This window comes from Rhinopithecus roxellana, chromosome 8 (genome assembly GCF_007565055.1).
Source record: "Rhinopithecus roxellana isolate Shanxi Qingling chromosome 8, ASM756505v1, whole genome shotgun sequence".
In the NCBI taxonomy this organism is placed as follows: Eukaryota; Metazoa; Chordata; class Mammalia; order Primates; family Cercopithecidae; genus Rhinopithecus; species Rhinopithecus roxellana.
Genome location: NC_044556.1, coordinates 119,515,572 through 119,659,750, shown reverse-complemented (window position 1 = coordinate 119,659,750; position 144,179 = coordinate 119,515,572). Strand labels below are relative to the sequence as shown.

The window sequence follows — 144,179 nt, the reverse complement described above, 5'->3', positions numbered from 1 at the left end:
TCACACTTTATTTTATTAAGTTGATCTTCAATCTCTTATATTCTTTCTGTCATGTGATCAATTTGGCTATTGATACTTGTGTATGCGTCACAAAGTTCTTGTGCTGTGTTTTTCAGCTCCATCAGGTCACTTATATTCTACTCTAAACTGGTTATTCTAGTTAGCAATTCCTCCAACCTTTTTTCAAGGTTCTTAGCTTCCTTGCATTGGGTTAGAACATGCTCCTTTAGTTCAGAGGAGTTTGTTATTACCCACCTTCTGAAGCCTATTTCCGCCAATTCGTCAAACTCATTCTCTGTCCAGTTTTGTGTCCTAACTGGCGAGGAGTTGTGATCCTTTGGAGGAAAAGAGGCGTTCTGGTTTTTGTAATTATCAGCCTTTTTGTGCTGGTTTTTCCTCATCTTTGTGGATTTATCTACATTTCATCTTTGATATTGGTAACCTTCGGATGGGGTTTTTGTGTGGACGTCCTTTTTGTTGATGTTGATGCTATTCCTTTCTGTTTGTTAGTTTTCCTTCTAACAGGCCCCTCTGCTGCAGGTCTGCTGAGTTTCCTGGAGGTCCACTCCAGACCCTGATTGCCTGGGCATCACCAGCAGAGGCTTCAGAACAGCAAAGATTACTGCCTGTTCCTCCTCTGGAAGTTTCATCCCAGAGAGGCACCTGCCACATGCCAGCTGGAGTTCTCCTGTATGAGGTATCTGTTGACCTCTGCTGGGAGGTGTCTCCCAGTCAGGAAGCATGGGGGTCAGGGATCCACTTGAGGAGGCAACCTGTCCCTTAGCAGAGCTTGAGCGCTGTGCTGGAAGGTTCACTGCTCTCTTCAGAGCTGGCAGGCAGGAACATTTAAGTCTGCTGAAGTTACACCCACAGCCATCCCTTCCCCCAGGTGCTCTGTCCCAGGGAGTTGGGAGTTTGATCTATAGGCCCCTGATTGGGGCTGCTGCCTTTCTTTCAGAGATGCCCTGCCCAGAGAGGAGGAATCAAGAGAGGCAGTCTGGCTACGGCAGCTTTGTCATGCTGTGGTGGACTCTGCCCAGTTCAAACTTCCCAGCAGCTTCGTTTACACTGTGAGGGGAAAACTGCCTACTCAAGCCTCAGTAATGGTGGATGCCCCTCCCCCCACCAAGCTCAAGCACCAAGCTCAAGCATCGACTTCAGACTGCTGTGCTGGCAGCAAGAATTTCAAGCCAGTGGATCTTAGCTTGCTGGGTTCCATGGGGGTGGGACCCACTGAGCTAGACCACTTGACTTCCTGGTTTCAGACCCCTTTCCAGGGGAGTGAACACTTCTGTCTCACGGTGTTTCAGGTGCCACTGGGGTATGAAAAAAAACTCAGTGTCTTCCCCAATGGCCACCCAGTTTTGTGCTTGAAACTCAGGGCCCTGGTGGCATAGGCACTCGAGGGAATCTCCTGGTCTGTGGGTTGTGAAGACCGTGGGAAAAGCATAGTATCTGGGCTGGAGTGCGCCATTCCTCAGGACACAGTCCCTCACTGCTTCCCTTGGCTAGGGGAGGGAGTTCCCTGACCCCTTGCACTTCCTGGATGAGGTGATGCCCCACCCTGATTTGGCTCATCCTCCATGGGCTGCACCTACTGTCTAATGAGTCCCAATGAGATGAGCCAGGTACCTCAGGTGGAAATGCAGAAATGACCCACCTTCTGCATCTATCTTACTGGGAGCTGCAGACCGGAGCTGTTCCTATTCAGCCCCCTTGCCAGCCACTAGCCCTAAAAGTGATTTTAACTGTGTGGTTTTGATTGCTTCTCCATCATTTATTACCCCTGTTGGCACCATTAGAGATGGTATAAAGTGACTTTCCTAGACACTTGCCATGACCCTTTGTATTTAACCGTGTCTTTATATTACAGACACTTGTAGATTAAGTATCTTCAAAGGAGAGGAATAAGAGTTGGCCAGCCTATTAAGATATAGAGAATCCTAGTGAGAATATTAATCTTCTATAGGTAATGAAAGCAATTCACAATTTCAAACCAAAGACTAGGGTCTGTTAGTATCATCACCATTCTTGGGAATTGTGAAGTGAGTCATGTGCATGGAAGTGGAAGGAGTCAAAAATCTGGAGCTTTCCTCTGGGTCTCTCTCTCTCTCCTTTTTTTTTTGAGACAGGGTCTCACTATGTTGCCCAGACTGGTTTCAAACTTCTGAGCTCAAGCAATCCTCTTGCCTTGGCCTGGAAAGTGCTGGGATTGTAGGCATGCACTGCACCTGGCAGAGCCACTCTTGATCTCATGTTTTCATAGTCACATTTGGGAAACTCAACTCACCTCACTCTTCAAAACACTGGTCATACCTTCCATTTTCTTAGTTTCTTGGTGTCCTATGTTAGGTGATTGTTTAATAAATTTGCCTTGTACAAAGCAGATGCTCAACAATAATGATAATATGGAATGTCTACCACTCTTGGGGATGTTGACATTGGAGCAGATGATCCTGAGTGCCTCAATACAAAGAATAATTATTAAGTTTATTGGTTAGAATAAAAATAATAATAGGCATAACTTTATGCAGCATTGGCCATGTTTCAGGCACTATTTTAACACTATAAATGCTTTCTTTTTTCATCTTCTTATCCTCACTTTATGGATGATTCATTGCATTTGCTGAAGATCATACAGCTGATAAATGGCAGAATTGTAATTCACTTGATCTTAGCCAAAAGCCTGAGAAGCAATGCAGAATTGTAATTCAATTCTAGCCAAATCTGTCTGACACAGGAGCCAAGTTCTCAACCATTACAATGTAGGGACTCTGTTTTGTATTGTGTTAATTCTGCTTTTTACTGCATATAGCCACTATTTTCTTGCTCTATCATCAGTTATTTCATTGAACCTGTGTTTTCTCCTACTTGTTCCTGTCCTGATGCCATATCCTCTTTAATCTCACTGGGTGTAGGAAATAGCCAGGTGTGTAGAATATTCTTCTGATTCATAAAGTGAACCTCAGAGGAAAGGCTTTTCTCAGCTCTTGATTTTTTGTTTCTCTTCATTATGAGGCATTTGTTTTCTTTACTATTTAGTTTCCATGATTTTGACTTGTTGATCCTAAACCTAAAAAGACAGTTTTAACTACTTGTCTTAAATGTTGGTATTTGAAGCTTCCTAGGACAAGGCCAAAGTAGCAGGCCACATGTGGTGACAGCCCTGGCACATGCCAGGTGGGCTGCCAGGGTTTCATTAACTAGGACCTGGGGTACAGGTCTTAGATCCCATTTCTGAGGTATGGTTGTGCATAGACTTTCCCACCACACACATCTGGCTACTGAGGTTAGGCACGTTCGAGGAGAAAGCCAGACAGTCACAAAGTCTTACTTGGTTGTGAGGCAGGGTAGAGGCTTTATGTTATTATTGTTGTAGTTACTGAAAAATATTTAAAGTAATAACATTGGAGACAAGACAAGGTTGCTGACATTGCTACTCATTCCACAATATTCCTGAAATCCTGCAGTCTGAACCTCCAACTGTGGAAATTTACACAAACTGTGACAGCCCAGGGAGATCTTTTAGAGGAGAAACATCCCTGAAATCACACCACAGTTGCTGCCAACTTTGCCTAAACAGAGAGCCCAGTGGTGCTGGCATCTGTGAACACCCATCATGCACTTCACTGTGACTGTAGCACTTGACTTTTGCAGCTTTATACCCAGGTCATATATATTTTGTAAGGGTTTGAGACACAGTTATGGCTCTATAGAGGTACACAGAGGTATGCATGCTGGCTGAGCTTTTGGACAAAGAGGGCCTTGGAAATCTGCATGATGACGTGGAAAGAAAGTAGGCTCTGAAGTCAGACTTACCACTCTTGGCTTTAAAAACTGACTCTCATATTACTAGTTCTGTGATCTTGGGTTTGGCAAATGACATGTTTAGTTTCAATTTTACCATCTGTAATATGCCAATCGCACAGCATATAATCAACATGTCACACTAATAATTACGTATTTTAAGTCAGTTTCTCTCACTAGTCCAAGGCTCATGAGAATGGAGATTTCATATCTTGCTCATTGCAATATTCTTACTATACCTAGTACAGTGTCTAGCAAGGACTAAGTGTTCAATAAGCATTTGTTAATAAGAAGCTCTACAATAAAACTGCTGGGATTTTAATTGGAATTGCATTAAATGCATAGATCAATTTTAGGAATATTTACAGTTTTATGAGTACACACTTTAGGATTCATGAACATATATTTATATTTAAGTTTTCTATGTTTTCAATAAAATTTTATATTTTTGCTCTAAAGATATTATACATCTTTTGTTAGATTTATTCCTAGGTATCTGAAATTTTTACTGTACTGTAAAAGCCTTTTTACAAAAATGGCACATTTAAAAATTTTTGTGTTGATACTTAGGACTGCAACTTAAATGTACATATTATTTTTTAAGGAGCCACGTTTTAAACTTTTCTTACTATCTAGTAATTTTTCTGTAGATTCATTGCAGTTTTCTACCCAATGACATCATTTGCAAATAAAAGACAATTTTATTTCTTACTCCCCAATCCTTGTATCTTTTCTTTCTTTCCTTATTACCTTATCTATGACATCTAGTACAATATTGCATAGAGATTGAAATAGTGAAATCCTGTCTTGTGACTCATCTTACAGGGAGTAGTTATAGTGTCTCACCGTTAAGTATAATGCCCATTACAAGTTTTCTTTGTAGATACCATTTACATGTTATAGCAGTTCCCTGTCATTATAATTTTTTAAATAAATAAATGTTTATTGAACTTCTTTGTATATTAAAAAGATTACATTTTAAATGATCTTCAATCTGTTAAAATGTGGATAATTGTATCACTGATAATGTTAAATACATTTTGCATTCCTGGGGTAAATCCAAATTGTTTACGGTGCACTGTGTAATCTCTTTATTGTTTACATAGGTCACATATAGGGAAAATTGAACTCAGAGAAGTTGAGCTACTTGCCCAAGGCCACACAACCCAAGTATTTGTAAAAAGCAGATGACTGAGGGCCAGACATGATGGCTCATGCCTGTAATCCCAGCACTTTGGGAGGCTGAGGCAGGAGGATAGCTTGAGTCCAGGAGTTTGAGAACAGCCTAGGCAATATGGCGAAACCCCATCTCTACAAAAAATACAAAAATTAGCCGGGCATGGTTATGCGTGCCTGTAGTCCCAACTAATTGGGAGTCTGAGGCAGGAGGATTGTTTGAGCCTGGGATACGGAATTTGTAGTGAGGTGAAATTGTGCCATTGCACTCTAGCCTGGGTGACAGAGCAAGACCCTGTCTCAAAATAATAATAATAATAATAATAATAATAATAAAACAAAAAAACTCACAAAAAACCAAACTGAAACCTTGAAGTTCTGAGTAATATAGCCTGGATGAAATGGATTAATCATAAAAGGTATTTAGGTATTGCCAGCAGACCACTTCATTTAGAAAGAAAGAACCACTCTGCCCCTTGGATAACATCACTTAAAACTAAACTGTCATCCATTACTGCCCTCTGGGATCCCAAAGTTTCATTTAGGGTCATTGCAGGATCCCCATTATCTCTTAAGTAAATCCTCAGGGAAGCTATTAAACCTCTGGGTAAGACAATTCTCTCTTATTAGAAGCCAGTATCATATAATTATTTGAGGATTAAAAAATTGGACTTGATTTGAGTTTTCCAGCTAACTGACTTTAGACAGTTATTTTTCATTTATTTTCCATTTATTTTCAAATATTTTCCATTTATTTATTATATTATAATCTATTGCTTAATATCACATTTGAAGTATATATGTATTTCAATCAGTGACTCATTTTGGTAACCAAGATATTTGGTTGTCAAAGTATTACTTCAAAACACATATTAAGTTTTAAAAAAATTATTATTCAAATTCACGTTTACCAGACCATAATTCTTCTTTGAATTTAGTGTGCTTCTAGCAATACAATCTCTGGCACACAGGGTTATGAAAAGATCCTAATTTTCTAAACAAGCCAACTGACCAGTCCTGCAGATAGAGGCAGATAGAAGGTGAACAAGTACAAAAGTAGCAGCCATGAAACCCAGGGAACAGTCAACGTTTCTGTCTTAGACACCTATATTTTCATTTATTTATTTTTAATAGACTTTATTTTTAGGGCAGTTTTGGGTTCACAACAAAATTGAGCAGAAGGTACAGAAATTTCCCATGTATCCCCTGCCCCCACTCATCCATAACCTCCCCCATTATCAACATCCCCTACCAGAGTGGTACATTTGTTACAATTGATGAACCTACGTTGACACATTATTATCACTCAGAGTCAATAGTTGACATTAGGGTTCACTCTTGGTGTTGTGTACTTTATGGGTTTGGACGAATGTACAATGATGTGTGTCCCCCATTATGTTATCATAGTGCCCCAGAAATCCTCTGTGCTACACCTGTTCATTCCTCCATTCACTATAACTTGGCAACCATTAGTATTTTTACTGCCTCCAGAGTTTTGCCTTTCCCAGAATGCCATATAGTTGGAATTGTATAGCGTGTAGTCTCTTCAGACTGGCTTTTTAAGCTTTGAGTAATATGATTTAAGTTTCCTCCACATCTTTTCATAGCTTGATTGCTCATTTCTTTTTAGCACTGAATAACATTCCATTGTCAGAATGTACCAGTTTATCCATTCACCCACTTAAGGAAATCTTGGTTGCGTCCAAGTTTTGGCAATTATGAATAAAACTGCTATAAACATTCATGTACACGTTTTTGTGTGGACATAAGTTTTCAACTCCTTTGGGTAAAAACCAGGAAGTGTGATTTCTGGAACGAATGATAAGATGATGTTTAGTTTTGCAAGAAACTGCCAAACCGTCTTCCAAAGTGGCTGTACTATTTTTCATTCCTGCTAGCAGTGAATGAAAGTTCCTATTGTTGTCACACAAAGGATGTCAGCATTTGGTGTTGTCGGTGTTCTAGATTTTGGCCATTCTGACAGCTGTATAGTGATATTTTGTTGTTCTTTTAATTTGTATTTCCCTGATAACACATGATGCAGAGCATCTTTTCATGTGATCATTTATAATCTGCACATATTCTTTGGTGAGGTGTCTTGTAAGATCTTTGACCAACTTTTTAACTGGATGGGTTGTTTCTCAACGTTAAGTTTTAAATATCTTTGTATATTTTGAATAACAGTGCTTTCTCACGTGTGTCTTCTGCAAATATTTTCTCCCAGCCTGTGGCTTATCTTTTCATTTCTTTGACATTGTCTTTCACAGAGCAGAAGTTTTTCAAGCTAATGAAGTCTGTCTTAATCAATGATTTATTTGATGTATTGTGCCTTTGGTGTTGTATCTACAAAGTCATCACCATATCCAAGGTCATCTAGGTTTTTTCCTGTTATCTTCTAGGAGTTTTATAGTTTTGTATTAAAATTTCCATTTTAAGTTAAAATTTGTGAAGTGTGTAAAGTCTATGTCCAGATTTTTTATGCATGTGGATGTTCAGATGTTCCAGCTCCATTTGTGGAAAAGACTCTCTTTTGCTCCATTGTATTTCCTTTGTTCCTTTATCAAAGATCAGTTGACTTTATGTTGGTCTGTTTCTGGGCTCTCTAATGTATTCCACTGATCTATTTGTGCACTTTTTCACCAATACTGCACTTCCTTGATTACTGTAGCTTTATAGTAACTTTTGAAGTTGGGTAGTATTGGTACTTCAACGTTATTCTTCTTCAATATTGTGTTGGCAACATTGTGTTAATACACTTGGGCTGCTATAGCAAAATGCCTTACACTGAGTGGCTGATAAATGTATTTCTCATGGTTCTTGAGACTGAGAAATCCAAGATCAAGGCATAAGCAGACTTAGTGTCTGTGCTCTGGTTCACAGGTGGTGACTTCTAGCTGTGTCGTCACATGGTGGAAGGGGTGAGCTCTCTGGGGTCTCTTTTATAAGGGCACTAATTCCCTCATGGCACAATCACCTCTCAATGGTCTCATATTACCCTGGGGGTTTCGAAATATGAATTTGGGGAACATACAAACATTTAGGCCATAGTAGCAAATAAACTTTAGAATCAGTTTGTTGATATCAACAAAATAACTTGTTGGGATTTTGATTGTGATTGCATTAAATCTAAAGATCAAGTTGGGAGGAACTGATATCTTAATAACATTGAGTCTTCCTACTCGTAAACATGAAATATCTTTCAGTTTATTTAGTTCTTTGATATCTCTCATTTGAGTTTTGTAGTTTTCCTCATTTTCCTTCTCTCTAAAGAACTTTTAAAGATATTTTTTGCAGGCAGGTCTACTGGCAAGAAATTCTCTCAACTTTGTTTGAGAAAGTATTTCTCCCTCACTTTTGAAGGATTATTTCACAGGGTACAGAATCCTAGTCTGCTTGCTGTGGTTTCCCCCCCGCAATTCTAAATATTTCACTGTATTCTCTTCTTGCTCGAAAGATCCTTAAGATAAGTAGGATGCAATTTTGTGTTAAAATTTGATCCCCATTGTGGTGGTGGTGGGAGGTGAGGCCCGCTGGGAGGTGTTTCAGTCATGAGGTGGATCTGGTACAAATGGTTTGGTGCCATTCTTGTGGTAGTGAGTAGGTTCCCACTCTGGTGAGACTGGTTTAGTTCTCACGGGAATGGATTAGCTGCCTCTGAGGGTGAGCTGCCGTAAAGCCAGGATGCCCCTCAGGACGGGTTCCACTTCACATGTACCCACTTCCCCTTTGACCTTCTCTACCATGTTTTCTGACACAGCACAAAAGCCCCACCAGAAGAGGAGCAGATGCTGTCATCACGCTTCTTATACAGTCTACAGAATGGCGACCAAATAAGTCTCCTTTCTTTATAAATTACCCATCCTCAGGCATTCTTTTATAGCAATACGAAATGGACTAAGATACTAAGTAAGGTATTTTTCCCCTCTGGCTTCTTTTGGGATTTTTTTGTTTATCTTTGATTACCTGTAGTCTGACAGTGATAAACCTAGGGGTATTTTGTGGGAGGATTTATCCTTTTTGGTGTTCTCTGAGATTTCTGTATCAGTGGCTTGAAGTCTGGCATTAATTTGTTTCAGGTAATTCTTCTAGTCCTTTGTCTTTTTCTTCTCTTTATGGTATTTCCATTACGCACATATTATATCCTTTGTAGCTGTTTTGGGTTTTTTCGGTCTTTGTACTCTTTGCTTTTCAGATTTGAAGGTTTCTGTTAAGACAGCCTCAACCTCAGAGATTCTTCCGAGTTGTCGCCAGTCTAGTAGTAAGCCCATTGAAGGCATTCTTCCTTTCTATTATAGTGACTTTTATCTCTATCATTTCTTTTTGGTTCTTTCTTCCATCTCTGTGCTTACATCATCCATATATTCATGCATGCTCTACTTTATCCATGAGAGCCCTTAGCATATAAATCATAGTTGTTTTAAATTCTTGATCTGATAATTCCAACATCCCTACCATATCTGAGTCTGGTTTTGATGCTTTCTCTGTCTCTTACAAATGTGTTTTTGGCTTTCTGGTATGTCTTATACTTTTTATTGATAGCCAGGCATGATGTATCCTGCACTGTTTCCCATAGAGATTATTACTTCAGTAAGTTGTGATTTTCTCTGTTCTACTGTTAGTCTCTTTAATTTGGCGGTGGGGCGGGTGGGGGTGAGGGTGGCAGCAGTTTTCCCTGTGACCTTGCCTCTCTTATGGATCTAAGAAAAGCTTCTGATTTTTCAGTTTGTTCAGCTTTTTACTTATTGTCACATGGAGTGACAATTTTTACTATTCTTATATGCTAGACTGGAAAGCAGAAGTCCTTTATTTATTTTTCACCTTTATTGAGCCTGCCACCTTTCATGATTCACTGCTAGGGACTGCACCAGTTTTCAAGCTGTGAGGTGGCAAGAGGTGACATCCAAGGACATCTTTATGCAATGTCCTAAGTGTTTTGTGTTACTCCCCAAACATAATATATTGGGTAAGCTCCATAGTAATTAAAGTTAGAAAAATGAGATTTGCTGTTGTTGTTCTCTACCAGCTTGACCAGGTTTCTTCTTTTTTTTTTTTTGTTGGGATGGAGTCTCGCTCTGTCACCCAGGCTGGAGTGCAGTGGCCGGATCTCAGCTCACTGCAAGCTCCGCCTCCCGGGTTTATGCCATTCTCCTGCCTCAGCCTCCTGAGCAGCTGGGACTACAGGTGCCCGCCACCTCGCCTGGCTAGTCTTTTGTATTTTTTAGTAGAGACGGGGTTTCACCGTGTTAGCCAGGATGGTCTTGATCTCCTGACCTTGTGATCCGCCCGTCTCGGCCTCCCAAAGTGCTGGGATTACAGTCTTGAGCCACCGCACCCGGCTGACCAGGTTTCTTAAAGTGGACAAAGTTGAATGTTGGAACAGGAGCAGGGGAATGGTCACCATCATATACTGTTGGCAAGAGTTCAAAGTTCAAATTTATTCTTTTATTTGAAGGATAATTAAATAATACCTGTCAACATTTCAAGTGCACATATACTTTGGTCTAGTAAATTCACTTCTAATAATTTTCCAAGAGAAATTATGGGACAAATATAGGCAAATACACATATTCTAGAATGTTTTGCAGTTTTGTGTATGATAGTAAGAATTTGTAAATAGAAAGATTTTCATCCATATGGGATATTTTGAATACATGATGGTGCATTATACAATGAAATGTTATGCAGCCACCACAAAGAATGATAGAGACTTTTTATTAACATGAAAATATGTCCTTAATATATCACTTAACTTAAAAAACTAAAATACAAAAGTAAGCTTAAATCTATTTTTGTTGAAAGTTATCTGTGAATATATGAATTTAAAAATCCTAAAAGCATACCAACATGTTAATAGTGGTTGTTTTGGATGGTTGTTTTCTTTTTTATGTCTTTCTGGTATGAGTCTTTTATAAGAGAGACGTTACTTTTCTATTTTTATTTTAGAAAAAGACTTTTTATGTGAAAATTTGTTTTTATGAATTACATTGACAGATGAGTTACAAAATTTAAAAGTTTTATTTTAATAAAAAGAAAAACAACAAGCTTTAAAGAGCACTTATTAAGCCAAGTTTAAGTACAAACAAGTCTGCTAAATTCAAATCCCTACTGAAGCCTTTTCCTCCCTCTTCATTGTTCAAAGGAAAGCAAATCCCTAGGAGACTACTATGCCTTTTGGTAAGACAATTCCCTCTTATCGGGAGCCAGGATCACAGAATTATTTGAGGATTTAAAAAAATGGACTTGAGTTGATTACTTCCAGCCAAGTGTCTTTATATAGCTGTTATTTTTCCGTTTCTTTATTTTATTTAATCCATTGTTTAATGTCACATTTGGAGTTTATATATATTTCAGTAAATTACGCATTTTGATAACCAAGGTATTTGTAAGAAAAGGAAACAATTTGAAAGCAGATGTGTGAATTTTGAAACATTGTTCAAAATTACCTTTTCACTTGTAGGACTCATTCAGGGGCACTGTGGCCAGTGGTAGATGCAATTAAAGTTATCTGTATTTTTTATTCATACCTGGAGAATATGTACTCTCCCTCCAAGAAGCCACTAGTTCAACTGTACAGGGAAACTCATCTTAGCCTCAAATTCAGAGCAGAGATACTGCTCAGGAAGCCATTTCCAAAAATACATCTCCAAATTTAACTGAAAGAAAATCTAGTATTTCTTAAGTTCTATTATTATTTTTGTTATTAAATGAAAAATTATTAATGGATAACATCCATGCCTTGCATGTGATGGGAAGAAAACATGGGTTTATGGCTCTTGAATGTGAAGACATTTAATGAGCTCTGGGCTAATAGGGTTTGCGGAGAGGATGCCAGTCCCACTAAGACAATGGAGAAGCAGTGTTTTTTTTTTGGTTTTTTGGTTTTTTTCTGAGATGGAGTTTTACTCTGGTTGTCCAGGATGGAGTACAGTGGCATGATCTTGGCTAACTGAAACCTCCTCCTCCCAGGTTCAAGCGATTCTCCTGCCTCAGACTCCCAAGTAGCTGGGATTACAGGCGCTCACCACCATGCCTGGCTAATTTTTGTATTTTTAGTAGAAACGGGGTTTCACCATGTTGGCCAGGCTGGTCTCGAACTCCTGACCTCAGATGATCCACCTCGGCCTCCTGAAGTGCTGAGATTACAGGCATGAGCCACCGCGCCCAGTCAATAGTGGTTTTACAGGTAGAAAACATCACTGCATTGCTATGTTCCATAGAAGGCTTTTTGGAAGAGAGACTATTCCAGATGCGACTCTGATATAACTTGAATTGACTATTATTAAGAGCCAGAGAAATAAAAATAACACATAGTCCCTGCAGTTGACAAACCTGCCATCCATAGAGGGAGACTGCTGTTCAGGCCCGATGTGGAAGAGGCAATTATGGGGACACAGGGTACTTATCACTCAGACAAGTACCCTGTACCTTGTATATTCTCTTTCAGATATATATTTTAAAGTGGATGTGTAGTGTGTGTGTGTGGTGGGAGAAAGTGTAGAATGCATTCCTCTCTGCAATTCATTTATGCCTAATATGAAATTGTTCAGTTCCTAAAACCTAACAAATATTAGCATTTTGAGAAATAATAGGATTGAGGCTGGGAGAGTGGCTCACGCCTGCAATCCCAACACTTCGGCAGGCCAAGGTGTGTGGATTGATTGCTTGAGCCCAGGAGTTCAAGACCAGCCTGGGCAACATAATGAGACCTCATCATTACAAAAAAATACAAAAATTAGCCAGGCATGGGGGCACATGCCTATAGCCCCAGCTACTCAGGAGGCTGAGGTGGGAGGATCACTAGAGCCTGAGAGGTCAAGGCTGCAGTGAGCTATGATTGTACTACTGTACTCCAGCCTGGGTGACAGAGTGAGACCCTGCCAAAAAATAAGGAAGGAAGGAAGGAAGGAAGGAAGGAAGGAAGGAAGGAAGGAAGGAAGGAAGGAAGGAAGGAAGGAAGGAAAGAAGGGAGGGAGGGAGGGAGGAAGAGAAGAAACAGTTGGCTGTCTAGGAAAATCCACAGCTTTATGGGAGGCAGTGGGAGGCTGACCTCACCTAGACTTGTGGGATTGAAGAAGAAAGCACGAGATGCACTTTGTGTCCTTTATTCTCTGTGCTTGGTTATTTCACTCTTTCTCTGAACTCTGGTGGCTCTCATCTGTGTGGGCATGCATTATCTCATAGAGTTATATCTCCTTTCTTCATATTTGGCCTGTATCTCCAACTAGATTAAAAGCTTCTAGAGGCAGTTTTTAATGCAGACTCAGCAAACTGAGTGTCATATTTTTGTGAGGTCCCAAGTCCTAGAACAATGGCCTATGAAAAAGACACGGTAAATGGTTGTTGATGTTGCTTTTACATTGATGGATGCTGGCTTGAGAGGTCTTTTTCATTACTTGCTTAATCCTTAAACAAAAGTTTCTCTACGAGGATTGGCTTTTGTTCCACATACTAGCTAACACTTGTTGACTCTTGTCTTTTTGATAATAGCCGTCTGTAATATCTCATAGTGATTTTGATTTGCATTCCCCTGATGATTAGTGATGTTGAACACACCTTTTCCATCTTTTCCATATACCTGTTGGCCTGTTGACTTTTTTTTTTCTTTTTTTTCTTTTTTTTTTTTTTACAGAGTCTCGCTCTTCCACCTAGGCTGGAGTGCAGTGGCATGATCTCAGCTCACTGCAAACTCTGCCTCCCAGTTCAAGTGACTTTCATGCCGTGGCCTCCCCAGTAGCTGGGACTACAGGAGAGCACCACCACACCTGGCTAATTTTTGTATTTTCAGTAAAGACAAGGTTTCGCCATGTTGGCCGGGTTATTCTCCAACTCCTGGCCTCAAGTGATCCGCCCACCTCGGCCTCCCAAAGTGCTGGGATTATAGGTATGAGCCATTGTCCTTGGCCCTATTTTTATGTCTTCTTTGGAGAAATCTCTATTCAGTCCTTTGCCCATTTTAAAATTAGGTTATTTCCTTTTCTGCTAGTGAGTTGTATTTTTAATATAAACTCCTTATCAGATACATGGTTTTCAAATATTTTCTTCCAATCTATAAGCTGTTTTTCTATTTTGTTGATTGCTTCCTTTGTTGTCCAGAAACTTTTTAGTTGGATGTTATTCCATTTATTCATTTTTGCTTTTGCAGCCTCAACTTTTGGGGTCATACCCAAAAAATCATTGTCAAGACCAACTTTAATGAGCTTTCCTCCTATGTTTTCTTCCAGGAGCTATGGTTTTGGGTCTTACGTTTAGGTCTTTTATCCATTATAAGTTGATTTTTAAGCAAAAAGTTTAACTGGAGAAACAATTTTGTGAACCATGGGATATGCCTCTGAATGCTTAATTAGCATTTTTAATTTTTAATAAATATTTCAATGAAAATTTTTAATGCATATTTTTATAAATTTGGTATCTATTTGTAATTTCAGAGATGTATCTCTAAAGAATAAATGATTGCAGAGACCTGGCATAATCATCATTGGAGGTAACATTCCCCTGAATGCATCAAAAGAAAATGAATATTATTAGCTATTTAATCTTTTATTACCTTTGATCATGGGAAACAGTAGGACAAGTTAATCAGGAAGGTTTCAGGAAACTCTGAACCACATAATTTTTAATTCAATGATTGGGTGGGGACTTAGAAATTAGCCAGTTATACATCCCATCCAAACTAGGCTTTTTTTTCTCATGAATTGAAGAATTTTCATGTTTGTCCCACATTTCCAGATCAAAAATACATTCCCCACCTGTAGACCCAGCAACTCGGGAGGCTGAGGCCCGAGAATTGCTTGAACCTGGGAGGCGGAGGTTGCAGTGAGCCGAGATTGAGCCATTGCACACCAGCCTGGGTGACAGAGTGAGACTTTGTCTCAAAACCAAACAAACAAACAAAAAAAGATTGCCCAGAAAACTGACCAAAGCTTCCCTGTGTAAACAAGGTGATTTTGATGCAAGCAGACTTAATAACAGAAGACCTTACCCTGAGATGTGATTTCTGTGTCCTGACATAGATATAAGAAGTGGCTTGATACAGTCTTACTTTTAATTCATCTTTAATTACCAGAGACTTCTAACATAGACCTCACCAGAAAACTAAGGGAAGGGGATCTGAAGGGCCTCTTCTCTTAACAAAAAAGAGCACTTTTAAATGAGTTTAATGAAAAACCTCATATTTTAATATAGTATTATTTGGGGTGCACTTAAATTTGAATCCTATTTCTTTCACTTATCATCTGTGCCATCTTGAACAAAACAGTTAACCCTCCAATCTTCAATTTCCTTTTAAATAAAATGGACATCAAAATACTGTCTAAGTAGACAGACCAGTCGTGCAGATGGAACCTACTTCACGATGTTGCTGTGAGGATTAAATCAGATACAGGTTTTTAAATGCTTAGCCAGGGTCTGGCCCAAGAATAATGTCAGCTCATAAATATAACAGTATCTCTGCTTCCTTTCCTCAGTGACTTTTAAACAATCTATCATGATGTTCATTTATAAATAGATCACCCATGTGACTATGTTTCTAGTGTTCTAGTATGGGTGATAACTGTTCTGTGGTTATCACAGCCTTTTGGTGATCAGAGGGCGCAAACACAGTACGCTTTGGGAAGGATAAACTTTTATTAATGAGAAAAATCACTTCCTAATTTGTCTGTTGATTTTAGAGAATTTTCCTTGTGTGCAAATCTAACCATCGAGTTTGCACCAAAGAATCCAACTTATTTCACTCAGCTCAAGGGTTTCTCCTTTAGCACTCTTTCTGACCATCTCTTCACCCCACCATCAGACTGTCAGATGACCTCTTGTGGTTCTCTTACACGACTGTGTTTATTGACTCCTTGACATTGTCTATAATTATCTGTGTATATGCTCACTTCTCCACAGGTGTTCGAGCTCCTTCAGGACAGGGACTTTGTCTTACTCATCTTTGTGTGATCAGGTCATAGCTTAGATAATAGCACAGAGCAGGTCCTCATAAAAATATATAGAATGAAGAAATGAACCATGAAGTGGGGCTAAGTGGGTATAAATATGGAAATCTATAGTGTTTCCTGAGAATCCTATTTCTATTTAAGGTTATATAGGAAGACAGTTTTTTGAAAGTTCATGTTTACTGTTTGGGACTTCTGTTAAGTTGACTTATTTCCTTGCCTTTCCTTCCCTTTCAAAAACTGGAGAGCAAAGATAAAGGAAAGAAACGCTTGAGCATAATACCACAGGCCAATTCAAATGGCATTTCAGCAAGGAGAGTCACAAGTTCATGAAACTTGTATAAGATACCTTTCTAAAGCTGTATGGGGAAAATTGGCATCTTTGTCCGTGACAAGGGGAGAGAACATTAGGAAAGGGACAGACACTTCAGGCAAATGGGCCAGAAGTGTTCCATCTCCCTGGGAAGTTTTGCTAAGGACATTAAGCTGTGGGGAGGTTGAATTTATCTTCATTACTCATCATTATGTTGTATCTCTCTCTCTATATGTATATCTATATCTCCATGTGTATAGCTGTACTTATATCTACTTATATATTTGGGAGTTTTTTAGTTGTAACTAGAATAGAAATATATTTTAAAACATCAAAAATGTTTATGATATATCATTGAATATTAAAAAGCATATTTTAAAACAATGTACAATGTGATTCACATTCATTGGTGACAGTATTATAAGCATTTTTTCCACTTCTTTGTGCTTTTCTGAACTTTCAATGCATTTTTTTCACAATTAACATATATTAACAATAAAGAAAAAAAGCTATAAATTCTTCTTCTTCTTTTTTTTTAATTGTAACTTGTCTTCCTATATTATTTAGAAAGTTCCCCAGTCTTCTGAGTGGAGGAACCAGCTTTGCAGGTAGAATTTTCCTGAAGAAATAACTGTCTCCGATTCGATCCAATGACAGATGGCACATGTGAAAACTCAATTTTAACATAAATCTGGCATAGCCAAGGCCCTCCCTACCTCTCTAGCCTCTGTTCCTACCCCAAGGCCACCACGGCTATCTCTAGGATCCCAGGCTGCTTGCTCCAAACCTTGACTGGTCTAGAAAGTTCTCCCAAACCAGACCTCAGCTCCAAAGTCATTCTCTTAAAGGAGTTTTCCAATTCTTGTCATGCCCTTTCATTGTACCACATTCTTTTCTTCCTGAATTTATTCGTGTGATTTTTATTTAATATCTGCCCCCCCCCACCATCCCCAACAAAACCGTGGGCTTCGTGAGATATACTTATGACTGAATCCCTAGTGTGAGCACACTCTCAGGAGTCTCAAAGGGACTTAGCTATTTCTTGCATATTTGAATGTACAGTGTAATGAGATAAATAGAATTCAGAGAGGAACATGGGAGGGAACACTTTCCATTGTGTCCACTTGAGGTCCTCAATCTAACCAACGAATCAACAAGTATTTGCTGAGTGTCTCTCTGCCCTCTGCTAGATACTTCAGGAGTTGGAAGATTAATATAGGAAAGGATAGGATCCCTGCCCTCTGGGAATGTATGGTATAATCGAAGAGATAAAAAATTATACAAACCAGATATATAATACTACTAATTAAATTATATTGGAATTACATCCCATTTTTAGTGACAACCCAAATTTTCTACACAGATTATATTCATATGAGAAAATGGTATTGAGCCTGAATAGCTCTTAAACAAATTCAAATAGTTTTTTCTTCTCATTCCTATTCCTAGAGATTCTTCTTTTTAATTTTTTTTCTTTATTTTTGGTGAGTATGTGTGTATGTATGTATGAATGTAACTGTAATTGACAAATAAAAATTATACATATTTATGGTATACAACATAATGTTTTGATATATCTATACTTTTGTGAAGTGGCTAAATTAAGCTAATTAACATACAATGACCTCACATTTTTTTTTTTGTGATGAGAACATTTACAATCTATTCTTTTAGCAATTTTCAAGTACAGATGCCCCTCAAGTTACAATGGTGTTAACTCCTGATAAACCCATCATAAACTGAAAATATTGAAAGTTGAAAGTGCATTTTCAACTTATGATATTTCCAATTTACAATGGGTGTATCCAAGCATAACACCATCATAAATCCAAGACTATACTGAATAAATATAGCTCTTGCACCATCATAAAGTAAAAAATCCTAAACTGAAACATTTTATGTCAGGAATCATCTGTATATAATACATTGTTATAAACCGTAGTCACCATGTGGTACAATAGATCTCTTGAACTTACTCTTCCTGAGATTTTGTATCCTTTGACCAACATCTTCCAAATTTCCACACCTCACCTTCAGTCCCTGGTAAATACCTTTCTACTTTCTGCTTCTATGAGTTCAGTGTTTTTAGATTCCACATATAAGTGAGATCACATATGTGTCTTTCTATGCCTGGTTTATTTTATTTAACGTAATGTCCTCCAGGTTCATCCATGTTGTCACAAATGACAGGATTGCCTTTTTTTTTTTTTTTTTTTTTTTTTTTTGAGACAGAGTTTCACTCTTGTTGCCCAGGCAATGGCTTAATCTCGGCTCACCACAACTTCCACCTCTTGGGTTCAAGCGATTCTCCTCCTGCCTCAGCCTTCCTGAGTAGCTGGGACTACAGGCATGTGCCACCACGCCTGGTTAATTTTGTATTTGTAGTAGAAACAGGGTTTCTCCATGTTGATCAGGTTGGTCTCAAACTCCTGACCTCAGATGATCTGCCCACCTTGGTCTCCCAAAGTGTTGGGATTACAAGCGTGAGCCACCACGCTGAGTTAAGGATTTCCTTCTTTTTAAAGGCTGAGTAGTATTTCATTGCATATATATACCACTTTTTTTTTTTTGAAAGCCATTGGTCCATTGACAGACACCTACGTTCATTTCATATTTTGGCTGTTGTGAATAATGCTGCAAAAAACATGGGAGTTTAGTATTTCTTTGACATACTGATTTTTTTTTTTTTTTGGCTACATACCCAGTGGTGGGATTGTATCATCTGGAGGAAACTCTATACCATTTTCCATAATGGCTGTACCAATTTGCATTCTCACCAACAGTGTGCAGTGGTTCCCTTTTGTTTGCATCCTTACCAACACTTGTTATCTTTCATCTTTTTTATAATAGTCATTCTAACAGGTATGAAGTGATATCTCATTGTGGTTGTAATTTGCATTTCCCTGATGATTAGCCAAATATTTTATATATACCTATTGGCCATTTATATGTCTTCTTTGGAGAAATGTCTATTCAGGTTCTTTGCCCATTTTTTAATTGAGTTATTTGTGTGTGTTGTGTGTGTGTGTGCATTTTGCTATTGAGTTTCTTATATATTTTGCATATTAATCTTCTATCAGATATATCATTTGTAAATATTTTCTTCAGCTCCATAGGTTGTCTCTTCACTCTGTTGATTGTTTCCTTTGCTTTGGAAAAAGCTTTTTAGTTTGATGTCATCCCATTTGTTTATTTTTGCTTTTGTTGCCTGTGCTTTTGTGGTCATATGCAAAGTCATTGCCAAGACTAATGTCATGGAGCTTTTTATGTATGTTTTCATCTAATCGTTTTATAGTTTCAGGACTTATGTTTAAGTCTTTAATCCATTTTCCTTTGATTTAAGTATGTGAGACAAGAATCCAGTCTCAATCTTCTTTATATAGACATCCAGTTTTCCAATACTATTTATTAAAGAGACCCTCCTTTCACCATTGAATGTTCTTGGCATCTTTATCAAAAATCAATTGACTGTAAATGCATGAATCTATTTCTTGGCTTTCTACTATGTTTCATGGGTATAAGTATCAATTTTTATGCCAGTATGCTGTTTGAATTACTATAGCTTTGTAGTATATTTTGAAATCAGGTAGTGTGCTGTTTCTAGCTTTGTTCTTTTTGCTTAAGATTGCTTTGGCTATTCAGGATTTTTTGTGGTTCTGTATGAATTTCAAGATTGTTATTTTCTATTTCTCTGAAAAATGCCATTGAAATTTTGATAGGAATTACATTGAATCTGAAGATTGCTTTGGGTAGTATAGACATTTTAACAATATTAATTTTTCAAATTCATAAACATGGGATATCTTTCAATTCCTTTGTGTCTTCTTCAATTTGTTTTATGGTTTTCAGTATACAGATCTTTTACCTGTTTGATTAAATTTATTCCTTATTGTGTTTTTTTGTAGCTGGTATAATGAGATTGTTTTCTTAATTTCTTTTTCAGATAGTTTATTGTTAGTGTACAGAAACACTACTGATTTTTGCATGTTGATTTTGCATCCTGTAACTATACTAAATTCATTTATTAGTTCTGAAAGTTTTTTAATGAAGTTTTTAGGGTTTTCTACATATAAGATCATGTTTTAGGGTTTTCTATATATGAGATCATGTTGTCTGAAATCATAGACAACTTCTTCTTGTCATTTTGATGTCTTTTCTTTCTTTCTCTTGCCCAATTACTCTGGCTTGGATTTCCAGTACTATGAGGCATAGAAGTGGCAAAAGTGAGTATCCTTGTCTTGCTCCTGATCTTATAGGAAAAGGTTTCAATCTTTCACTATTGACTATAATGTTAGTTGTAGGCTTATGTATATGGCCTTTATTTTGTTGGGGTACATTCCTTCTATACCTGAGGGTACTATTCCTTCCTAGTATCTGAGGGCACTATTCCTTCTATACCAGTTGTTATCAGAAAATAATAAAAACATAGTCAAATTCAGAATTTTCCAATATTATAATGGTGGTGTATAAATCACTTATACCTTTAGAATGAAGATTAAAAGACAAAACTATTCAAAATAATTATATATTCAAATATATAACTATTCAAAATAATTATAACTACAATAAGTTGTTAACAGATACACAATATAAAAGATGTGAATTATAACATCCTGTTGTGGGGATGGCTGTTGGTTACCTTAGTGACAAAAGATGCCAGTGTCCTCTGTGGAGCAGGACACTGGGGGCCACAGTGGCTTTTACCACATGACTGATACTGATAGCCTACAACTTTCTTTATTCCTAGCTATCTCCTGGTGTCTCATATAGACCAGTCTCACTAGTGATTCTTCTACATGGATATTGTTTTTTTCCTCCATTTTGTTGTTCCAAATTCTTTAACAGGCTCTTGAGCCCCACCCCGCAACTCCCCACCCTCATGAGGGCTATTTTGATTTGTGTATAGCTGTCTATATTTGTTTTTTCTTGGGGCATAAGGCTGACATCTCCTACTCCACCATCTTGCTAATGTCACCTCCATATGAATCTTTTTATGTTTTTTTATATTCACTAAAATTTAACAACATCAACTTAAAAACATATTAGCAGTTGAACTTATTAATATGAAACTTATTATCAATAAGAACCTATCAGGTTGGGCATGGTGGCACATGCCTGTAATCTCAACATTTTGGGAGGCTGAGATGAAAGGATCACTTGAGCCCAGGAATTCAAGACCAGCCTGGGAAATATAGTGAGATCCTATCTCTAGAGATTTTTTTTTAATTAGCCAGGAGTGATGGCACACATCTGTAGTCCCAGCTACTCAGGAGGCTGAGGTGGGAGAACTGCTTGAGCCCAGGAGGTCAAGGGTGCAGAAAGCAGTTACCACGCCACTGCACTTCAGCCTAAGGACACAGAGTGAGACCCTGTCTCAAAAAAATTAAAAAAAAAAAAAAAAAAGAGAACCTACTAGTCTACACACCACCCTTCCTCATCCCCATCTGAGACTATATATATGTGTGTATTTATATATATATTATATTTATATATATACAAATTTTTTTTTTTAACATGAGGCAATGCCAAAAAGAGGGGCTGATGAGTGAAAGTAAGAACAGAAGGACATGGAGGCAAGTCTTATAGAATAATAGCCAACACTTAAACTTACACTTACAGCATGCTAGGTACTGTTCCAAACACTTTAAATTCATTTAATTGTCCTTACATGTCTATGTGTTTGGTGATTATTATCCTTATTATTCACATTGCTGAGTGTATTAGTCTGTTCTCATGCTGCTGATAAAGAAATACCCAAGACTGGGTAATTTATTTAAAAAAAAAGAGGTTTAATGGACTCACAGTTCCACATGGCTGGGGAGGCCTCACAATCATGGCAGAAAGCAAAAGACACGTCTTACATGACAGCAGGGAAGAGAGAGAAATGAGAACCAAACAAAAGGGGTTTCCCCTTATAAAACTATCAGATCTCGTGAGACTTATTCATTACCATGAGAACAGTATGAGGGAACCACCCCCATGATTCCATTATTTCCTACCAGGTCACTCCCACAACCTGTGGGAATTATGGGAGCTACAATTCAAGATGAGATTTGGGTGGGGACACAGCCAAACCACATCACTGAGGAAACTGAGTCATAGGGAGATTAGTAACACGCAACACAGCTGGTAGGTGGTGGAGCCAGGCAGTCTGACTCTGGGGTCTGGACTCTGAACTGCATCATGCTGCCAAGAAGTTCCTCAGTTTTTCCTCTCTCTAAGCTTCCCTTATTCCCCTACAGTCATTCCTTCAACAGCATCTCCTTCACAATCTTTTCTACTTCTACTATATAATTAATTTCTTCTTCTTGGTACCAAATTCCAAAGTGCAAATGCAGCCTCACATGCCCTAATTCATCTTTACCTTTAGACTTTCTTCCAATGTTTCTACTTCATTCCATTTTAAATTTATCCATGAGATGCCTATTTACAAGCTGTAACCATCGTGAAGTGAATGAAGATAATACCTACTACTACACAATAGAATTCCAAGAGTATAAATAGGAGTTATGGCTTTCTGACTTTATACTAAATACTTGATACTTGATTTTGCTGTCTGAGATCTAATCTGAAAAGTAATAATAATTGCTAACATTTGTTGAGCGTCAATTGTGGGCCAGGTGTCATTTCAATCCCTCTCTACATATTAACTCATTTGATCCTACAACAACCCGGTGAGGCAAGTTTTGTTATTCTATTTTACAGTTGAGGAAACAGAGGCATAGAGAGTTTAAGTAATTTGCCCAGTGGATAGCCAGAGGTGGAGCCAGGATGGGTCTCAGGCTGTTTAACAGCACAGCTCAAGTCTTAACGACTATGCCAACAGCTTCTTGGTCCTACATATTCCATAGGAAGAGGAAAATAAAAAGGTATCTATTTGTATACCTTTTTATTTCTGATATAAGAAGCAGAATTTCTTTCATGTGACCTATGTCTATTTAATATGTCATTTTGAAACTTACCAATAAACCTCCCCAAGTGCCAGAAAACCGTTAGTGGCTTTTTCCTTTTCTCTCTAATTTTTATTGTGCTACTGTTTTTGCTCTTTTCCCTCAGAAGGCTGCTGGAATAGTAAACATTCACTGACATTTCACGACAACTGGAAAATGGGCACTGGAAAATCACATTATGATTAATTCAAAGCATATTTTCCAAATGTACGACTTTAAATTGGGGCTTGTATCATAATCAAAGGAAACCTTCGTGTGTGTACTGTTCCCACATTGCTCTGCTCAGGAGTGATTCACCTTGCCCTGTCTCCAGACCATCTCCCATGGAAGGGGGTGACCCCTTGCCTCTTGGCAACCACTATTTCTAAGCTGCCAACATCACCCTCGCATTATCAACATTCTAACTTCATGGGAAGGGCTGTGGTGAGTTTCTGGAATGTGAATAGGAAGTTGTTTTTCTAAACAGCCTGACACTGAGGGGAGGCAGTGAGACTATAAGAAGTCTGGGTTGGGCAGAAGGCAGAAAACCAGCAGAGTCGCAGAGGAGATGGTGAGTTTATTTTTTTTCTGCATGGGAAGTGGTTGAAGTGAGTTGGAGTGGTTTGGGGCTAAGTCAGGCAGGTAAAGGTTCAGAAAGTGAGGAACAGCGATAGCCATGGAGTTTTATGTTGAATTGCCTATTAGATTTTGTGAGTACTTTTAAAGTTGCTGTCCACTTTGACCCTCCCAACATCCTTGTGAGTTGAGGTTGCGATTTCTGTTTTACAAATAAAGCCATTGTGGCTTACAGAGCCTGTGTTTTATCTAAGCTGCACTGTTAGGCTACATGATGTTGGGATCTGGGTCCTGTCCTCTGGCTCTACAGCTACTGTTCCTCCTACTAGAATCTACAGGGACTCTCTGAGAGTAGATCACGGTAAACCTGTCACCCCATTTTCCAAGACTGCACTTCTGTCTGGGATAAATGATGGAATAAACGGAAGACTGGGCAACTGCCCTGGGACAAGCTTACAATTGAACAGTTTCTCACCCCCATCCCTCCCATTTCTTTCTGTGAGCCTATGAATCTTCTGGGACTGATCTGGAATATACATATAGTTTCCATTTCTGCCCTAAGTCTCAGCCTTGTTAATGACTCAGTTTCTTCTTCTATAAAATGGATATAGTAATAATACTCTAAAGTTTTATAATGAGGATTAAATAAGATTTTGCTGAAAAGCATCCAGATCTGAGCCTGACACATAGTAAGTGATTAGTAAATGTTAGCCATTATTGTTACAAGAAAAATAAAAATCTTAGGGATGGTGGGGTTTAGGATTCAGGAAAGATCCAAGGATAGCTAGGCATTTTGAACTCAGCAATGTTATATGCACCTAGATAAAATGCACATGGTTAGGCTACTTCTAATTTTCCCCAGACTTTCCAAGAGTATCCCACATAGTCCCAGGGTCTGAAATCATGCAGTCTGTGGCTATGGAGGAAACAGGCAGCTCTCTGTTTTTGAGCATCTTTCTGTGGGACTCCAGAAAAAAGTACCGCATACACCTGATTCATCCCACTTATTTGCTTTACTATAGCACACTTTTCAAGTACTTATAATGTGGGGTTCTGTGTTGGGGAAAACAGGAATGAGAGTATGATAAAGAGAAGAGGAAGGAGTTTGAGCCTGTCCTAAGTTTGAACCACAATGACATAAGGATATGAATTACTTTTGTCTTATCTTTTTGCATGTCATACTTCTGAATTGGTTAACTTAAATAAGCAGTTCTTCCTCTCTTCCTTCTACTCTCCTTGGTATCCTTCTGTATTTCAAAGGTATGAACTTATTGGATCATAGAGTTCTTTGAGATTTTGATGAAAGTTACAACTTGTCTTTCCCAGATGAAAGCAAAAACATCCACATGAACACCAACCTTCAGAGACAACCACAGGAGGTTTCCAGACCTCCATGTGGATCCCAGGATCAGAACCCTTCTCGATTGCCTCCTGTGCTTTGTGTTCAGAAGCCCCTCTGTTGGCATCCTGAAACTAGGCTTGAGCTCTACAAGGAAGTGCTAAGACCCCAGCCCTAGAATTGTTTTTAGGATATTAAAGACAAGACCTCTTCCTTTCCCTCTGAGCACATTTGGTCCCAAAGATTCAGAAACCTCAAACTGCCTGTGTAAGTTTTTCTTCCAGTTCAGAGAGTGGCCTTAATTAACTTTTAGGACCTGAGAATATGAGGATAAGGTTTTTCTGGTGGGGTGTTTTCAATCAGATCTCAGAGGAGTAGCTCTTGACTGGGAACTTATAGTTAAATTGCATTGATGTTTGTCAAAGTTTTAGCAGGCTACGGCTGGGCGCAGTGGCTCATGCCCGTAATCCCAGCACTTTGGGAGGCCGAGGCACATGGGTCACTTGAAGTCGGGAGTTCAAGAGCAGCCTGGCCAACATGGTGAAACACCATCTTTACTAAACATACAAAAATTAGCTGGGCATGTTGGCATGCGCCTGTAATCCCAGCTACTCAGGAGGCTGAGGCAGGACAATCTCTTGAACCCAGGAGGTGGAGGTGGCAGTGAGCCGAGATCATGCCACTGCACTCCAGCCTGGGTGACAGAGCAAGACTCATCTCAAAAACAAAACAAAACAAAACAAAAAGTTTTAGTGGGCTAAGGAGCAGGTCTGGATTATTTTCCATTTATACCTTTTAACCACCTTAGCTATGTGGCTTCTAGTCCTTACTCTTCTTTTCATTACCTGTTTTTCAAAATGCAACTAAAATAGTTCAGACTCTCCTGGGCTGGCCACCAGCTCTTAGAATGTGCATCTTCAGAGATCTTTAAGTAGAAGCTTATTAATCAAATCCTCAAAAATCAAAATGACTTACTACATAAAGAGCTGTGCTTAGAAAAACCCTGGACCTAACCCTAGAGAGTAGGCATACAGTGGTTTTATAAATGACATTCGTTATATTGTCTTCAAGGTGTCTAATCTCTCTGATTGAAAAATAAATCTGAAACTCTATGAAGTCAAATGCAGAGCAAATCCTTACTATTTGTAGAGATATAACTCATCTCTGATCCAATAGACTGTTTAAAAAATTTAAGTATGGTACTTTATTTTCAATGCTAATATTTTACTCAAAATAATGGCAATTCATAGTCTAAGTTAAGTATATGCTTGGATTCTAAATGTTGATGTCCTAGGTCCCTTCCTGTCTATATTCATAATTTGCTCTTTGGCTTAGAGACAACCTCTTTTCTCACTGTATTTCTTTTTCCACCCCTAAGCTGGGCTACTCACATCTGTGCCACACCACTACCACAACCACCACCCAGAAACGTAAGGGAACTAATGTATTAGCTGTAATAGCTTGTAACACCTGGGCTTTGCTACCAACAAGTTGTATAGTTCTGCGTCCTCAATGATTCTCATATTCACCTCCTCCATTTGCATTCCCACTGATGCCAGACCAAACCAGTCCCTCTTTAACTCTCACTGGACCATTGCAATAGCCTCTTCTTTTGCAGTGCAATCTCCCTGATTCTAACTCATTTAAAAAAAAAAAAAAAAGATCACACCACTCTCACCCCTATAATCTCAGCATTTCTGGAGGCCAACGAAAGAGTTTGAGCCCAGGAGCTCCAGGTCAGCCTGGGCAATATAGTGAGACCTTATCTCTACAAAAATTTAGCCTAGTGCGGTAGTGCATGCCTGTAGTCCCAGTTACTCAGGAGGCTGAGCTGGGAAGATCACTTGAGCCTGGGAGGTGGAGGTTTCAGTGAACCCAGATCATGCCACTGTATGTCATCCTGGGCAACAGAGCAAGACCCTATCCCCCAGCCCCCCTGAAAAAAATCGTATCACCATTAAGTGCATGTGTTCATGATACTTCTCTGTTCAGAACCTTGCAATTAGATCCCTTCTGCCAACTGGTATTTGTGACCCACAAGATCTGGTTTCAAGCTACCTTTTCAATTAAACTCGAGGACCTCCTAATCTTCAGCAGGCTGGAGTGCAGTAGTGCCATCTCAGCTCACTGCAACCTCTGTCTCCTCGGTTCAAGTGATTCTCCTGTCTCAGCCTCCTGAGCAGCTGGGATTACAGGCATGTGCCACCATGCCCGGCTAATTTTTGTGTTTTTAGTGGAGATGGGGTTTCTCCATGTTGGCAAGGCTGGTCTTAAACTCCTGACCTCAAGTAATCTGCCTGCCTTGGCCTCACCAAGTGTTGGGATTACAGATGTGAGCCACCGTGCCCAGCCTCCCTTGGCTTATCATTGCACTTAGAATAAAATCTCATCTGCTTGTTTTGGATCCCAAAGCCCGATGTGATCCGTCACTACCCCCATCTCATATTTTTCTCTCCATTGCTCATTCCATTCTGGCCACACTAATGTCTTCATGTTCTTTGAACACACTGCAGTTTGCTTCCACCTTAAGTCCTTTGAAATAGCTTTTTCTTCTTCCTTTAATGCTCTTCTTCCTGCTTCTCACTGACTGGTTTCTTGTGGTCATTCTTCTCTCCACTTAAACATTATCTCATTAAAGAGGTCTTCCCTGACATTCCTGACCAACATAGTGACACAGTCATTCTATCACGTAAGTTTCATTTCCTACCTAGCGCTTATGGCTATATTCTATTAATATCTTTCATGTTTACTTGCTTAGTACTATTGTGTAGTTATTAGTATTTGTTTCGTTGTCATCTCTACCAATAGAATGTGCATTCTATGAGGACTGGAATTATGTCCGTCTTCACCATTTTATTTGTTCACTTAGATATTATCACTACTGTAAAAGTAATACACTCAGTTATAATTATTATGTATTTTTCCAACATTTTTCGATTTAGCATATTTTTATCTTACTTTCAGTCATTCCTCTGCCATTATTCATTCATTCATTTATCCTTAAAATGTTTGTTAAGCATTGAGTATGTGCCCTACCATGGCTGGGGATTCAGACCTGAGTGAGTAATGGTCCTTGCCCTTGAGAAGCCTCTGACAGTAGCTTCCTCAGTTGTATACTCACATGTTTGTTGTGCCTTTAAATTGTGGACCTCCTGCTCAAGAGAATATTCAGAAACGGAGATGCTGATTAGAGGACTTTGGAAACAGATGACCATAAGGAGGTCATCTTTACTTCCCAGTAAAGCAGAAGAATGAGAAGAGAACAGGGCCATGGAAGTGGGAACCTAGAGAAACCCTTACCTCTGCAAGGGAAGGCAGAGGATTGAGGTAGATTCAGAAGACTCAGAAAAGTTTCTCAAACATTAGAGCAGAAGAACAACAGAAGAGCTAAGGGAAGCATTTTAGGCAAAAGGAAGTAGTGGTATTTATTGCTACAGAAAGGTCAAGGAAGATAAGGGTGGAAAGTCTTCATTTGGTTTGGTAATGAGGATGTCAGCAATGAAGTTTGCAGGAACACTTTACCAGGATGGTGGGGCAGTGGGCTGGAGAGTAAAGGGGAGGCAAGGAAGTTAAGAAAGTTTAGCTATAGAGGAAGGAGTGAAATCAGGCTGATATGGGCAGGAGGACAAAGGGTCAAGGGAGGGACATTGTTTGATTCTGCCTTCTTAAAAGCACAAAACTGTGGTCTACAATGTAGACAAAGAGAACAGGATCTCATTTCTGTGGCACTATTCTTGCCAACTTTGTAAGCCACCTGGAACATGGCAAGCCATGGGACACCTACTAGCCTCTGGTACCTCCTTCTGTGAAAAGTTAGGTCAAGGCATTTGCTTATTCCACTTTCTCTCTGCTTCTTTCTTTACCCTGCAATCATTATTAGTTTTTTTTGTTTGTTTTGTTTTGTTTTTTTGAGAAAGAGTCTCACTCTGTCGCCAAGGCTGGAGTGTCTCGGCTCACTGCCACCTCCGCCTTATGGGTTCGAGCGATTCTCTTGCCTCAGCCTCCCAAGTAGCTGGGACTACAGACATGCGCCACTATGTCCAACTAATTTTTATATTTTCAGTGGAGATGAGGTTTTACCACGTTGCCAGACTGTTCTCGAACTCCTGACCTCAAGCAATCTGCCCACCTTGGCCTCCTAAAGTGCTAGGATTACAGGCCTGAGCCACCCCACCCAGCCTAGTTCTTTATTAAAGTAAAATTAAAGATAATCATGGTGCTTAATGAAGGCTTACAGAGGCACAGGATGTTATTCTAATGACCCAGTCCCTGACTCCTTTCCAGCAACTTCCAGTTGAACCAGGCTTCTAGAGCACATTAAAGACTAGCAGAGCATACGGTTGCTTCTAGAGAGGAATTTCCTCTTGTTTTGGTACTTAACTTGCTTAGTGACACAGGACAGAGCAGCATCCTGAAGACTATAATGCAGAGTAGGAGCAGGTGTGAGAAGGCCTGCCCACCCCAAGCAGGTTTCAGAGGAAGATTGTTACTCGAAGAAGATTTTTAAACATCATCCATTCTCCACACCTCCACACAAAATCCTTGTCAGATGCCTTACAGTTAACACAGAATCTTGAACTCGGGCCCCATTATACACGGACAGATTTAGTAGGTCATGAACCATCCGAGATTGTCTAAAATACTGCAAGTATGCATGTGTTTTGAAGAAGTCTGACCATGGCTTTTATCAGATTTTGAAAATTCATAAGCCCTGGAAGAATAAGAATTACTGTGTTAACCCTATGTACATTCAGGTGAGCAAGCTTGGGCAAATCATTTACACTCATTGAGTCTCAGCGGTGGGGAGTGGTGGCCGCCCCATCTTAGGCATTCATGGTCTGAAAGACCTACTGCAGAACAGCAGATAAATGCTAAGTTAGCTTGAAAGTGACCTTTATGGTCTCCCACAAGAGACCATAAGAGGTGAATCTTGGTATTTGGTGATGCAAAGAAACAGAAAACTATGTCAGATTAAAGCAGGGGATGCACACTGACTTGCATTTTCCTTTTTTAGATGTTGCGCCCTTATCGGAAGCACTGTACCAGTCCTCTAAAACTTTAAAATGTTTAAAACAAGTTCTCTCGCTCTCTCTCACTTTCTGTTTTGTCGCGTGTGGTAGAGAATTTGCTGACGAAATTTTGCTTTAAAAAAGTGTAAACAAACAAACAGGTTAAATGGGAAACATCTCTTTTTGGAAACTTTGTTTAAACCACATCTTATTTAAAAGTTTAAACAAACAAGCTAAAACAGGAAACAGTGGGTAGAGTTGACCACTGTGATGGGAGACTAGGAGACTCGCCGACTCCCTCGCCCCACACACTCTTGTGAGCTGGCCCCAAAGCCAGGGAAATCCCTAGAAATACTCTGTTCAGGGAGAAAACCACTTCAACAGGAAGTGTACCACTAAATTTAAAATCGTTGCACTTGTCCTGCAATCTGCCTGAGTAGAGGCAGAGCCCAGGTTCAGAGACAAGCACTTAGGTCCCCTTCATGAAGGCTGCAGAGTTGTGCTCTTCAGCAGCAATATTTTTGCTCCTATACCTCCAAAAATATCCTGGAACACTACGTTACCTCTTACACCTTTTTAAGTGGAAAGCTACAATTTTTTATCCCAAATTTTAAAAGCAAAAGAAGATTGGATTTTCCAATGTATTACAAAAATTAGACTTTAAAAATAAAATTGTTACATAATTTCTTAAAGTTTATCTAATGAAATAAAGTACTAGCATGATCTGCAATCCTCATCACTTAAAAGACCACAAGCAGGCTCTTAATAATAAGAAATTTTATATTATTCATTTTTCTCTCCTTGAATACTTATTTCTATCCCACTTCTACATTATTTAGCCTAAGACAACACATTTTAAGCTTAAAGTATTTTCTTGATTATTGTACTTCTTTGCCAAATAAAAATATAATATAAAATTTTAATTTTCTACAACCATAAGTCTCTATGTGTTAAAATGTTTTTATTTTCTATTGAGTTTGCATGACAGCTACTTTTAGTACACAATTAAATAAACTAAGGTAAATATACTACAAGTTTTGACAAGTAATTTAAACCTTTATATTTAAATTGCTATTGAAAATTGGTCTCTAAGAGAGGAGGAGCTTTCCCCTATTTGTTCATATATCCAGAAATAAATATTATTTATCAATAAAATCCGACAATTTTGGCATCAATATTATTCCCATATTTCATTTTCAAGGATTTAAACACTGAGAAACTTCATTCATATGAATAAGTAAATGGAATTAGAAGTTTCATTGTAGCAATGTCTCAATTCCTTGAAGTCCTTCCAAGTTATATGCCCCAAATTATATAGTGATTTACTATCAAAATTTAGTCAAAGCTGACAACTTAATCGGGTGCTCCCTCAAAGCTGATGAAAGGAAATAAATGGAAATCACCATACTTGAAAAAGGATTTGCTGCAATATCATTTAAAATATTCAAATTCTTAATACCTATACCAATATTTTGAATCATCTTTGGCATACGAATGTATTTATATCCAAGGGCAAAGCTCTAGAATAAATAAGAAATTAGTAAAACGTATAATGTTTCTCTTGTAAAGCGGGAGAAAGGTGTATTTTAGGCAAATTGTTTTTAAGAAAGTATATATGTAAAAGTTGAGAATCTGAATATAGATTTAATTAACACTCTCTTTGCTTGTGAAACCCTTGAGAAGTCAGCCTTATCCTGGTTTGAAGATTTCTGCTTCAGCATTTGGAATGGTACGCTTTGAAATGTGGTCATAAGAACAGCTTGTGACACAATACAATTCAGAGAAAGCAGTGGGGTTAGTTTCGCACTAAGGGATTATCTGTCACTCTACTTTTAGTGAAAATAAACAGCACCACAAATCATAAAGTTATGATACTCTCAGTGTTTAATCATAGGTCCTGCAGAGATCAGCAGCTTATAAGAACACAAAATATGCCTACTTACTAAAGCAAAGATTCAGAAGCTCCCAGGAAAATTTCTAGGCTTATGAGATAACTCCGCTCTCTGCACATCAACTGGTTTGAGTTGAGTTCTCCCTGGTATCTGGTCAGGCTGTAGTCAAAAGTGCATGAACACATGCACACACACGACCCCACACTGTCCCATGCATCCTACATCATCCATCACTGGGCGTGACACACACACAACCCTACACTGTCCCATGCACCATACATCATCCATCACTGGGCATGACACACACACACACACACACACACACATATACAACCCCACACTGTCCCATGCACCCTACATCATCCATCACTGGGTGTGACACACACACAACCCCACACTGTCCCATGCACCATACATCATCCATCACTGGGCATGATACACACACACACACACACACACACACATATGCAACTCCACACTGTCCCATGCACCCTACATCATTCATCACTGGGCATGACACACACATACACACACAACCCCACAATGTCCCATGCACCCTAAATCACCCATCACTGGGCGTGACACACACACACACAACTCAACACCATCGCATGCACCCTACATCATTCATCACCAGGACATGACACACGAGCACATGCACAACCCCACACAGTCCCATGCACCCTAAATCATCCATCACCAGGGCATGACACACACACACAACTCCACACCATCCCTTGCACCCTACATCATCCATCACTGGGGTGTGACACACACACACACACAACTGCACACCATCCCATGCATCCTACATCATCCATCGCTGGGGCATGACACATGAACACACACACAACCCTACACCATCCCATGCACCCTACATCATCCATCACTATGGCATGACACGTACATACACACACAACCCCACACCATCCCATGCACCCTACATCATCCATCACTGGGGCATGACACACACACACACACACATACACACACACAACCCCACACCATCCCATGCACCCTACATCATCCGTCACTGGGGGGTGACACACACACATACACACACACACACGCAACCCCACACCATCCCAGGTAGCCTATATCATCCATCACTGGGGCATGACACACACATACACACACAACTCCACACTGTCCCATGCAGCCTACATCATCCGTCACTGTGGCATGACACACACACACACACACACACACACACAACCCCACACTGTCCCATGCACCCTACCTCATCCATCAGTGGGCATGACACATGAACACACACACAACCCCACACTGTCCCACGCACCCTACACCATCCATCACTGGGCATGACACACACACACACACACACACACACACACACAACCCCACACTCTCCCATGCACCCTACATCTGTCACTGGGGCGTGACACAGGAACACACACACAACTACACACCATTCCATGCACACTACATCATCTATCACTGGGTCTAGACACACGAACACATACATAACCCCACAGCAAATTGTCACAGACCAAATTGTGGTCTATAGCAATGTGGGATTTCTTTACAGGAGAGATTTTAGGTAGCAGTCTGACTCGGATAGTGACAAAACTGCAAATGCATAGCAAATGCACTGTTTTTATGTCGATGGTAATGTTGGAGTGGCTTTGGAGGGGAACCAATGTAGCAGCTAGACTTAGTCATGTCACACACTCTACCATCCACAACAGCAATGCAGCATGGATTTAGAAGCCTGGAGGTTAATGAAGGTAAAAAAATGTAGAGTGGAAAGAGCTCTTGTTCCAAAGTCAGGCTCTGCTACTGTCATTCTGAATATGTTATTTAGATGCTCCAAGCTTCAGTATTTTCAAGTGCAACACGAGGAAGTCGGAGAAGATAAGCATCACTAGAACTCAGTTGATATATCCAGGACCAATTTATCCAATAGGTACAGTAGACTTTTTTTTTTTTTTTTTTTTTTTTTTTTTTTTTTTTTGAGAAGGAGACTCACACTGTTGCCCAGGGTGGAGTGCAGTGGTGTGATCTCCACTCACTGCAACCTCCGCTTCCCCGGTTCAAGTGATTCTCCTGCCTCCACCTCCTGAGTAGCTGGGAATACAGGCACCCACCACCACATCTGGCTAATTTTTAAAAAATGTACTTTTAGTAGAGACAGGGTTTCACTATGTTGGCCAGGCTGGTCTTGAACTCCTGACCTCATGATCCACCCACCTCATCCTCCCAAAGTGCTGGGATTACAGGCATGAGCCACTGCCTCCGACCCCAAAAACATTTAAAAAATATTCATAGATTTGATGAAAGCCCAACAGAAGAGAGTTCATGAGAAATAATAGTTGCTATAGATCCAAGGGGAATAAGTTTACTGCATATATTAAGAAATATTAAATATATACATACATATGTGTATTAAACGTTGAATAGTATTGTAGATGTGTGCAGAAATGAAAAAGCAAGAAGATAAAACAAAGATCAATAATACAAAATAGATGGCATAGCATAACACAATTAGTTGATGCTCTGGACCTCAAAGTATAGGTTAGACATTATTTGTGTGGGTCAGGAAGTTCTCATGTGACTTTCTATTATTCTTGGATATGACATACCACTTCTTAAAATGATTGTTTTATAATAATAATTACAGCCATATTAATGTGTTTAGCTTTCTTCCAGACACATTACAAATATATCTTAAAATACAAATATTGGTGGCACAAGCTACTCAGTAAATATTTGTTGAATGAATGAAGAAATGAACTCTGTCCCCAGCCTTGCTACAGTGTCCATCCAGGGTAGAACTTAGAAGCAGGGCAGTGAGAAGCAAGAAGGGAGCAGAGGGCTTGAACCACTCTTCCAATGGAAATTGGCGCAATTATACTTCAACATAATGATTGTTAACTAGAATTATTTGGGCCATGTTGGTGGTGTATGGATACCAAAAGAAAGTTTTCTCTTCTTGTTTCAGGCCAGCTGCCAAAAAGCCATCTTGTATCAGAGATTCCGGAGAGTGGTCTTTGGAATTGCCCGACTCCTTTGCTTCAGTGCCCTGATCTCTGGTAAACTTGATGCTAACTTTTTCCTTAGCCCCAAGTAATTGGGGTAGAGCCCAGAGCTATGTGTGAGAACTTTACAGATTGTAGCCGGTTGATTTGAGGCATGGGAAAACTGTCCAAGTGCCGATTGCTGGAAGACAAATGTATCCAACACCATCATATTGGTAGAAAGGGCACAGCAAAGAACTTAAAATGATATATCCAGGACCAATTTCTCCATTAGGCATAGTAGACACAGACCCACACAATTTTTAGAGACCCACAAACATGTTTGAATGTCTTTCAGAATTATTTTATTTGAAATCAAAGAAAATGTTTTAATATATAGTGATATATTCATCTTTGTACCAGCGCAGTTGCAAAATAGAATTGTTAATATGTTAGCATGGAGAAAGAAGCCTACATAGGCAAAGTTGCCTAGTCTATGAAAGTCATAACACAGCCCTGGCTATATCAGAATGAAGTTTTTAAGGCAAAACAATGTCCTGGAAATGTCAGCAAGGGAGGTACAAGCATGACTAACCCTCATGTGCAGCAGAGAAGAGGGTTGGATAGAAACAAGCCTCTAAATAAACAGGAAACAAACCCATTTCCAGGCCTGATTGCTTGCTTTGTACACCTCTTCAGGCAGGAACTGGCCTCTCCTGCCCCGGGTGGATGGTAACAGGCTACGGTAACAGTACTGTAGTACCTTTATACTTTTGAAAGGCACATTCTTTATTTCATTTGGTATCAAAAACACTTGTGAAAAAGGGCTGTTTTGAGCCCTATGTTAATAAGTAAGTATGCAGACACGGAGGAAGTAGAGTAGTTAATGAAAGAGAAACAGCCAAGAAGAAGGGAATGACTGTAAGACTGCAGATCAGGATATCGGATTTCCCACCCGGGCTCTGCCACAGACCTACTGTGTTTCACTCATTCAACACACATTTATTGAAGTCCTGTTAAGTGCTAAACTCTAGGCTCAGTGCTAAGGATCCAAAGCTAAAAACAAAACACCATTGGAGATTTGCAACCTGGCAGATGTAGGCTGTATCATAGAAACAGACATTACCATACATGGCAATGAGGGCAATGGAGGCAGGGATGAGGTGCTGTGGGAGCCTGGAGGAAGGAACACAGAGTCCATCTGGGAAAGCCATGGAGAGTAGGGGGAGTGAAGTTTACCAGACATAAGAAGAGAGAACAGCCAGAATAGCGGGGAGAACATGTGCAAATTCAAGGAAGTAGGAATTCTGTTTTTCTGAGAAAGTAAATATGGTGGGCAATGAGCCTGGACCAACTGGTAGGCTCCAGGTCATAAAGCATGTCGTTTTCCACGTGAAGAGGTAGAGCCTGCCCTTAAGACATTTTTGTGTCATTTAATCTGAGCTTGGGCAAATTACTTATGTCTCCTTCTTTTATAAAAGGACAGGAGTAAATTAGATGACTTCCAGGGTCCCTCCCAACTTTGATATCTTATGATTCCAAATCTTTAACATCAAGGATCCTCAGAAGATGACATTTTCCTATTCTGACTTCATTCACACTTTTAAACAAAAGGTGGGAACCACTCTTTTTCCTTCAAACAACTACATTAGACAGAAACTAGTCATGTTTTGGGTATTCATGTTCTGGTCAGAAACACATCTGACTATGCAGAGGCATACTTGGGGTCACAGCTTCTTTTTGGTGAGGGTTGCTAACCTGGCACACACTCTCCTTTACTCTAGAACTAACACACCACAAAGAAGTGGCAGCGTGGACTTATCATTACAGCACAAAAGCATACTCATGGAATATTTCCCGCAAATACTGCCAGAATCGCTACACTGACTTAGTGGCCATCCAGAATAAAAAGGAAATTGATTACCTCAATGAGGTCCTACCCTACTATAGCTCCTACTACTGGATCGGGATCCGAAAGAGTAATAAGACATGGACCTGGGTGGGAACCAAAAAGGCTCTCACTAAAGAGGCTGAGAACTGGGCTGATAATGAACCTAACAACAAAAGGAACAACGAGGACTGCGTGGAGATCTACATCAAGAGTCCGTCAGCCCCTGGCAAGTGGAATGATGAGCACTGCTTGAAGAAAAAGCACGCATTGTGTTACACAGGTAGGGCCTTCTCTACTTTGAAACTTTTCTGTTTAAAAAAACCTGCCTTCTCTGGTTGGCCAACGTAACCACCAAGTCAACACAAAGATACAAAGGCAGGGCATGAAATCAAGGGTTGAACTGTTAGTCAGTCAGCATGATTGAGCACCTGGAAGAATATAAGATCAGAATTAGAGAAAACTGGCTGCTTAAAACTAGAGGGAAATTTTAGTATCATCCGGCTCACCTGTCTCATCTTATAACTGATGACAAGGACACTCACGAGGTTTTAGTTTCTCAAGGCCGTGGAGAAGGACAGAAGCAAAGTGAGGACCAGAAACCAGTCTCCCAAATTTTAGGTCTAGAGCTTTTGTTCACCCCTGTGCCTTGTATAAGAGAGAGTATAAATTGGAAGGGAATTTAGCCCAGCCCCTAGGTGACACAGCTGTAGCTAATGCCTACTGAACGTCAGTGTGCTTTAGGCATTGTGTTATTAGTTTATTTAGTTCATGTGTCATTTGTTCATTTAATGTTAGTCACATTTAGTCCTCATGACAACTCCATCAATCATTTTTCTATTACTCTTACTTTTGCTGATGAGGGAAAGGCTCAGAGCTATTAAGTAATCTGCCCAAGTTTCTAAGCTAGTTGATGGTGGAGCCAGTTTCATACTCATGCTGATTCCAAAGTTGGTGTTTTTTAGCCATATAAACTACCACATTCTTTGCTCTACATTTTTATGAGACAATTTGAGAATATAACCAAGGATTGTAAATGCTTTACAGTTTCTCTTCAACAACAACATACCTTTAGATCCATTGAACTTTGGTGGGAGGGTAGTGGTGGGGAGTGGGGAGGAAAGGAAAGAAGTAATTGAAGGTGAAATACTTTGAGTGTATTTTAATTCTCAACTTTCCCAGTACCAGAGTAAGCAGACATTCCTGAAAGCTTGGTCTTCCTCTAGTCATGAGCCTAATGTCAGAGCTGATTCCTTCTTTCTGGCATTGCTTCCCTGTCTAGAGGGGCCGGTCCTGTCCTTTGTAGCACATGAACACTGTGCCTAAGGATGGTATGGACTGCCCTGAGCAGGAAGGTTCTAAGTACTCTGAAGTTTCTTCGATAAATCATCTGCCATACATATTCTGAATTCTTTAGATTTTAAACACATCTCCCTCAGAAGCCCTCAACAGTACAGGTATGGAACAGAATACATAGAATAAAGAAAACCTTCTACATTTTCCATCTTCTCCCCAAGCCTCCTAGCTGAGGCAAAACATATCCATGAATGCATTATCATATAATCAGATCTATTTTGTAAACAATGCATTTATATATAAATAAATTGGTTAATGACCATATATTCATGGATCAGAATGGACATTACCAGGATATTAGCTCATCCTACTGCTCTCCCAGTTAGCTCTCTACCCCTTTCTGGGCTATGCCTCCCTAGAATTATCTCTTATCAGATAACCTAGACTGCCACTAGCTGTTTCAATATGCCACTACTTCCCCTTCTCACCCAGGCTTCAAGATCCATTTCTGCAAGACAGTCTTCCTCAATAAAGCTTACCAAAAAAATTGCAAGATAGAAACAAGATTGAAAATTACTGGCATAAATGATGCCACTCCTCTAACTCGCAACAGTGGTAGACATCACTAATTAATACAACTTTACCTGAACACAGATGGGTTTTATCTCCACCAACACAGTACTCTAAGCAGCCACTCCCATTGATGTCATTTTGCCATCTAAGATGTAAAGGATGTAGAGAAGCATCAGTTATCCACGGGAGATGAGAAATATATATACTGTAATATGAAATTAAGTTTGTTGGAATAATTCTCTTCATGTCAGTAATTATTAGACCTCAGAGCAGGCTATCAAAAAAAGATTTATTCATTGAACCATCATGAATAAATCATCTTCTCCTTGGAGATCCAAAGGAATAGACAAATTGCTAACCTGTCTATTCAGGAAACCCTGAAATGGGATAGAATACAGAACATTGTCTCTTTTTTCCCCTGGAGTTCTGAGATCCCAAGGAAGCTATAATTGGAGAAACATTTGTATGCTCCAAGAACACAGGGCAGGCAGGGGTTGCTACTGTAAGGCATTAAGACATTGGTGGGGTTAAGGTCAGGGAGCAAGGTGAATAGGATGTGGACCAACCTGTATCTATCTAACTGCTATTGCCTCCTACATATTCTCTTTATTTGAACCCTTCCCAGTGTCTCAGTGCAGCTTCACCAAATTCACTGACTGCCATAGAAACTTCTTCCTACAGAACCTTGCTTGGTTTATAGAATTTTAGTATCTCAGAATTGAGAGGAAACATAGAGATCATGTAGCACAGCATATCCACACATGTGGATATCCTTTTGTAATATACTTCCAAGTGAACCAGCATGTGGACAGGGCTTAAGGAAGAGGAAATAATCACCAGAAAACAGTTCAGCCACAGACCTTGCCCCAAATATGACCTCATTAATAAAAACATTCTCAGTGCTTTCAAAGTATCAATTCTAATACTAATTCTCATCAAGTGCACATACCCTCAAATACTTTCTTGCAGGAAAGAAACCCTGGCCCTTCTCTGTTCTGTCACCTGAGTGGCACTGTCTTGGTGAGGAGGACATGGCAGGTCAGCCATAGTCAGTACTATCTTGGCCTGCTGTATTCAGACTCATGAAACATCACCTCATAAGATTGTTTGTTGTTTACCATGAGTAGGTCTTAAATATCTCATTTGGATCCTCTGTTTCTCCACTGTAGTATTCTGGACATAGATTTGAAGCAAATGAAAGGTGAAAGGGTCTGGGCCCTAACCCTGGGCAAGCTGAGCTCAGAGAAGTAACTTGCCTAAGGTCACACAGCAAGTTGGCAGCAGAGCCAGGGTTCATATCATACCTGTGTAACCCCACGCCCCACATCTGGTGCCTAACCTCAATGCTGTCATATGTGACATTGGGGCTTCCATAATAAAACAATGCTTGGTTTGAAAACCACAACCCATTTTGTACCACATAGAGTTTCTCTGTCCACACGTCTGTCAGTGGCTCCATTTGTCCCTCTGTGTCCACACACAGCAATACCCTCCTTAGGAAACACTAAATGCCAGTATGAAATGGGAGCCATGCAATACTCCAGCAGACCCCTACAATGCTTTTCACAGGGAACATGTTGGCTCTCTAGAAGATGCTGTGGTTCTCTCTTGTCTGGCTAGCTCAGTCCTACCTGAGAGGGGATGAGTCTATGGTCAAAACGAGAATTCAGCCTTTCCCCTCATCGGTGAATGTTCATGACTCTGACCTTTCCATATCTATGCAGCCTCCTGCCAGGACATGTCCTGCAGCAAACAAGGAGAGTGCCTCGAGACCATCGGGAACTACACCTGCTCCTGCTACCCTGGATTCTATGGGCCACAATGTGAATACGGTGAGGCTTCTATTTTGTTGATATTATTTTGGTTTTATGCTAGAGATGATGCCAAGAAGTAAATAAACCATGCTGAAGGCTCTCCAGTGAGAATAGGATGGTACCAACCCCCCTCTATCATCTGTCTTCTCCACTCAGTGTCCCTAGACATACACTCTTGGTAAAAACATTTTATTCTTGGGAGAAAACATTGACTTATAAATTTCAAAAAAGAAAAGGGAAAGGGAAAAGAAGCAAAACCAGCAGAACACTTTCAGGCTAATTTTACTTGTTTGAAGTAAAAACTTGTGAAAGAATGACTATTTCCCAAGATGCAGCCAATACAAAGAGACCAAATAGAGATGGATAGCTTGGGTTAGAAGTTTAGAAAATTAACATTCAGAGGTTTACATAAGTAGTTACAGCTTTCAGCAAACCTGACATTGCTGTTAATTCTACATGGAAAATAAAAATCACTATTTTGTCTTCTGCAGTGAGAGAGTGTGGAGAACTTGAGCTCCCTCAACACTTGCTTATGAACTGCAGCCACCCTCTGGGAAACTTCTCTTTTAACTCGCAGTGCAGCTTCCACTGTGCTGACGGGTACCAAGTAAATGGGCCCAGCAAGCTGGAATGCTTGGCTTCTGGAATCTGGACACATAAGCCTCCGCAGTGTTTAGGTATGTAGACCTTATTCTTTTCATCCTCACTGACATAGAATTTTGGGGGAGAAGAGGATGGAATGAGCTTTCTTCATTAAAAAATGCGAGCTATAATGACCATCTATGTTAGATGGAGAATTCTGGTTATCACTGTTAACTGTCAACCAGAGTAACATAAATTTCGATTTTCATGGTATTTTTTTATGGGTAGAGTGACTTAGTCAGTTTAATTGTTGATTCTCAGGCCAAAACATTACAAAGGGACCCCTCCCCTTTCCCTTTGTTAATTATAAAGTAAACAGAGTACAATGATGAGGACTTAGGGGTTAAGTATTATTAATTTGATAATTTTACCTAACTTCTCTACATGAAAAACAAGGGTGTTTGGATCTTTCCAAACAGCTATTGAAAATACCATTTAACCATTCTAGTGCATCACCCTGCCTGCCACTTTGGGAAGGTGTGACTGCTGCAGAATTTGAAGGCTTCCAAGGTGATGGACAAAATTTGTCCAAGGATCCACCCTATTATTCTGTGGTTGTTTTTAGCTGTCCAGTGCCCACCCCTGAAGATTCCTGAACGAGGAAACATGACCTGCCTTCATTCTGCAAAAGCATTCCAGCATCAGTCTAGCTGCAACTTCAGTTGTGAAGAGGGATTTACATTAGTTGGACCAGAAGTGGTGCAATGCACAGCCTCCGGGGTATGGACAGCCCCAGCCCCAGTGTGTAAAGGCGAGTTTCAGGTAGTTGGGATGTATAATGTCCATTGCACCCAGTCCTCACTTAGTGCATAGATGAAACTGACCAGCTTATGGAGAAGCTGGCCTGAATTGCCAAAATTTAATTCTCTTCCTACCTGCCAATCAGCTAGATTGGGTTCATCCGAGATGAGAAAGCAAAAAAAATTCCTTTCTTTCCCCAAACTCACAACTGCAGGCAGTTTCAGAATGGCCTGATTTACAATTTCCACATAAGATCAGAAAGGGTGGCCTCTACATCTGTAAGGGGACACTAGAAGACCTACTGAGACAGGTTTATAGAAGTATAGGGAATAGAGGACATTAAGAATACAGCTTGGAGGAATCTTTGTTTTTAACAGACTCAGATCACCCTGAGAACTGGTAATCCAAGTCTGGACAAATATCATTAAGGTCTCTTGACCTTCACATCTTGCTAGCTCCACCTCCATTTCAGAGATGGTTCCACCATTGCTCTCTATCTGTGGCTTTTCTCCTTTCTCAGTACCTTTCTCTTTATCCTCGGTTATTGTCTCCAGCTGTGCAGTGTCAGCACCTGGAAGCCCCCAGCGAAGGAACCATGGACTGTGTTCATCCACTCGCTGCTTTTGCACATGGCTCCAGCTGTAAATTTGAGTGCCAGCCCGGCTACAGAGTGAGGGGCTTGGACACGCTCCGCTGCATTGGCTCTGGACACTGGTCTGCACCCTTGCCAACCTGTGAGGGTAGGATTTTTCCTTAGCAACCTCCATTCTGTCCAAGAAGGAATCATGGCATGGTAGAGAGGCCAAGGGCTCTTAGTGTCAGGGTGATCTCTTCTAAGTTCTTGCACTGGAGCAAGCTCTTCAACCTCCAGGAACCATGGTTTTCTCATCTGTGAAATGGAGCTGAGAATTGCAAGGTGCTTGTGAGGATTAAGTACAATTAAATAGTATACAATTAAAAGTATACAATTAAATAGCATGTCCTATACTCGAGAGGGAGTTGGGAGCAGTGGCTAAGGTGGCTAAAAAGAGTGATTCCCTATGTAGTCTTTGAAGGTAGCTTTTGACAAAGAAGCAAAGGAAGGAAAACTGCATTGAAAAAGAGTGTGTGATGCAATCCCAGGCATTTACACAATTCCACCAAACTGAATTCTGTGCAATTGCCTCACACCCTCAGTTTATAAGGCGGACAGTGGTAATGGGAGAATAGGAAATTTATGACGGATTAGTGAATTCCCAGACCTAGATTACAAGCCCAACCCTGCTACTACCTAGTACTTAACACTTCTGAACCTCACTTTTCTTTCCTATAAGGTAAGAGAGAAGAGAGAAGCACTAGAGGAATTTTTTTTTTTTTTTTTTTTGAGACAGAATCTCTCTGTCGCCCAGGCTGAAGTGCAGTGGCCTGATCTCAGCTCACTGCAACCTCTGCCTCCCAGGTTCAAGCGATTCTCCTGCCTCAGCCTCCCAAGCAGCTAGGATTACAGGCAAATTTTTGTATTTTTAATAGAGACTAGGGTTTCACCATGTTGGCCAGGCTGGTCTCAAACTCCTGACCTCAAGTGATTCACTCACATCAGCCTCTCAAAGTGCTGGGATTACAGGCATGAGCCATTGTGCCCAGCCAGATTTTTGGTTCTTAAATGCTCTGATTCTGTAAAATCCAGAGGTCAAAGCCCAGAGCAAAGAGGTGGTCTTTATACTTTGAAAAGCCTCAAGAATAGCCTGGAGATAAAATGCTTTATCAAGGAGGAGCATGAGGAAACCAATCTTTATCAGAACTGAGGTCACTCAGGGCTTAATTGTGCTCAGGAATTCACTTTGGCTGCACTCGCTTGGCAACTGAAGTCTGATTAGGATGACATCCTGTGTTCTAGAGACAAAGTCCAGTCGGGATCATTTCGTAGGACTAGGTAACAGTGTCAACAATAAGCTATGCTAGTCCAGCTTTTTCCTACAAGTCCAGCGTTTTCCTGTATATACTCTTTTCAGATTCAATTTCACAGATAATGTCAATATTTAATGAGCACTTTCAATATACAAAACATTCTGCTCAGCTCCGGAATAAAACTACGAATGACTGAGCCCAACCTCGAGGAGACCATGGTATGATGGGGAAGAATGACAATCATGTATGAAGAGCACAAGAACAGAGGCTATGGGAGTACACTGCAGGGGCTCCTACCCCTGGTTAAGGTGGGAAGGGAGGGCTTTCTAAGGAAAGGGAAGTCTCAGCCAAGACCTGAAGGGCAGGTGAGAGTGAGTCAGGCAAAGAGGAGCATGCTAAGGTGTTCCAGGCAGTCTCTCTTTTGGAAAATGGAGGTTTTAGGGTTCTGAACATACTGAAAATGTGGACAGGAAAGATGTAGCATCCAGGAATTTTTTCTGAGGAAGAACCCGGCCCTTCCATTACCCAGCTTTAGAAGGTACCTTTTCCACTTAGCTATTTCGTGTGAGCCGCTGGAGAGTCCCGTCCACGGAAGCATGGATTGCGCTCCATCCTTGAGAGCGTTTCAGTATGATACCAACTGTAGCTTCCGCTGTGCTGAAGGTTTCATGCTGAGAGGAGCTGATATAGTTCGGTGTGATAACTTGGGACAGTGGACAGCGCCGGCCCCAGTCTGTCAAGGTACTGTAACAGTGGTAATGTTTTTCTGTGTGTCTCAGCTCATTAGAGGCATCAGCATCTGCACTGAGCATTGGCATGCCTTTTTTTATCAGATATTCACTGAGAACCTACTATGTGCCATGTCGTTTGTGCTTGGGACCAGAGATGAGATGAAATGGTGAGCGAAGTCAGTCTTAGGCACAACATGTCCACTATAGTATAATCAAGGTGAGGGTTGCACTGATTGACACATATAGGGTGCATTGGAATGAAGAAGATGGGACTTGGGGGAAGAAATCATGCACGAGGAATAGCACGGGGAGGAAGGGTAATGGACAAGTTGTTTAGTTCAGTCCTGTCACTTCCTGTCCTTAAGCTAGTGGTTTAGACTCTCTGAGGCTTAGTATCTTCTGTAAAATTGGGCTACTATTATCTGCTTTACCTACCTGCCTCACTAGTAGTTGTGAATTAATGTGTGTAAATGCAACTTTAAAACTCTTGTAAGATTTATAGGGAAAATGAATATGATGATATGTTACCTTATAAATCATATGTCTATGGTCTGATTTGACAAAATGATCCTCTTTCAATATGTTAGGTTTCTAATAGTTTGCTCTTATACTAAGGCACTCATGTGGGGGTGGGGTGGTTCACAGAATTATTATTTTTTTATGAGGAGTACCTCACACTAAAGTCATGTTCCAGAAGTATAATATTGACATTTTGTGTTTTCATTTACTGAGATCTCTGAGCAATTTATGTGACTCCCCTGAGTCTAAGTATACTTTGATTTTAAAATGAGGCAGTGGTTTGAAAGCAGGTCTTGAAGAGATGTTTGTGCACCCACGTTCATAGCAGCATTAATCACAACAGTTAAAATGTGGAAGCAACAAAAACGCCCATCAATAGATGAATGGATAAGTGAAAAGTATTCCACATACTTACAATGGAATATTATTCAACCTTAAAAAGGAAGTAAATTCTGACATATACTACAAACATGAATGAACCTTGAAGACATTATGCTAAGTGAAATAAGCCATTACAAAAGGACAAATACTGTATGATTCCACTCATATGAGGAACTTAGAGGGGTCAAAGTTACAGAGACACAAGGTAGAATGGTGGTTGCCAAGAGCTCAGGGGGAGAGGGAAGTAGGGAATTGTGGTTTAATGGATATTGAGTTTCAGTTTGAGATGATGAAAAGAGTTTTGGAGATGGATAATGGTGATGGTGGCACAATAATATGAATGTACTTAATACCACTGAGCTGTACACTTAATGTTGGTGACAAGGTAAATGGTAAATTAAATTTCATGCTATGTAAATTTTACTGTAATTAAAAAATTGAAAAGCAAAAAGTTAAAAAATAAAAAAAAGAGAAGGCAATAGAATAGATGGCTGTGCACCATGATGCTGAGACCTAGTCTGAGTTATGGAATGTATTGCATATGTCATCTGGGAGAAAAAGACACAGTGAACTCTTTGATGCACTTAAAAGGGATCATAAGGGATTATTCAAGCCAATGTTGTCTCCAGGAAGGTAAATGTCTAATCGAGTAAAGATAGTTGGATATTCTCTTAAGTATCCAGAGATATGGTCTCAGTAACTCCCTTCACAGGCCTTCTGAATGTTTACCACTCCTGAACTCAGGGTCTGCATGTGATGCAAAGCCTTAATGATATTATTACTATCTATTACTACTGCTGCTACTATTACCACTGCTACTAATAATAGCAGCTAATGTTCATTGAGCACTTTCCATGATCTCAGTCTAACCCTGTGAGGTAGTTACAATTATTACTACCATTTTAAAGACGAGAAGAGACAATACATGGAATACATGTGCTCTTTCACATATGGTTATTTATTTTACATCTTTGAGATCACAGTGTATATTACAATTTTTATTCTGCTTCTTCATTTAACATCATACATTGAGACTTCTCTCCTATCTATCAAGTTAAAGTATATTATTTTTAGTGACCTTTAACATTTTTTTCATGGATCCACCATCATTAATTTTCCACCCCCAATTAATGGCATTTGTGTTTGTTTTCAATATTCCGCTCTTACAAATAATGTCGTCATAAAAATCTCTGAATAGACTTTTTGGTATGCATCGTGATTACACACTTAGCATAAATTCTTGGGTCCAAAAGCATTATAGCTTAAATATTATTGATACATGTTGCCAAGATGCTTAACAAAGGTTTAGCATTTCCTACTAAAATCCTTCATGTGCCATTATAATTAAATGACACTTTTTCTTGTCTTCTATGTTAAACAAGCCCAATTCAGGAATCCCTGTTCTTGACACTAGAAAGAATTAATGGCTCAAAAATCAATGAGTACATGTGTATTACTGTTTGTTTATTCCTTACTTCCTCACCCCTTAGCTTTGCAGTGCCAGGATCTCCCAGTTCCAAATGGGGCTCAGGTGAACTGCTCCCACCCCTTTGGTGCCTTTAGGTACCAGTCAGTCTGCAGCTTCACCTGCAATGAAGACTTACTCCTGGTGGGAGCGAGTGTGCTACAGTGCTTGGCTACTGGAAACTGGAATTCTGTTCCTCCAGAATGCCAAGGTAAGAATATATTCTTTCTAACATCTTGGAAATCAATTGTAGGCAATATTTTTAAAGGCTGGATTTTAGAGGTGACAACTGTAAGATCCACCTTGAAATGGACTGGAAAATTAATAAATACTCTCACTCATCGTCTTGTCCTGTAACCCAAGGATCCCAAATGCAAATGCCTCTGGGGGCTAGGCAGATAACACAAGTGTCAGGATGTCTGGCCATAGGCAGTAGAGCATGGCCCTTGCTAAGTCTTTGTCAGGGTTTTTACCCAGACCTGAAGGCTCCTGTCACAAACCAGGTGAACTCTTTTTACCTGGCCAAAAATGGTATCTGGAAAGAAGACCAAGTGGGAAAAAAATTGATTCAGCGTGGTTGCCCCAAGGCTGGTCTGGCACTTCTAGGGACCACAGGGCATAATGGTAAAATGGGAGGGGCAAAATTTATAAGTACCCAGTTGCAAACACTCCAAGATCTGTATAAAATTGGAGAAATAGACTAAGGTGAAGAGTGATAGAAAAAAGAGAAAAACTAATCTGTGTACTGGAGGTTACAGGATTCTCAGAAGAAAGAAATGTATGGATTCAGTATAAACATTCTATCTGCATTGTACTTGATATATACATTATATATTTATACAATGTATAAATATATAATGTATATATGTATATAATGTGTATAAATATATATTTATATGATGTATAAATATATATATATTTATATTTATATGACGTATAAATATATATTTATACATATTTATATGATGTATAAATATATATATTTATACATATTTATATGATGTATAAATATATATATTTATACATATTTATATGATGTATAAATATATATATTTATACATATTTATATGATGTATAAATATATATATTTATACATATTTATATGATGTATAAATATATATATTTATACATATTTATATGATGTATAAATATATATATTTATATATATATATATATTTTTGAGACAGAGTCTCACTCTGTCACCCAGGCTGGAGTGCAATGGCACAATCTCGGCCCACTGCAGCCTCTGCCTTCCGGGTTCAAGCAATTCTCCTGTCTCAGCTTCCCGAGTAGCTGGTACTACAGGTGCCCACCACCATGCCCAGCTAATTTTTGTATTTTTGGTAGAGATGAGGTTTCACCATGTTGGCTAGGCTGGTCTCGAACTCCTGAGCTCAGGTGATCCGCCTGCCTCGGCCTCCCAGAGTGCTGGGATTATAGGTGCGAGCCCCCGTGCCCGGGCTTGCACTTGCTCTTTAACAAGCCAGTGTGCTCTGTCAGTGTTGCGACATCTTGTATGAACTGGAACCGGTTCTAGTCATCTGTGTTTGTGGCTATTGAAGGATAGATGTATATTTTTTATATTCCCCAATCTTTTTCCCCCCAATGTATCCAACTCCTTAGTTAACTTTTGTAGAAAAGGCTGCTTTTTAAATGCAAGATTTTCATTCATAAATATCTGCAGAAATATAATAAAGAAATGAAAAAAATATCCTCTTAAATACTCCTACCCTAAAATAGACACTGTTAGGCTTCTGGTATGAATACTTCCAATATTTTCTCCATCTACTTTTCCCCCTATGCAATTAATATTGTTATGATGTATATACAATTTTAACAAGTTAAATGGGTAAAAGACTAGACAGTTCTACATTATTTGCCATACCTTTCACTTTGTATATACTTTCAACATTTGAGTGAAAGCAGGCAGATACACATTTTTTATGAAAAGGAAACCACTCGCTATTCAGGTCACACAAAAGCATAAACACGTACACATACACACACACACACCTCACTGTTAAGCTAAGTCAACAGTAAATGAATGAATGAATGAATGAATGAATGAACAAACAAATAAACAGCAGAATTAAATGTCCTTCATCCCCAGGCACCAGAGAGGATGGTAAGCCCCTAGACTTAGGGTTGGGTACACCTTCAGAGCTGGGTCTGGAGAGAACAGGGCGGGGCTGTGACCTTGCCCCTTAAGTGCTCATCCTGGCTACGTTGAAGTCTGGACATATCACAAAGTCCACACAACTTTGGGGAAGTTGTGGGAAGAACTGGGAATCCCTGAGGACAGTGATCACAGTGACTGAAACTCTTCCAGGCAAGCCTGGGTGGTGCAGGGCACAGATTACAGTTCATTGCTCCATACTGTCCTGCCTCTGGGTGTTTTACAGCAAGGAGGTTGCCACTCACCACAGCTTCCTGTGACCTTCCAGTTCCCTTCTGCTTTTAGTTCTTTGTTTACTCTGAACTTTCTCCTCTTGTTGCAGGGTGCACATCAAGTGAAATACCCAAATGTGGGCTGAGCAGGAAGGTACCATGCGGTGTGCAATCCACTAGCTGTTGTAATTCTTATCAGACAATTTCCCTTTTTAATGTCCTCCCACCCCTCCACATCTACCCCTGCTGTCAGAAGGCAAAGCCACAAAAAGCTGGAAATGGGCTCTGTGGTACCAGCATCCTCACCCACACCCTTTCCCCCATAAGTCCTTGCAGTTTATAGGCTTGTCGAGTTGTGTCCTCTCCAGCCCCACATACACGCTTACTACAGAAATACTTTTCAAGTAGAAGAAAAGAACCAGATCTTTGGACAAGTTGATCAGATTGAAAGGAATGTAGCTGGAGAGGGGAAGGAATGAAGGGAAGAGAAAGGTATAGAAAGTGTTCTTGAAACCTCATGCTGTTTAAGTTAGTGGCTGAAAAATGACCCTAGGACAGCCATGCCCCAACTATCTCTGGTATAAAGCCATACACTGCTCAACCAGGTCAAATAACGAGCGACGGAGAAACACCCTAAGGCATGTGTTCACTTAGTCTTCACTTTTTAATGTCAACACATTAACACATTGAATCTAGGCTTTATTGTTTCAATCACTGGCAGAGGAACATCTTGAGAGCTATTCACATTTGCACATGTACCTGTACCCCTGAACCTAAAATGAAAGTTAAAAGAAAAAAAAAATTCGTACAGTGTTTTCATTGTTGTTTCTAGTAAAAATCCTGGGAGCTATGTAACGTTATCTTCCCATCTTAAAGGCGAAGCTATTGAGGTTCAGAGAGGTTGAGTGACTTACCAAAAGTCACAGAGCATGACCTCCAATCCAGGCACATCCTCTAGCACCTCAAACTCTATGTGCATAAACTTTGGCAAAGAACTATGAGACCTAATTTAACTGTTTGTAAGTGAATAAGTAGAGTTATTTGTGGCTGGCCACTGTAGGACAAGATTATTGGGAAGAAGTAGAAATTAGCACTTACAAAAAGCCAGTCACATTGTATACCTATTATATGTCCATGATTTTTTCTTTTATTTTAAATGTAATTTTTGTATCTGATTTAATTAACGTTTTTAACTAAGGATTGCTACTAGCAAGGATTATCCTTTTTCCCATTTAGAAGATAAAGCAACTGAGGCTCAGAAAGGTTACTGTACAGTAATAGATTGCTAGTAGTAACAGAGCTAAAATTTGGACCCAGATTCCACCACTTGGTTGGGAAAGGGGAAGAAAGTATTTTCCTCCATTTCTGTGTTTCCAATCACTTGTCATTGTTTTCTGGAAAGGTCATTAGGGGTGTTTCTGAAGAAGGTATCAAGGGAGCAACCACTTCCACTCCTGTCTAGAAGCAACTAAAATGAGTTGCACCACTATCTTCCCAAACAGAGCACCAGCTTCCTTTAAAAATCACCTCTAAAGCTGTCTGTGATTGAGCACTTCAGGATGTCAATCAATCAACTGTAAGCTGCGGCCATTTTACACCTTCGCAACCTCTGACTGGTGATAAAGCATCATGAAATTCAAACAATCACTTTTAGCCAACTACCATTGTTGTATATTAATCACACACACACACACACACACACACACACACACACACACACACACAGAGTTACAGAGTTCAGGTTGCTGAATTATAAAATGAATCTCTTCTTTTCTCCTCTGCCATGCCCATGATAGCCATTCCCTGCACACCTTTGCTAAGCCCTCAGAATGGAACAATGACCTGTGTCCAACCTCTTGGAAGTTCCAGTTATAAATCCACCTGTCACTTCATCTGTGATGAGGGATTTTCTTTGTCTGGACCAGAAAGATTGGATTGCACTCGATCGGGACGCTGGACAGACTCCCCACCAATGTGTGAAGGTAGGCTGTGGGCCTGTCCTTTCTTATGGCTTTTAAGATGACATCAGAGAATGGAGAATCATCAGGGATTTATATAAAAGTGTTCTTGAGCTGAAGCAAACAACACTCTCCACAACAATGGTAATCTAGATAAAAAAGTTCTCCCTCTTTTTAAATATTTTAATAGCTTTAGTTAAATATTGCACAGTTTCAAGAACATCCCAGCCAACATGGTGAAACCCCATTTCTACTAAAAATACAAAAATTAGCTAGGTGTGGTGGTGCATGCCTGTAGTCTCAGCTACTCGGGAGGCTGAGGCAGGAGAATCGCTTGAACCCGGAAGGTGGAGGTTGCAGTGAGCTGAGATTGCGCCACTGCACTCCAGCCTGGTGACAGAGCGAGTCCAGCCTGGTGACAGAGCGAGATTCCGTCTCAACAACAACAACAACAACAAAAAAAAAATTGCACACTTTCAGGAAGTGCTTTCATGTCATTATAGCATTTCTGTTTACCACAATTCTAATATGAGGAAAGGCAGTATCATCTCATTTTATAGGTAAGGAAGAGACACAGGGTTAAAGAGGTTAAATAACTCGCCCAGGGTCACACTGTTAGGATGTGAAAAGGCTCAGCATTATGTCACTGAGAGTTTTACCTCCTTACAGAGTCTTCTTCAGCTACATTCTTCATTCTTTCATTCCTACACTCACCTTCAACTGAGCACTACTAAATCCCAGCCACAGACCTCATTCAGGGATGGGTGAGATTTAACCCTAGCATAACTGTGTGTGCACTTCCCTCCTCTCTCTACTTCTATATTGAATATAAGCTTCTTGAAGGCAGGAGCTGTGCCTTCTTCATCTTTATACCCCCTGCAGCAGCTAGGCAGAATAATAATGGGTGTGTGTGAAAAATATCTGTTGAATGAAAGCTGATCATTTACCAGTAAAATTTACTCAAATACAAGCTTTGGTAATTTAGTGGAATTCTCAAAGGCAGGGGCCAGATCTTATCTGTCTTTAATTCCCCTGAGACATCTGGCTGGCAAAGTATCTAGTATATTTTATGTTCTAAAATAGAAGTGCACTGAATTAATTAATTCATAGCTCCTGTTTAGTTGCAAAAGGTACTATTGTTCTAATGTATTGTTCAGTGTAGAGTTAGTAATAATGAGACCAGCAATAATTGCTAATAATTATTGCTTAATGTACTACCACCTATTTCGTAAGCATCATCACATTCAATCCACACAAACAACCCTTAAGTTGGTTATTACTATGCCTATTTTAAAGGTGAAGAAACTGAGACTTTGAGAGGTTAAGTAGCTGGCAAAGGTCTTAAAGCTAGAAGTATGGAGACAGGATGCAAACCCAGGCCTAGTCTGATTATAGGGCTAGTGTTTTGACCACTGACCTACACTATCACCCAGGGGCAGAGCTTCTGAACCCGGGGTAAGTCACTTGTGAACTTACTCTTTTCCACTCCGGAGATTGCAGCTATAACCACTGAATGAACTTTAGAAATGGCAGTGCCTGGTGATCAGATGAGAGAATATGTTGGTAGAAATCTATTAGTGTCACGTGAAAACAGCTAAAATATTATTTATTCCTTCCTGTGGAATGAGCACTAGATTAATTTCCAAAGACTTGTATTGCTTTCTCTCCAAGTCATGTGCCATTAGGAAAGTCTTGCACACCCTTAAGCTCCCGTTTTCTCAATTCCAAAAGGAGAGGAGTGGAGAAGACCATCTTTGAGCTTCCTGGCCAAGAATTCTGTAGGGTGAAAGACATAAAATGCTACCATCTGCTGTCAAAAAGATATACTACAAGTTCTCTTATTCCTGAACATTCATGGAGGATAGCATTTGGACTTGTGCTTTTTCACTTATTCATTTATTCCTCACTCTCTTATTCATTTATTCCATTGACATTTGTCATAAGTTCTATTTTCCCACATTTTAAAGCTAAAGAATATATTTAAAAACCTTTAAAAATCTCATTCACATTTTAAATCACATATGCAACCAACATGGCTGCTAAATCTGTAATCGCTAAAGCCCTTGCTTCCCCTCACTCCTTTCCAGCCCCTTTTCTCTGCAGGAGGAGGCATTTGCCTCCCACCTTGTGGGCCCAGTCCCTACTCGCTGTCAAGACCCAACCCTGACCATGAACAGCAGCTTTAACCCAGTATGGCCCTTGGAATTACCAATCTTGATAATTGATCCTGATCTTGAGCCCTGGTTTTTGCACTTGTGTTTCTACTTCATTCTCCAAATTTATGCTCTAAATTTAGGCAAATGGTTCCTCTTATTTTCCTATATGCCTGAACCCATTAATTTTTAACCCTCAACACTGCCCCCTAGAACCCCAATTTTCACAGAGTGTTTTGCAGAGTTCTAGGATACATCAGATGGACTCAGGGGCCTCCAAGTAAGCAGAGGCAGTGTGGCAGGTGGAGTTCTCAAGCTGTCTCTTCAGAGTGCAATGTGAGATTTCATTTTGGGGGACGGCTCTATAGAGAGTTCTACTTTAGTTAGAATGTCAGTTCCCTAGGCCCTCTGGGATGTGGCCTCCCTAGTTGTTCCTTAGTATCTGCAGGGGGAATTGGTTCCAGGACCCCCTGCAGATACCAGAATCCTCAGATGCTCAAGTCACTTATATAAAATGGCATAATATTTGCATACAACCTACATACATTCTCCTTTATACTTTTAAATCATCTCTAGATTACTTATAATGCCCGACACAAAGCCTACACATCACTTCTTATGCATGGATTCAACATACTCAGCACATGGCAAATTCAAGTTTTGCTTTTTGGAACTTTATAGAATTTATCTTTTTCTGAATGTTTTTGATACACGATGAGTTGAATCCATAGATGCAAAACCCTTGGATCCAGAGGGTCGATTATTTTTCAGCCTTTCCTCTGCCTTTGCCCTTCAGGACCTGAAGTCCTCTTCATGAGCCTAAGCAGTGCTTGAGGTTCTTGTACCAACTTTGATGATGCCACCTGCATGACGGATTGCTTGTACACAGTTTCTGTATCCCTCCTGTCCCTGCCTGTTGGACCACTTTCATGATACAGACTGCTGAATTCCTAATCCCTTCACACTGTCTGTCATGGACCCTCTGGTGACCATGTTTGGCTGTTGAACTCCTAATGTCTGTTTTCACTGTGCGGGGAGGGGTCCTGGTCCCAAGTCCCAACCTCAACTCTACACTTCTGCCTTGTGCCTGCTTACTCATGTCCTAAAATATGGTGAACTGGTGCCCCCTAAAACTCTGGCCCAGCTGACATCTCCATTTTTTCTTCATTCCCCCAACATTTCTCTGACTCCATGGGGCTTCCTAGTTTTATTTCTTTTTTCTTTTCTTTTCTTTTTTTTTTTTTTTTTTTTTTGAGATGGAGTCTCGCTCTGTCGCCCAGGCTGGAGTGCAGTGGCCAGATTGCCTCAGCCTCCTGAGTAGCTGGGACTAAGGCGCCTGCCACCTCGCCCGGCTAGCTTTTTGTATTTTATAGTAGAGACAGGGTTTCACTGTGTTAGCCAGGATGATCTCAATCTCCTGACCTCATGATCTGCCCATCTCGGCCCCTAGTTTTATTTCTAAAGTTTGAGTTTACAATATTCAACTCAGTTACATTTATTATTTATACTATATCTTCTTTCCAGAAAATTATTGAGAAAACTCTATCAAACTCAAGAAAAATGATATAGTAAAAGGAAATAGAGAATTTACTAAATCTATTTGAAATAATATAAATCAATATGTTTATGAATTCAGATACAATCATGTATACCTACTTGATGGACTATAGGAAAACACCAATGAATACCCATATGTAATAGAACTGCCTTGGTAATCAGTGAAAATTGAGCATTAAGCATGCAATAAATGCAGCCCTTATCTGTTTTCTATTTTTGTAATTACTCAGGAGTTTTTTTTTTTTTTGCCAAAGTTTTAGAGTAGGCTCAAGAATATGACCACTTCTCAAAGTTATGTACAAAGGTCATTCCTGGTTATAACTCTTTTCCTCTGCATCTGCACTAATCTCCATTCCAGTAGCATCCTTGATAACTCCACAAATGTCATTCATCCCATGTTTGGTGAGTGCCCACCATATGCCAGATCTGGGTTAGGCTTCCATGTAACTCATCTAGGCTGCCCCTCAAACAGGCAAAACCGCTTCTTTAAATGATCCAGAGCCAAATTCTTAGTATGTAAGGGTCAAGGTTAATTTTTACCTAAGAGGGTTCAGAGACTTTTATAAATACAAAAGTATGGATATGTAACCTTGGCTGAGCATGACTGACAAGACTGAAACCAAAGCACTATCACCTAAAGGAATTTAATGCTGTAGTAATTCTCATTTTATACTAGGGCCCCGTTCAGTGAATTTTTATAAACAGTAATTCCTCTTGTTTCTTTTCAAACCAGGTAGGAATACCTTTTAGAATGCATTTAAATTAAATTGTATTCATTACTGTATTCATTCATTTCATAAGTATTTGTAGAACCCCTCCTGCATGTCAGGACCTGTTCTCTGGGACACAGTGTTTCAAGAACTGACAAGGTCCCTGCTTTCCTGCAGCTGACATTATACATTTTCTTCAGTTTAAAGTTGTAATTCTGGGAGATTATGAGAAAACTATTTTTGTGAAAATGTTCACAGATGACTTCATGTCTAGGACTTACATCAATAGACATGTTTCAAAAATATTTAGTAAATTGACTTGACGTGTCAGATATGAAGTTGTTAATTACTCAACGATTTGAGAGTACTGAACTGAAATTCACTATGTTACTTTGGCTATTTGAATGGATTCATGCAATAAGAATCCATAAGCCTTCAATGAAAAGTACATGGACCAGTATATAAAAGCCAAATACTGTACATCGGTTTTCCATGAGGGAGCACATAGGTCTTGAAGAGGTTTGTAAAAATCAAACTAGCTAAGTAAATGAGACTTATCTGACCAAGGTGTTGTTTTCAGAATAGCCTTAGATTTAAAGAAAGAATAGTCACTTCATTTGTCAATAACCCAACATTTACTGATAAATAATAGTCTTATGTTAGAGAATCTAATGGGGAGAAAGGAATAATGCTAAGAAAATATGTAACTGCAATAATTTGTAAAAATACTTTTGGGGAGAAATTGTGAATTAAAATTTAATTTCATTTATTCATTCACTTGGCAAGTGGTTACTGAGCACTGCCTCTTGAGATCCTTGGATGGGAATTATGGAAGACTCAAGGATGAATGATTCCTGGGTTTTAGACACTTTCCATCCAGTAGAAGAGGAAGAGTATGACATGTGACATGGCAGCACATGAGTTCAGACAAAAAGTTGAAGAATTCAGAGGAGAAGAGTTCAGGCTGTCATGATCAGCAGAGTCTTCAGAGAGGTTACGAGTTAAATCCTGGAGGATTAGTGGGATTTTATCCCATGAAAATGGAAAAATTCTCAGGGGAATGTGAGCCAAGAACCAGGAGCAGTAACACACAAAGTCATTTCAGGGAATTCCCAGAAACTAATCTATCTTGACCAGGAGGTTTTGAGCTTTCCTGTGTTATCTGGATGGGTGGTGTTAAAATACAATAATAAAATAAACCAAAAAAAAAAAAAAATTAGCGAGGAGATTCAAATGGAAGAAATAGTTTGAGGCAGAAAGCAATCATTGAAGTTTTAGGTGTGTTGAATTTGAGGAGATGGCATGATGCATGGGAGTAAGTAGTCTCAGGCAAGAGGAAGGGCGGAAATGAAATCCTGGATTGTACCCATTCAAATAAGATAGCAGGAGCTGCGGCAGGCTATGAGGTCTCTGAAGCAGAGGGTGTAGAGAAAATAGGGTAACACTGTAAGTTCTTGAGTATTGCTGCCTAAATCTTTGACTTCCTTGTCTTCATGACTTATACCTATACTCCTCTCTGTAAGCTCACCATCCTCCCACTGCCCTTTGCAACAAATGACCTACAGTATATGTTGTGGAATGCTGCTGTCTAGCAGAACATCTGGAATATAGGTGCTCAATAAATATTTTTTGAATATATAAGTGAATGAACTTTGTGTAACACAGAACTTCTGAATAAACTTGGAGATTGTGACCCTCTTAATTTGATACTCCAGCCATCAAGTGCCCAGAACTCTTCGCCCCAGAGCAGGGCAGCCTGGATTGTTCTGACACTCATGGAGAATTCAATGTTGGCTCCACCTGCCATTTCTCTTGTAACAAGGGCTTTAAGCTGGAGGGGCCAAATAATGTGGAATGCACAACTTCTGGAAGATGGTCAGCTACTCCACCAGCCTGCAAAGGTAATAATATGTACTTACTGAGACAGTTCTACTTTTGGAAATTTATTCAACAACAATAAAAAATTATCTAGTTCTTATACATGAACTAGATAATTGTACATATTACCACTATTTGGATTTAGCAAACAGCTGAAGGATTTTAAAATGTCTAAGGAGTGACAGGATATTTTTATGTTTGTGAATACAAGATACATTGATTCTTAAGCAGGAATTTTGTTTCATGGCTTCTTTTTTTGAAAGAGCTTTGTTGAGCGAACTGAATGGTCTCCATTATTTTATTGCTGAGAGAAAGAGAGATAATACTGGGGTAGAGTCACTGGTCCAGTTTTTCAAATTTAGGAATTGAGGTCCAGAAAGGTCAATCATCACCTTCCTGCCACATGGCAAGTTAATGACAAAGCTGGTGGGATTATTCAAATGGAAGAAATAGTTTGAGACAGAAAGCAATCATTGCAGTAAATTTCAACTTTCACATTGACCTTTAGTGAGAGAACAGTACCACTTCCCAATAAAGCAGGGTTGGGCAGGCAGTTGGCCCGTGTATATTTGGTTTTCTGCTGAATTTCTTACATTTCTGTACCATTTTTTGCTTCTTTTTAAAATAGCAATAACAATGACTCCCTTAATTTCTTCTCTTGGCCAGGAGAATCATCTCCTCAAGGATGCTTTTTAATAATTTTCCTCATCTGGTTTTCTATATCTGACACTGATAAGTTTTTCTTAACTTCCTTAATAGCTCTTGCTAGAACCTCCCTTGTTATGAAGGGAGTGAAAAGCAGTTATTCCAGATTAGCCTTAACTCTTTACACTTCTTTTAATTGGGAGCTCTCTGAATTGAAACATTTTCTCACAACAGGCATAGCATCACTTCCTAGTCCAGGGGTGCAATGCCCAGCCCTCACCACACCTGGGCAGGGAACCATGCACTGTAGGCATCATCCGGGAACTTTTGGTTTTAATACCACTTGTCACTTTGGCTGCAAGGCTGGATTCACACTCATAGGAGACAGCATTCTCAGCTGCAGATCTTCAGGACAATGGACAGCAGTAACTCCAACATGCAGAGGTAAGGTGAAAAGGAGAAGGCAGTTCTGATGCTGCCTTCCTGCAAGTACTCAAGCTAGCCATTGTGCCTGTATGTTGAAGTTTCACCCAACCACAGCCACTACTTCCAAGTGTCATCTCCCCTATGAAATCCACACCAATCCCAATTAAAAGTAATGTGTCACAGGCACATCACTTCTGCCCTTCCTCACGTCACAAGCTAAAGCTAATACGCAAGTATTCAGAGACTTAAAAGAAGAAACATTTGCAGATGTCCAAGATGTGTTAGAAAAATAGGCATATTAAATGTAAAACCTGCTATAGAAATTGGTAAATTAAAAGTTGCATATTACATGACCATATAAACATTCCATATTTTCATAATAATTTGAACCTAAATAAAAAGTTAAGCCATACGTGATATTTCCTGAAGAGCTATCACCCTATACATAAAGCATTGAGACCTATATTTCTTTCATTTTTGTATCCCCCAAAAAACATAACACGGTGCTGTGCAAATGTCACTACTGATCAATAACATTTATTTGAATTAAATCTAATTTCCTGACCTTTTATTTCCTATTCATAAATTAGAAAGAATAACCTGAAGTTCCCTGAAAATGTAGTTTCAGGAGGATGACAGTCTACTTCTTTCAAACTTCCAGTGTCCAGATATGCTAAACACTTATTAAGTATTTTAATAAACACATAGTGACATGCCAGTTGATCACAAATGTAGTAATAACATTTAGACCAATAGTATTTTTAAGAACCAAAATTTTGTAAATAGTATATTTGGAGGCAAGATTTATCAACACATTAGCAGATATTTATCGGATGCTACTACGTGTCCATATTTCCATCTTGGTTCTTTGGCTATCACCCTTTGGGAGAATATTTTCATACATGTGCTGTTAGAAGAGCTACTGTGAATATTGGAAGTGGCTCATATCCTTTCTGACCTTTTACATTCTGCCTCATTTATTGGCACTGTTAGGTTACAGAATAAACTGTAATCTCTTTTGCCTCCAATCCACATGTTGTTTCTCTTCCATTCTTTCTTTTCTGCAGCTGTGAAATGCTCAGAACTACATGTTTATAAGCCAATAGTGATGAACTGCTCCAACCTCTGGGGAAACTTCAGCTATGGATCAATCTGCTCTTTCCATTGTCTAGAGGGCCAGTTACTTAATGGCTCAGCACAAACAGCATGCCAGGAGAATGGCCACTGGTCGACTACCATGCCAACCTGCCAAGGTACAATTTTCATGTGGATTAAGAAGTCACTTTGATGTGGAAAATAACAAAATCAGTGTTACTTCTGTGTCTTTCTCATAGTGGTCTTGCTTTCCATCACTGGGTTTCCCGCTGCTTAATACGTTTTTCACAATGAATCAGGCAGAATCTCCTTGCCTTATAGAGTGGTGGAAATTCAATCCAGTGACTGTAGGTAATCACCCCTCCTTTTCAGTGTTCGATTTGTGAAGTGAAACCTTTCACTTCATTATAATCTCTGTTTAACAGACCTTGAAGTTTCAAAATGTTTTAAACTGGGAGTTATTTCATGCAGATTTCTAACTTATTATCTCAGAAGACCTTTGCTTACCACTTACCACTAAAAACACCCTAGAAGATCTTCCTTAATTAAGTTCCATCTGTTTGCAAAAACTTATTTGGGCTTGTATTTCAGCCCCCTATTTTTTCCCCTCATGGCTTATCCTGACTACCTTTTGTTACATAACTGAATCTTTGCCAAAAAATTACCCACAGTTTATTTTATTTGCCTAAGCTTATATGTATAGGTTTCTTATGTCTACAATTTATTTTACTGGATCCTTACCTTAATTTTCTTGGAAATTACGGTTTATATTTAAGCCTTAGGAATACAGTAAGGCCCCACTTTTATTTTATTTGTCCAAACTTACATGTATAGGCTTCTTGTGTCTACAATTTCTTTTATTGGGTCCTCACCCTGATTCCTTTGGATATTACAGTTTATCTTTAAGCCTTAGGAATAAAATCAGGCCCCACTTCCCATTCTGTTGCAGTGGATTTATGAATTCCAGATCTTCTTTCATGTTAGCTTGTCAGCACTGCCAGGACCTTTGGTGATCCTACTTGATCTCACATCTTAGAGTTCTTGGAAACTTTCTGAGAGAGAAAGATTATTCGTTTGCATAATACACTTCTTACGTCTTGCACGTGTGTGTGTTTGTTTTGCAGCAGGACCACTGACTATTCAGGAAGCCCTGACTTACTTTGGTGGAGCGGTGGCTTCTACAACAGGTCTGATAATGGGTGGGACGCTCCTGGCTTTGCTAAGAAAGCGTTTCAGACAAAAAGGTAAATAGGAAAGAGTCTTCTCTTTGCTTTTTTCTTTCACATAATTTAGGGTGGAGAAGTAGAACCACAACTTCAGTAGTTCATGTTGAAAAATACTTGCATTAAAAGAAAAAAAAGCCAAGATAAGTGATCTTGAGAACTGACTGTCCGTTAGAATCACCTAGGGAACTTCATAAAAATATAGATCCTTCTATGAGGAGACTTGGGAGTGGCTGCAGAAATCTGAATTTTTCAAAAGCCCTCTCCCAAAATTCAAATGAGGTTACTTTGCAGTTTGGCATTTGGGGCCTCTGGTCTAAGTACCCTAGGCTATCACTAAAACTAATTAGAAAGGTGTTATGCTTCCTTACTTCACTCATTTCTTCACGTAGCAGCCATTTATTCATCATCTCTGTTAGAGTGTGAGACTTATAATGATGGTTTCTGATATTAAGGAAGGAATAATCCAGGAGGGGAGACAGGTGAAATCAATGCTGGTAGTGAAGTGTGGTAAGTGTGTTAGGACACAAATACAACCTAGGTATTATTAGAACATAGACTAGGGATGCCTAAACCAGACTGGCAGGTGAGAAAGCCTTTTTCAAGCTTAACTTTGAAGAATGAGCGGCATTTAGCCAAGGGGAAAATGGAAATAGAGTTCCATCAGAGACAATGGCATGTAGAAAGACATGAAAGTGTGAAGTCATTGAGAAGATGGTATGTTTCACAGTTTAGTGCATCTGAATCAAAAGGGGATTATGGAGGAGGCAGAAGATGAAGTTAGGGGCAGAAGAAGCTGCCCCTGTATTGGTGACCTGGTGTGATAAGCAAAGAGATTGCTTTTTCTCCTAAAAACTTGTAAAGTTGATGCAGGATTTAAACAGAGAAGACCAAATAGATGAAAACTCTCTGTAAGGGAAACTGTGTTCATCAGACTGTTCATCAGAAAAATAACTTTAGTCTAGGAATTAAAGATGGGAACATCCCATCTCTTAAGATTTAAAACATCCTTTCTCAATCTTCTCCAGACACTTAGCCTGCGTATAAGTTCATAAAGTTTTGTTTATAACCTAATGGGGCTCTTCTTCATCACTTCTCATAGAAAGAAACTAGGGGCATCAGAGTGACCATTAATGCTCAAATCAAGGTAATTGAAAGTGGCTATGTTAAAAAATCTGAAAGAGTTCTCATTGAATTTCTCTACTGAACACCTATTCTTAACTGCTCAGAGGCAAACCCACGTGTTCCCTACTCTTATTCTTTCTCCATTTACAATGCTACCAAAACATTGAGGCTGTTTTTCCAAATCTTCATATACTCTCTCCTGTGAGTGGCTAAGACGGTAGACAAAGGTCAATACTCTGCTTCAGTATCAAAGAGATGTACTGAGAGCTACAGTGAATCCCTCCATGCAAAATGTGTGCTTGCTCAACCAAACCCAGAACCCAGAAGGCAGAGGCAAGAGCTCCTAGACCTTAATCTCTATGATCATGTAGGAATCACTCTAATCTTGATGTTTCCCCCAAGTCCTTTCTTTGACTTTGAGACATTTCCAGGGGACCCTGTAACAGTGCAGAAGGACAAACAGCTACCCATGTTCCAATATTTTTAATAATAAATACATTCATTTGTTGGGGATGGGAGCTTTTTTTCCTGGGCTTCTCCCAATTTGATTTTAGGCTTTCAAGTTTTCTATGGCCAAATAAGAGGAAAACGCTGCAGCCATAGCTGAAAATTCAACTATCAGAGTCTGTCATTTGGATAAAAATATGCTACCTGGGAGGAAAAACATCCACTGTTCTGTTGGTTCGGATTTACGTATCTGATTAGCTTGCCCAGTGTGACAAAAGATGCCCTGAAAAGAAATTGAGTTATGTATATACTGAAAGGAAGGAGGAAGAAAGTGAGAGGACTCTGGAGTTAAATATTGTCAAATGTTCAATTTAGCCTAAAACACTTTCTACCTTTCAGGGAGAGACTGTTCCCAATATTCCCCTTTTAATGAGCCAACCTGAAAATCAGTCTACTGATTTTCCCCAATAATTTCTATCCTTAATGACCTCTCTTTCATCTTGTTTTTTTAAAATCAATCATTCTTGTCTTCTCGTTTATTTTAGATGATGGGAAACGCCCCTTGAATCCTCACAGGTAAGGTAGAAATGTTTTATGATTGAGTAAATTTTGCTAGCTTGACTTTATAATTCACTGTAATAAATATGTCAGAATGATTACATGCAATGCCTGCCTCCTTTTTACAATGTCTTTTAAAATGTCTTCTTTTCTATTCTGAAGTAAAATACATAGATAACAAATATTCTCATTATAACATAAAGTAGAAATAAAAAGAAAAGTAATTTATAATAAAAACAAGATGCAAAAACTTAGGCGCTGTGCCAGCAGATGCAGTGAGGTCATCAGAAACATGCACCTTCCAGCAGAATCACTAGGAAAGCATCAGCCACGCAGGTGGACTGATGGGGGAATGTTGTATTAGTGACTCAAAGAGCATTAGAGCTGTGGCCAACACCAATCTAATTTTTCAAAATGGTGAACAACTCTAAAACCTGTGATAATTGTCCCTTGATTCATATGGCAATTACACTTTTTAAAGATGCAAAAAATGCTTAATATTTACATGTAAAGCCCTTGAATTCCAGGCTCAGAGATTTTTAACCTGTATGAATATTGAGCAGATATTCCAAAGTTATGTGGGGTGTTGGACAATTCTTTTGTGTCCTGTACCCCCTGCTATTTATAATCTAGCAATAGTTTTCAAAAAGGGACAGTATGCCTCCAAGGGTATTTTTTTGATTTTTGTAATGAACAAGAACTCTACTGACATTGAGTGGGCAGGAGGCAGGGGTGCTAGATATCTTTTAAAGACGTTTCCATCCTGGAGGAAATAGAAATCCTTAGATGAACTCTATTGTCATAGACATCCAGCACCCTTACCCCAGACCCACTCAATATCAGTAGAACTCTTGATGGTTATAAAAATCAAAAAACACCCCTAGGGGGCACACTGCCCCCTTTGCAAACTACCGTTAGATTATCAAGTGTTAATGCCAAGAATTTTGTAACTACTTCTTCTCACCTAGAAGAGGTTGCAGCACCTTAGAGGGTATAACAGGTATTCAGTACATAAAGCATTAACAATAACTTAGTGCGGGTACAAAATGCAATGCAAATTACCCAGAGCTGTTAAGTGGGATATCGAATGTTTCTTTGGCCTTTATTTTTCTTTCCTTTCTAAAGCAGAATTCCAGGGGTGGATGGTAATTTATGGTTTCTGAAATACTATGTGTTGGACTGTGTTGTTGACAACTAAGCAGTATATGGTGGTCATCCTTGTGTTTCTGTTTTTTAGCCACCTAGGAACATATGGAGTTTTTACAAATGCTGCATTTGACCCGAGTTCTTAAGGTAACATACCTATAAAGATATTTTTGAAGGAAATAGAACAACAGGGAAAAAGGAAGACTATAAAGCTTAACTTTTCTTTATGTAATCATGTATTAAGTTTAACTATGTATTAAATTTTCAGGCATGAAGGAAATTGTGTTGGCAGTAGGACACAGGTATGACAACGGAATGACAATAGAGTTCACATAAGGATTTACATTTCCTCCAGGACAGAAATGTCCTAACAAGACATAACTTATTTCAGGATGTGTGACATTTCCATTATTGGCTGCTAGGTGGTGATGACGTGACCTTGCCTGCAAAGCAGAAGTCAAGACTGCTGAAAAATGTTTACGAACTGTTATGGAGTCAATTCCCTATGCTACCTGCTGGAAAAACAAAAATTATCTGATGCTATACCTCTCCCAAAAAGTTCAGTGGCTAGTTGAGTGTCCTACAAAAAACCTGAATGGCAGAATATTCAAAATCTAGAAAGAAAAGATTATGCTGAGCCTCAGGGGGTAGATATGATGAGCAATTCTTTTCTTTCAAGGAAATGATAATTATTTAAATTTCTTTGGTCTCATTTTCAGAGACCTGTCCTTTTCCTGGTCACCTCATTCAGCTCCATATGATCCTGTTGTGAACATCAAGTTTCCTGCGAGACTTGACTTAACTATAATGCATTTGCTGCAGTTTTCCATAAACACCTGTGAATCAAAGACATGGAATTACCTTAGATTAGCTCTGGACCAGCCTGTTGGACCAGCTCTGGACCAACCCTCTCTCCTGAGTTTGGGATTGTGGTACAATCTCAAATTCTCAACCTACCACCCCTTCCTGCCCCACCTCTCCTCTTCCTGTAACACAAGCCACAGAAGCCAGGAGCAAATGTTTCTGCAGTAGTCTCTGTGCTTTGACTCACCTGTCACTTGAACTACCAGTGAACCAAAGAGACTGGAGCATCTGACTCACAAGAAGACCAGACTGTGGAGAAACAAAAATACCTCTTGATTTTTTGATTGAAGGAAGGCTTTCTCTACTTTGTTGGAAAGCAGGTGGCATCTCTAACTGGAAGCAATTCCTGTAGCATCTTCTGGAGTCTCCACTGGTTGCTGTTGATGAGGCCTCTTGGACCTCTGCTCTGAGGCTTCCAGAGAGTCCTCTGGATGGCACCAGAGGCTGCAGAAGGCCAAGAATCAAGCCAGGAGGACACATGTCACTGTGGACCTTCCTGCCACCAGCCACTGTCCCTCAAAGGACCCAAAGACCAATATTCAACTGTATAATTAAAAGAACTTTCCCCAAATGCCATGTTCCTCTATTTTATGGTTTGTTCAGTAAGGTCTGTGTATATCACATTGTTTACCATCAGTGTAATAACACATAATTATGGTTGTCCTATTTACACCTCAACCATTCAGTCAGCCAGCAAATTTGTATCACACACCCTCCACTCCAAGAGAAAATCAGAGAAATGGAAAAATTCTTCATCACCTTAATGTTTTACAGGGAAGAACAAATGTGTTTTACATGTTCTTTAAATCCTATGTTTAATAAATAGGTCATTGAAAGTTATACAGTGTTTATCTGGAACTGATGTTAAAAAAAATAGAGAGCAAAACATTATAGTAGTCATCTTGTCTCTGTAAAATGTAATGCAATAAACATGTCATGTACACTGTATATACATAAGCAAACATCCAAATAAAAAAGCAGCCTACTCAAAGGTTACAGTGATGTTGCAACAATGTTGGTAGTAACCTTGGGATTTAGGGACACAGTGCTTTCAAAACGTTTCTCTGATACACTGCCAGTAGCATCTCTGACTGCTTATTTATATGTCAATCAATAGGCTAAATGCTCTAGGACTTTGGTCTCAGCCCTATTTCCTGAGTCAGAATCTACATTTTGTAATGTATTCTGGGAATTCTTATGAGCTACCAACTTTGGGAGACACTGATAACATCGTAGATAAAGAAGTGTAAGCAACTGTTCAGTTAGGGAGACAATAGATACCTACATGGAATAACCAAAGGTAATTAACACGATTATACAATTTGAATAGTGTTATAACAGTTCATAAAAGGGAAAAGTCAATTGGAGCCCAGAATCTGGGAGATAGACAGAACCCTGCACTGTAAAGAATGGCCCAGCAAAGAGGAAGAAAATGGGCATTCTAAGTTGGTAGAATAATATCAGCACAGGAGGAAAGACAGAACACTGGGGGGAGTGGGGAGGGGGGGAGAGGCTGTTGATGAGCCTGATATCATTAACAGAGACCTCATGTGAGGTGCCAGATTACAATGTATTGAATGTACTGAATGCATAAAGCATGACAGAAACTTGGAACCATGCAGATACAGGGAACCCAGGACAAGTCATTATGATGTCTCAGACGATATAATTCTCAGATTCTCTATCAGCAGCAAAGTAAGATTTAAGGTGGTGTGAAACAACCAGATCCTTCAAGAAATACAAGAATACAAGGGGTCCTGGAGACAGGAAAATATGATCATAGTAATAAATTTGTGATTTTCTTTTTCTTTCTTTCTTTCTTTTTTTTTTTTTTTTTTTGATGGAGTTTTGCTCTTATAGCCTAGGCTGGAGTAAAATGGCACATTATCAGCTCACTGCAACCTCCACTTTCCGGGTTCAAGCAATTCTCTTGCCTCAGTCTCTTGAGTAGGTGGGATTACAGGTGTCCACCACAACTCCCGGCTAATGTTTTGTATTTTTAGTAGAGACGGGGTTTCACCATGTTGACCAGGCTGGTCTTGAACTCCTGACCTCAGGTGATTCACTCGCCTTGGCCTCCCAAAGTGCTGGGATTACAGGCATGAGCCACTGCGCCTAGCCGCTGTGTGCTAAGTGCTGGAACTATAGTTTACAGTAGCATTTTATCCTCCCAACATACCCTATCAGGAAAAACCATTATTGTCATCCTTATTTCACAGATATCAAAACTGAACAGAGAGGTACAGTAACTTGCCCAAGACAACACAGCTAGTAAGTGAAACTGAAAACTGGACAACTGATTTTGTTTTCAGCCAAGTTCTTTAAGCCCTCTGCTATGCTGCAGCTTAGCTAGCTACAGGCCCTTATCAAGGCAGAACTGTGCCTTGATAGAGACCAGGAAGGCGATTCAGAGCAGTAGGCCTTGTCCATGTGTTTGTTCCCTTCTTCTCCACCACTTGAAAATAGTGTTTCAGTGCCCGGTAACAGGGCACAATACTCTTTTCCTCAGATCAAAAGGGGAGCCATCTGCTTAAGGTGGTTGGGTGCCACTGCACTGCACAGAAGGTTCTCCAAGTGTGAGCTTAGACCCAGGCAGGCCTCAGGTCAGTGGTAAGGGACGACTGCTTCCGTGGTGTTGGCCGGTGGAAATGGAGGGATACAGCTTTACTCATGAATCCCTGGGCATTGTCCCGCCTGCTAGAGCCTCTGATCTCTGCCCCTTCTTCACCTGTAGTAAAACAGTCACTAGTTTGGTTGCTCTCCCTAATACCTCTGGTCACTGGGAGCTGTGATCTCACCAAGCCCCTGCCAGGAAAAGCCCCAGAAAAAGGGGAGGGAGGGAGAGCCAGAGGCTGCCGCTGCACTTTGCAAGAACCGCAGGGGAGAAGGACGCTGCCACCCACAGCCTTCAGAGCTCATTGCAGCTGGGACAGCCAGGAGTGGGGTTAGTCAGCAGCTCAACAAGCGGCTGCCCAGGTCCTGGGGTGGTGGCAGCCAGCGGGAGCAGGAAAGGAAGCATGTTCCCATGCTGCCCACGCCTCTGGGTCCTGGTGGTCTTGGGCACCAGCTGGGTAGGCTGGGGGAGACAAGGGACAGAAGCTGTACAGCTAAGGCAGTTTTACGTGGCTGCTCAGGGCATCAGTTGGAGCTACCGACCTGAGTCCACAAACTCAAGGTAAGTCAGGTGTGGAGTCCGGGTGGGCTTCTATAGAGAGGAAAATCTGTTTCTTTTAGAGAACATTTCCTTTGCAATGTCAAGGCTTTTTTTTTTTTTTTTTTTTTTTTTTTTTTTTTTTTTTTTTAACTTCAGGTAAGTAAATATAACTAATAGGAGAGTATACTGAATTAAATAAACTGGGCGAATGCTAATTTTGCCTCCAATAATGTAGTTTATCATTCTGAGGGTATAGAAAGCATTCCATTTGATTGGTTAGATGATGCTTTCTTTTCAAGTTTATTTTCAATACAGTTTTGTTAGTATGTTTGTGTTGGTTTATATATTGGTGAATTCAAAGGCACCAGGGATTGCTCCCTCATTAGTGCTTTCTGGAAATTCCTGTTCCAGATTTTTAGTTGTATAGTATTTTTATAAGACTCCTATTTATGTATTAATTATTCCATTGTCTACATAGCTTCATCTTCTAAAACTAAAACTGAACACCTTGTGCTTTTTGTCATATAATTTTATTGCTGCCTTATAAATGATTTTCAAAATATCATCAGTTCTTGTATGTTTTTGTACTTTCACCTTTTTTCTGCTTCATATTTGACTTATTTATCCTATTGAATGTGACTCTTCATTTTTTTCTCTCTGTTAATCATGTCCTGGGATATGACTTATTTATCCTATTGAATGCGACTCTTCATTTCTTCCTCTCTGTTGATCATGTCCTGGGATATGGTATGTAACTGAGAGGAGGTTTAATTCATATAAAATACTACCCTTGAGTTGCAAACTATTTTTTCTAATTGAAATGTTAAAAATAAGACTTCTCAGAAATTAACTAAATCATAGAGTCTCTTCAATATTTCCAGTTAGTTATTTTTTAAATGGTAAACCTGCTGGTGTGACTCACTTTTTTTCCTAACATCACAGTTTATTATGAAAGATGTGTTCCTCTTTTACAATTACAAAACCAAAGCAATCTGCCAAAAACTAATGTAATGTTTTGAGATCTTTTAGTGTATAATATTAACCTTTTTAAAACTCTCATTGTAACTGGGTTATTTTGGAGGGTATTACACATGATCTTGGTCTTATAATAAGAAGAGATCCCTCCTTTTCAAAAATAATCATTTTAAATATTGTACTTCAAAGTGACAATCTAGGTTACACCCACACCCTTCGGAACTGCCGTAAGCTAAATCCCCAAGGAAAATAACAGTCCTTCTAACGCTAATCTTGCCTGCTCATGAGTAGAATGCAAACTTGGTTGTTGGCTTTCTTGTAGCATGCTGGGTTTACGCTTGGGAGTTTTTTCTCTTATTTGTAGTTAGCGTTGAAAATAACAAGCAAAATGCTGGAGGCAGAATCACATAGGGCAAAGGTCTGATTCACATGGTGAGTACACAGGGAACCACAATTGGTCATTCTGTCCCCTCACCCTGTGGGTAAGTTTCCAAAGTTCTGGAGAGTCATTTCTCTGGTAGCAATTGTTGAGTCAAAACCATGGAAACATAACCCAGACAAACTGTCATATTGTTTAACCCTAAATCATATCACTTCTCTCTAGCATTTTCTTATGAAAAATCTAATCCATATATCCAGCTGCTTACACTAAGAACTTGTTCTAACTTGTCCTGCCCCTAGAGCTATGATACTCACTAGATGAATATCAACATAGACAACTCCATCTTTTGGCAAAGTGTATTTTAGCACAAAGCAGAAATCCGTCTACTTATTTCACATAATATTAGCAGGACAATGCCTTGTAAAGGTAAAATGTACCTATTAGTCTTGCTCCAAGTCTAAGATGAACACTTTCAAAAATTTCCTTAGAAACCTTGTTTAGTCACTCACATAATACAAAGAGATATTGAAGAAAAGATACACATACATTTTCCTCCTAGGGTTCTAGCTTTATGTGATTTTGTGACTATGAACAAATCATCTTTAAACAATCCTTATACATGAAAAACTCATCATACACATTGTTTGAATTCATATCATCTGTAACTTTTTAATCAGATAGATTATTTTCCAATAGAAATTGTTCAGATCCAAATAGACATACCTCAGTATGAATACACAGCATACATAGTAAAACTTGTTAGAAAACCTCTCTCTGTTGAAATTACTCCACATAAGAGACTGACATATTTTAGTAAAGATTTTACACCATCATCTACATTTCTGTATTAAAGATCTGGGGCAGGGGAGGACAATAACTTTTCAATTGTACTAAAAAAAATAAATAAAAATGGACTTCCACATTAGGGATATTAGTATATAGAATCTTAGAATTCTTAAGTTATAAGAACACTAAGAGGTCATTTAATTCATATTCAACTTCCGTGTTTTAACCTTCTACTTTTTCCCTTGCCCTCAGCACCAATGACCTTACCAAGTAGTTGTCTAATTTCTACTTGAATACTGCCAGTGATGGAGAATCCACTACCTTCTCTATCTAGCCATTCTAAAAGTACTTACATGCCTCCTTTAATTCTGCCCCCACATATTAACACAATTCCTGTATTCCACATATTAAAATTTGTGAGCATTACTATAACTACAGATTTCTTTTTGCTTTCTGTGAAAACCCAAAGGCTAAAGACTAACTCTTATTACATTTACAAAATAATATTACTAGCTAACATGGATTGAGTATTTCTAGTGTGCCAGCTCTATGCCTTTTGCACATATCAACTTATTTAAAATTATGTAACAATTCTGTGAGGGAGATTTCAGTATTAATCTCATCGTATAGTTGTAGAAACGGAAGCACAAATGGATTAAGTAAACTTTTCAAGATAAAACAATAAGAGGTAGATGTAGTCTTCAAGTCCAGAGATACTGAATTCACAGCCTGCACCCTAGCCATCATGCTGTATAGAAGTCATGGCATATGTGGGTGCTATTATGTCTTGATTATGGCTGGGCCACTGTCCCCACATTAGGAAGCAAAACAAAGCCACTCTGATCAACTGATTGAGACATTTGTAAGGTATTTTCTCTGAATTCTCTTTCCTTTTACCCTCATCTTTGAGTTGAAGACAAAGATAAGAATGATGTGTCTTTAGAGGTACAGAACAATAACAACAACAACAACAACAGCAACAACAGGAAAGTAACCCACCATTCACGACTCTCCCTGTTGTCTGTCCTCTCTCCAATATTTTTTTAAATCATGAATGCAGTGGTTTCACATTTTTTAATATTGGTTCTGCCACTTATCAACTGTGTCTCTTGGACAAGTTATTGACTGTTTCCAAAACAGTTTTTTCATTTGTTTGTTTCCAATATGAATCCCAGGGCTTTTACCCCATTAGCCATCTCTCACCTCTCAACTAGAAATAAATTCCACCAAATCAATACTTTTTCACAATGTTCCCCAGTAGATTAAAACTATTTTTGATTGATCAGTTGAAAAACAGCTCATATATTTATTCATAAAGGATTTGGTCATATTTTAATCACGTAAAATCTAAACCTACGGTTTGGGTTTATACTGTGATATTGGGTTCTTTTTAGAAAGTTGATTCTGAGGAATGATATTAGGGTAGACTAACTTGTGAACAAATAGTTATCACAACAGGATATTTTTGAAGAGACCAATAATTATTTCATTAACTTTATTTATTGATCATATTTATAAAACTGTGGGCTTCTGAAATGCAATAAAGATACTGGTATTCTACTAGAAGTCTGAAGATATGAAAGATCTACTTTTTTTGTGATGTGAGAAATAGATGTTGAATATGCCTTTCAAATTAGTTTTTGTATTTTATTTCCAGTTTGAATCTTTCTGCAACTTCCTTTAAGAAAATTGTCTACAGAGAGTATGAACCGTATTTTAAGAAAGAAAAACCACAATCTAGCATTTCAGGTAAGCCTGAAATATACTTTTTTAATTTTAAAGATAAATTTCTATGGGTAATTTGGCATTCACATGCATCTAAAATATCCATTTACTTGGAAATTTGTAGAAATATGTGTTTTCTTTTTTAACAAGTACTGGCTGCATAATATGTGGGGCCCCTTGTTCATATTACTGAACATTTCAAAGTAGTGACTGCAAAGCATTAAACCAAACCAGGGGCCCTTCGGGGCATGGGGCCCTGTGAAACTGCCCAGGTCACATACCCATGAAGCTGGCTCTGTTTTTAACCTTGATTAAAATAGCTAAATAAAACTTATAAGTGTTCGAATTTTTATTCATTCATCTAAAAAACTGTTATTGAGTACCTGGTATGGGCTGGGCATTGAAATAGGTAGGCACTGTGGATGCAACAGTGGACAAGACAGTCTCATATCCTGGGTTCATGGAGATTATGGTCTAGTTTAATGAGCATACATGTGCCTTTGCTGAATGATTTTTTGCTTCCATTTGGCTCCCTAGATTCATTCAAAGGAACTATGTATGGCTGACTCTTTTGCATCTCCTATTTATCTAGTGTGCTATATACAATAGCCATAATTTTTAAAGAAAATCTCTTCTTTTTTCCTCATCTCTTCCTTTATCAAGAAGACTGGGTTGAACAGGGTTCTAGTATCTTAACTATGATACCATATTCTACAGGGATGATAGAGACCATCAAGGGAGCACTTCCTCCAGTTGAGTCCCCTTGTCAGTAATTCACCTGTCCCTTTCCCCAATCAGTTGAAGACCTGCTGTCTTTCCGAGAATCATCCTAGTCTGTCCTGCCTCTTCTGATCTCCCTTAATCTTCAATACTTACTCAATGGGAGTCTTCCTTTCCGTTAAAAATCAACAGCCAAACCAAAACCAAACCAAACCATGTCCAGGTTAACTCCTATCTAGAAAAAGAAAAAAAAAAAAATCTCCCCGTGACCCTGCCTGCCTTTTCCTTTTCTCTCCTTTCCTTCACCACCAGTTTTTGTATGAGGACTCTGTATCACTCTCTACATTTCTTCACCTATATTCTTTCCCTAATCTGCTTTAGTATGAATGAGTCTACTAAAATTACTCTCACAAAAGGGCACTCAGGACTTGAGGTGCCAGAGCCTGTGTTCTTTTACTACTAGACATTACTAGGACATTTAGCACTCTTCCTTTTTGAAGCTCTCTCTTTGCCTGGTTTTTCTATTGTCACTTCCCCTGGGTTTTCTGACTTCTCTTACCACTCCTGCTCAGTATCCCCACCAGATATTCTCCCCTAGGGTTCCGATCTCACCCAAAACCAAGGCTTTCACTACTACCTGCCCAGAAGCCACTTTTCCTCTGAAGCTACACTGACACCCCCTCAATATCAGCAGAATTAAATCTTCCCTCTTCTACACACCCCCAGAACCTTGAATTAATCCCTACCTTCTAAATATATTATAAGGATCAATTGAGTTCATAAGTACAAAGTATTCATAATGATGCTGACACGTAATATGCACTCAGTAGAAGTTAGCTACATTATTGTTATTGTTGCTGCTATTATTAATCATAACTTAGATCATATGTGTCACAGCATTATGGATATCTATATATCTATATTTCTCCACTCATATAGTCTTCATATGTGCTCATTTATATCTTTAATTTTAAACAAATCTGTATTTAAATATTCTTTTATTTTAAAATAATTGTGTATTGAGGCCGGGCACAGTGGCTCATGCAATTTGGGAGGCCAAGGCAGATGGATCACTTGAGGTCAGGAGTTCCAGACCAGCCTGGCCCACATGGTGAAACCCTGTCTCTAGTGAAAATACAAAAATTAGTTGCACATGGTGGTGTGTGCCTGTAGTCCCAGCTACTCAGGAGGCTGAGACATGAGAATCACTTGAACCCAGGAGGTGGAGGCTGCAGTGAGCCAAGATTGCATACTTCACTCCAGCCTGGGTGACAGAGCGAGACTCTATCTCAAAAAAAAAAAAAAAAAAAAAAAAAATGTGTATTGAGAGCCTACCACATTCCAGGTTCTGGGATTAAGTGAGTAAGACATGGACCTTGACTTCCAGGAGCCAACCAGCTACTGGGGATAACCTATAGGTAGACAAGCAATGACAGTAGAGTAATAAGGAAGAACTATGATGAGGATTCTGTAGTAGGACATAGGAGACCTATCTCCAGTCTGGTGGGCAGGAAAGTACTTCTCTTTCTAGGTTGATAGCTGAGAAAAGAGTAGGATCTTGGAAATCCAAGTGGGGAGGCAAGGCATTGGAGGGTAGATGCATTTTAAACCAAGGCGCAGAATGTTTCAAAGTTTGGAGGTGAGAGTATGGTATGTTTGTGGAACCATAACTGGATCAGCACAGCTGGAGCACAAACTTCAGGGAAGAAATTAACAAGAGATACAACTAGATGGAGATCAGGCATCCGTGCTAGGCTTTATGGTGAGAGGAATAGGGAGTCCCTAATAGGATTTCAGCAGGAGAAAGATTTGTCCTTCAGAAAGATGATTGTCTCCAATTACAGAGAATGGATTGGAGGAAGACCAGAGTCCAGAGCCAGAGAAACTAGTTATGGGACTATTGTATCAATCCAGATAGCAGAGAAGCTGAGATGGGGAAAATGAGATGGGGAAAATGATTTAGGAGCTAAAATCAATTAAACTTGGTGACTCATTAGATGTGGAAAATGAGGAAGAAAAGGGAATTATTATGGACTTCAAGGTTCTGGTTTGAACAGCAGAGTGGATAGGGTGCCATTCAGTAAGAAAGAAAATTTAAGAAAAGGAGATAGTTTGTGAGGGAAGGTGATAAGTATAGATTTGGAGTCTGTCTATAGAATGTCTACCTAGAGATGTTAAAAGAGCAGATCGGTGTAGAAGTTTGACCTTCAAAAGAGAGAACTGAGCTAGCTGTAAACATTTGGGAGACATCAGAACAAAGATGGTAATTGAAGCATTTAGAGGGTGTAAACTCACCAGGGAGGATGTGATGAGAAGAGAAGGCTGCAGACAGAGCTCAAAGTAGCAGCAAAGTCCAAAGGATGAGCCAAGAAAGAAAAGTTTACCAAGGAGCTTGAGAAAGCCTGTTCAGGGAGGGGAGAAGAAATCTAGAGAATGTGGTATCCTGGAAGCAAAGGGTCAAATGTTATGAAGAGTTATTAATATAAGGGCCAAAATATGGTCCTTTTGTTATGGAATAGTGGGGCAAGTCCACATGGCAGGATGAGGAGTGAATGGAAGGCGAGGAAACTGAAGCGGAAGAGTCTTATAGATAACTCTTCCCTGAAACTTGGCTCCAGATGGGAGGAGAGACAGTGTAGTTCTGAGGTGGACTCAGGAGTTTAAGGATATTTGAGAATTTTATAAAAAGGAATACAGAGACTTAAAATATTTAAGGGAAGACTCCATAGAAATGCCACGAAGTCCTTTCCAATAGAAAACGAGGAGATAAAAACATCTGAGAGAGAAAACTTGGAAGAAGCAGGAAGCATTGGGATTCAAACCTTGGGCCGGCTTGGCCTTAGGTAGAATGGCTACTACCTTCATTGGGGGCCCGGAAAGCAGAAGATAACGTTGCCAATAAAATTAAGTTTGTAGTTGTGAGCAGGAAGTTGAAGGATGTCCTGTCCTATATCACAGAGTCTATTCATTTTCATAGCTCCAGCTCCAAGCTTAGCATATATAATAGATACTTAAGAACTGTTTGATTACATTAAATTGTAGGTAGATGAAGGGAATATGAGGTGGGAAACATACTCATTAGGGCCAGGAAAAGAGGAATTGGCAGGTATTTGAAGGTGTACCTTTTGTGGCTTTTGCCAAGCTAAGCAAATTTTAATCCCTTTGCTGTGTAAGACATTGTGCTGAATGCTGTAAGAGATGGAAAGGACTAATTCCAGGCTGAAGACTTTTAAACAATAAAAAGCCATGGATAGTTTTTGAAGAAAAGGGTACTATGATCAAAGTCCTTTCAGGCGATTATGTTTTGTAGTGATTTCCTGATTTAACCTTAGTAGAGTTAGACTCTTGGTGAGAACAGTTGGTGAGAACAGTCTCCAATTTATGTGTAAGGCCTTTGCACCTTTCTGTCAACCCCTGTGTATTTCAGAATATATTTGTTTTATGTGAACAAAGGCATTTTGAAGTCCATTTTAATGTAATCGCTTCCTGAACGTCCAAAGTTGCTTAACTATGAACTTCTGAAGTGCAGGAGTGGTATCTTATTCACTTTTGTATCTCTATAGTAGTTGATACAAGGAGGCAAATCTGGCGTCAAGGAAAAGCCTTTTATTTTGACTGAGATCTGGATTTGAACACTGCCATTAACTATGTGGCCTCTCCCATTCCCCAGACTAGTCCTGTGTCATTTGTTCCTTTCCCCTATGTCCTGCTCCACTCATCTGCTGGCTATGATTCTAGCTGAGCCCTGAACAAATCATGAGCCTTACTCCTGCAGCATGAACTAGTGTTGCTGTTAGTTATTGTAATTGCAGGGGGCTGGGCTGCAGGATTGGAGGTCTGAAGATGTCCATCCAATAAAGTTTGTGGACATTTGGGCAGGTGAAGGAGTATGGCTGGGGTCATTTTTAGGAATTCTGTCTTGGGCTTTAAAATGGCTAGTTTTGGCTGGGCATAGTGGCTCACGCCTATAATCCCAGCACTTTGGGAGGCCAAGGTGGGAGGATTGCTTGAGGCCACGAGTTTGAGACCAGCCTGGGCAATGTAGTGAGACCCTGTTGCTATTTAAAAATATATATATTTTTTAATTAGTTGGGCATGGTGGTACATGCCTGTAGTTTCAGCTACTTGGGGGGCTAAGGCAAGAGGGTCATTTAAGACAAGAGCGTCACTTGAGCCCAGGAGTTTGAGGCTGCAATGAGTTATGATCACACCACTGCACTCCAGCCTGGGTGACAAAGTAAGGCCTCATCTCTACATAAATAAGTAATTAATTAAATTGGCTAGTTTTGAGTCTCCCCATTTTTCAGGGACAAATTATAAAATATTTGTCCCTGAAGGAGTTTTGAAATAGCTCCAACAATCACTACCTTGTGTTATGTAATGCCTTGTTCACCTAAGAACAGGAGATTGGATTAGCTGACCTTCTGCAGTCAGTCCTTTCCAGTTCCGCGACTGCACTAAATTGGGTACTGTTGTGCTGGCTTCCCCAAGCCCTGAAGTAGGCCACTCCTTTCCCCGATCCAGCTTTGGGCACTAAGGAGAGGGTGAGAAGGGTCTTAGGCCATCTGGCTGATGGAGGAGCTAAAGAGCAGCTCGAAAACCATTTAGCCATGTGTTTTCCTACATGCTTGAAAGTATTTGGTATGCATTTATGAAAACATCCTTTTGTTTTGCCTTAATTCTGAAGAAGTAGGAGGGGAGGTTGAATACTCCAAACTGTCCACTGAAGTAATAGGTCTTATTAGGTTAAATAACTTAGTAGACTTTCTCCGGGCAGCTGGTATTTGCAGCCACGTGATGCCAATAAACAAACCAACCAAGCAAGACAACCATGGCAACTAAATGCGGCACATAATTGGCAGCATAGTCAGCACCCTGTTGGGCTCATTGGCAGCCAGGTTAGGTGGGAATAGTCAGTGGAAACTTCCATCAGGAGCCAAGACAGAGGGTAGCAGCTGGAAGAGAAGGGTCAGTCAGTGGAGTCAGACATGTCAGGAGTCAAAAGAGGTGTAGACATCTGGACTGTTCTATAAAGGTGGGGGCCTGGGCCCTGGCTCAGGAGTCCAGAGATCTGAGTTCTGATCCCAGCAATGCTACCAGATCACTGACTGACCTTGGGCAAGTTATCCTTGTCCCCCCATTCCTACCTCCCAGGCTTTGTTAACTAAAATAAGGACTGAACTTTGTGACCTCCACAGTCCTGTGTAAAGCCAACATAAAAACAAACAAAAAGCTTCAGGCACAAGATCAGAATAAATTCCAGGACTAGGAGTTCAAGGAAATGAATAGGACAACCATGGGTGGCAAGACAGGGGTAGGGAAAGATAGGATCTCTGTCCCAGAGATCAGAGTTTACCATTGCTTCTGTAACCAGTTACTGCAAACTTAGTGGCTAAAACAACACAAATTTATTCTTTTATGATTATATTTCTGCAGATCAGAAGTCCAAAATGGGTTTTATTGGGCTAAAGTCAACGTGTTGGCAGAGCTGCATTCCTTCTGGAGGCTCTGGGGGGGAATTGTTTCCTTGTCTTTTCCAGTTACTGGAAGCTGCCTACACTCATGGGCTCATGGCCCCTTCCTCCATCTTCAAAACCAGCTGAGTAGCATCCCAAGCTGTTCCTAACTCAGATTCTCCTGCATCCCTCTTATAAGGACTTTTGGGATTACATGGGATCCACCCGGACAGCCCAGAAAAATCTCATCTCAAGATCCTTAATCATAGATACACAGTCCCTTTTGCTATATAAAGTAGCGTATTTCCAGGTCCCAGAGATTAGGACATGGACATCTCAGCAGGGGCACATTATTCTGCCTACTACACCCAACAAACAAAGCCCTCCCACGGTGTCTTCCCTCTCAGAGAATGGCACCCTCCTCCACCCAGCTCCCCAAACCAGAACCTCATCAGCCATCCATGGCAACTGATGTCCTTCATTCTCTACCCCATATCCAATCCATCTTCAAGTTCCAACTATTTTATCTTCTAAATAGATCACTAATATATTCTCTCCTCATCATCTCATCATAATCTCAGTCACCACTGTCTCTCCTGGAGTCAAATCTGTTCTCACAATTGTTCTCCACTCGGTTTCCTCCCAGATCATCCTCCACAAATGCAGCCAGAGATTTTAAAACCAAAATCTGGTCCATGTTGCATCCTGATGAAAACTCTTTAATGGCTTCCAGATACTCTTAGGCTAAAGGGAAAACTCAAAGAGGCTTACAAAGCCCTGCATGGTGGAACTCTGAGAATGCCTTCAGTTTCACCTTCTGCCCCTTCCTTTCACATACTAAGCTCCACCTCCCCACTGGCTGTCAGTTCTCTGAAAAGACCACATTTTCTGGCACCTCAGGGCCTTTGTGCATACTACTTTCACCTTTTAGAATGTCTTTGGCCATCCCTTTGCCTCTCTGCCTTTGGACCTCAGTTAAAGGATTAATTCCCCAGAAAAGAATTCCCCACCTTAAGTCCAATTGGACTAGATTCCCCTGTCAAATACTCTTCAGAGTATTCCATTCTTTTCTGTCATAATATTTACCATAGGTTTAAATTGAATGTTTTCGGATCACGAGGTCAGGAGATCGAGACCATCCTGGCTAACAAGGTGAAACCCCGTCTCTACTAAAAAAATTATAAAAAACTAACTGGACGAGGTGGCGGGTGCCTGTAGTCCCAGCTACTCGGAAGGCTGAGGCAGGAGAATGGCATAAACCCGGGAGGCGGAGCTTGCAGTGAGCTGAGATCCAGCCACTGCACTCCAGCCTGGGCGACAGAGCAAGACTCCGTCTCAAAGAAAAAAAAATAAAATAAAATAAATAAATAAATAAATAAATAAATAAATAAATAGAATTTTTGGGTGATCATTTGTTTAAAATCTGTCTTTCCCACTATAAAAACTTACAAAGTTATAGAACTATAAAAATGTTCGACTTTTTATAAACTCTATGAAGGCAGGGAGTGGGTGTATCTATTTTACTTTTTTATGCACCATTGCAATTCTGATGCCTAGGATAATATAGGCACTCGATATTCATTGAATAAATAAAGGAATGAATACAAGGTGGAGGTGTAGTATAAAGAAGTGGTTTAAAAGTCATGATCTAGAGACAGATGTATTAAACTTTGAATCATGATGCTGTGTGATTTTAGGCAAGATATTTAAACTCTCTGAGGCTCAGTTTCCTCAGCTATAAAATGAAGATCTTAATATCTACCTTAAAAACGTATGAGGATTAATGTAGGGACTTACAGTACTTGAATGTATCAAGGGAAACAGTACAGGAAAGCCCTATTATAATTATCATCACCAGTGCAAACAAATGGTGGCTGAGCACCATGAGTGCTGTGACTTCCTTCTCCTGCTTTTAGGATGCGTAATCGCGAGAAGCCAATCCCATGACACTTGCGGATGGCTCAGAAATGACAGTAGTTGATTTCTGTCACTTGTCTGGAATGGGACTTTTGGTCATGGATTCTCAAGATTTCAAAGACATCAAGATCACCAAGGAGCACACGTTAAAGTCCAGATTCCCAAGTTTCACCTCCAGAGCTCAGATTCATTGAGGCTGAGGTGATAGTTGGAAATCTGCCTCTTAGTAAGACCCTAGGTGATTCTGATGCAGAGACTCCAAGGACTACACTTTGGAAATTCTAGTACGGTCATCCCTTGGCATCCACATGGGATTGGTTCCAGGACTACTCACAGATACCAAAATTTGCAGATGCTCAAGTCCCTTATATAAAATGTCATAGTATTTGCAATAACCTATGCACATGCTCTCATATACTTTAAATCATCTCTAAATTAGTTATAATACTGAATGCAATGTATATACTATGTAAATTACTATTATGTTCTAGTTTTATTTGTATTGTTTTTATTGTTGTTATTTTTATTGTTGTTTTAAAAATATTTTTGATCCAAAATTGGTTGACTCCATGGATGTGTAACCATGAATATGAACCATGGTCATGGAGGGCTGACTATATATAATTCCTCGAATTCTGACTCAGCCATCAACTTTTTCCCTAACTCCTGAGACAGAACCTGTGCTCCATCCTCTCTTCTTCTGTATTATTGCCCATATCTCAGCAGTCGCTCCTATCATACTTCTATCTCCAAATTAGCTTGTGAGCTCCTCAGGACAGGGACTGTATTTGATCCACGTAGCCAGAAACTTTCTAACATAGTGCCTGGCATGTAGAAAGTAAAACCTCATTCTTGATTTCTGCACCCATAACCTCCTGTCCCTGCTGTGTTCTCCCATTGCAGTAATTAATAACAACATTTACCCAGTTGTTCTGATAAAACACCTTCAGGTCATCCTTGACTTCTGTCTCTCACAAGCCACATGCAATCCATCAGCAAGTCTTGTTTGTCTTACCTACACAAATGTCCAGAATCCAACCACTACTCATCACGTCCTGCTACATGTGCTGGCCCAGTACACTGCAGTCTCTTTCCTATACTGCCTAAGCTCTCTGCTTCCATTCTTGTCCCTACACAGACTATTCTCTACACAGCAACTATGATGAACTTTTTGTTTTAGGATGAACTTTTAATACATGTTATACTATGTCTCTGCTGTACAAAGTGGTTTTTCATTTTACTTAGAAATGCTCCATTTCACTTAGACGAGGCATGGTGGCTCATGCCTATAATCCCAGCACTTTGGGAGGCTGAGGTGGGTGGATCACCTGAAGTCAGGAGTTTGAGACCAGCCTGGCCAACATGGTGAAAAGTCATCTCTACTAAAAATACAAAAATTAGTTGGGTGTGGTGGTGCATGCCTGTAATCCCAGCTACTTGGGAGGCTGAGGTAGGAGAATTGGTTGAACCCAGGAGGTGTAGGTTGCAGTGGGTCCTGAGATTACACCACTTCACTCCAGCCTAGGAGACACAGCGAGACTCCATCTCAAAAAAAAAAAAAAAAATGCTCCAGTGATGTCCCATTTTACTTAGAAGAAAATTCGAGTTCTTACCATAGCCCATAGGGCCTCCCTTATTCTGCACACCCACCATCCACCTCATCTCTTCTTTCTTCCCATACTGTTTTTCTTACTGTTCCTTAGATACATCAAGCCTGTTCCTCCCTCAGAGCCAGACAGCTGCGTGATTTGGTTCCTCAATTCATCTAGGTCTCTGAGCACTCCCACATCAGAGAAATCTAAAGTAACTACTCTGTCACATCACCCTCTGTAATTGAAATGAACATCTTTCTTAAGCAAAGACAGTTATCTCTAAGGAATGACAGTGGGTCAAAGTGGGCGGGACTTGGTCAGAACTATTTCTCCTGCTCTGTTGACTTCTTTTAGGTCCAGGACAAGTGTTTCTACCATTCTGTTTGATCTGTGTACATGTAATGTTGAGTTAATGAGCTGCTAAAACCTTCTAGATTGAAGATAAGCCGGTCAGCCTCAGGACCAGGAGGAATGGTAGCAATCACTCTTGGTATCATCTGTTTGCTTTTCTTGCTTAGCAACTCTGCCTTTGGTGACCCTGAATACAGACATAGTTTAAATATTTGTTTTCACAGGACTTCTTGGGCCTACTTTATATGCTGAAGTCGGAGACATCATAAAAGTTCACTTTAAGAATAAGGCAGATAAGCCCTTAAGCATCCATCCTCAAGGAATTAGGTACAGTAAATTATCAGAAGGTAAGATAAATTTAATGTTTTTCTGAAAAGGGAAAATGTCTAAGTCTTTAATACCAGCATCAACATTTAAAACTATATTGTTAACCACGTGTTGTTAGGGAAATCTTTTGCAACTGGTAGTTATAAAAATTGTTGCTGTTGTAAGTTTCGAGAGAAGAAAAGGAAAAGGTTTTGGATTCCCCTAGACCTGCATTTTTCACTGGGTTCTCACTCTAATGTTTGGGAGGGCAAGTTATCTAATTTCTCTGAATTCTCATATGTTCATCTTAAAATGGGAATAATAATACATACATTGAAAGATGGTTTAAGGCAGGGGTCAGTAAATTTTTCTGTAAAGGGCCAGATAGTAAGTTTGTTTGGCTTTGCAGGCCATGAGATCTCTGTTGCAAGTACTCAACTCTGCCTTTTAGTACAAAAGCAGCCATAGATGATACTTTCTTTTTATGGCTCTGGTTACAGATGCCAGAACTAATTAACTTTATTACCTTATTCTTTCCCTCAAGTCATACACCAGAGTAAAACTGCCTCTGACAATACAATTTTATTTACAAAAACAGGCAACTGGTTGGATTTGGCCCATGAGCCACTGACACAGTGACATAGAACTAGCCTGATATAGGCTTCCTAGCACATCGATGACATTCAGTAAGTGGTATTTGGTGGTGGTGAGACCAGAAGTATTAATAGTATTAGACTTTTGGACATACTGAAGTGGTTAAGAAAGTAAGCTTTAAAGGCAGACAAGTTAAAATTCTAGCTTTATCATTTCTGATCCTACGACTTTAGCATCTCTGAGCCTCAGTTTTCTCATCTATAAAATGGAAATGATTATAACCACCCATAAGACTGCCTGAAATTTAAATGAGATCACTTAGGTAGAGAACTAAACGTGGCTCCTGGGATCTGATAAGCTCTCAATAAACAATGATGACAATGATGGCAATGATCATAAAGATAATAGCGATGCAAGTTATTATATCAGCCGCTGAATAGTAAGTACCTGATGTTAATATGGTTCTAATTATCCCATTATGCTGATGTTTGGATCATTGTAAGCATCGTAGAGTTCCATCCGGCACTGGTATGAAAAACTGTATGCAAATTGTAGTAGTTGTTGGTATAATAACATTTTAAAATAATTTCAGACTTTTCATGGTTCACAAATATCTTTCCTTCTCCCACATGTTCCAGCCATCATACCTTTGAGAGAAGAATTGAGTAGGAGAGTGGTTTACGTGCGGGTTTTAGAACTAGACTAATAAGTGCAAATCCTGGCTCAGTGACTTTTATAAAGTTATTTAACCTCTGTGTGCCTCATCTTTCTCATCTACAAAATGAGAATAATAATCATATCTCTGTCATACAGGTTTGTTGTCATGAAATCTTAGAATAATGACTAGCATATAACAGACATTCAATAAATATTAGCTATGATAATAAAGATAATTCTTCAATTAAAATGTGTTCAAATAATTTAGTATTTATCTGAAAACTCGTTAGTTTCAGAAAAAAAATCAGAAAGTAATTTTTAAATTTATTAATTTCTATATAAACTGTTGTCAAACTCATTCCCACTAAGGTGTAAGTGACTGATAATAGGTCAATGAACTACCTGCCTTAGGAGTACTTGCATTAGCACTTAATCTTTGGCTTGAGGAAAAACAGTGAAGCATTAACTGTGGCATTGAGATTTCTTTCAAAGTGAATTTGGCAAGACTCTGGGTGAGGTAGTGTGCACAGGAGTTTCTCCTATGTTCTTAAAATCACACAATGACATACATGAAATCAGTCATACAGTGACATAGTGAACAACCACCTCACCTACTTATGAGGCTTCCAGATGACTGCATCAGGAGTTCAGCAATGTAAAGAAGAAGGGGGAGAAACCTCAAAATATCAAAATGTCACATGTAGGTTTCATTTCAAATAAGGGAGGAGGTAAGAATTGTAGACTTTGTACCCTACCCGCGCTGTTTGCACAGTTAACGAACCTTGCAACATTATCCCTCTTCCTTTACTGTTTGTTTGTCCTCATATTCCCCACAGCCAGCAATTATTTATGAGCAATTGTTTAAAATACTCCCACAACTTTCACTGGAGACATGATTATTGGTGTATATTGCCTCTGGTCCTATGAATCTAAGAAAGGTAAATACATATCAGTGGGGAAAGTAAAATTTTACCTTGGAAATGAGATGCAAATCTAATAAACAGATAGTATCTTTTATGGTAAGAGAAAAGCCTTCTAAGTTGATTTTATTATGCCCTCTGCATTAAAATAAAACATCTCCTTCTCCATGTCTGACACTCAGCCTCACCTATAGCCTCCCTCTGTGGTTTGAGCTACTTTTTTTAGGAGTGGGGATAAACTAACTGCATGCTGAGCCAGTTACATGAGAATCCAGATTCCTCCATCTCAGAGGTAGATATTTGAGAGATAGGTGGTAGTGGAGGGTTAAGATAGTATCACATTGGCTTCAGAAACCACAACAGAACGTAAGGCAACTCTGGATAACCCTTTTTGACAGAATGGACAAACGGTGATTTGTAAAAATGCTTATAAGGACATTTCCTTTAATAATGTATTTAATAAGACTGTTTTAGATCAGGGAATAAAATATCTGCAACTGTAACTAATCACTTAAAAACTATCACTAAAGGGTTTCAATTTGAGATTACATTTTCAGAAACTCTATAACTAGCATGCAACATATTGACTCTAATGCTGCACCTTTGAGCAAAGTTTGTTCAGTAAAATTTTCAAAATTGTTTTGGTCAATTACCTTTAAAAAGCTTGTTTCATAGAGAATTTAATATTATTATTTTCTTTTAGTTATATTCTCATATTTTAAATGTATGAGTTGCATATGAATGTCATGTCACAAAATTAGTTCTATAATAGATGACCATCTGCTGATAAGCCAGCTCTTCAAATGAAACATGTTTTCTGCCAGACATTGTTCCTTGTATCTAAGGGTTGCCAAATTCTCTATACAAAAATTTACTCTTCTAGGTTGTTCCAAAACATTCTAATGCTCGACTTAATGTAGGTGATTACATTTTTTCACTTCTCATCTGAATATTTTGGCCTTACGTAGATACTTCCTTGAGTATATGATAAACACCTGAAACAAACTATAATGGCTATGGTTTGTATATTTAATAAATCACAAAAATGTGGATCCCTTTTCCAAAGAGACTTGCAAGTCCTGGGCAATGAAATCAGCTCTTTATAAAACATCAGCATTGATTTGCCCATCGCCTACATTATAGCTTCTAAAAGAATGTTCTGAATCTTTGAGTGCATTGAAGCATTCACTAAGTTTATTAACTTAGGAGAGGAAAGGAGTTGTTCACATAAATAAATAACAAGGGAGAAGTTACTGAGTGGGCACCCTAATGGGTAACCAAAAAGGCTCTTTATGTAACTTCACTTTCCCAAAGCTTGTATATACCATTTTTCATTTTAAAAAAATACTGGGAGACTTTGGCAAGTAATTAGTACATCATGACAAAAGTAAATGCAATACAAAGTGACTATCGACTGAGCAGGAAATGAACGGAACTGAGTAAATATAAAGGAAGAGCTTCCCTTGTGTAAAGATTTTATTCTAGCAAGCAGCTGAACAAGGACTTTCTGTGCTCTAGCACAATAGTTGTCCCTGTCCATTTCTCTTTTCAGTTTAGAGCTTTACTTTTTTAATTTTGATTACAAAGTCAAAATCACATTCACCAAAACTCCATCTCACAAACGCTTCCTCTAAATAGCTGTTTGTGTTTTATACTTTATATTAATATATGTTGCAAAATCAAAGATACAACAAACCTGTTTTATTCTAGGCTAAAGGTAAACTAATTTGAAGTGAAAAGAATAAAAGCATTGATAAAATTATACCCCAATGATCTCATTAGCAGTTCTTACTCAGTGTTATTACAGAATATATCCTATGTGCGAGTCTATATTGTTCACTATTTGATTCAAGATGCTCATAAGTCAACTTTTGGTAGTATACTAAATTAACATCATTCATTTAATTATTCGAAATTAATCTTATGTTTAACTGACAGGTGAATGTGAAATTCTGAGTAATTTAGTTTGGTCAACTAGACAGACATTAATTTGTGTGACTAGAGTAACCCCTCATTATCTATCTCAAAATATCATGTACACAAATATATACAACAATTTTTTAAGCCCAGAATGTGTTAAAATAAATCTAGGTGTGAAACACTGATCATTTACAAGTAGGTTCAATATTGTTAGAAAATCAGTCACCCTGCTATACCTAGCACAAATGTTATAGCTTCTTAGGCAATTTTTAGATACTTACATTGGTTGGTTCTCATTCCAGATTGACAGTGTGTTCTAATTGTAGCCCTAGAAGAAATCTAGAGGTCAAACCTATCACAATTAGGGCACCAACATGTACCCTAGAGTTAACTAGGATGAGCCCCTCAGGGGCCCAGGCCCTGTCTTCTTTACATTTTTACTCTGGCATTTAGCACAGAGCCTGGAACCTAGTGGATGTTGATGGTCATGATCATGATGAGATTAATCATTACTGAACTAAACTGAGGGACTGAGGACTGATTAGAAAGTAGGGACTATGCATTATTTTCCACTTGCTTTAAAATTGTTGATTTTGCTGATAATTTTGAGCAGGTACCTTGTCTTACTTATTGCCAAAAAAAAAAAAAGTATTTTTACCAAAAAAATCTTACTTTTATCACCTTTGGAATAAATATATCACTGCAATGGACTGGATGTTTGTATCCTCCCAAAATTAATGTGTTGAAATCTAACCTCCAGTGTGATGGCATTAGGAGGTGGGGCCTTTGGGAGATTTTTAGGTAATGAAAATGGAGCCCTCTTGATGAGATTAGTGCCCTTATAAAAGGGACCCTCTCACTCACCCTCTTTCTACCATGTGAGGATACAAGGAGAAGATGGCAGTCTACAACCTGGAAGAGACCCTGCGCCAGAACCCAACCATGCTGGCACCCTGATTTTAAACTTCCAGCCTCCAGAACTGTGGGAAAGACGTGTCCGTTGTTTATAAGCCACCCAGTCTAGGGTACTTTGTTACAGCAACCCAAACTAAGAAAATCACCGGTTTCTATCTTACTCACATGTGTTACCAGAACTCAAGCACACTTAAGATGTATCTTATCTAAAGTAGAACATAAAGGAAAGAGGCTGTATTAATTGCAACATGGCTGTGAAAGAAAATACTTAACCAATATGTAAACATGTATTCCCACAGGCTACCAGAGCATTTATTAGGAGCCAGAAATTTTACAAATATTTTCCAGTCCTCATAACCCATCAAAAAGGATAAAGTTATCTCTAGAAAAAGGATTATATTATCTTAAAATATAAATGAAAAAACTGAGGCTAAAAGGGACTTCAAGAAACCTTCCCAAGTTCACACAGTTAGCAAATGATACAACAACCAAGATATTTCAACTCTGACCCTAAAGTTCCAGTGCTTTCTCCCACTATCTAGCAGGAGAAAGTATCGTTAACCATATAATCTCACAAATACTGAATTTCAAATGACGATGAGTGCTGTTAAAACAACAACAACAAACAAACATGTATCACAATCAGAGATCAAGAAGGGTGTAAGACGATATCTGATCTGACATCTGAAGAATAAGCACACATTTGCCCTGAAGAAGAAAGGGAGGAAGAACTTCAAAAGTTATCTCCTACCCTGCAAAGAATATAATGGTTTGTCCTTAGGGGAGCTTGTGAAAGCACTGGAAAGAATATCATTTTCTACTATAGAAACACCCTGTGATGTTTTAACCATTTAAAACAGTGGAAGCTGCCTGTCCAGAAACATCATTTTTCAACTTTATGAGGCCATGTAGCAAGAAGCATTGAAGAAGGGCTGTCATGCTTGATTCAAGATAGATAGTGCAACTCATCAACTAGCCATCCTAATTTCAGTTAATACACAAGATCTGACCTGAGAGGGCAACTCTCCTTATCAGGCCTGTTTGTGCTTTGCTATCAAAGCTCTTTTGTAATCTTTCACAGATAATGCTTCCTGCTTATCAGTGGAGACTTTCTCCATAAACTTTTTTTCTTTTATAGACTAGAATTATGTTATAACTTACAGGAAGTGATTTAAGCTTTTATCATTTCTCAGCTCTTGACAGTTTTATTACCAAAGTGAAAGTACAGCCTATAGTAAATATTAGTTATTAGTGTCAAGCTATGCTTCGGGGTGTGTTGGGGGAAGACATAACAAAGTCCACTTTACGCTAGCACAAAGTTCACAAACTCAGCTGCCTATAGTAGCCAGATGAGTAGTTCAGTGAACAAAATTGGTCCAGTAAGGACTGATAATCAGAAAGCAGAAGAGGGCAGCTAAGATCCAGCTCCAACCAAATTCTGTGCAGGAGTTTGGTCCTGTTGTTAACTAGATCTCCAGGTTTTTGTTTTTTAAAGAGAAACCAGATTCTTATATAATTACTCCAGATTTTTAATGTTGGCATTTAATCTATTTTAACATTATGAAATCCTAACAACACACAGCCGTGAGCTTTGACTTGTTGACCTAGGCTCTAGCCCATAGGACCTTACATTTTAGGAGTTTAATAAATATTCACTGAGCATCTTCTTCATGTTCATGTTCCATGCTCCTCCAGGTACCTATGGAATGCACCAGAGACACTAAGACAAATACAATCCAGCACTTTTCCTTGAGGAGCTCACACTTGAGTGACCAAAATGTGCAGGACACAAATACTTATGATCTAGTAGAAGAAAATGGAATTAGTCATGTAATCTCACAGGCATTTAATTACAAATTGTGAGGAGTGCTGTAGAAGGAAAAAAATGTGTATCAGAATTGGAGATAAAGGTAGAAGTGAACTGATATTCAAGGTGACGTCTGAAGGATGAACACATATTTATCAAAAGGAAAAAGGGACGAAGAGCATTCTAGGCAGAGGGAATGGCATCTGCAAAGACCCTGAGGTAGGATAGAACTTGGATGTCTGGGGAACTGACAGGGGACCCAGGGGACAAGGAGCCCACAGTTAACAAGGGAAAAGACATATGATAAGACTGAAGAGAGAAGTAGAGGTAAATCATACATGGACTTGTGGTCCACATTAAAGACTTTATACAAGAAGTAAATCTAGATATACCTACTCAACTTATGGCTTCCATGCTCAGAACCTCATGAGGTACATTGCACATCACTGTAGTACCTGAATCCTTCATTGCTAATGAATGGATGTGCCTTATTTTCCACTCCCACCTGGAGAATCCAAACATATGCTGATGCCATGAAAACTCATGCAAAGTGTTTTGAGTGGAATAGATTTTCCACAGTTGGGATGGGGAAAGGTACAATTAAGGAAGGGAAGCTGACATTGCTGAAATGTAAAAAATATTTTATATGGAAATTTAGCATCTCAGACTTTGGCTTCTGAACATAAGGAACCAGATTTACCTTTTTTCTTAACAACTAGACAGGCAGACAAAACATATAAAACAGAAGTTTTCAGACATCAAATGACAGACAACTCAAGACAGTGAAAGAAGAATAACAAACCAGGTGTGCCCTATGAGTGCCTAAGCTTACTGCCTGAAGAGAGTTTCCAGGGAACAGCACAAGCAGGGAGAACCCAGATAGAATCTCTATGGGTGAGGAAACAGAGTTTGGACTTCAGAGAAGCCTAAGTGGCTGAATTTGTGATTTGTAGGGCAGAGTCCTGGAAAGGACAGTATAATCACAGAGAAAGAGCTCTTGAGAATCTACAGAGAGGTTTTGTTAAGTTGAATACTGATCTGCACATACATGTGAGGAAAGTACTGAGGGTAAGAAAAATGTCATTTGAAAGGAACAGTTGGAACAGTCCCTGGACCTTATGCAGGGCCAGTAATCATTTATGTTCCTACCATCAAACACAGAAAGACTTCCTAATAAATGAGCATTGGATAGAATTCTCAGAAGGATTTAGAAACAGTTGGTGGATAAAATTAGACTACAGGCTGCTAAGGAGGCAACAGAATAAAAAATAAGATTTGAAAGAATCAAGTTGATTTCAAGTATCTTAGCTGTGAATAAAACTCAATACTAGTTAACAAGAATGCAACAAACAACAATGTAAATTCACAATGTTAATAAAAATAAGCATTAGAAGAAGCAGAAAGAGATGACTCATAACCAAGAAAAAACAGATTTAGAAGTGAAAGAGAGAATAGAAGCAGCAGGCAGAGACAGTAGGACAGCTATCATAAATCTTCCCAATATGTTCCAGAAAACAGAGAAAAGCATGAGCATGAGGAAGAGATAGAGAATGTAAATATGCATACACAGAATTTCTGTAGATGAATACAATTGCTGACATGAAAAGTAAAACAATAAAGGATAGAAAGTAAAGGTAAAAAATAAAGGATAAAACAATTACATATTGTAAACTGAAGGGCAACACTAATACAACAAACACTAAATGAAATTAATAGACACTGTGAAAGGAAATGGTAGAAAATATTAATACATTGCAATAGAAACTGTACAAAATGAAATACGGAGAGTAAAAAGGCTGAAGAAAGTGAACAGAGCATCAGTGAACTGTGGGACCATATCAAGTGGTCTAACATATGTGTAACTGGATCCCAGAAGTAGCAGGAACAGAAAAAGTATTTGAAGAAATAATGACTGAAAACTGCCCAAATGTAATGAAAACTACAAACCAACAGATTCAAGAGGTTTGACCAAACTAAGAAGGAACATGAAGAAAACCACATCAAGCCACATCACAATCAAGTTACTGGAAACCGGTGATAAAGAGAAAATATTGGAAGCAGTGAGAGATAAAAAGACACATCATATACAGGGGAACAAAACGAAGAAATGATGGCAGACTTATCATTAGGAACTATGCAAACCAGAAGACAATTAGGGACATCTTTAAAGTGTTGGGAGGGTGGAGGATAGGGGAATCTGTCTATTTAGTATTCTATACCAAGCAAAAAAACCTTTTTAACATGAAAGCAAAATAAGGAGTGCTTTAGACATACAAATGCAGAAATAATTTCTCACTAGTAGAGCAGAAAAAAAATGCTAAAGGAACTCCTTTAGATAGAAGACATATTATATCAGAGAGACATTTAGATTCATAAGAAGGAATGAAAAGTTCCAGAAGTTGATAAATATAGAGATATTTTTTCCTCATTTAAATCTATTAAAAAGGCAATTGATTATCTAAATGTTAAAGCAAAAATAGTAACAATTAATTGTGGGGCATATTGTGTATATATAAATAAAATGTATGACAATAGCACAAAGGATAGGAGGGAAGAAATGGAAATATAGTATTGCAAGGTTCTTACAAGTGAAATAGTATAATATTATTTGAAGGAAGTCTGTAACAAGTTAAAAATGTGTTATATATTGTAAACTGAAGGGCAGCACTAAGAAAACAAAGTTAATAAGTCAACAGTGGAGATTAAACATCATTAAATATACTCAATCCAAAAGAAAATAGAAAGGAAGGGGAAAAGGAATAAAGACCAGGTAGACAAATAGAAAATAAATTAAATCCAACCATATCATCAATTACATTAAAAGCAAATGGAAAGAATACTACAAGTAAGAAACAAATAAGATTAAATAAAAAGGAATGCTAAACAGTATGCAGAATTTAAGAAATCCACTTTAAATGAAAGAGACAAAGATAGGTAAAAAATAAAGGATAGAAAATTATATACCATACCAGTTAACACTAATCCAACACAAAAGGGCATATAATGATGATTCCATTGATATGACGTTACAGAAAAGCCAAATTATAGTGAAATAAAGCAGATTAGTGGTTGTCTGGGCCCGGAGGGCATTGGCTACAAATGGCATGAGGAAATGTTTTGGAATGATGGAACTCTTCTCTATCTTGATTGGGACTATAGCTATAAGACTGTGTAACTTTTTTTTATCAAAGCTCAGCAAATATTATAGTTAAAACTGGTAAATGTTTTTATATGCAAATTATACCTCAATAAAGATAATGAAAGGAAGAAAGAGAGGGAAGAAGGGTGGGGAAGAGGGAAGGAAGAAGACAAAGAAAGGAAGAAAGGATAAAAGAAAACAAACTAGGAAAGTAAAAAGAAAAGAAAGGGAAGAGAAAGGAAGGGGAGGGAAGGAGAGAGAAAGGATTAATCATTTCAGTTTTTAAAAATTATAGTTGCTTCAGTAAGAGTAGTTTTTATTGGCCTTTTATGCCATCATGTAAAACATTTCAGGTGTTTTTTTTTTTTTTTCCCAGATCCTTGTTGTCTGCCTATATCCACACTGATATTCTCACCTTCTTCCCTTAAAGAATTTATCAAGTTATTGTACCAAACAAAAATAACTGTATCCCAAAGAGAAATTCTGGCACCAGCTGATGATAGGGAATCTTTCAGCTAATTAAATGGGGAATTCCTCAGACAGAGGAAACTGTCCATTCCACTTGGTGATCTATGGCACTCACCTCTCCCCTTCCTGACCTCACTTGCTCCATTTTATTATTGAAAACCTCACCCAACCCTCTACACTTCTTTTAATATTGAGCATCTCAGTTCCCTCTCTTCAGTAAGGAAGACCAATTTCTTCATCCTCTCCCTCTCCTATTAGTAGGGAAAGTCCAGTATACATGCAGGTGTTACTGATGGGTCTTTGGGGGCACAAAGTACAAAGTAAGACTTGTAAGTTTCAGAGGATGGACACATTTCATATTCATACAAAAAACCAGCCTGCATATGTGAGTTAGATGCTGTGGCTCTCGGGAAAAAATTGAGATAATCAGATAGCTAAAATGAAATAAAGAGATAAAACAGAGCTGAGGGTCACAGCAGTTGGAAAGAAGATCTGAAATAACAAAACAAAACAATATATAAACAACTCTGACTATCCTCCCATCTCATGTTAATAGGCTAAGTATGTCTTGTTAAACACCACAAAGAAGATATCACCCATTCTTATATTCTGAGATGTTTTACTGATCAAAGGTGATTCAATTCTCTGATAATATTTAAATAATAATTGTTCAGGTACCCTGGAAAATTAACTTGCTTAACTTTAATTTACAAATAACATTTGTTATTCTTAAGATCACCATGGTAGCAAAGCCTTTGTAAGTACGTGAGCATAGAAATGGGCATATGTGAATCTTTCCAAATAATAAAAGTTCACTATTAAAGGACATATGCATCTCCAGAGTGCTCATCTTAACTATCCCCAGATTTGAGAGTGGTGAAAACGCAATCCTCAGAAACTGCCCACATGTCTTGATTGCTCTTACTCCTCCAGGTGCTTCTTACCTTGACCACACATTCCCTGTGGAGAAGATGGATGATGCTGTGGCTCCAGGCCGAGAATACACCTATGAATGGAGTATCAGTGAGGACAGCGGGCCCACCCATGATGACCCTCCATGCCTCACACACATCTATTACTCCCATGAAAATCTGATCGAGGACTTCAACTCTGGGCTGATTGGGCCCCTGCTTATCTGTAAAAAAGGTACGAACACTCCCACCAAAAGTTTCAACAACAAAATGTTGGAATGGTCAGGAGTTCTGTCATGGGACAAAGCTTGGGAACATCTCGGTAACTTCTTGTACATCAAGCAGAGGAAGAGGGCATGGATCATTGTTTGACAAGAGAAAAAAATACCTGCTATTTCAGGGTGGGGATCCACCTCAGTTTCTTCTCATTCCTCCTTCATCTCAGTCCTTAAGATTCTCCCAAGCAAATTCCTGTTTGAGAGTGTGTTCTGATGTCATGCTTGTATGATCTGTAACATTTACCTCCAGGCCAAAGTCTTTTAGAAAGTATACAGCAGCCTATACTCTGCTGAAAGAGCTCTTGGAAAGAATATTGGCTAACATATTTGACATATGTGAAGTTCGAGCTGGTAATTTGTTCTATAAACACGTTAAATGCCAGCTTCCTTTCTTACAAACAAGTTGAACACTTTGAGTGGTAGGTTTCAAACACATTCAAGTGACTACAAGAACTTTTATTGGCTGGGCTTCTTAGGAGCAAGATTGGATTTTCATTTTATTCCGTGAGAATCCAGCCCATCTTTCATTAAAACAAGAAAACAACCACAGCGAGCCACAGCACGGGAAATAACGTGATGGACTCACCATCTGCCTATACATACGCTCAGACCATACCTACATACATACCTACATACCTTCCCAATGTATTTACTCATTATACAAATACTTTTTTTTCATTTCCTGGTATATATAAGATACTGTGATGGTACTGAAAAAAAACCTTAAGACTTACAAAAGACTCTTCTTTCATTTTACCATCAGCAGCCTGTTTTTCTCATAGTGAGAATGGATTAATGCTGATACTTCCAACCAGTTATCGAATGCCCCCTTTCATATACAAATAAGATGAAAGCATCAAACTTCGGGCATGATGCTTTTACCAATTGAGCTAACATATCTATATACTGTTCTATTGAGACTGGAGGAAATGGATACTTGTACAGAGTCTTGAGAGTCACCAAATGTTTTCTTCCCAAGCTGGACGAAATAAAGCCTGTTCCCCAAAGCAACAAGGTGTCAAAGAAGACAGTGTGGCACCAGATTTTTAATAACCCTAGAACCACTATTATTTAATATGCTATTTTAAAAAATAAGAATTTCTTCAAGTTGCTGTCATTATGGTTGATCGCTTGCCCTAAACTCTTTGCTATCCAGGAAAGCTAATGAGAGTGTTCTGTCTGCAGCACTACTGAAAACATGTCTTTCCTTTCACAGGGATCCTAACTGAGGATGGGAAACAGAAGACGTTTGACAAGCAAATCGTGCTACTGTTTGCTGTGTTTGATGAAAGCAAGAGCTGGAGCCAGTCATCATCCCTAATGTACACAGTCAATGGATACGTGAATGGGACAATGCCAGGTAACACGGAGGCTGTGCACCATTGAGCAACAGTAAAATCGTTAGTAATTTTTCAGTCCTGTTATTTTCTTCAAAGCACTAGAGAAGTGACCATACCCACTGTTTTGCAACTCCCTATCAAGAGGGAAATATTTTCTCATCTATCTTTTAAAAACAGGAAATAGAAGAGACAAACTAGAAGCTAGAGAAGAAACGTGCAGCCTTGTTAGGTATAGTGACCCGAGTAGGTTTCACCTTGGCCTGCACTTTGAAAAAGACCTTCAGGGTATCAGCTCAGTCTCTCTCTCCGAGTTCTGCAGTTCCTGCTATTTGATGACTATGCCTTCAAGGACAAGCCCTAGCAGGAAAGGTCAGCAGGAAGATTGCAGTAAAGATGAACAGATTAGGAGTAATCCCCAACACACACACACACACAAAAGACCAGCATTTCAAAAGGTAACAGAAGAGTAATATTCAATGGCATCTAGAATATTTTCCCATTTGCATTTGGGCTCTTATGAGAAGGCAAAATCATAGCAATCATTAAGAGAAAAAATAACTGACTCCCACTTAGACCACATCTCTTCTATTTCTGTCTGGTAGAACTGACCTACAACTAAAGATCCAGGGTATGTGATACTAGCCTGAGGGAAAAACATTAAAAAATTAAAATACCGCTTTACTAAATAAACCATATTTCAGAACACTAAACTTCTTAGAGGTTATTCTGTAATGCCATCTGAAAATCACAAATGACTTCACTTACTAAAACACAAATATTGTTAAGAGTTGAGATCTGGGTAGTGTTTTTAAATTGTATTCTCTTTCATTTGACTATATTTTCCACTTGGTTTTCTGAAAATATACTCATATGACTCTCAGTGTTGATCCTGAGTTCCAATACTAGGAGCTTGTAAAAACTGGAGCTTAGTTAATTGACCTCGACCTTAGATAATCTGAGTTCAGACCTCACTAGCTTCTCTACCTTCAGTGGCCCTGGATAATTAGCTGTCTTAATGTGCTTACTTACAAAAGTGGACTAACCATTTATCCTAATATTTATTTCCTGGCAGAGTGAACAATCTGTGTAAGTATATGAATGCCAAATAAAGCAAAACCATATGCACAAAAATAAAAATAAATTGATCTGAGCTTAGAGTTTATGAATTTATAGTTCCCAAAAGAATAATTGGGGGTAAATGGGAAAGGGTAGGGAAAGACCATCAGTAGAAACTAAGAATAGTAAACATTTGTAAAACCCTCTGCCTTATAAAGCAGAATAAATTGAATACATGTGATAAACGCTAACACAGATATGTTAATTGCTGAACTCAATATGAGCATTTATTTGGCATGGATAAATGCTTCTGCCAAAGCCTCCTAGTGATGCAAGGAATCCCAGCTTTGTTGCAATGGTCTCCTAAAAAAGACAAGCCTTTGTGTGGGTAAGGAACTGATTCTCAGCCCTGATTTCTAGTATCTAGTGATTATGTATCTGAGATGTAAAACAGAAACCTAAAAGCCAAGGATGGAGTCTCCCCACAGAGCAAATGAGCATTTCCCCAGTGACTGTAGGAGCAAAGAAGGAGCAAAACTAAGTTTTTATATTCAGTTATCATTACTCCTTCCATGAAAAGCTCCCAGTGGCCCAACATAATGAAGACTTTTACACTGCATTCTAAGGAGAGTGTGCAATCCACAAAGTGATTTTGTTGACTTGTCATTAAAACAATCAAAAAGTGAGTAAAAATAACAATTGAAAATCCTCACATCATCTTCACAACTTCTTCCCTTAGGCAGAGCTTTGACCACTAGAACTAGAGAGCTGAGAGGATTAAGTGCTTGAACTCAGCCCTATTGGAGGTTCCGGTGATTTGACTCCCTCCAGCCGAAATCAGATTGGGGTGACCAAACATTCTATTTTGCCGTGGACTTTTTACCAGTTCTAATAGCGAAAGTCCTAAACCTTGGGAAATCCCTCAGACCGGGACAGTCGGTTACCTTCTTGGCCTAATCCTTTAGCAATCCCTGTGTTTCTGAGTTAACATTCGCCATCTCTAGGCTCTGTTGTTACCTATATAATGCCATTTATCACAATGAGTTGTGACTGCTTGTTTGCTGGTCACTCAGATGTCTGCTTTTGCAGGGCACAAACTACAACTGGAGTGTCTGTTCCCTTAAAGCTTTATTCAATGCCTGACACACAGCAGGTGCTCAATACATTTGGTGAGTGAATGTTTGATCACAGAATACTTGACTGAATGCTTATTTTGGCCTGTATCTCTCCCTCTCTCTCAGATATAACAGTTTGTGCCCATGACCACATCAGCTGGCATCTGCTGGGAATGAGCTCGGGGCCAGAATTGTTCTCCATTCATTTCAATGGCCAGGTCCTGGAGCAGAACCATCATAAAGTCTCAGCCATCACCCTTGTCAGTGCTACATCCACTACCGCAAATATGACCGTGGGCCCAGAGGGAAAGTGGATCATATCTTCTCTCACCCCAAAACATTTGCAAGGCAAGAAACTCTCCTGACAGTCTTGCTTCTGAATGCAGAATGCTTTCTTCCCAGCACTAACTCCCTCTTTCTCCCTTGCCCTTTTAAGCCACCTGCACCCCAGAAAAACTTGCTTTGGTTCCTAACAACCAAATTTAGATACTTTGCTCTTAGATTTATAACTCGCTGTTTGGAGATGGAGAAAGTGAAGGAATTGACAAAGTTTTTGTTTTGTTTTGTTTTGTTTTGTTTTTTTTAATTAAGCAAAAGCTGAAGAGGTCTCTAACTTCCTCAAAAGAAGAAAAGAGGAAGGAAGCAAAAGCATACATAAAGATATTCTTTCTTGGGGTTACTTCATATGCAGCCAGAGAAAAAGACCTAGATGCTAGCACAAGACAAACTGCAAATTTACAGAAGCACTAAGTTGTAGAAAGTGTAAAAGGTTAGCATGAAAACATTAACCTTTACAGTGGGATGAACACAAAGTCTAGCATGGAGAGGAACTCAATGAATGTGTGTTGAATGGATCATACATGGCATATAAACAGCTGAGGGGTAAGCTCCAAAGAACACTGGTGAATTCAAGTGGGAAAATAAATCAACCCAGGTTATGTGGCATCATGTAAATAAAATAACGGATTGTTCTACTACACATTTTTGCTTTAAAACTGTTGAGAGGAAGATTCATATAAATAGAGACTAAAATCTAAGGAGATGATATCACTATAGGAAATCACTTTGTTACCAAAATAATGTATAAGAAACATACATAAGGAAGAGATACTTCATGAGATAATTTCTGTTTCTTTTCACACGCAGTAGTCAAAATTATATTCAAAGTAATAAAACCATCACGATATCCGTGGAAGATAGAGTTCCCAATAATATTAAAACAACAATGAAACTTTTGTTTCTTTGTTGAGGATAAGTGTGTTATGTATTGTTATTAATATTTAGTTTTTAACAACAATTTTATTAAGTACTGGTGCTATCTTCATTTTACAGATTAAGGGACAGATGACAGAAAAAATGAGAATTTAACAAGACATAATTCACAGGGTCTTAAGAAGTTAAAAATTATAAGAAATTTGCCAACTTGAGAAGAAATCAAGGGAACCTTTCCATGTTTTTTCCCTAACCCCTCCTTCTTTTCCTCCTTTTAAAAGTCTTGCCTTTTCTGGATGCCACTGAAAGAGTTCCAAACTAAAATGTTCAAAAGTTGCATGAGCATTACTTTCACTGTTATTACATTAATATAAACCTTACATAAGTTAATTTAAAGGATATGTATTTCCATCAACCATAATTTCTTCTCTCGAATTATTTCGTTCTCTTTCTGCTCTAACTTAGCTGGGATGCAGGCTTACATTGACATTAAAAACTGCCCAAAGAAAACCAGGAATCCTAAGAAAATAACTCGTGAGCAGAGGCGGCACATGAAAAGGTGGGAATACTTCATTGCTGCAGAGGAAATCATTTGGGACTATGCACCTGTAATACCAGCGAATATGGACAAGTGAGTTGTTGGGGTTCATACCACTGGGCAAAGGTTCAAGATACATTCCATAGGGTCCTAGATGTTTGGGGATGAAATGTTGTAAGTTGACAGCTCTCAAGGGGGCACATGTATTGGTTTCTATTCAAGTCTTTTTGTAAAAATTAATCTTCAGTTACCCCCAAATCACCAAAGAAATTCAGCCTAATAACAACAGCAGCCACCTCTTGCTGAGTGCTCGCCATTGCCAAGTACTGTATTATCCCCTTCTAAGAGCTTCACTTCAACTCTACAAACTAGACACTGCTCTTATTTCTTTTTATAGATGATGAAATGGGTCAGAGAGACTAAGAGATTTGGAAATTCAAATAGCTCTTAAACCCTTGAAAAGGTACTCAAATTCACTCATAATAAGAGAAATGCAAATTAAACGTCATGGGAATACTACTTTTATCTATCAGATTCACAAGTCCAGATGACATCATCTGTTGACAAGGCTGTGAGAAATAAGAACTATCATATATTGCTGGTGGAAGATTAAATTGGTAAAGGGATTCTGAAGAATAACTTGGCAATATGTATCAAAATTCTAAATACATATACCCTTTGACTCAGCTGTCTCACTCTGAAAATCTAACTATACAGATATACTTGTTCACAGGTGAAATGATGTATGTACAACATATTCACTGTTGCAATGTTAGTAGTAGTAAGATTGGAAACAACTCAAAATGTCCATCAGTAGGAAACTAGTTTAATGAATTATGATACATTCATACAATGGAATACTAAGCTTCAAAAAACAGGATGTAAACACTCTCTATGTACTACACAAAAAGTTCTCCAAGCTATGTTATTAAATTACAAAGCCAGAATGTAGTATAGCATGTATATATAGCTGCCTTTTGTTAAAGGAGTGAAAGGGATAAGAATATTTATATTTTCTTATTTGTAAGACATATTTGCATATGTGTACACAAAGGTATTCTGGAATTATACACATGAAATTAATATGTGGCTACCTAGAAAATTCAGGGAGGGTAGGGAGGTCCATTGAGGGTTATCAGAGAAAAGTGAGAGTTTTCACTGTAATAAAAATTATGTGAATGTGTTTTCTATTAAAAAGAATTAAACTAGGAAAAAGAACAACAACAAAAAAATTTGGCCAAGATTATAGAATTGGTGACAGAACTGAGATAGGAATCCAGGAGTGTTTGGCAACAGTCAGTGCTTTCCACTGGGCAAAATAAATTCATGAAATGATACTCTATCTTAAAGGATTGCTGGGTTAAATAATATTTCTGACTTTAGGTCTTTGAGGAACTGCCATACTGTCTTCCACAATGGTTAGATTAATTTACATTCCACCAAGAGTGTATAAATGTTCCTTTTTCTCCATAACCTTGCCAGCATCTGTTGTTTCTTGACTTTTCAACAGTTGCCATTCTGACTGGCATGAGATGGCATCTCATTGTGTTTTTTTGTTTGTTTGTTTGTTTGTTTGTTTTGTTTGAGACAGAGTCTCGCTCTGTTGCTCAGGCTGGAGTGCAGTGGCATGATCTCGGCTCACTGCAGACTCCGCCTCCCAGGTTCATACCATTCTCCTGCCTCACCCTCCCGAGTATAGCTGGGACTACAGGTGCCCGCCACCAGGCCCGGCTAATTTTTTATATTTTTAGTAGAGAGGGGGTTTCACCATGTTAGCCAGGATGGTCTCGATCTCCTGACCTCGTGATCCGCCCGCCGCGGCCTCCCAAAGTGCTGGGATTACAGGCGTGAGCCACCGTGCCTATCCACATTGTGGTTTTGATTTGCATTTCTCTAATGATCACTGATGTTGAGCTTTTTAAAATATGCTTTTTGGCCGCATGTAGTTGCTTTTGCAAACTAACGCAATAAAGATGGCAGGGGAAAAGTGGTTCATGTTGCTGCTCCCAAAGTATTTATCCCAGTAGCTCCAAAAGATGGGTGAAGGAGGTTGCTTTTCAGTCATCTCTAAGGATTGGCTAGCTGGTAGAAGAGCTAGCCCAATACCACAAAACTATGATTAACAATGCCAGTAAATGTTTCTTGGGGTGGGAAGGTGCTTTTAGGGTTTAAGAAATACCTCTAAAACCAAAAAGGCTATCATAGAATAAGTGATAGGAGAGACTTTAGAAAAATTCCTAGTATTTTTTCCAGCCAGTATAGGCCTTTTCCCAGAGATATCAAAGGTCTGCTGTAGTAATGAGAATGACAGGAAGCTCTAAGTAGCTGCTTCTAACCAGTTACCTATGACTTTTATCAGTGATGCAGGAGACAACTCAGAAGTTTCCAGTTTTCCAACTAGACAGAAAACATCAGGACTTTGCAAACTACACTAAGAAATTTTTAGAGAACTAGCATTTTAGCTAATGGAAGAGCAGAACGTCTAAGCACAAGGGTTTCTCTATCCTACTGAGATCTCTATTTGAGAAAGTGGTTTAATTTTTTTAAAATTTTTATTTCGCTTTAAGAAAATACAGGTCTCAGCATTTGGATAATTTCTCAAACCAAATTGGAAAACTTTATAAGAAAGTTATGTACACACAGTACGAAGATGAGTCCTTCACCAAACGTACAGTGAATCCCAATATGAAAGAAGATGGGATTTTGGGTCCTATTATCAGAGCCCAGGTCAGAGACACACTCAAAGTAAGTAACACAAATGCAGAATCATGGGAGAAATTAAATAGTAAAATATTATGGAGTACCTGGTTGCTTTTTGATTTTAAAACAAAAAGGTACTCATATAATTTTAAATTCAAATGCAACTTTTAGTTTTTATTTAGTATTTGTATTTATTTACAGCCTACTCAATAATACAAAGGATCTGAGACAATTTCTCAAATTATAAAGGCATAAAACAAAGAGTCCATGTAACTGGGATAGAATATGGGGACAAAGAAAATAAAGTCACAGATAAGTAGATACCATGTGACCCTGTAAGGCTGTCTTCAAATTTTGTCTTAAGCTTTACGGCAGTCAGTGTGAAAAAGGAAATATGTCAAGGTGAAGTTTACATCATCTACAAAAAGAAAGTACCGTTTATCCTGATATTGAGATCTAAGAGGAACTTCTTTAATGAGTTCTACAAAAGAGAGTGCTGAGTGATACAGTAGATGGCATCCTTAATAAAATTCTTATAACCAGCATAATAGATTAAAAGTTGCATAAAATAACTGATTAAAAGTTTCATTAAAAATGTTTCTCATTATAGGTAAGATATCATAGTAAACACAATTGAATAGAAACAATTTTCACTCAGACATTTTTTAATACAGTCTAGGTATGCAGCTCTCTAATGAAGGTAAACTCCATGTATTGAGAGCATGGAGTTTTCCTCAGACAATTCTCCTTAAATGTCATGTCACTTCACCAAGATAGATAAGAATTGGACAGCAGAGAATTAAAGGCTGCAATCTTTGACAAAATCCTAGAATGCAGATAATCTACAGACAAAGGATGATCCAAAGGCTTTGACAATCAACCAAATAGAAGATTTAAGATTAAGGTTCTCTTTTGCAGATTAAAGAGCCTAACTAGGACTCCTGTGTGCTTTATGCACCTGACAAGGTCTATTCTGTTCATTTAAAATAGCCAAAGGACAAAAGCAATTTTTTCCTCCGTGCCTCTTTCCCTTCTTCCATTTCAGATCCCTTTTATGTGCTCTCAGCAAGTGTAGACATACCTTATTAAAAGTTCAGGATCCGGCTATTTGTTTTGCCTCTCAAGAAGGTGGCTTCTTTCCCTCCTAAGGGTCTTACTCTGTCACCCAGGCTGGAGTGCAGTGGTGTGGTCATGGCTCACTGCAACCTCCACTTCCTGGGCTCAGGCGATTCTCCCACCTCATTCTCTCAAGTAGCTGGAACTACAGGCACACGCCCCAACACCTGGCTAATTTTTGTATTTTTTTTGTGGAGATGAGGTTTCACCATGTTGCGCAGGCTGGACTTGAACTCCTGAGCTCAAGTGATCCACCTGCTTCAGCCTCCCAAAGTGCTGGGGTTCCAGGTTTGAACCACTGCACCTAGCTGAGAAGATGACTTCAAAGACAGTGTCCTAAAAAATCTACCAGGTGGAGGAAGGGGATCATGGTCTAGAGATGAGAAGCAGATTCAAAATGAGATGTGACCCAAGCTGAAAAGAAAAGGGCAGGGGAAGGAGGACTTGCCTGGAGACAGTGATACCGTGAGGAAAACTTTACTTCTCCTAACTTATCCTCTAAAGTCAGACTTCTCTTTCCATTTTCCACCTTAATGTATGCGTGAAACACTCTCTCCAATGCTCCTGCCAAGTGATGAGGGGAGGTTACTGCTCAGATAAACAGATCTAATTTTCCCACTGTGTGTACACGTGTGTACGCACACACCGTCCAAAAGGTGAAGATGCAAAGCTAGTATCTTATATTATTTGTCATGATCAACCTTAAATCCTAGAATAAATTTGATTTAACTTTGTAGATCGTGTTCAAAAATATGGCCAGCCGCCCCTATAGCATTTACCCTCATGGAGTGACCTTCTCACCTTATGAAGATGAAGTCAACTCTTCTTTCACCTCAGGTTTGAATCTTTCACTTCTACTGAATCCAACTAGTGACTTCTGAGAGGCCACCATGTTTTCCTGCTATTCTCCTTGCCCAGTGGTGTCACTACTGCAGTCAGGTAGTATATATGTAGGAGTATCCTAAAAATCACAGCCAAACCCTTCTCACTTCAGGAGTTTGTCTCTTAGTGGTAACAAAATATGGTGTCTTTTATTAGTGTCTTAGTGGCTTCTAGTGGAACAGTATCTAATGGTTCCATGCTATCCGGGTTCCAAGTAGAATTATTTAAATAATTCCTTTTGCAATATTAATTGGTTCTAACAAAAGCTTATTTATTTATTTATTATCATGAAATAACTTTGCAAATGAAAACAATTTTGAATATATTTTCTTTCAGGCAGGAACAACACCATGATCAGAGCAGTTCAACCAGGGGAAACCTATACTTATAAGTGGAACATCTTAGAGTTCGATGAACCCACAGAAAACGATGCCCAGTGCTTAACAAGACCATACTACAGTGACGTGGACATCATGAGAGACATCGCCTCTGGGCTAATAGGACTACTTCTAATCTGTAAGAGCAGATCCCTGGACAGGCGAGGAATACAGGTATTTTGTCCTTGAAGTAACCTTTCAGAAATTCTGGGAATTTCTTCTGGCTAGAACATGTTAGGTCTCCTGGCTAAATAATGGGGCTTTTCCTTCAAGAGAACAGTAATTGTCAAGCAGTCCTTTTTAGCACCAGTGTGATAACATTTATTCTTTTTTTTTTTTTTTGTCTTGTCTGTTTTTATCAGTACCATCCCTGCAGAAGGCAAGTCTAGAGTGTGATAACATATTTTGTCTTAGTTTCAAATTCCAGGTCTGTTGGTATTGGATGTGTTGAACAAGTTGATTAGCCTCTCCTAATTTCTTCCTTTTATCAAATGGGTTGATACCCCTCCTACAAGTGTTACAGGTCTGTTTGGGGGTTCAGTGAGATACCATCTGGTAAAAGTATAAAGCTCTGTACCAGTCTCTGTTATTTTTAGATACCTGCAATAGGGAGAGGAGAGATTCTCTGAAAGCAACCAAATTTAGAAACATAGTTACTAGTGAAATCGGACCCAGATAATAGCCCATCTCTGTTGAGACTAAAGTATACAGGGAAATGTGAACAAAGATACCGAATTTCTGAGTTCGTCTTCATTGAAGAATTATAGTCTCATATGATTAAACTAAAATTCCCAATTATTTTAAACTATAACCAAAGAGGTCTTATCTCAAGGCATACAAGATAAACATATGCCTAGAAAATGAATTTCTGGACATATGGAAGATCCTGATTTATTGAACTAGGAAAGGAAACAGTAGAAGCATAAGGGAACAGATAGTAGAAGCATAAGGCTTTGCTGTTGCAACCTTCTGTTTTATCCTTTGCACTCACTCAGAGCATATTCAGTCAATCATTCATGTTGAAAGGTGTGCAGTTACAGAGATAGACAGACTTTCAGCTGCCATAGTGAAATTTTTCTTCTGGGATTTTTTTTTTTTTTTCTTTTGAGGCAGAGACTCACTCTGTCACCCAGGCTGGAGAGCAGTGGCACCATTTTAGATCACTGCAACCTCTGCCTCCTGGGTTCAAGTGATTTTCCTGCCTCAGCCTCTTGAGTAGCTGGGATTACAGGCGCCCGCCACCGCCCCCATGTAATTTTTGTATTTTAGTAGAGACAGGGTTTCACCATGTTGGCTAGGCTGGTCTCAAACTCCTGACCCAAGGTGTTCCACCTGCCTCAGCCTCCCAAAGTGCTGGGATTATAGGTGTGAGCCACTGCGACTGGCTCTTTTGGGATATTTTAATCTCTGAATTTTCTTATCTGTTCTCTTTGCTTTTGCATATTACCTTTAACTCTTAACAAATGCTGTGTATGCAATGGACTCTCATAAATGCCTGAATTACATGGCTTCAGTAGTTCCAACAACTGTGTCACTTTGGTTTCTGATAATTCAGTGGTGTAGATAATTTGCTGGAACATTAATAACTGAATACAGCACTTTTTTTTTTTTTACTTTTAAGTTCAGGGGTACGTGTGCAGGATGTGCAAGTTTGTTACATAGGTAAACATGTGTCATGGAAGTCTGTTGTACTTATTATTTCATCACCCAGGTATTAAGCCCAGTATCCATTGGTTATTTTTCCTGATCCTCTCCCCCTTTCCACCCTCCATCCTCTGATAGGCCCCAGTGTGTATTGTTTCCTTCTATGTGTCCATGTGTTCTCATCATTTAGCTCTTACTTGTAAGTGAGAACATGCAGTATGTGGTTTTCTGTTCTTGTGTTAGCTTGCTTAGGATAATGGCTTCCAGCTCCATCCATGTCCCTGCAAAGGACATAATCTTGTTCTTTTTGATGGTCACATAGTATTCCGTGGTGTATATGTACCACATTTTCTTCATCCAGTCTATCATTGATGGGCATTTGGGTGGATTTCATGTCTTTGCTATTGTGAAGAGTGCTAAAATGAACATACGCATGCATGCGTCTTTATAATAGAATGATTTATATTCCTTTGGGTACATATCAAGTAATGGAATTGCTGGGTTCAAAGGTATTTCTGACTTTAGGTCTTTGAGGACTCACCATGGTGTCTTCCACAATGGTTGAACTAATTACACTCCCACCAAGAGTGTATAAGTGTTCCTTTTTCTCCACAATCTTGCCAGCATCTGTTAGTTTTTTACTGTTTATTTATAGCCATTCTTATTGGTGTGAGATGGTATCTCATTGTGGTTTTGATTTGCATTTCTCTAATGATCAGTGATGTTGAGCGTTTTTTCATATGCTCCTTGGCCACATGTATGTCTTCTTTTGAAAAGTGTCTGTTCATGTCCTTTGCCTACTTTTTAACGGGGCTGTTTATTTTTTTCTTGTAAATTTAAGTTCCTTGTAAATGCTGGATGTTAGACCTTTGCCAGATGCATAGTTTGCAAAAATTTTCTGCCATTCTGTAGGTTGCCTGTTTATTCTCTTGATAGTTTATTTTGCTGTGCAGGAGCTCTTTGTTTCAATTACATCCCATGTGCCAATTTTTGCTTTTGTTGCTATTGCTTTTGGCATGTTCGTCATGAAAGCTTTGCCCATGCCTATGTCCCAAATAATATTGCCTAGGTTGTCTTCCAGGGTTTTTGTAGTTTGGAGTTTTATGTTTAAGTGTTTTGTTGTTGTTTTTTGTTTGTTTGTTTGTTTGTTTTTGTTATTTTTGAGACAGAGTCTCGCTCTGTCACCCAGGCTGGAGTGCAGTGGTACAATCGCAGCTCACTGCAACCTCTATCTCCCGGGTTCAGGTGATTCTCCTGCCTCGGCCTCCCAAGTAGCTGGGATTACAGGCATACGCCATGATACCTGGCTAATTTTTTTTTTTTTTTTGGTAGTAGAGATGGGTTTTGCCATGTTGACCAGACTGGTCTTGAACTCCTGACCTCAGGTGATCCACCTGCCTTGGCCTCCCAAAGTGCTGGTGTTACAGGCATGAGCCACTGTGCCAGGCCTACATTTAGGCCATCTTGAGTTAATTTTTGTAGATGGTGTAAGGAAGGGGTCCAGTTTCAATTTTCCGCCTACGGCTAGCCAGTTTTCCCAGAACCATTTATGGAATAGAGAATCATTTTCCCATTCCTTGTTTTTGTCACGTTTGTCAAGGATCAGATAGTTGTAGGTGGGCAGCCTTATTTCTGAGCTCTCTATTCTGTTCCATTGGTCTGTCTGTTCTTGTACCAGTACTATACTGTTTTGTCCTCCAGAGGGCAGCAGACATCGAACAGCAGGCTGTGTTTGCTGTGTTTGATGAGAACAAAAGTTGGTACCTTGAGGACAACATCAACAAGTTTTGTGAAAATCCTGATGAGGTGAAACGTGATGACCCCAAGTTTTATGAATCAAACATCATGAGCAGTAAGTCAGAGTACTATTTTTGTTCATCAGTTTTTCATTCCTGTGGTTGAAATATGACTGTGCCTAGAGTCAGAGACATGGATTAGAATCCACTTGCTAAGGAGCACCTCCAATCCTCACTTCCAGTCCAAAGACTTGGTGATGAAATCCGTGGGTAACATCATAGCAACATTTTTAAGCAAGAGGTCAAAGGCTTGCTATCCTTAGAAATGCGCTTGATCTTCTATTCCAAGCGTGTGCGTGTGTATGTGTGTGTGTGTACACAGACATACTCTGAATGGTGAGGAACAGGGTGAGGGGGTAGGACTAATGGAAGGTGTTACAGGCCATGTCAATAGTATCCTAGACTGAGTTCAGGGTGAATATATGGCCAGGACAGAAACAAGGCAAGTAATTCAAAGATGAATTGACACATCAAAGTAAAGCAAAATGAGTATAGGGACCCAAGAGTCTTGGAAAGGCAACGCACAAAGAAGTTTAAAGTGATCAGTAAGACATTCAGAACAAAAGGAATTCCCTGAATGAGGTTTCCGGCATTTGCCGCAGTTCTAAAGTTCAGTAGCCAAAAGCACTGCCATGGCGTCTGAGAGAAATGTCACTGAGCCAGCTGGAAGCAAACTTCTCCGCAACAGCCAGAGTCCCCCCTACTGATCCTCAGAGTCTAGAGTCATGGTAATCACCTTCTCTAGTAGGTAATCACACACGTGAGGATGATTTCTCCATGTTCTGTTCATATAGCTTCAGATGACTGATAGCTAGGGATTATCAGAGCTGATAGGTGCCAGGTCAAATAATTCAAACAGAAAATTACTCTCAGTTTTCTTTGCATAAGTTCCTTTTGGTAGTGAATCTATCATAGTTCTAGACCAGTGCTGTCCAGTAGAAGCTACATATGAGCTACATGTGTGATTTAAAATTTTCTGATAGCAACATTAAAAAGTAAAGAGAAATAGGTGACATTAATTTAGTAATATGTTTTTCTTAACTCAATATATCCTAAATATTATCATTTCAACATGTAATCAATATAAAAATTAATGAGACTTACTTCATTACTAAGTCTTTGAAATTCAATGTATATCTTGTACTCACAGCATATCTCAGTCCAGTCTACCCACATTTCAAGTGCTCAATAGCCACTTGTAGCCAGTGGCTACCATATTGAACAATGCAGTTATAGACCATTTAGAGAAACATCTAGAATGAGGTATAAACTAATAATATATCATGTCAATTATTAAAGTCACTTTAGTGATTTAAGTAGGTACTTAAATATTTGTTAATGCCAGTCATTATACTGGTACTAAGGCTAAGAGTGGTAATCAAGGTAGACATGAGCTCCGCCCTCATAGAAATCATACCTTTGATTTTTACTATGCTTAGTACATAAGTAAATAGAAATATTGCCTACAGCAGTGTCCCTTTTAACAATTATGGAAATGTATGAACTGGATACTCAAATGGAAACTGTGAATACTATATAGATTATAAGACAGCAATAAAAACTATAAAATATGCTAAATGGGCTTTATTTTTTGGGACATTACTTCTTACCCAATGACTAGTACATCAAAAAATGAATTTCTTATATTATGCTTTTCCTCCAAGTGGAATTATTAGAATGTCTTTAAAGGCAGAGAATGGAGCACAAAATATTTACTATACATTTGACAAATGAATGAATAAATCAATGTAAATGGAAGGCTTTATCTTTTTCCTGAGATTTCTCCTTTGGCTAATTTAGGAGAATAATCTCTCATTTGAAAATTCTGAGTTTGATCTTCTAGTCACGTTAGACTAGATAAAGCTTATCTTGGATAATCACTGCTTTGACACAACCAAATTAACATGGAGACATTTATCTTAGGTATAATTAGATACATGCCCTTTCGTTGGTGTAGACCTGGAATTTTAACAGATTTTACACTTTCAGCTATAAATGGCTATGTGCCTGAGAGCATAACTACTCTCGGATTCTGCTTTGATGACACTGTCCAGTGGCACTTCTGTAGTGTGGGGACCCAGAATGAAATTTTGACCATCCACTTCACTGGGCACTCATTCATCTATGGAAAGAGGCATGAGGACACCTTGACCCTCTTCCCCATGCGTGGAGAATCTGTGACGGTCACAATGGATAATGTTGGTGAGTAAGAGCCTGGACACTCAGAGAGGAAGCTTGCTTTGAATTTCTGGTCTATAAAGGTCTGCTGCAGCTCTCCAGGCTACCAGTGCTCCTCTATTTATCTCCCTGATCCCCTGCAGACTTTTCTTTTAATGTTTCTCATGGTTTCTCTTTGAGAAAGTAATGACTTAAATGGATCCAGTTCTTTAGTGTAGGTTATATTTTTCCTTCTCTGGGCAAAGTAGGAAGTAAAGATATACAACAGCAGAAAAATAAGGCATAACTCTGAGGAAGAAGCATAAATATTTTGCCTACAAAAGAGCATTTCTTTTATCAAAATGCCCTTTTCAGTTTTTTGCGACAGCCATCTTCAATCATCAGGTACAGTGCCTTAGAAGCTGCTTCAGCAACAGCTTTGGAGTTTGTTAGACTGGAATGCAAGTCCTGATCTGCCACTCAATTGCTGTGTAACCTCACACAAGTTACTTGGCCTCACTGAGCCATAGATCATTTATCTGGAAAACAGTGTAATCACATCTCACAGAGTTACTTTGACCATTAAAATAGTAATATGTGCCAAGTGCCAAGTGCCTAGCACTCAGTAGACACCAACAATGGTAACTATTGGAGACTCACCAAGAAATCTTTTATGTGCCAGCAATGCATGCCATTTCAGAGATTCAAAACTGTCCTCCTGAATTATTACTTAGAAACATCTAAATGTCTCTTATTTGTGAGGATAGAGCTCATCATCAGCCCTTTAATTCTAAGACAAGATGTGCTGTTAAGATATTTATATTAAAAGTCCATTTTATTCTTGATTCATCCCTTTCTTAATGTATTTTAAAATAGTGAGTAACTATCTGTGCTGAAAGACCATATTTCCCCTCTAATCTCCACTAAGCAATACTTTTGGTTTTTATTCTATTAAGCGAGATAAATGCACTGGTCATGTGCTTAGAGTCACAGCAATGTCAAATTGCTTTAGAAAAGAAAAAGTTTGTTAAATATTTCATTCTCATCTTTCTCTCCTTATGTTATTTTGACCCAGTAATCAATAGTTCACAGACAAGCAGTGCTCCACAGCCCATACTTGAGTATTCCTGACTAAAGTTCATTAGAAATTACCTGCCACAATGGATTATTGTGTTTTCATGTCTTTTCCCAGACTTCCAGATATCGCTTCTCTCTGTCTCTCTTCTGTAGGAACTTGGATGTTAACTTCCATGAATTCTAGTCCAAGAAGCAAAAAGCTGAGGCTGAAATTCAGGGATGTTAAATGTATTCCAGATGATGATGAAGACTCATATGAGATTTTTGAACCTCCAGAATCTACAGTCACAGCTACACGGAAAATGCATGATCGTTTAGAAACTGAAGATGAAGAGAGTGACACTGACTATGATTACCAGAGCAGACTGGCTGCAGCATTAGGAATTAGGTCATTCAGAAACTCATCATTGAATCAGGAAGAAGAAGAGTACAATCTTACTGCCCTAGTTCTGGAGAATGGCACTGAATTCATTTCTTCGAACACAGATATAATTGTTGGTTCAAATTATTCTTCCCCAAATAATACTAGTAAGCTCACTGTCAATAACCTTGCAGAACCTCAGAAAACCCCTTCTCACCGACAAGCCACCACAGCTGGTTCCTCACTGAGACACCTCACTGGCAAGAACTCAGTTCTCAATTCTTCCACAGCAGAACATTCCAGCCCTTATTCTGAAGACCCTATAGAGGATCCTCTACAGCCAGATGTCACAGGGATACATCTACTTTCACTTGGTGCTAGAGAATTCAAAAATCAAGAACATGCTAAACATAAGGGACCCAAGGTAGAAAGAGACCAAGCAGCAAAGCACGGGTTCTCCTGGATGAAATTACTAGCACATAAAGTTGGGAGACACCTAAGCCAAGACACTGGTTCTCCTTCCAGAGTGAGGCCCTGGGAAGACCTTCCTAGTGATCTGTTACTCTTAAAACAAAATAACTCACCTAAGATTTTGGTTGGGAGATGGCATTTGGCTTCTGAGAAAGGTAGCTATGAAATAATCCAAGATACTGATGAAGACACAGCTGTTAACAATCGGCTGATCAGCCCCCAGAATGCCTCACGTGCTTGGGGAGAAAGCACCCCTCTTGCCAACAAGCCTGAAAAGCAGAGTGGCCACTCAAAGTTTCCTAGAGTTAGACATAAATCTCTGCAAGTAAGACAGGATGGAGGAAAGAGTAGACTAAAGAAAAGTCAGTTTCTCATTAAGACACGAAAAAAGAAAAAAGAGAAGCGTACACACCATGCTCCTTTATCTCCGAGGACCTTTCACCCTCTAAGAAGTGAAGCCTACAACACATTTTCAGAAAGAAGACTTAATCATTCATTGTTGCTTCATAAATCCAATGAAACATCTCTTCCCAAAGACCTCAATCAGACATTGCCCTCTATGGATTTTAGCTGGATAGCCTCACTTCCTGACCATAATCAGAATTCCTCAAATGATACTGGTCAGACAAGCTCTCCTCCAGGTCTTTATCAGATAGAGCCCCCAGAGGAACACTATGAAACGTTTCCCATTCAAGACCCTGATGAAATGCACTCTACTTCAGACCCCAGTCACAGATCCTTTTCTCCAGAGCTCAGTGAGATGCTTGAGTATGACCGAAGTCACAAGTCCTTCCCCACTGATATAAGTCAAATGTCCCCTTCCTCAGAACATGAAGTCTGGCAGACAGTCACCTCTCCAGACCTCAGCCAGGTGACCCTCTCTCCAGAACTCAGCCAAACAAACTTCTCGCCAGACCTCAGCCACACGACTCTCTCTCCAGAACTCAGTCAGACAAACCTTTCCCCAGCCCTCGATCAGATGCCCATGTCTCCAGACCTCAGCCATACAACCCTTTCTCCAGACCTCAGTCATACAACCCTTTCTCTAGACCTCAGCCAGACAAACCTCTCTCCAGAACTCAGTCAGACAAACCTTTCCCCAGCCCTCGGTCAGATGCCCCTTTCTCCAGACCTCAGCCATACAACCCTTTCTCCAGACCTCAGCCATACAACCCTTTCTCCAGATCTCAGCCATACAACCCTTTCTCTAGACCTCAATCAGACAAACTTCTCTCCAGAACTTAGTCAGACAAATCTTTCTCCAGACCTCAGTGAGATGCCCCTTTCTCCAGACCTCAGCCATACAACCCTTTCTCTAGACCTCAGTCAGACAAACCTCTCTCCGGAACTTAGTCAGACAAACCTTTCCCCAGACCTCAGTGAGATGCCCCTTTCTCCAGACCTCAGCCATACAACCCTTTCTCCAGACTTCAGTCATACAACCCTTTCTCTAGACCTCAGCCAGACAAACCTCTCTCCAGAACTCAGTCAGACAAACCTTTCCCCAACCCTTGGTCAGATGCCCCTTTCTCCAGACCTCAGCCATACAACCCTTTCTCCAGACCTCAGCCATACAACCCTTTCTCCAGACCTCAGTCATACAATCCTTTCTCCAGACCTCAGTCATACAACCCTCTCTCTAGACCTCAGCCAGACAAACCTCTCTCCAGAACTTAGTCAGACAAACCTTTCCCCAGACCTCAGTGAGATGCCCCTTTCTCCAGACCTCAGCCATACAACCCTTTCTTCAGACCTCAGTCAGACAAACCTCTCTCCAGAACTTAGTCAGACAAACCTTTCCCCAGCCCTCAGACAGATGCCCCTTTCTCCAGACCTCAGCCAGGTGACTGTCTCTTCAGACATCAGTGAGACCACCCTTCTCCCTGATTTCAGCCAGATGTCACCTCCTCTAGACCTTGATCAGATATTCTACCCTTCTGAATCTAGTCAGTCATTGCATCTTCCAGAATTTAATGAGACTTTTCCTTATCCAGACCTTGGTCAGATGCCATCTCCTTCATCTCCTACTCTCAATGATACTTTTCTATCAAAGGAATTTAATCCACTGGTTATAGTGGGCCTCAGTAAAGATGGTACAGATTACATTGAGATTATTCCAAAGGAAGAGGTCCAGAGCAGTGAAGATGACTATGCTGAAATTGATTATGTGCCCTATGATGACCCCTACAAAACTGATGTTAGGACAAACATCAACTCCTCCAGAAATCCTGACAACATTGCAGCATGGTACCTCCGCAGCAACAACGGAAACAGAAGAAATTATTACATTGCTGCTGAAGAAATATCCTGGGATTATTCAGAATTTGTACAAAGGTTTGGCCAGTTTTCTCCTTTTTTATTCTCTTTTTTCCATTACTGCTGAAGAAAGTAGCTACTACAATTCAGGGGGATAATTGTGGGCAAATTATACTAAGAACAGTGTGGTTTCCCTATTGCAAGTTGGTCTGTTCTATTTCCTTTGTCAATTCCAAAATTGCTTCTTTACCTTGGATGACCCCTGGACAATATAAGAACAATCATTGGGAGAACTCTATAATATTCTGTAATTAGGCCTTTTTCTGTGTCCTCTCCTCTTACTACCCTTGTTTCTACTGACTCTTATTGCTCCAGGCAGAGCCCAACCTATCCATAGCTATATGTTAATCTATATGATTTAATTGAAGTTAGCCTCAAATCCAAACCCAAATATGATGTAGAAATCTCCTTTTTGCATTTACTTGTTTAGATCAGAATTTCTAAGAGATCCAAATCGCTTTTTTTAAAGATAATTTACAATTCAGTTTTGCTTAGGGGTAGAAAGCCATGTTGAACTGGGGTCTTTGTTCTGGGATGAAGATACAGAAAGAGAAAAGAGAGGAGGAAAGGAGCAAGGCTTAGTCAACTACAAATTCTCAGGGACATAGCATGATGACTGCACGTCAACTGTCTAGACATAGCCCACAGCTTTTACTAAAACTGTTACATTAATCACTTAAAAAACCAAAGTGTAATTACAGTAGGCAAACACAATGTATGGTGTGACTTACGCAAATGAATTCATTAATCTGATGCCTGACATCTCCACATTAGAACTCTGTTTAAAACACTTTTTCCTGTGACTTCCTATTTAAATGTTGCACTCAATACCATATGAGAACAACTAGCTATCTGAGTATTTCTAAGCAAGGCCTGAGGGAGTAAGATGTAGGGCCTGTCCAGAGTAAATAGGGATGGAACCACCTTCAAAATCTTGTATTCCGTTCAAGGCTCACGACCCACTTTAATGGCAGTCAAAGTTGCTTTACCCACTCCCTTGTGTTCTGTGAGTTTGCATGTTATGCTCAGAGTCTGGAAAGATGGGATTAGTAGGGGAGGTAGACCAGAAGAAAGGCAGAATGAGATTCTCTGTTGATGGCTCATGGTATATAGCAAATATTATGGGTTTGATGGGTGAGTGTTTGGCTTGTTTCCACAGGCTTGGGAAATGTGAGAGCCAGTGGGAAAATTGGACATGCTTCAGTCCTAGACTGAGACAATGAACTAGATGGAAATAATGTGCTTTATTTATTTATTTATTTATAATTTTTAATTAAACTTTTTATTTTGGAATAAAAATAAAATAGATTCACATATAGTCAAGAGAAATAATACAGAGAGATCCTTTGGGTATCATGAGTATTCTTTATCCAGTTTCTCCCAGGGGTAACATTTTGCAAATCTATAATACTATATCACAACCAGCATACTGACACTGATACTGTCAAGATACAGGATGTTTACCATCACTATAAAAATCCCTCTCTTTACCCCTTTATACTCATATCAGCCTTCCTCACACCATACCCCTTCCTTATTCCCTGGCAACCAGTAGTCTGATCTCCATTTCTATAATTTTGTCATTTCGAGAATATTACATAAATGGAATCAGGCAACATGTAACCTTTGGGGACTGGTATTTTTTCACTCAGTAAAATTCTCTGGAGATTCTTCAGGTTATTGCATGTACTCCATTACATGGGTGTACCACAGTTTTTTGGGGGGTTTTTTTGGTCATTGTTTTATACACATTTATGGTGCAAACATGATGTTTTAATATATTTATAAACTGTGAATTGACAAAATCAAGCTAATTAGCCTATGCATTACCTCACATACTTTTTGTGGTTAGAACACTTAAGATGTACTCACAATGTTAAAAAATTCAGTGTGTTGTTATTAACTACAGTCACCATCTTATACAACAGATCTTCTAAATTTATTTCTTCTAATTGAATTTTATCTTTTGACCATTTTCTCAATGCTTCACCTCTGTATTCCTTTGTTAACCACGGTTGTACCTTCTGCTTCTATGAGCTCAATGTTTTTAGTTTCCACATTATAAGTGAGATCCTGCAGTACTTGTCTTTCTGTACCTGGCTTATTATTATTATTATTATTTTTTGAGACGGAGTCTCACATACCTGGCTTATTTTATGTAACATAACGACCTCCTGGTTCAGTCATGTTGTCGCAGATGACATTTCTTCATTTTCTTTTGTTTTTTTTTTTTTTTTTTTTTTGAGACGGAGTCTGGCTGTGTCTCCCAGACTGGAGTGCAGTGGTGCGATCTCGGCTCACTACACGCTCCACCTCCCGGGTTCACGCCATTCTCCTGCCTCAGCCTCCCGAGTAGCTGGGACTACAGGCGCCTGCCACCATGCCCGGCTAATTTTTCTTGTATTTTTAGTAGATACGGGGTTTCACCTTGTTAGCCAGGATGGTCTCGATCTCCTGACCTCATGATCCACCCACCTCGGCCTCCCAAAGGACCATTTTCTTTTTTTTCAATGCTAAATAGTATTTCATTGTTTATGCAGATCACATTTAAGAAATCCATTCATTTGTTGATAGACATTTGGGTTGCTTCCCTGTCTTGGCTAATGTGGATAGTGCTGCAGTGAACGTGGGAGAGCAGATATCTCTTCAACATACTGATTTCATTTTCTGTGGGTATATACCCAAAAGTGGGATTAATGGATCATATGGTAATTCTATTTTTAATTTTTAAAGGAACCTCCCATACTCTTTTCCATAATGGCTGTACTAATTTACATTCTCACCAAGAGTGTACAAGAGTTCCCTTTTCTTCACATCCTTGCCAACATTTATCTCTTGTCATTTTCATAATACAATCCTGACGGTGTGAGGTGAGCCCTCATTGTGATTTTAAATTGCATTTCCCCGATTATTAGTAATGTTGAGCATCTTTTCATATATTTGTTGGTCATTTGTATGTCTTCTTTTACGAAATGTCTATTCAAGTCTTTTGCTCATTTTTTAATCAGGCTACTTGGGTTTTTTGCTGCATTGAGTTCCTTATACTTTTAATTCCTTATCAGATATTTGGTTTTCAAGAATATTGTCCCATTCCACAGGTTGTCTCTTCACTCTGTCGTTTCCTTTGCTGTGCGTAAACTTTTGAGTTTGGTGGCAATCCCATTTGTCTGTTTCTGCTTTTGTTGCCTGTGCTTTTGAGGTCATATCCAAACAATCTTTGTCCACACCAGTGTCAAGAAGCTTAAGAATAATGGACATTAGCAAAAAACAAATGTGAGAAAAGTGGCTACGTTCAGGGTACAAAACATTCACCCATCCAGTGACTTTCATAAGTATGACCTTCTAATTGATCTGACCATTGTCACCTGATAGCCCCAAGCTCTGGCGCTGTCCCATTACATGGCTTTGTCTGCCTTTGATCTTAAAATTTAGAACATATGATTGTATCTGTGCATTCGTTTATATGTTTGACAAAAATGTATTAAGCTCCTACTGTGTGCCAGATAATGTGCTTACCACTGGAGAGAGTATTATGAGCAAACTAGGCACAATGGCTGACCTTATAGTACTTATACCCAGTGAGAGTCAGATATTAATAGATAATCTCACAAATAAATTATATATAATCTACCATATATACCATAGAAATAGTATAAGAATACTACAGGAATTTACTATATATACTATAATAATACTATAGAAATATAAGGAATTGATATAGAGACTTGACCTAGTCTGAAAGGTTATAGGAAGACTTACCTATGAAATAATATCTGAGTTAGGAATTGAAAGATATTTACTGGCTTTTGTTTTTATTCACTTTTACATTTACTCATTTGTCCATCAAATATTTATTAAAGACCTTCTCTATGCTAGATGCTATATTTAGAAAGAGACAATTTCCTAAATTCTTTGAACAGTCTTTAATTTCTTCTTTTACACAATTAGTATTATTATTTCAGGGAAACAGATATTGAAGACTCTGATGATATTCCAGAAGACACCGTATATAAGAAAGTAGTTTTTCGAAAGTACCTCGACAGCACTTTTACCAAACGTGATCCTCGAGGGGAGTATGAAGAGCATCTTGGAATTCTTGGTCCCATTATCAGAGCTGAAGTGGATGATGTTATCCAAGTAAGTCTTTTGAGCACTGCTAAGATCATCGGAGGAATTTCCACAAGCACCAGAGGGTTGTAAAGGTGCAGGTGGCAAGAGAGCTATAGGTGATTTGTTTATTTTCCGGGATTAATGAATAATTACATTTCTTTTCAAAGACTCCTTGTCAAACAATTTGGCAATCTTCAAGACTAAAAAAAAAAAAGATCTCACTTTTTTTTAAATGCTGAAAACTATATAATCTATAGAAAATCTCTGTAATTTCTATCTAAAGCTAATCTATCTAGAGTTAACATAGAAAATTAATATATTCAAGAACAATTGAATTGGGCTTCATAGTAGTGGTGGTGGTGGTAGCAGTAGTAGTGCTCGTAGTAATAACAATTTAGAAATATCTCCTGGTGTTTTCCTAAAAAAATAAATAAAGCGAAGTTAAATAAAATGAGTAAGGAAAGTAAAGGTGTCTCTGTACCCTCCAAAAGTGAGCAAGTTTCTTCAGTGTCTTCCTAGTTCTGGTCATTTCTTTCAAAATCTTGTGTCCAGACCCAGGATTATAACTTGCTTTTATAACAAAGTTTACTTTCGCCATTTTTGCTAACCTCTCACATTCAAAAACCCAGAAAGAACCCTGATTCTAAAGTAAGCTATTCTAGATTTTAAAATAGAATCTACTATACCTGTATAAGCATTCACTACATTTTCAGTGACTATTTGCTCTTTTTAAAAATGTAAACAAGTACATAGGGATATAAGAATCTTAATTATTCTAAATTTTCCATGAAGTTATAGAAGGCAATATTCTCTCTTATGATTAGGGGATCCTTTTTCAAGATGAATGATAATTTAACACAATATTTTAAAAACCTATTCTAAGTGAAGTAACTCAGGAATCAAAAAACAGATGCTGTATGTTCTCACTTATAAATGGGAGCTAAACTATGGGTATGCAAAGGCAGACAGATTGGTATAATGGACATTGGAGATTCAAAAGGCAACAGGGGGATGGATGAAAAGCTACCTCCTGGGTGCAGGGTACACTACTCAGGTGACAGGTACAACTAATATCCTAGACTTCACCACTATACAATTCATCCATGTAACCAAAAACCACTTGCATCCCTAAAGCAACTGAAGATTTTTTAAAAATTTAAAAATCAAAATAAATGCATGAAAGTCACAATTAACAAAACATCACAATTGTGAATAAAGACAGGATCAGTAACAATGTTGCATTGAGTCATACTGGAACCTTAGGCAAAAGGAAAAAAATCAAATACTGAATCTTTGTTTTAGCCCTGGATTTCATTAGATAAAAATAACTTCATTTGTGTATTTAAAAATAATTTTAACTTTTATTTTAGATTCAGGGGGCATATGTGCAGGTTTGTTATCTGGGTATATTATGTGATGCTGATGTTTAGGGTATGATTGATCCCATCATCCAAGTAGTGTGCATAGTACCCAATAGTTTTTCAGCCCTTGCTCATCTCCCTCCTCCCACCCCGCTCTAGTAGTCCCCAGTGTTTATTGCCATCTTTATGTTCATGAGTACCCAATGTTTAGCTCCCACTTATAAGTGAGAACATGTGGTATTTGGTTTTCTATTTCTATATTAATTCACTTAGCATAACAGCCTCCAGCTGGCATCCATGTTGTTATAAAGGACATGATTGCAGTCTTTTTTATGGCTGCCTAGTATTCCATGGTGCATATATACCACATTTTCTTTATCTAGTCCACCACTGATGGGCACCTAGGTTGATTCCATGTCTTTGCTACTGTGAATAATGCTGTGATGAACATCCTAGTACATATGTCTTTTTGGTAGAACAATGTATTTTCTTTTTCTTTTTTTTTTTTTTTTTCGAGATGGAGTCTCACTCTGTCGCCCAGGCTGGAGTACAGAGGTATGATCTCAACTCACTGCAACATCTGCCTCCCAGGTTCAAGCAATTCTCCTGCCTCAGCCTCCTGAGTAGCTGGGATTACAGGTGTCCACCAGCATGCCCAGCTAATTTTTGTATTTTTAGTAGAGACAGGGTTTTACCATATTGGCCAGGCTGGTCTCAAACTCCTGACCTCAGGCAATCTGCCTGCCTCAGCTTCCCAAAGTGCTGGGATTACAGGCATGAGCCACTGTGCCCAGCTGAACAATTTATTTTCTTTTTTGGCTATATACTCAGTAATAGAATTGCTAGGTCAAATTGTAGCAGGACAGGCCTCAGATGAAACCCCTCAGACACCGAGTTAAAGAAGGAAGGGCTTTATTCAGCCAGGAGCTTTGGCAAGACTCATGTCTACAACAACCGAGCTCCCCAAGTGAGCAATTCCTGTCCCTTTTAAGGGCTCACAACTCTAAGAGGGTCCGTGTGAGAGGGTCATGATCCATTGAGCAAGCAGGGGTATGTGACTGGGGGCTGCATGCACCAGTAATTAGAACAGAACAGGACAGGACAGGGATTTTCACAGTGCTTTTCTGTACAATGTCTGTAATCTATAGATAACATAACCAATTCGGTCAGGGGTCGATCTTTAACTACCAGGCCCACGGTGTGGCACCGGGCTGTCTGCTTGTAGATTTCATTTCTGCCTTTTAGTTTTTACTTCTTCTTTCTTTGGAGGCAGAAATTGGGCATAAGACAATATGAGGAGTGGTCTCCTCACTTGAAATAGTAGTTCTGTTTTAAGTTCTTTGAGAAATCCCCAAACGTCTTTCCACAGTGGCTAACTTACATTCTAAGCAGCAGTGTATAAGCATTTCCTTTTCTTCACAGCCTCACCAGCATCTATTTTTTGGATTTTACTAATAGCCATTCTGACTGGTGTGAGATGGCATTTCACTGTGGTATTGATTTGCATTTCTCTGATGATCAGTGATGTTGAGCATTTTTTTCATGTTTGTTGGCTATTCGTATGTCTTCGTTTGAGAAGTATCTATTCATGTCTTTTGCCCACTTTTTAATGGGGTTATTTGTATTTCGCTTGTTCAATTGTTTAACTATCTTACAGTTTCTGGATATTAGACAGTTGTCAGATACATACTTTGTGAATATTTTTTCTATTCTGTGTCTGTTCACTTTGTAGGCAGCTTCTCTTGCTGAGAAAAAGCTCTTCAGTTTGTCAATTTTTGCTTTTGTTGAAATGCTTTTGAGGAATTAGTCATAAATTCTTTCCCAAGGCTGATATCCAGAATGGTGTTTCCTAGGTTTTCTTCTAGGATTCTTAAAGTTTGAGGTCTTACATTTAAATCTTTAATCCATCTTTTTTTAAAAATTATACTTTATGTCCTAGGGTACATCTGTAATCCATCTTGAGTTAATTTTTGTATATGATGAATCCAGTTTCATTGGATTCATTGGGGTCCAGTTTCATTCTTTCACATATGGGTAGCCAGCTATTCCAGCACCATTTATTAAATACGAGTTCTTTTCCCCTTTTTTTTTTTTTTTTTTTTGTTGTTGTTGTTGTTGACTTTGTCAAAGTTCAGGTGGTTGTAAGTGTGTGGCTTTATTTCTGGGTTCTTTATTCTGTTCCATTGGCCTATGTATCTGTTTTTGTATCAGTACCATGCTATTTTGGTTATTGCAGCTTTATAGTATAGTTTCAAGTCAGGTACTGTGATACCTCCAGATTTGTTCCTTTAGCGTAGGATTGCTTTGGCTATTCAGGCTCTTTTTTGACTCCATATGAATTTTAGAATAGCTTTGTCTAATCCTGAGGAAAATGATTCCAGTAGTTCTTTAAAAAATAGTGTTGAATCTGTAGATTACTTGGGGCACAATGGCTATTTTAACAATACTGATTCAATACATGAGCATAGAATGTTTTTCCATTTGTTTGTGTTACCTATGATTTCTTTCGTCAGTGTTTTGTAATTCTCCTTACAGAGATCTTTCACCACTTTGGTTAGATGTTTTCCTAGGTATTTTGTGTGTGTGTGTGTGTGTTTCTATTTCTAATGGGATTGTGTTCTTGATTTTGCTCTCAGTTTGAACATTACTGATGTATAGAAATGCTACTTTGTACATTGTATTTTGTATAATTGATTTTGTACATTAATCTTGCATCCTGAAACTTTACTGAAGTCATCAGTGAAGTATAAGTTCCTGGAGGCTTTTTGTGGAGTCTTTAGGGTTTTCTAGGTACAGAATCATATTGCCAATGAAGAGAGATAGTTTAACTTCTTTTCTTCTTTCGTTGCCTTTTATTTCTTTCTCTTGCTTGATTGCTGTGACTAGAATTTCCAGTACTGTGTTGAATATGAGTGATGAGAGTGGGCATCCATGTCTTGTTCCAATTCTCATAGGGAAGGCTTTCAGCTTTTGCTCATTCAGTATGATATTGACTGTGGGTTTGTCACAGATGGCTCCTATTATTTTGAAGTATGTTCCTTCAATGCCTAGTTTGTTGAGGATTTTTATCATGAAGGGATGTTAGGTTTTATCAAAAGCTTTTTCCATGTTTATTGAGATGATGATACTGTTTTTGTTTTTAATTAGGTTTATGTGGTGAATCACATTTATTGATTTGCATACACTGAGCCACTTTGCATCCTAGGAATGAAGCCTATGTGATTGTGATGAATTAATTTTTAATTTGCTGCTGGATTTGGTTTGCCAGTATTTTGTTGAAGATTTTTGTGTCTATGTACATCAGAGATATTGGCCGGTAGTTTTCATGATTCATTGTGTCTTTGCTGGGTTTTGTTATTAGGGTGATGCTGGCTTTGTAGAATAAAATAAGGAACAGACAATTAGGGGGTCTTTAATCAATAGAAGTTATAGAAGGGCCGGGAGGAGCTTCACAAGTCTGACTGCTGGGGTGTGAAGACTTCCCATATGGCATTTAAGTCCTTTACCATCTGGCCCCAACCTGGTCCTTTTCCAGCCTCATTTCTCACCAGGTTCCACCTGTCCCTGTGCATTTCACAGCCCAGCTCCATCCAGATCCTTCCTTGCTCTTCCCCCAAACTCTTCCTTTACTCTCCTGCTCACAGGCATCCTTCTGCCCTTCCGAGAGTCTGAAATGTCTTTTTTTTTTTTTTTTTTTTTTTTTTTTTTTTTTTTTTTATTATTATACTTTAAGTTCTAGGGTACATGTGCATAACGTGCAGGTTTGTTACATATGTATACTTATGCCATGTTGGTGTGCTGCACCCATCAACTCATCAGCAACCATCAATTCATCATTTATATCATGTATAACTCCCCAATGCAATCCCTCCCTCCTCCCCCCTCCCCCCTCCCCATGATAGGCCCCAGTGCGTGATGTTCCCCTTCCCGAGTCCAAGTGATCTCATTGTTCAGTTCCCACCTATGAGTGAGAACATGCGGTGTTTGGTTTTCTGTTCTTGTGATAGTTTGCTAAGAATGATGGTTTCCAGCTGCATCCATGGCCCTACAAAGGACGCCAACTCATCCTTTTTTATGGCTGCATAGTATTCCATGGTGTATATGTGCCACATTTTCTTAATCCAGTCTGTCACAGATGGACATTTGGGTTGATTCCAAGTCTTTGTTATTGTGAATAGTGCCGCAATAAACATACGTGTGCATGTGTCTTTGAAGTAGAATAATTTATAATCCTTTGGGTATATACCCAGTAGTGGGATGGTTGGGTCATATGGTACATCTAGTTCTAGATCCTTGAGGAATTGCCATACTGTTTTCCATAATGGTTGAACTAGTTTACAATCCCACCAACAGTGTAAAAGTGTTCCTATTTCTCCACATCCTCTCCAACACCTGTTGTTTCCTGACTTCTTAATGATTGCCATTCTAACTGGTGTGAGATGGTATCTCATTGTGGTTTTGATTTGCATTTCTCTGATGGCGAGTGATGATGAGCATTTTTTCATGTGTCTGTTGGCTGTATGAATATCTTCTTTTGAGAAATGTCTGTTCATATCCTTTCCCCACTTTTTGATGGGGTTGTTTGTTTTTTTCTCGTATATTTGTTTGAGTTCTTTGTAGATTCTGGATATTAGCCCTTTGTCAGATGAGTAGGTTGCAAAAATTTTCTCCCATTCTGTAGGTTGCCTGTTCACTCTGATGGTAGTTTCTTTTGCTGTGCAAAAGCTCTTTAGTTTAATTAGATCCCATTTGTCAATTTTGGCTTTTGTTGCCGTTGCTTTTGGTGTTTTAGACATGAAGTCCTTGCCCATGCCTATGTCCTGAATGGTACTACCTAGATTTTCTTCTAGGGTTTTTATGGTATTAGGTCTAACATTTAAGTCTCTAATCCATCTTGAATTAATCTTCGTATAAGGGGTAAGGAAAGGATCCAGTTTCAGCTTTCTACTTATGGCTAGCCAATTTTCCCAGCACCATTTATTAAATAGGGAATCCTTTCCCCATTTCTTGTTTCTTTCAGGTTTGTCAAAGATCAGATGGCTGTAGATGTGCGGTATTATTCCTGAGGACTCTGTTCTGTTCCATTGGTCTATATCTCTGTTTTGGTACCAGTACCATGCTGTTTTGGTTACTGTAGCCTTGTAGTATAGTTTGAAGTCAGGTAGCGTGACGCCTCCAGCTTTGTCCTTTTGACTTAGGATTGTCTTGGCAATGCGGGCTCTTTTTTGGTTCCATATGAACTTTAAAGCAGTTTTTTCCAATTCTGTGAAGAAACTCATTGGTAGCTTGATGGGGATGGCATTGAATCTATAAATAACCTTGGGGAGTATGGCCATTTTCACGATATTGATTCTTCCTATCCATGAGCATGGTATGTTCTTCCATTTGTTTGTGTCCTCTTTGATTTCACTGAGCAGTGGTTTGTAGTTCTCCTTGAAGAGGTCCTTTACATCCCTTGTAAGCTGGATTCCTAGGTATTTTATTCTCTTTGAAGCAATTGTGAATGGAAGTTCATTCCTGATTTGGCTCTCTGCTTGTCTGTTACTGGTGTATAAGAATGCTTGTGATTTTTGCACATTAATTTTGTATCCTGAGACTTTGCTGAAGTTGCTTATCAGCTTAAGGAGATTTTGGGCTGAGACGATGGGGTTTTCTAAATATACAATCATGTCATCTGCAAACAGGGACAATTTGACTTCTTCTTTTCCTAACTGGATACCCTTGATTTCTTTCTCTTGCCTGATTGCCCTAGCCAGAACTTCCAACACTATGTTGAATAGGAGTGGTGAGAGAGGGCATCCCTGTCTTGTGCCAGTTTTCAAAGGGAATTTTTCCAGTTTTTGCCCATTCAGTATGATATTAGCTGTGGGTTTGTCATAAATGGCTCTTATTATTTTGAGATACGTTCCATCAATACCGAATTTATTGAGCGTTTTTAGCATGAAGGGCTGTTGAATTTTGTCAAAAGCCTTTTCTGCATCTATTGAGACAATCATGTGGTTCTTGTCTTTGGTTCTGTTTATATGCTGGATTACGTTTATTGATTTGCGAATGTTGAACCAGCCTTGCATCCCAGGGATGAAGCCCACTTGATCATGGTGGATAAGCTTTTTGATGTGCTGCTGAATCCGGTTTGCCAGTATTTTATTGAGAATTTTTGCATCGATGTTCATCAGGGATATTGGTCTAAAATTCTCTGTTTTTGTTGTGTCTCTGCCAGGCTTTGGTACCAGGATGATGTTGGCCTCATAAAATGAGTTAGGGAGGATTCCCTCTTTTTCTATTGATTGGAATAGTTTCAGAAGGAATGGTACCAGCTCCTCCTTGTACCTCTGGTAGAATTCAGCTGTGAATCCATCTGGTCCTGGACTTTTTTTGGTGGGTAGGCTATTGATTGTTGCCTCAATTTCAGAGCCTGCTATTGGTCTATTCAGGGATTCAACTTCTTCCTGGTAATGTCTTTTTAGCTCCTGTTCATTCTACGATGGCCAATTCCATTTCCGCCAATAAACTTACCTTAATTCTTCCAACTTCTCCTAAATATTCAACCAAATCGTTCCTCTGGGGCATCGTCATCTGAACCCACTTAGACTTTGTATACAGCACCTGTTGTCTCCAGATTTGTAGTGTGGATGCCCATGTGCATGTCGTTTTCATCAGAAGCTTAAAAGCTTCTTATGAACAAGAATCAAGCCTCTTTCATCTTCATATCTTCACTACCTATCACTCTCATTTCATCAGTAGATAATGTCAGTACTTTGGCCTTGAGCCTAAGAACACGTATCTTTTGGTATTTCTGGAGAAAACTACTTGGGCCATATCTCACAGGATGGTTGTGAAAATTAAATGAAATAATATACATAAGTTATTTTGTACCTTATATCTTAGCTCCGATTTTATAACCAGCCACTTTGGCCTATAATGCTGACATTTTTGTGGTTTAGATTTTTGTTAAGCTTAAGTACATTTGTGGATCATTCCTTTTTCTAGGTTCGTTTTAAAAATTTAGCATCCAGACCATATTCTCTACATGCCCATGGACTTTCCTATGAAAAATCATCAGAGGGAAAGACTTATGAAGATGACTCTCCTGAATGGTTTAAGGAAGATAATGCTGTTCAGCCAAATAGCAGTTATACCTACGTCTGGCATGCCACTGACCGATCAGGGCCAGAAAGTCCTGGCTCTGCCTGTCGGGCTTGGGCCTACTACTCAGCTGTGAACCCAGTAGGTACTTTCATTGAAAGTTTTTCTCACTCCCCTAACCTTGTAATCTGAGTCCACCAAATGGAAGACTGGGGGTTATTTCTTGTCAAATGTCTGTCTTGCTTTTCATGAGGAATGCATAAGGGTGTGGTTAACAGTCTACATTTATCATAACCAGGGACTCTCCATGCAGCTCTTCAGATGACAGAGAGAGAAACATTTATTCAGTGGAGAGGAGGGAAGATTACTTGAATGATTGGCCATGAATTAGAATGTCTACATTTACAGAAGATGGCATTTATTTGAAATTTTCTTGAACAAATATGAGCTATGTTCTGTTCTCTCTTTATGGAAAAAAACTGCAAAGTCAAGACTCCCTTTTCTATCATTCTGCAATGTATATATACTTCAAAACAATGTTGTACACAGTATATACATACAATTTTATTTGTCAATTAAAAAGAGAAGCAGCTCCTTCATTTAATGCATAGTGGAAAGAGCACAGACTCAGATTTAAATTTTTACCCTGTCACGTGATGCATAATCCTAGGAAATTTCTTGACCTCTCTTAGCCTGGTATCAGAAGTTAAAAATGAGGTAATAGTACATAGTGCATGGTAAGCACTTGGTAAATACTTGTTCAATGAATGAATTTATATTTACCACATAAGATAGTTGTCACGATTAAATGAGAGATTGCAGGCAAATCATTTAATATTCTGGTAGATTCCCAATAAATAGTATCCCTTATATTATCAATTTATTATTATCATCATTGTTACTGGGATAAAGATCAACCAGAGGAAGGAGAATTATGAATACAACAGAATTAGGTGATAAATATCCAGGCTTATTACGCCATTCATTTATAATCTTCATCTTCAAATTCAGAGCCTGTCAGAAAGTTTCCTTTTTTATATGATAAGTGACTATCAGAAGAGCAAGGAAATTCCTGAGAAAGAGACAATACAATTTACTCTCTTTTTCCAGGAAAAAGATATTCACTCAGGCTTGATAGGTCCCCTCCTAATCTGCCAAAAAGGAATACTACATAAGGACAGCAACATGCCTGTGGACATGAGAGAATTTGTCTTACTATTTATGACCTTTGATGAAAAGAAGAGCTGGTACTATGAAAAGAAGTCCCGAAGTTCTTGGAGACTCACATCCTCAGAAGTGAAAAAATCCCATGAGTTTCACGGTATTTTCCTCTGACTTTGATCTAATCTCCTAATTAAATCACACTGGGTCACAGTGATTCCTGCCCTTAGAGCTTCACAAGATTAGACATGAGATGCTTCTGAGACAATCAGAGCTACAACTAAAACTGGTTCCTTAACATTCCAGAGGGCTGATGTAATCTGGCAGGTAACACTGTGGGTGAGGCAAAAAGAGAAAGTCTGAAAGATAGTGCAGAGAAGCTACTGCAAAACAAACCAACAGAAAACCACAACAACAAAAAGCCAGTGTGCTTCAGCTGGTAACACACATTGAAAAGGAATTAACATTGTTCTGCAATTTAAAAAGTTAATAAGCTTGTTTCTGGATCTCTAAAGGCACAAGTGTTTATATAAAAGAAATGATCACCTGTGTGTCTTTTCTAAAATAAGAATGATTCTAACAGTTTTAGCTCTCAGCAGCTACCAGGTGGCACCCAAAGCATATGAGAACAAAATGAGAGAAGAAACTAGGTACCCAGGTAATGGGAGAATAGTGGCAAGAGAGCATTTGGGTGGTCACACTGGGAAAAGTGTGCCTACTTGGAAATTCACTCAGAAATTTGGCCTGTAAGCTAGTAACTGGAACAGAAACTGAGAGGAGAAAGGTACGAGCTTGTGTTATGAATATGTAGACAGGTGTTCTCATGCCTGATATAATTTTAAGGATGCCCAAATGATCTCAACCCGTCCCTCTCCAAAAATTCACTTACCTGGTTTCTGAAATTTCACAGCAGTTCCTCTACTTAAGAAGAAGGAAACAAAGCACTTCCCTCACTTTGGTTTCAGTTAAATGTTTGGTAACACTAAACTTTATCTTTAAAATTTTGTGTTACATTTTTAAGGTGATCATGTTTCTCAGGAAGTTTTTAAAAAAATCCACATATTTTACTACAGGGAGAGTAGATAAAGCCTGAGAACCCAAGACATCTAATCTGAAAAGTGGGCAGAGGAGTTATTGTACCAATGAGAGAATAAACGTGACTTGCTATGGTTGCTGGATACACCAACTATAAACTCCTCATTTTATAAACTCCTAGACTTCCCAATTTGCCTGAAACTTTCTCTGAATTTAGAAGGCCTTAAGGTGACATGCTGCATATCTCCTTGCTGACTCTAACCCCTGGAGTTTACTTTGTCTGCCTATATTTGTGTTTATCTTTTTGTAATTAAGGAAAATTAAGACTGTTAATGGAAAGGATACATGGGTAAAGCACAGAAGTGTAAAAGCTGGGGAAAGGAGTGATACACTGCTTGGAAAGGGAGATACCCCTGCCTTCTGCTGTAGGCTGGTGTGAATGATATGAGAAGGACTAGTGGTTCTGCTTCAGCCTCTCACTAATATGACATACAAGAGGGCCCTTTCCATGGCTAGGTAGGCCTGAGAATGCAGAATCATGAGGAAGATGGGTGTTGAGTGCATTGCCCCGTATTTCCTTACCAGTTGCCCTCTCTGTGTCAACAGATTTTTAATTGATTTCAACTCTTTGTCCTTTCAGCCATTAATGGGATGATCTACAGCTTGCCTGGCCTGAGAATGTACGAGCAAGAGTGGGTGAGGTTACACCTGCTGAACATAGGCGGCTCTCAAGACATTCACGTGGTTCACTTTCATGGCCAGACCTTGCTGGAAAATGGCAATAAACAGCACCAGTTAGGGGTCTGGGCCCTTCTGCCTGGTAAAGACTTGGGAAATGGAAAGAGGTCCCTGCTAAGAAATACAGGGAAAAGGCAATCATAGCATCTGTTACTCCTTCTTATTTCTTCCTTGTGCATATACTTCCTAAGGGGTCAGAACATAGGGTTCTGGCATAGAGCCTAGGCAAACCCATAGACCCCAAGTATATACGGAGTGCAAAAATGTCACCTAATTTATGAACTATTTGCAGCACCACACAGGCTAAATGTATGACCCAACTCAGTTGCTACATAACATGCAGTTTCTCCCAAGCCACTGTGTGTCATACAGATGAGGTCTCAAGCAGATAAAGAAATGAATCCCACAGGGCTCAGGCAGCTACAGCTATCTCTGCTGGGAGGGTTTCCAGATTCTTCAGTTCTGCTCCTCCTCTAGGCTCTAGTACCCTAATATCTTTGGGCAGGTGACTCAAGGAATCATATTTTTAAACTGACTTATAGACTGTTTGAAGGGGAAAATATTTTTTAAAAATAGTTACAAAAGTTAAAGAATAACAAAGGTATTTAGAGCTTTTCATGTGCAAAATAAAGATAAATGTAGATTTAAACAATCTACAATTCTACAGAAGGGATGTTTTGTGCCAATGAGTTGTTTGTACGTGTATCTACTTATGCAGCAGGTGTGTGGGTGGGGCTGTGATGCCAGATGCCAAACTCTCAAACTTCAGTGGATGTAATAAAAACCTAGGAAGTCGGTTAAAATGCAGATGTGAAAGCAGAGGGATTTTGTTCTCAGAGACTTTAAGGTAGATTTTGGGCAGAATTCCCAGGAGTCTGTATTTTTAACAAGCAGTCTTCCTTCTATTTTGCCTTCTATTAAAAGTAATGGCAAAAACCGCAATGATAGTTTGCACCAACCTAACACACGCTGCCTGAGGATCTAGTGAAGGCAGTCCCTCGACAGCACTTTGAGCGAGGTTGTGTGAATCTGCCTCAGATGCAGGCACAGAAGTCCAAATGGACTGGTTTGATTAAGAGCAGAGAAAAAAAGAGGGTTCTTGTTGGTTTTTCACATGCCAGTAACTCACTAATACATCTAGAGAGTATTGTATTGTATTAATACAATAATCAATAGATAATGAATCTATCGTATTAAAATCAGAGACAGAAGAGATTCAGTCAAATTCTCTCATTTTTTCATTGAGTATTAGAAGATCAATCATTCTTCCCATATAAGCCTAGAGACAGACTGAGAAGCTAGGACTGGCTAGTGTCTCTAAATCTGCAAACCTAAATACTTGCACTGGAGAGAGGAAAACTGGAGATCTTTTTCAGTGGGTTTGAGGAAGATAACCATATCTATTCATTTTCACCCACAATCTGGGAAAGAGTCATAAATTATAGTCAACAGAATTTAAATATTAACTGCCAGGGGGTAATGTTAAATACTAGAATGGATAGCCAGAGGTTTTAGAAATCTCATTCTTTCAGTGTTTTTTTCTGAACAATTTATGTAAATCTCTAGTCACATATGTAAGCTTTATGGAAAATTTGAAAACATGGAGGAAGAAGATTTTATTTTGATTTTCTTATATAAAAAAGAGAAAAAAGCAAAATGAAGAGAGGGAAAGGAAACACGTATGATATTTTTGAGGCCCAGTGATGTCATTCGAGGTCACTTTGATACTTAGGACTGTGAAGCTGTATTGTGTGTGAGTTAACTTGTAACATTATATTTAGATAAGTGAAAGTTTCTTCTAGTGAGGCATGGTAGAGATTTTAAAAATTTCTTTAGTTATCTCTGTGTGTGTGTTGTTATTGTTTTGTTTTTATCTGTTATACTTGTAGTCCTACCTAAAGAAAAATGGTTAAATTCTATTTGAAAGTCTCCTGTGAAGCAGGAATTTTAGGATTCATAGAGAACTATCAACCACAATATTTACTTGTTAATTTTTGCAAATGTAATGTTGTCCTTTTTATTTTAGGTGCATTTAAAACTCTTGAAATGAAGGCATCAAAACCTGGCTGGTGGCTCCTAAACACAGAGGTTGGAGAAAACCAGAGAGCAGGGATGCAAACGCCATTTCTTATCATGGACAGAGGTATCACGAGAACCATGTGATATTTGGTTTAGCAGGAGAGTGCCTATTAGTAGAGTATTACCAACTTTTAGATTGGAAATATTCAACTCTAAGAACTCTGATGTGACAAAGGCATAATTTGTAGCCATAGTTGCTTTTATTCTGGTCCATGGTCTGATTGCATTGAAAACACAGCGGTCAGATCAAAAGCATTCCTCTCAATTGGGAAACCTACGTAAAGCATCCTTCTTCATGATTTGTGATCCATGGGCAAGTGCATGTAAGAAATTCTCCAGGTTCCAAGAGTTGAGGAGGGAAAAGGTCACAGGAATTTAACAACGACTGAGTCACTAAACTTGACATTTCAGCTTTTAGGAAACACAGTTTTCATCTGTCCATCTATTCATCCATTCTTTAAGCCATTACTAAGCACTGTTGAGTATGAAGCACCCTGCTAACATCCAGGTAGCACAGTGGCTGGTATCCCTTCCTTAATCAGGATATAAATAATCTTGTAACTTTGAGGTCAACTTTTGAGAACATAGTCTCATGAGGGCTAGAACTTTTTTTTTTTCATATTTTTGTATTTTGTATTTTTATTTTTTTGTAGAGAAGAGGTTGCCCAAGATGGTGTCAAACTCCTGGCCTCAAGTAATCCTCCCCCTCGGCCTCCCAGAGTGCTAGGATTACAGGCATGAGGCACTGCACCTAGCCATGGATAGTACTTAATGTTGTAAAATAGCAAAGTTAAGATAAAAGCAGAAGAAACTCAATTTAAAACATGATTACATTTCAGGATTTCAGTTGTTTTCTTCTGTGATGCCACTATATCTATTAAAGCACCAGTCTTGTTAGTGCATTTACCATTTTATAATCAGATATATTTAAGTCAGGGTCACACAAGGTAGGTAAAAATATCTAATTACTGACCTGTCAGAAACATAATCCCTAACCATGGAGTTTTACTTTATTATACATATTTTCTAAGCAAAAATTATTCATTTTTTCCTGTTTTTCATAGACTGTAAGATGCCAATGGGACTAAGCACTGGTATCATATCTGATTCACAGATCAAGGCTTCAGAATTTCTGGGTAAGTTGTAGCACCATGGTCTGTGAATGGAACCTCCTACAATTGTGCAGCATGCAGCCTATGAAACCATACATGACAACCTATCTATGAATCAGTTCTTCTCTTTATGCTTTTCTCTACTACAATATAGTGACACAGCTCCATTTGGGGTACACATATGGTAAAGGAAGGAACGCTGTGACAGGACCTAAAGGCCTGTTAGCGTGCTCTTAACACTGCCACCCCTTCTGGTATATAATGTTCCCAAAGAGTCTTTTCCAGGAGAAACCAATAGGTGGGGGTCATTGAGTTCTCTACATAAAGAGCCCAGCCTCTCTGCAGGGATTTGGCAAGGATCAGATAGCTTACTCTTATAACCACGTGCCCATTTCCAAACTCTCCTCAGTCACCTTTTCTGGGTTTGACCACACATGTAGTATTTCAGCCAGATTCACAGGGTCTTATCAGCTAAGCATTGTAGTCCCCATTAATATGGCCCTTTGCCTGTGGCAACCATTCATCTATTCAGAAAACTTTGTTGAACCTCCACTATGTGGCAGGAACTCCTCCAAAGTTTTCTCACAGTGCCTGTAAGCCCTTTCCAAGATCAAGAGGTCATCATCAAGAGGATGATCAGGCTCCCATATACCCCTTCCATGTCTTCCTGTTAGGCAGGCACATTCAGCATTAGGAACATCAACATAACAGAAAAAAAAACAAACATGACCTGTGTGCAAGAAAGGGAATAGGTGGTGGTTAGCAGCTGACCAAACACAGACCTGAAGCCCAGATTTCATCATCAAGGACTGGCTTAGTAGCTGAGGCCCATGCCTAGACTTCTGACTACAACACAGGTCCTCCAAGGATCTGGTTTTCCAGTGGATTAAACTCACTTGAGAAATTGCTGAGTTTTAAAAAAATTCAGAATAAATATTTTTCTTCCCTTGAGTTTAGGTTACTGGGAGCCCAGATTAGCAAGATTAAACAATGGTGGATCTTATAATGCTTGGAGTGTAGAAAAACTTGCAGCAGAATTGGCTTCTAAACCTTGGATCCAGGTTTGTGTAATAGACTGATAATATTTACTGCTATTGTAATAATAAAAATGAAAGTGATTTAGTAATTCCTTCTTGTTATTTTTCTTGCAATGTTGTTAGGGGAAATAGCAAGTACTAAGTGCGAGGCACCGTTCTAAGTACTTTATGTCCTTAAAATCAACCCTCTGAGGTTGGTTCTAATAATATCTTGTTTTATAGATTAAAAAACAAAAGGCACAGAGATACTAACTGCCTTCCCAAAGTAACTCATAGCTAATTAGTCATTGAGTTGGGATTCAAATCTAGGTACTCTGTGCACAAATATGGATTACATGTAGTCATTGTATCAGTTTGCTAAGATCTTATGTGCTAGCTCTTTAGTTCTGGAGAAAGCTGATTGTATAATGAATTTAGGCAGTGTGTGACTTGTTGACAAGGACAGTTCTTTTTACTGGCTTTCCTATATTGCAGGTGGACATGCAAAAGGAAGTCATAATCACAGGGATCCAGACCCAAGGTGCCAAACACTACCTGAAGTCCTGCTATACCACAGAGTTCTATGTGGCTTACAGTTCCAACCAGATCAACTGGCAGATCTTCAAAGGGAACAGCACAAGGAATGTGATGGTTTGTGTGCATCTTTCTATCTGAATCTCTAGACTTAGTCTAGGATTATTATGACTATGCCTAATGATTATGTATTTTAAAAAATACCTTTCTGGGTATTAGAAATGTGAATGGCTAGTTTCTAAGGGTCATATGGAGAAAAGCAGTAATACGATGGGTCTGTGTCTTACAAATTAAAGAGAGAAGCAGGGTTACTGAAACTTCAAAATCCCACAAAACTTTAAAAAATAATGTTATCATCAAATAAAATACCCAGATTTCTCAGACTGGCCAATGGCTTATGGCAGAGTAGAACATCTGGTCTTGTGCCTCAAGGAGCTCATGCTAAAACTTGGCTACCAAGACTTTTGATTTTACTATTGCAGATTGTTTTGTTCTTTATTTCAGTGTACCTGAAGTAAATTGTAGTGTTAATGCTAGTAAGCCTCTGAGGCAGTGTGATTCTCAGACTTTTTGGGGGGCCACTCCTGAGGAATGGCATCCTCCTCCTTGCTCTTCCAGGGGCTCAGCCAGAAGCCCTAACTCTTCTCCTCGTCTCTATTCCTTTCCCCAAAGAAACCTACCTGAATGCAAGGAGTCTGCCTGCCATTATTATACTGATAACCTCGAGTCTGTTTCTGCTTATATTTTATATAAAATTATTTACTGTTTATTAGTTACCTATTTTTAATAATTATTTACAATATGTCTCAGAGCCATTGAAATCCTAAATTATGGTTCTTACTAATGAGTATTATGAGAGAAAACACAGATTACAGTTGAGTCCATAGCATAAAGATTTTGTCATCTATGTTCATGAGAGGATATTGGTATATAGTTTTATTTTTTTTGAATTGTCTTTTGATACCTCAGTTATACTAGCTTCATAAAATTGGTAAGCATGCTCTTCTATTCTATATTCTGGCTTCATAAAATTGGTAAGCTTGCTCTTTTCTACATTCTAGGAGAAAATGTCTGCAATTGGTATTAATTCTTTAAATATTTGGTAGGAATCACCAGTGGAACCATCTGGGCCTGCAGATTTCTTTTTGGGCAGTTTTTAAGTTATGAATTCTATGTTCTAAATAGTTACAGGGCCATTCAAATTATCTGTCATATTGGGTGAATTGAAATACTTTCTATATTTCAATTAATTGGTCAATTCCCTCTGTGTTGTTAAGTTTATGTGTGTAGAGTGGCTTGTATATTCCCTTATCCTTTTTCTTGTTTGTAGTGATTTTGCCTGTTTCATCTCTGATGTTGTCAACTGCATCTCCTTTCTTTTTTTTTGTGAATCTTGCTAGAGATTTGTCCATTTAAAAAAAATCTTCTTGGCCAGGCGCAGTGGCTCACGCCTGTAATCCCAGCACTTTGGGAGGCTGAGGCAGGCAGATCACGAGGTCAAGAGATCAAGACCATTCTGACCAACATGGTGAAACCCTCTACCAAAAATATTTTAAAACATTAGGCATGGTGGCACACACCTGTAATCCCAGCTACTTGGGAGGCTGAAGCAGAAGTATTGCTTGAATCTGGGAGGCAAAGGTTGCAGTGAGCTAAGATCGTGCCACTGCACTCTAGCCTGGTGGGCAGAGTGAGACTCTGTCTCAAAAAAACAAAACAAAACAAACAAACAAACAAAAAAAAACTTCTCAGTTTTTCTCAGCCCTGTTTTATTGATTTTTCTCTATTGTTTTTCTGTTTTCAATATTACCAATACCTGCTCCAATCTTCTGTTTTAAAAAGTTGGCTTTTTCTGACATTGCTCTGTCAGGAAAAGGGCTAGGGCACAGCCTGGTTACTGCCAAGTGGGGATCAAAGTCCAGTTTCCCTACTCCACTGCCACCTAAGAAGGGATTGTTCCTTGGTGATTGGGTGGGAAGGGGAGTTCCCCATTTGGCCTCCACTGACACTTAGGGGCAGGAGCTTTATTAGGGGCTGGAAATGAAAGCCCTAAATCCCCACGTGGCCTTTTCTGACACAACCCCAGTAAGAGTGTTGGGGTGCCTCTTTAGCCTCATGAGCATAGAAGTCTAGGCTTCCCATTCAGTCTTTGCTGTTGTGGGTTAGGGAGGGGCCTCAGCTTTTTCTGTGGTGTTTGACTAAAGGAGAGAAGTCAGTATCCACAAGTTTTCTATTATATCTTGCTAGGCTTCCCTTTACTGGTACTTTGGTTAGAGAAAGCAGATTTTATTTGGGCTTTTTCAGTCTGTACTCATTGGTGTTTCCAGGTTCCCGGCTTCTTCATCTCTAAGTCTGGGATTTATGAGGCAAAAAGAAAATTCAGGACACTCACCACCATTTTGTTCCTTCCGAGAACCCTAGTGAGTCTGTCTTCTGAGCTCTTTTCTCCTGAAAATATGTTTCCCCTTCTTAGGTTTCTCTTAGCTATAACGTCCAAAGTTTTTAGTTGTACTTACTAGAAAGAATAGGGCAAAGTACATATATACAATCTTCCTGGAAGTGGAATTATCCCCAAGTATATTTTATAACCAAATTGATTTAGTTCAGGCCCCATGAAAATGTAGTATTATAATATGAAATTAGATCAAAATTTTATTATAAAGTCACTTTATAGATCACTGTTACATAACTAAACTTTCTTTTCTTCTAGTATTTTAATGGCAATTCAGATGCCTCTACAATAAAAGAGAATCAGTTTGACCCACCTATTGTGGCTAGATATATCAGGATCTCTCCAACTCGAGCCTATAACAGACCTACCCTTCGATTGGAGTTGCAAGGTTGTGAGGTAAATGGTAAGGTACAAAGATGCATTATTTTCTCACTGCCACACAAAGAATCAAGATTTGGGAGGTATAGGAGAATGAGTAGAATTTTTAGTTCTCTTCAGTGATTTAGGCTCCTAGGAAAACCTTTGTGAAAGAGGTTCTACTCGGGTAAACTCTCAGTGTGATCTAGACCAAGAATGGTTCTGCCAATCAGAGGGCCAACAGCATCTCTCTGAAGAAAGTGCCTGGATTATATAGACACATCACAACTCTCCAAGGAAGGGCTCTAATTTGGAATTATCTCCATCAGCCCATTTTCAATAAGACCTACCTGAGATTCAAACCAGGCCTGACTCTTTCAAGTCCTCCAGGTCACTCAGACTTCAATGTCATGACAGCATCTGGCAACATCACTGTCATATATGTGGTGTTCAATGAGTGTTTTTGAAATCTGAATCGGCTTCCCAACTTCCTGAAACCACGATTCGTCTTTATATTTTCTTTAATACCCTATGTAGGTACTCAAGTCTTTTCTATGTTAGCTGCTATTTCTTAGGGGCTGTAATGTGACCTGTGATATAAATAAATCCAGGTAATCATAAACAGTCATATTAAAATTCTGCTATATGTAACAAGGATGTCTAAGAGTCTTAACTGTTCTTCTTGGATTCTTCAAGCAGTGCTTTCCAATATTTTTTACTTCAAACCACACAAAGAAAATAATATCTGCCTGGCATTCTGAGGTAAAAGAGTAAAGTAGTAATCCTAAGGCTTGACTGATCCAGGCCCCACTTGGCTGTTCAAGGGCTGGAGGTGGGAAGAGGGATAAATAAATCGGCACACTAGAAACCTGCTGTGGCACACCTGTTGGGAGTTGCAGTACTTCCCTTTGGGTGGAGAGAAGAAGCCATAATTTACACTGGAGAAAGTAGCTGAACCCTGGAATCAGTTTCTTATTGAAGCAGATAATGGCACAGTATACCCTTGGAAGGATGAGGGTATTTTGCCGATGTCCAGATAGCAGTAGTCTATAACATCTCCCAAATAAAACACAAATCTTGTATCAGCAGGACCACCCCTTGAAACAGTTCCATAAGTCATTGTGTTTTTTTCTTTCCATATGGTATAAATAGACTTGTTCAGATCCTAATAAACTACCCTAAAATGTGACGTTCAACTCTGCTAATTTATTTAAAATATCTATTTTTTATACAAGAAGCATTATTTTCTTCTTATTCATTTTCTTGATACTTAGGTAATTATTAGCAGCGGGTATTATTTTTAGGGCTCTTTTTTTTTTTCATGGAGTAAGTAAGGCATCACTTCAAGAAAATTTCTGCATGATTTACCAACAAGAACAAGGTATCACAGAGATGATGGGCAGTCAGCCAGGTTCACTCACTAGTTATGTTTCTTACAGTTACGGGTCTGCCTTGCTGCCTATGATATTCAAATTACACCTTGGAAAAATTCCAAAGAGTGCATAACTTGAATTACCCTCTAAGGATTGAAACAGAAAATATTAAATAGTGAATGAGGGTCCATTGTATCTTCTTTGTAGCTTTTGTTAGAAGAAACAGAGTGTTTTTATATATAGATAGTTTAGGATTATTGTCACCCCAAAGCAAAGACCAAAGTTTCCGTGACTCTCAGAAGGAGGAAGTGAGTTTAAATGTTTAGAACATGGTGTTTGGTATCAGATTGTTTGAGCTCAATTCAGTTTCTCATTCTTCTGGCTGTATTACCTTAGACAAATTACTGTGTTTTGCTGTACTAAAATGGAGATATTTATGAGTATTAAATAATACATGTAAATCCTAAGAACAGTATTTGGCACTTGGATTCAATGAATCTTCATTTTTGTGATTATTGTTTTTGTCATTCATTGATAGTAATATTATTTGTTATCGCCTCTGCAGTGCAAAATGCCATGCAGGGAATATTGGTGTATAATTAATCACATTACTTTTCTTTTGATAGGATGTTCCACACCGCTGGGTATGGAAAGTGGAAAGATAGAAAACAAGCAAATCACAGCTTCTTCGTTTAAAAAATCTTGGTGGGGAGATTACTGGGAACCCTTCCGTGCCCGTCTGAATGCCCAGGGACGTGTGAATGCCTGGCAAGCCAAGGTGAAGTATACTCTATGCATGGTGTTCTTTTAGCACTCCAGAAGAATGCAAAGGCCCTCACTACCACGAACATGAGGATCTGTTTCTGCAGATTAAAATCCTAGGTCCAAGAGTCTAGGATATCTGTGGACTTGATAGTTTCGACTATAACTTTGGCTCAGAGAGAAGTCATTTATCATCTCTGTGGGTTTTGGTCTAGTCTTGATTTAAACCAATAATAAGCAAACTTATTTTGCTGCAAAGGGATAGATAGTAAATATTTTAGTCTTTGTGGGCCATACATTCTCTGCCGTAACTACTCAACTCTGCCATTGTAGCAGGAAAGTAGCCATAAACAACATATAAATGAATGAGCTAACTGTGTTCTAATAAAACTTTGTTTACAAAAAACAGGCAGTGGGCCAAATTTGGCCCATGGATCATAGTTTGCCAGCTCCTCATTTAGATAGCTTACATTAGTGATAAACAAATGATTTATATTTGCACCATCATCTCTTATTTTTTCTTTACAATTTAGCAATATTTTTTCATTTTCTTAAATGAAATGTCATTTAAACTTTTTTATTCTCTTCCCCATCCTCCTTATTTTAAGAGCTTTGTGATATTTCTTGAGACAACTAGAAGCATAGTAAAATGTTGCAAAACCAGAGTTATAAAATCAGTGATCTAAGTTAAACAAACACCTTCCAGAGAGTTATACTATCCCTGATATTAGCCCACTGAGTAATTCAGGTGATTTAATTTTGGAGTAACTCTTAGTAGTTGACTCATTTTTATTAATTCTTTAAATGACCTGAGACATCAGAATGGCATGGATAACTTGATGATCCCTTCAGCCAACTAAATCCAAATTCCCTACTTTCTACCCTCATATCTCCCTCCCGTAAGATACCTACACTCCAATTTCCTGACTTTCTATAGAATTCCAGGACCTATCCCTAAATTAGGCCACCAGAAAGGAAAAAAGAACTGTGGTGCTGGTGGGGTAAATAGAAAAGATTGGATTCCACACAGTCCTGGGAACTGATATCTGTGTCTTGAAACTCATTCTGGAATCACGGAATAACAGAATGTTACAATAGCAAGGAGCAAAGCATCTGGTCTAGATTTTTCCTTTTGAGTCTAAATACACAGGAGATTATAATCTATAATAATTATAAGCTATAATATTTTTATCTATAAATATTATAAGCTATAATAATTTTAGCTTAGTTTGGTAGCAGAATCAGGACTAGAATCCCATTCTCCCAGTAAACAGGCCATGCGCCTTCCACCATTTGTAGCAGCCCAAATACCTCATTTTGCAATTTTGTAGAGGGCAACAAAATTATTATTTTAACACCCAGAGAAGTTAAAATAATAAAAATAGTGTTATATTACATTATATTTATATAATTTACATAGCAATATAAATAATAATTAAAGAGATGTTATCCAATTCTTTTTCAGATGACTCTTTAGACTTGTTCATGGTATAACCTTGTCACCCCATACTTCATTTTACAATCTTTTAAAAAAATTTGCACTCTCTATAATTTGCTCTTAGTCTTTGTAATATAACAAAGGCCTCAAAGATAAAATGGTAATTTTTAATGCTGTTATCTCAAAGTTAGAATTCGGGATCAGAAGTATGTGTTTTACTTAACCCCCTTCCACTCACATGAAATGTCTTTATATGGTCTCTTTAGAGAGGTTGAAAATCAAAGCTGGACATATGCAGGGATGCACACAGATGCTGTTCTCTCCATAACTAAAATGTCTCTACCTCTTTTATGCCTGTGAAAACTTCTAGCTGGTAATACTCTGTATCACTGGTACAACTTTGATTTGAAGACACACTAAAATATCACCCACATGTCGCTAGAGGATGTTATAGACTTACAAGTTTTCTCATATAATCATTCTAATTCAGTTAATTTGCTTTTAAAATACATATAGCATGTGAATTTTTGTATATACACATACACATATATATACACATACACCTAAGTATGTGTGGGTGATGTTGAAGAAACATACCAATATTATTTCCTTTATAATTGAATGAGGCTATGGTAGATGACAAATCTCCCGAAGGTAAAAATTTATCTCGGATTACTCTAAAACTCAGTTTAGACCTTCTGATCTTTCTGCAAACGCATATCACCAACCATGTGATTAGGCATTTTGTTAGGCCAGAGACAGGACAATGACTGTACTGTGTATCAAGCTCTACTTACTGTTTTATCAGGTCTCTCAAATATTACATTTATTTGAAATATCAGAAGAAATTGAACTGTTTCTGCTATTTGACAATAACAGGGGGAAAGAGAAGTTGGGTTTTGCAAAATAGGTGAAATAGAGACAGGATGCTATCCAATTATTTCCCAGATAACCCTGTAGCAATATTACCAGAGTATTTAAAGAAATTTGCTTAGGAAAATAATATTTACAGATAACTTAGCAGTTTAATAATTTTTCCAAATAAAACTCATGTATTCATTCATTTATTCAACAACTATTTATTGAACACCAACTGGGTGTCTTAACATTGTGGTGAGTAACAGGAAACAAAATTAAATAAGCCTCTACCCTCAAGCAGTAAGGAATACTAAGAAGGAAACAATTATAGTACAATGTATGAAATACTTCAATAGAAATTTATACACATATTGTGGCAACAAAGAAGAAAGAGGGAAAGTTTCTAGGAGACAGTGAATCCTAAGGGATAAGATAGAACAAAATCCTTTTGAGCTCTGTGCTTTTTTGCATATCTTGGTCTAAAAAAAGAAGCAAAGGTTTTAACATCTTCCTTATCAATGTGCTTTTGTCATTTTCATAGGCAAACAACAACAAGCAGTGGCTACAAATTGATCTACTCAAGATCAAGAAGATAACAGCAATTACAACACAGGGCTGCAAGTCTCTGTCCTCTGAAATGTATGTAAAGAGCTATACCATCCACTACAGTGACCAAGGAGTGGAATGGAAACCATACAGGCTGAAATCCTCCATGGTGGACAAGGTAGAGTGGCATCTGGGCAAAGAGAAAGCAATCTGAAGACTGTGCTATGATGAGAATAACAGTATTTTGCATTTGACAAATATGCACTGACATGTACCACCTCTTTAAGTCTTCTGAATCTTAGTTCTTCAGGTGCCTGTTCTCAGACAAACTCCTGGCTGTCTGTTTCGGTTTGTTTTATTTCTCACTACACCAGGTTGCCCCCATAGGAAGATAAATATCATTGTCACAAAAAAAATAGTGATTTCATTTCTGGTGTGTGTAAACCTTGGGGAACTTGATGACAATGGAGGGGGGAAATTATACAATTTAGTTGAGGATATAAGGTACATGCCAACAAGGATAAATAAATTAAAATGCCTAGTCAAATTTTAAATGTTGGCAATAGTTAACCATTTATTGGTGACCACTTCCTGGCACTTACTATGCACTTACTTTTACATACATTTTTAAATCTTTGCAATGACTTCTGTGAGGTGAAATTTTGTTATCCTTACTTTGCCGATGAGGAAATGAAGAATCAGGGAATAAGTAACTTGTTCAGTCATACAGCTAATACAAAGGGGCTGAAGGCAGAAATGGTTTTCCAGCTGCTCCACAGCACCATGTGAGACTTGCTGATTCTTCCCCAATTTGACTCAGATCACTGGTGAGATGAAATCTATCTGGCATGTGATTTCATAACTGATGGAGGATCATCTCTGTGATAGTGTTCTATGTGTTCTTTGATATGCTCATTTTGAGCTAATAGGATAAAAAAATGATCCGGGTTGGGTGTGATGGCTCATGCCTGCAATGCCAACACTTTGGAAGGCTGAGGAGAGAGGATTACTTGAGCCCAGCAGTTCAAGGCTGCAGTGAGCCATGATTGTGCCACTGGACTCAAGCCTGGGCAACAGAATAAGACCCTATCTAAAAAAAAACCAAACTTATCTGTAAGATTTTTGTTTCCATTTATGCTGTCATTAAAGATTTTCTCTTATTTTGCTTTCAGATTTTTGAAGGAAATACTAACACCAAAGGACATGTGAAGAACTTTTTCAACCCCCCAATCATTTCCAGGTTTATCCGTGTCATTCCTAAAACATGGAATCAAAGTATTGCACTTCGCCTGGAACTCTTTGGCTGTGATGTTTACTAGAACTGAATATTCAAAAACCCCTGGAAGAGGCTCTTTAAGACCTCAAACCATTTAGAATGGGCAATGTATTTACTCTGTGTTAAATGTTAACAGTTTTCCACTATTTCTCTTTTTTTCTATTAGTGAATAAAATTTTATACAAGAAGCTTTTATAATGTGTCTCCTTGCTACCAGTAAGTAAGATAATGGCTATTAATTCTGCATTAATTTGAATACAGATAGGAAAATATCAAGAACCAACAAGAAAAGGGCTTATCTTTCTTAGTTATTAAAAATGCTATGAAGTAACATTTATGTGGTTAAAATGCTTCATTATAACTCTTTTAAATCCTATACACATTAATAAAACAGATATTACTTTAAATAATAATTGATAGACCTGGATAACTTTCATTTCTACATTTTTCTTTAACTATGATTTAACAGCAAAGGAAACAAAGACATGATTTTTTAATGGTTTTTCTTGACAGTGAAGAGAAAAACAATATTATCAAATGAAATAGGTACTTAAAATATCCTGTCTTTCCTATATAACAATGCTTTTTTCTGACTTTCCCTGAGGAAAGAAATAGCCAAGCATGTTTCCAGTAGCCCCATTGAAATTGTGAAGCTGTCCTGTTCTCCCTAGGGACTGCACACATTGATATT

At 38.9% G+C, this 144,179-nt stretch overlaps 2 protein-coding genes across 8 annotated transcripts; both read left to right on the top strand.

Moving 5' to 3' along the window:
* The first annotated feature begins 444 nt into the window (after nt 1–444).
* Nucleotides 445–65,634, top strand: SELP (selectin P). 7 transcript variants are annotated; one of them, XM_030936477.1, is made up of 17 exons: nt 445–697; nt 34,938–35,028; nt 36,738–37,124; nt 40,435–40,542; nt 41,016–41,201; nt 41,732–41,917; nt 42,462–42,647; nt 44,350–44,535; nt 46,916–47,101; nt 51,075–51,260; nt 57,372–57,557; nt 58,414–58,623; nt 59,673–59,858; nt 60,825–60,944; nt 63,041–63,071; nt 64,291–64,346; nt 64,468–65,634. In XM_030936477.1, the coding sequence occupies exons 1-16, from the start codon at nt 671–673 to the stop codon at nt 64,343–64,345; spliced, it is 2,517 nt and encodes an 838-aa protein (XP_030792337.1). In that variant the 5' UTR covers nt 445–670; the 3' UTR covers nt 64,346; nt 64,468–65,634. The 7 variants fall into 7 exon arrangements, with proteins under 7 accessions (XP_030792337.1, XP_030792334.1, XP_030792333.1 ...); XM_030936471.1 differs by lacking the exon at nt 41,732–41,917 and having other exon boundaries at nt 466–697; nt 64,468–64,501; nt 64,591–65,634; XM_030936472.1 differs by lacking the exon at nt 41,732–41,917 and having other exon boundaries at nt 467–697; nt 64,468–64,501; nt 64,919–65,634.
* A 2,203-nt stretch (nt 65,635–67,837) lies between these two features.
* Nucleotides 67,838–143,678, top strand: F5 (coagulation factor V). Its single transcript, XM_010360962.2, has 25 exons — nt 67,838–68,238; nt 72,018–72,109; nt 82,346–82,468; nt 93,781–93,993; nt 95,253–95,396; nt 97,674–97,895; nt 99,225–99,390; nt 101,865–102,042; nt 103,851–103,950; nt 104,332–104,546; nt 107,718–107,868; nt 109,802–110,014; nt 111,200–114,212; nt 118,157–118,331; nt 126,656–126,892; nt 127,862–128,072; nt 129,588–129,767; nt 131,712–131,828; nt 132,829–132,900; nt 133,834–133,937; nt 134,388–134,543; nt 137,137–137,281; nt 139,235–139,386; nt 142,208–142,390; nt 143,385–143,678. Exons 1-25 carry the CDS (start codon nt 68,081–68,083, stop codon nt 143,529–143,531), a joined length of 6,867 nt encoding a protein of 2,288 aa, XP_010359264.2. The 5' UTR covers nt 67,838–68,080; the 3' UTR covers nt 143,532–143,678.
* The last annotated feature ends 501 nt before the right edge of the window (nt 143,679–144,179 follow it).

Excerpts from the sequence above, each read along its gene's own strand:
- SELP (XM_030936477.1), top strand. The coding sequence starts at position 671 with ATGCCAGCTGGAGTTCTCCTGTATGAG. Across the intron at positions 37,125-40,434 it reads GCACGCATTGTGTTACACAG|CCTCCTGCCAGGACATGTCC; the intron begins GTAGGGCCTTCT and ends ATATCTATGCAG. Across the intron at positions 63,072-64,290 it reads CGCCCCTTGAATCCTCACAG|CCACCTAGGAACATATGGAG; the intron begins GTAAGGTAGAAA and ends TCTGTTTTTTAG.
- F5 (XM_010360962.2), top strand. The coding sequence starts at position 68,081 with ATGTTCCCATGCTGCCCACGCCTCTGGGTCCTGGTGGTCTTGGGCACC. Across the intron at positions 95,397-97,673 it reads CGTGAATGGGACAATGCCAG|ATATAACAGTTTGTGCCCAT; the intron begins GTAACACGGAGG and ends CCTCTCTCTCAG. Across the intron at positions 126,893-127,861 it reads ACTACTCAGCTGTGAACCCA|GAAAAAGATATTCACTCAGG; the intron begins GTAGGTACTTTC and ends CTCTTTTTCCAG.